At 48.6% G+C, this 136,144-nt stretch overlaps 2 protein-coding genes across 3 annotated transcripts; one reads left to right on the top strand and one right to left on the bottom strand.

Annotated features, from left to right (window-relative positions):
• Positions 1–33,522: 33,522 nt before the first annotated feature.
• Positions 33,523–120,473, top strand: SGSM1 (small G protein signaling modulator 1). Of its 2 annotated transcripts, none has more exons than XM_078060845.1 (25): positions 33,523–33,647; positions 33,753–33,796; positions 63,229–63,304; positions 66,638–66,800; positions 68,360–68,512; positions 71,430–71,497; positions 71,774–71,919; positions 72,058–72,183; positions 76,079–76,203; positions 79,616–79,683; positions 80,746–80,909; positions 81,307–81,439; positions 86,812–86,950; positions 89,270–89,334; positions 91,242–91,387; positions 94,742–94,870; positions 99,072–99,254; positions 100,538–100,606; positions 101,948–102,538; positions 104,457–104,581; positions 106,564–106,646; positions 112,470–112,579; positions 114,685–114,781; positions 115,839–116,006; positions 118,287–120,473. In XM_078060845.1, the coding sequence occupies exons 1-25, from the start codon at positions 33,629–33,631 to the stop codon at positions 118,373–118,375; spliced, it is 3,279 nt and encodes a 1,092-aa protein (XP_077916971.1). In that variant the 5' UTR covers positions 33,523–33,628; the 3' UTR covers positions 118,376–120,473. The 2 variants fall into 2 exon arrangements, with proteins under 2 accessions (XP_077916971.1, XP_035961102.1); XM_036105209.2 differs by having other exon boundaries at positions 72,052–72,183.
• A 5,491-nt stretch (positions 120,474–125,964) lies between these two features.
• On the bottom strand, positions 125,965–129,756 carry LHFPL7 (LHFPL tetraspan subfamily member 7). Its single transcript, XM_036105211.2, has 3 exons — positions 129,478–129,756; positions 128,534–128,672; positions 125,965–126,357 (listed from the first exon to the last, which is right to left on the bottom strand). The coding sequence occupies exons 1-3, from the start codon at positions 129,676–129,678 to the stop codon at positions 126,095–126,097; spliced, it is 603 nt and encodes a 200-aa protein (XP_035961104.2). The 5' UTR covers positions 129,679–129,756; the 3' UTR covers positions 125,965–126,094.
• Between the last annotated feature and the right edge of the window lie 6,388 nt (positions 129,757–136,144).

Raw genomic sequence — 136,144 nt, 5'->3', positions numbered from 1 at the left:
AATACAACTAAACTGCAATCACTGTGACTATCCTTGGACCCAAACCTAGGCTCCTCCATCATCGTCTCCTTGGCCTAGATCCCTACAAGTGGATTTGCAGTGATGTGTAAGTTTCTAAGTATGGGGAGTCATTTTTTTAAAATGGTATTTGTTGTGTCAGGGTTTTTTTGTTGATTGTCTCCAAATTTCTGTCATTCTTTGATTTTGCTACTTAAAACATTTTTAGGGGTGCCTGGGTCGTTCATTTGATTGAGGGTCTGCCTTTGGCTCAGGTTTTAATCCCGGGGTCCTGGGATTGAGCCCCTCATTGGGCTCCCTGCTCAGCGGACAGACTGCTTCTCCCTCTCTCTCTGCCACTCCCCCTGCTTGTGCTCTCTCTGTCAAATAAATAAATAAAATCTTTAAAAAAATTTTTAATCAGCAATTCTTTAATTTTTATAATTGCATTGTTTTGCATTAAATCCTTGATGCACACACTGTGTACCCATTTTATTTTTAATTTTTTTATTTTCATTAAAATAAATAGCATACAGTGTTATATTAGTTTCCACTGGACGCCTATTTTTTTTTTTTTTTGTATAACACCCAGTGCTCCATGCAGAACGTGCCCTCTTTAATACCCATCACCAAGCTAACCCATCCTCCCACCCCCATCCCCTCTAGAACCCTCAGTTTGTTTTTCAGAGTCCATTGTCTCTCATGGTTCGTCTCCCCCTCCGATTTCCCCCCCTTCCTTTATCCCCTCCTGCTACATTCTTCTTTTTTTTTTTTTTAACATATATTGTATTATTTGTTTCAGAGGTACAGATCTGTGATTCAACACTCTTGCACAATTCACAGTGCTCACCATAGCACATACCCTCCCCAATGTCCATCACCCAGCCACCCCATCCCTCCCACCCCCCACCACTCCAGCAACCCTCAGTTTGTTTCCTGAGATTAAGAATTCCTCATATCAGTGAGGTCATATGATACATGTCTTTCTCTGATTGACTTATTTCGCTCAGCATAACACCCTCCAGTTCCATCCACGTCGTTGCAAATGGCAAGATCTCATTCCTTTTGATGGCTGCATAATATTCCATTGTATATATATACCACATCTTCTTTATCCATTCATCTGTCGATGGACATCTTGGCTCTTTCCACAGTTTGGCTATTGTGGACATTGCTGCTATAAACATCGGGGTGCATGTACCCCTTCGGATCCATACATTTGTATCTTTGGGGTAAATATCCAGTAGTACTGGACACCTATTTTAATTAAAAGACTTTTTCTTGAATAATCCTAACCTTACCCACTGCTTTGAAGTCCCACCATAATTTTGTAGAAACCTATGTGTTCCCTTCGCTCTCGTTCCAAACTCAATTCTGCACTGTCTGGTGTGCCAGTTTCCAGTGTCTTGTTTGCAATATCTTGAAAATATTCTAAAGACTAGAAAAGCCTAAATTGGCTAAACACTTGAAAATCCCTAGCTATTTTTCAAATGAATTATAGTCATTGCATTAAGTTCCAGAACATAATAGATTCCAATGTCCTGTTACTTTGAGGTTAGATTGAATTTAGACATTGATTTACTTCTGAGTTGCAGAGCCCTCACTAAGATTTTCCCAGAAAATGCTTATGTTCATAAATGATACCAAGGAAGACGTCTGTGGGTGTCCAGGCTGCTGTGTAGTTGGCACCATAGAAACTGGCCCAGGTGCCTTCTGGAGAGTGGCCATGCCTAGTGCGTGTTCTGGTTTATTTAAGAGTCCGGTTTGGGGCACCTGGGTGGCTCAGTGGTTAAGCGTCTGCCTTCGGCTCAGGTCATGGTCCCAGGGTCCTGGGATCGAGTCCCGCATCGGGCTCCGTGCTCAGCAGGAAGCCTGCTTCTCCCTCTCCCACTCCCCCTGCTTGTGTTCCCTCTCTCGCTGTCTCTCTCTCTGTCAAATAAATAAATAAAATCTTTTAAAAAAAAAAAAGAGTCTGGTTTGTCTGGAGGAGGGCAACCCGGGTGAGAGGGTATAGGGAGAAGAGAAGGGAATCAGAGGAGAAAATTCTGGAATATTGAATCGGATGAGACACTTCCAGACATCACTTGTGGACTCAGTGTGTGCCCTGCCCTGAGTCCAGCCCAGTCCTCAGATATAGCAGACTCTTAGTAAATATTTCCTGAACCTGCATTAAGCACACCTGAAATGCATCTTTCAGTAAGTACCTACCTCTTCGTGGCACATGGGACTCTTTCCGGTAGGTCTTCTTTCATGCCTTTCAAAGAAGTTGTACCACTTTCTGCCCACTGGGGCTACAAGTCATGCACTGGATTTGTTCCTGAGTGCCACAGAGTCTACATCACCACTCATGGTTGGTCTGTCACCAGCAGAATGTAAGGGCCTCGAGGGAAGGGACTTAGTCTTTTCTTTCCCTGCTCCTTCTCCAGTAGATATAATAGTGCCTGGCCAAGACTATGTGTTCAATTCACATGTCAAAAGAGAATAGATGGATGTATGAATGATTCAATTTAATGATGAATCCAATAGGAAATCTGACTGATTTATAACTCTTATAAACAACCCCAAGTGCCAGAGAGTTGATGTGATTATCATTAGGTTCTTGATGACTTGCAGGAATCTGCTGGTGTTCTTTCTGGGCAAAAAAAGGAGGGGAGGGGTGCCTGGGTGGCTCAGTCAGTTAAGCATCCAACTCTTGGTTTCCGCTGAGGTCCTGATCTCGGGGTCATGGGACGGGACCGAGCCCAGGGTCAAGCTCTGTGCTCAGCATGGAGTCTGCTTGAGATTCCCTCTCCCTCCACCCCTCCCTCTGCTCGCTTGCTCTCTGTTTAAAATAAGTAAATAAATCTTTTTTTAAAAAGGAGGGGAGGGCAGTGGGAGAGAAGGTGGTATTTAAGCTGGAAAATCGGGGATACACAGGCAAAAAAGCGATAGATAACTAAATGCAATTTGGAAAAATATTTTGTAAGTATCTTGGATCTACACATACATTTATGTATGTATGTATTTACACCTGCATGGAGAAAACACAATCACACACCAAAATAAACCTAACGAAAACCAGCCAATGGAAGAGGAGGATGAATCGGGAGGTGAAAAATATACATAGAATAAATAAAGAGGTGGTTCTTTAAGAAACCAAGAGAGTAGCCAAACCACTATGCAGCCTAATTAAGACAAAAAGAAAGCGCTGAGAATCTTTGAAAAGAGAATGAAGAAATGATCGCAGAGAGGGAGAAGGGATGATAAGAGAATAATTAGCATGCCTCTGCAAATTAATAGAGAAACCTGGGTAAAAGGAATGGTATTCTACACCACCCTGAGTAAATTCACCTTGATCACTCTCTCTCTCCTGGCTTCATGTTCCCCTCCCCCAGCTTGCCCCCAGGTCTCTGCTTCCAGGAGGGTAGATCTCATGCTAGATATTCCTACCCCAACCAGTAAGTAAATAACCACAAAAGAACACAAGATCATTTCTGGAGGTGATGGATACATTTAGTACCTTGGTTATAGTGATGGTATCACAGGTGTGTATGCATATGACCAAATTCATCAAGATGTATACACTAATGTGTGCAATTTGTTGTAAAAAGGGAGAGAGAGAAAGAGAATATAAAGTTAATGCATTTCAGTGAAGAATGTAACAGGATACTTTTGCTGTGCTTGAATTTTCCCTGCAAGTTTCAGATTGTATCAAAATTAAGTTACTTAAAATGTTTAAAGGGCCTAGAGGTGGTGAGTAAAGCTTATATATATATATATTGCATCGAATAAAAACAGAAGTATTTATTTGGGGTCTCAGAATTGCAGCTCCCAGAGCACAGATTTGGGCAGCAACCCAAAAAATGTTGATGAGGACAACAAAAGGCAAGAAAAATGTAGTTTAAATTAAATCTCCTTACAGCTGGCAGTCCACTGATAGATACCTGAAATAGGCAGAACGTGACATTCCTCAAGGAGTTCATGACCACCTTAATGCCTTCCTGTTTACATTTCATTAAAGACTAAAAGTAACCTTGTCTTGACAATAGCTAAATCTTCAAGGTCCTGTAAGAGCCTGCTTTCTGCATACAGAAATTCTTTAGAAACCTATGTTATCTCTACCATCTCTCCCTCCACAAAACTTAAAATATATAATCAGCCACCCCCCGACACCTGTAGCTACGGCTCTTTCTACCAACGGGTCCTGTCCCTGTGCTATAATTAAATCACCCTTTTGCACCAAAAATGCCTCAAGAATTCTTTCTTAGCCATTCACTCACGAACCCAAAACTTCAAATCACATCATTTACATCAGTGTTCCCCCCCACCCAGGAACAAAAGTAAAAGGTTTTTGTTTTGTTTTGTTTTTAAGATTTTATTTATTTGAGAGGGAGAGGATAATTAGGGGGAAGGGCAAAGGGAGAGGGAGAAACAGACTCCCTGCCGAGCAAGGAGCCTCACGTGGGGCTCGCCATCCCAGGACCCTGGGATCATGACCTGAGCTGAAGACACTCTTAATCGACTGAGCCACCCAGGCACCCCAAAAGTAAAAGGTTTTTTAAAAACAAAAGGGAAAGCTTGTATACGTTATTTACAAAGAATTCAGATTACAAAGATTGGTGTTGGTAGCAGAAAACTGATCTTGGCTGAACATAACTGGTTTCGAAGGCTATCCCTAAGCAAAGTCTCTTACTATAGAAAGTTCCAGGTGTTTGGGCTGGGTGCCTGGAATATTTGCAGTTTGGCCCAACTCAGACATTTATGGTTCTCCTACAGATGAAGATGTGCATAAGGCCCATCTCTTTACTGGCCTCTGGCTCCATTTTAAAACCCCTTGACATAAGTGACTATTTCATTTCACCTTTTACAATGTCGTATATCGAAGAAGGTAATATTAAGAGCCCAGAAGTGAAGCTTGGGCTTAGGTCAATGTTATGTTAAAAGCACCAAGGTCCCAGTAAAACTCCGAGGAGGGAAGTAAGAAGGAGGGATATGAATTGGTGGATCACCTGTACCTAAAAGTGTAAATAAAATGCCCATGATTCATAAATGGAGAACTTGTTACCACCAGCTCATAGCTGAATACTGTCAAGCCCATCCTCTGTGCAGTTGAGCTTGCCCATGATAAGTGGGAGTTCTTTGGATTGCCAGAACCCACCTGTGTAGTAAATATTAAAGGGTTCTGTATTCCAAGAGGACGGCGGAAAACCCAAGCTCTGATTCAAATGCTATGGATGTGTTGGCAACTAAAACACACCCAGGCTGGAGGTTCTGAGAGAATTCTGTGCAGCTTCCTAAGACGACAGCTGGATTTTAGATTAGAATACTTCCTGACTCCACGGCTGGATGTGACCTCTTAGGTATGCATGCTATTGGCATGAAGGACCTCAGATTATATGTAAGCATAAAGAAACTATTAGGTCTTGAGTGGTATTGAAAAGTCACTCTAGAAAGATGTGTGCAACAAAATTACTCTATAAAATGACATACGCTAAGAGTGGGGGTATTTCTGGGAGCATGCAAGCAGATCAAGTCTCTGCCTCTAGGATTGGTAGTAAAACAACCTGAGGACCTACCTCCATTGTAGAGCCAAATGTTCTGGATCTTTCCCCCACTGAATTAAAGATGCTTAGCTCTCTGAGGGAGTTGTCATATGGCAAGACTTCATATCAAAGTTCACTGCTATTTGTTCTGTGGATGGTGGGACTAGTTGATGAACATAAAGATAAGTGTTTGCAATGGGATAGGTGAAGAGCAATACATATGTTAGTACAGGAAGAGCATGGTTCTCCCCCAAAGAGTAACATTTGAGTAGTGAAAGATTCCTCAGTCATAAATAATGACCATACCATATGGTCAAACAAGCTCATGATAAACACGCTGGTATAATGTTGGGAATTCCATTTGAAAACCCCATGAGGCTTCTGAAACACAATGAATGTGGGCCACGAAATTGCCCGCCAGAATAATCTACCTGCCTAAGGCTGGGATGCCAAAGTGTGTGCCTTTGCTCAGCCCCTGGAGGTGGCCACTTGAGTGAGATGAATGGGCAGAGTGTGATCCAAGTCATAAGACCTCTTAGGAGGAAGGAGTCTACCCTTGGAACCATAAGTATTGGCTCAGGATGTGGAGAAATCAGAACCCTTGTGCACTCTTGATGGGGATGTGAAATGGTGCACCAGCCATGGAAAACAGTATGGAGGTTGTTCAAGAATTTGAAAATAGAACTACCATAGGATCCAGCAATCCTACATCTGGGTATATATCCAGAAAGAATTGAAACCAGGACCTCAAAGAAGAGGTATCTGCACACCATGTTCATTGCAGCATTATTATTCCAACAGTCAAAAGATGGAAGCAAAGTACATGTCTATCAACAGATGAATGGATAAAACAATGTAGTGTATACATACAATGTGCCCATCCTAATGGTTCTGAGTTGGTATTTCAATGTGGATTTGATTTGCAATTTCCCCTAATGGAGATGTTAAGCATCTTTTCATACGCTATTGGCTGTTTGTATATCTCCTTTGGCTCCACAAGCAGGGCTGTGGGTGGGGCTGGGTCAGAGGCTTTGACAAGCAGTGAGCCAACCTAAAAGCATCTCATGGTGATTCTCACAACTTAGGGTCCATGACCCCTGGACTTTTGCTCTTTGAAGTAAAAGCCTGAAGATACGAGTGCTTACCCCAAAGGGAAGGACCCAGGCACCAGTCTCAGGCCAGTGGGAATCAGATAAATTTGATCCCAAAGGATTTATGACATTCTTCAAAAAATGACATTATGCATTTCCCATGTTTGGGACTCACTCATTTGGGCATTCCCTGTACCAACAATGTTCTAGATACCCAGTAACATCTGCTGACTGAATGAAAGATAGAATTATGAGTCATAACTACCTTCTCTTCTTCCAGTTCTGTGACTCTTTGTTAGCATTCTATTCTTCCCATTTGAATTCTGGCTTTCATGATGTGGCTACGGAAGTTACACCACGGCTCATGGAACAGAACCAAATCGCAATGTATTTGTCTAGGCCACCCCTCCTCATGGCATTGACTTCCCACAGTCTCAGAATCCAATTCTGTCTCATGCTGGGAGAAAACATGTCTCCCGAGGGGTGTCCTTCATCTCCAATCAGCTGCACTCCGCATAAACACCATAAGAACCTGAGAGCCTCCTTCCCGTGAGGTCATGTGACCACAGACCCTGGCTCTTTAGACAACTTGATTGGTGATATCCAAAGACAAAATTCATGGTGAACATTGTGTGATGTATGGAAGTGTTGAATTACTATGTTCTATATGTGAAACTAATACAACATTGTATGTTGACTATACTTCAATTTTAAAAAAGAATAAAACAAATCTCAGTCGAGTGAATTGGAAGATCTAAGTGGCCATATTAAGTGGTCCACAAATCGGGCAGCATCCTACCTAGCAAGTAGAGAAATGCTCCAAGGAGTTGTACAAAATGGCAAGTTTTTATAAGGAGGAGGGTGGGGTAAGAAGAAAAGATTGTTGCAGGCCAGGACATCTTCTTCTGGGGGGGAAGGGAATGGCAGGGTTTTTATCACGCATATTAGCTCACTGACAACTCATTGGGAAATTTCAGATTGACTTTTAAAAGGTTACATGGTAGAAATGTGAAAATTTGCCCATTACCCATGGACTTGATTGTGGTCTCTGGGTAACTGTATTGCCTGTGCTGGGTGGGCTCTTTAGGACAGTTCAGAGGAACAAATCAATTTAGAAACATAAGGGAAAATACAGGAAGAAGCTGATGATGGCCTTGAAGAAAAGAATATTTGGTTCCCATTTGGTCTTCATGTAGGGATTCTGTGTGCCTGGTGTGGGTTTATGTCTTTTAATGTCACTAAATCTAGCTTCTGACAAATCTGTTAGATTTATGGCTGAAACTTTATTTTTTTTAAAGATTTTATTCATTTATTTGAGAAAGAGAGTGTGAGAGAGCACAAAGGTGGGGGGTGGGGCGTCAGAGGGAGAAGCAGACTCCCTGCTGAGCAGGGAGCCCGATGTGGAACTCGATCCAGGGACTCTGGGATCATGACCTGAGCTGAAGGCAGCCGCTTAACCGACTGAGCCACCCAGGTGCCCCTAACTGAAACTTTAAAATTTTACCTTCCCAACAGCCTGGACGAGTTGTTACATGTGAAATCCATCCTTTCATCTGTGTGTCTATTTGTCTGTCCATCCATCAACCATCCATGGATCTGTGTGTCAGCTGCTGAGGTGAGAGCTCCAGATGTCCCTTCCCTACCACGACTGTGTTCAACAAGTCAATCTGGATTGATTGTGATTAAGCAATCCTACCTTCTCCCCCTATCTTAGTTCTATTTTCCCCAAATATATCTTCTGTTCCAAGCAGGCAGATTTCTTCACTTTTACCCACATATACCAAGCTCCCCACATATACTGTACCCTATCTCTACCTCCTTGTGGACAGAAAAAGAGATTGCTTCTAAAGACTTATTTCTGCAGTCCCTGGGTGGCTCAGTTGGGTTAAGCGTCTGCCTTTGGCTCAGGTCATGATCTCAGGGTCCTGGGATCGAGCCCTACATCGGGCTCTCTGCTTAGCGGGGAGTCTGCTTCTCCTTCTCACTCTCCCTTTGTGCTCTCTCTCTCACTATCTCTCTCTCAAATAAATAAATAAAAATCTTTAAAAAAAAGATTTATTTCAGGGGTGCCTGGGTGGCTCAGTCGTTAAGCGTCTGCCTTCGGCTTGGGTCATGATCCCAGGGTCCTGGGATCGAGCCCCGCATTGGGCTCCCTGCTCAGCAGGAAGTCTGCTTCTCCCTCTCCCACTCCCCCTGCTTGTGTTCCCTCTCTCGCTGTGTCTCTCTCTGTCAAATAAATAAATAAGATCTTTAAAAAAAAAATAAAAATAAAAATAAAAAAAGATTTATTTCTAAAACATTTATTTCCTAGCTCACTTCCTTCATGACAATTTCTCCAGCAGCCACCTCCCACCTTAGTCTTTGTTTCTCTAATATTTTAAACGCCATGCACAACATTTAGCACTTCAGGACATGTTGTCTTGAACTGCACACTAACTGATTTGGTTTGGGTGGGTTGGGTTCTTTGACTTGAAGACAAGGTCAATGCCTTCTCCTTTTGATTTTTTATATCAGCAATCCACAGTAAGACTGGCCTATAGTTCTCCTTTCTTCTACTTAGTCTTTATCTGATTTTGGTATTAAGATCACAGAGTTCTCATAGAACGGATTGGAAAGTAGCCCCTTTTACTATTTCATGGAAATACTTCAATAAGATTGGAATGATATCTCCACTGAAATTTTGGTATTTAGCCAATAATACCAATAAGACCTGCTCTGTGTGTGTGTGTGTGTGTGTGAGAGAGAGAGAGACAGACAGACAGACAGATGGATGGACAGATGGACAGAGACAGAGGGAAGCTTTTAAACTATGATTAAATTTATTCAATGACTATAAAACTAGAGTTTACATTTCTCCACAAATCAGTTTTGGAAAGTTATGTTTTTCTAGGACTCTGTACATTTGGTACACATTTTTCAAATGTATTACATAAATTTGTTCATAAGATCCGCTTGTTATCTTTTCTATCTCTGCTGTATCTATAGTTACGTCCTCTTTTTAATTCTTAATATAATTTTTTGTGATTTCTTTTTTCCTTAATAAATCTCATTAAAGACTTAATCTGGGGGCACCTGGGTGGCTCAGTCGGTTAAGCATTGGCCTTTGCCCCAGGTCATGATCCCAGGGTTGTGGGGTCGAGCCCCATGACGAGCCCCACAATGAGCCCCACGTCAGGCTCCCTGCTCAGCAGGGAGCCTGCTTCTCCCTCTCCCTCTGCCTGCAGCTCCCCCTGCTTGTGTGCTCTCTCTCTGTCAAATAAATAAATAAAATCTTTAAAAAAATTTTTTAAAAATAATCTGTTTTTACTTTTCTCAAAAAGCCAATTTTTAGCTTTATTTCTATCATCCCTATTTTCTATTTCATTACATCTGTTCTCATTTGTATACCTTCCGCTGTCACTCTATGAGTTTATTCTGTTATTGTTTCTGTAGAGAGCAAGATGGAGTCACTCATGTCAAGCCATGACACAAGGAACCCAGGGCCCTGCAGGTAGGACCAGACATCACTAAAACGAGCACAGGACGGCGGCCCTCAGAACTGATAACTAGCAAAGCCAAAAGAGCCTGGAAGGACATAGAGCTGATGATAATCACTAGAACCATAAGTGGCCAACAAAGTCCCAGGCCTGATTAAACTCCCTTAAAATGGGAAGACTTTGGCAGCAAACAGACCCTCCAGATGCTGACCCTTCCTTGTCTGACTACATTTGAAAGGCAAATACCACCAAAGGCTCTGCGTGATTGATCTCTGAATGTAACAGAGACCTTCCACGGCTTGAACAGAATGAGCAGGAAATGCCCAGAGCTGACCCATACCAGACCTGATCCTCATCACAACTGCATGCTCAACGGACTGACTTCGTGTTTGGTTCGTCAACTTCTAACCCCTTGTTCTAGCTTGTTGGTTGTGACTTTGTATTGTGCTTTGCTCTGTGTGACCTGTGTGAAGCCAAGTTAAATGCGGAGTGAAATGTCACTGAGTTTGGAATCCTGAACCTGCTTTGCAATTATGTTAACCTTGTTTTATAATCGAATAAATTGGCATTGTGGAAAGATACAACTAGGGTATGCACATTCATAGTGTGCTCGTGATAGTTTCCAACTTAAGTTGGATTTTCTAATATCAATAATGAATGCTATAAATTTGCCTTAAAGTAACGCTTTTGGTGTACCTCACAGTTTTTAATCTCTAGAATTTTCCTTAATATTTATTACCAAGCTTTGTCGAATTTTATTATTATTTTTGTAGACATTTGAGTTTAGAAGTATGTTTTAAATTTCCCAACACTGCAACAATTGATGATGTATATAAATCTTTTCATATTTTTGCCAGTATGTCTTTGGGATACATTTTGAGAAGATTCTTGAATCAAAGGGTTAACGCCGTGCAGTTTTACTAGGTATTGCCAAATTCCCCTGCATTTTGGGCTGAATGATGCTTTCTGAGCAATAATGTATGGGAGACCCTATTTCAGCACAATCACACTAACATAGTATATTATGAAACTGTTCAATTTTTGATGGAAGAGAAGCAGTATCTCAGTGTAATTTGCATTTGAATTTGTCTTTTTTGAACAAGGTTAAGGGTCATTTGTCTTCTTTTTTCTCTGAACTGTTTATTCATGTTTCTAGCATGTTCTGCTGGAACTGTTGGTAGTCCTTTCTTCCTTATACTTAGGAAATATTTGTAACTTATAACTTTGCGATATAAGATACAAATTTTTCCCATTTTGTGCTTTATCTTTTTTACTTTGTTTATTGAATGTTATGCCATGCAAAATTTTTCTATTTTTATATAATCAAATTCATCTGTATGTTCTCAGGGGTTCTTCCAACACTTACAAGTGGTTATAATCACTCTTTATAGTGATCTTTCCTGCATCGACAAGGATCAGCCAGCTGTCAGTTGAAATAAGAATTCTATTTCTCATGTTTTAGGATAATTTATTTATTTTCCTTTGCTTTGCATAAGCCTGAGGAACTTGGATTGTCTCAAAGGGGCTTATGACTTATTCTGCAGTTTGCAAAAGAAAGACCCCAGGCTGAGCAAAGAGGAGGAAGCAGCCCAAGAGGAAACTAATGGACACATCTGAGAAGCCCTTGTGTAGGGACCACAGTGAACATCAAGGTCATCTTCCTCCTGGCAGGGCCTGCCTTCATCCATGTCTGTTTGGCCTAAACTCTTATCTGAGATTCTGAGAATATTTATTAAATGAAACATAATTTTATAGATTTTTGTTTTCATAGTTTCTTTTGTTGTTGTTGGGTTTGGGGGGGGTTTGTTGTTGTTATTGTTGTTTTTGTTTTGTTTTGCTTTTGTATTGCAACAGGGAGATGAGTAGCTGGCCATTTTGTCTAATGAGGTGACCACAGACTAGAATTTTTGCCTTTGTTTCTCTGTGTCAGTAAAGAGTGTACGATTTAGAAAGTCAGTGGAATGGAGTCAAGTCGGTGTGCAAAGAGCTTTGGTCTAAATTCTTTGTTTGATTCCCTGTTCTCCATAAAGGTTACCCTACTTTGCACTTGTTTTCTGCAGTTTCCAGAGATTTCCATTTGGAAGGAATTGCCTCTCTCAGCTCTGCCTCACCTAGTAACCACCTCATCTATAAAACAGTGATCATCTTTGATTTCAAAGCTTTGGAAAATAAAAATATTTCTAATAGGTGAGTATGTGCACACTAGAAATCCCAGTTATAAATGAACATACACATATATTTAAATAAGGCAACCTGGTTTTATGTGTTGTCTCATGGCCAGACTTTACACGAAACACACGGATCATTTTTATAAATAGTTGTACCATTATTCCATAGGATGGTTTATCATACTTTATCCACTGAGGAGCATTCACATTGGTATCGATTATTTGCTATTATAATAATACTGAATGGGACATACCTGTATATTCATCAGTTGTTACATGAGCTAGATTTTTTTTCTTTAATGATTGGTCCTAGAAATAGAATACTAGGGAAATAGTATGGGTATTTAATATTTTGGTAAAAATGAAAGATTTGTGTTCCAAAAGAGAAGTCTGATTTATATCATCACTATCAGTATATGAGAGTTCCTATTCACCCACATCCTTAATTACAGAGAATATTATCAATCATAATTAGTCAAATTGGTGATTGAGAAATAATTTTTCTTTTTAACTCCTTTTTCTCAAATGATTGGTGAGATTATGTATATTTGCATAGATTTATTAATCATTTGTTTTATTATCCTGTCCCTTTCTTGATCTTCTACCATTTTCTATTTATTTATTAGAGAGGGGGGAGGAGCAGAGGGAGAGGGAGAGAGAGAAGCCCAAGCAGACGCCCTGCTGAGCATGGAGCCCAACATGGGGCTCGACACGGGACTGGATCTCATGACCCTGAGATCATGATCTGAGCCAAAATCAAGAGTCAGATGTTTAAACAACTGAGTCACCCAGGTGCCCCACCATTTTCTCTTTATAGAAAAATATTCTTTATATAGTCTGTATGCTTATTTGCATATGAGTTGCAAATGTTTTTTCTTAAAGTCTGTGTCTTGACTTTTAGCTTTGTGTTGTCTTTTGTGGTACTGACACTTTAATTTTTTTAAATTGTGCTAAAATACACATAACATAAAATTTACCGTCTTAATCCTTTTTTTAAAATTTTTTTATTGTTATGTTAATCCCCATACATTACATCATTAGTTTTAGATATAGTGTTCCATGATTCATTGTTTGTGCATAACACCCAGTGCTCCATGCAGAACGTGCCCTCCTCAATACCCATCACCAGGCTAACCCATCCTCCCACCCCCCTCCCCTCTAGAACCCTCAGTTTGTTTTTCAGAGTCCATCGTCTCTCATGGTTCTTCTCCCCCTCCGATTTCCCCCCCTTCATTCTTCCCCTCCTGCTACATTCTTCTTCTTCTTTTTTTCTTTCTTAACATATATTGCATTATTTGTTTCAGAGGTATAGATCTGAGATTCAACAGTCTTGCACAATTCACAGCGCTTACCAGAACACATACCCTCCCCAGTGTCCATCACCCAGTCACCCCATCCCTCCCACCCCACCCCCCACTCCAGCAACCCATCTTAATCCTTTTTAACTGTACAGTTCAGTAGTGTTAAATACAGTCACACTGTTGTGTGTCCAATCTCCAAAACTCCCTTCATCTTGCAAAACTGCCTCTGGCAACCATCATTCTATTTTCTCTCCCTGTGAATTTGGCTACCCTAGGTGCCTCATATAAGTGCCCTCATACAATATTTGTACTTTTGTGACTGGCTTATTTTCACTTACATAATGTCCGCAAGGTTTATCCGGGTTGTGACCTGTGACAGGATTTCTTTCCATTTTAAGGCTGAATATTATTCCACTGTATGTACAGACCACATTTTCTTTATCCATTACTCATCTGTTGATGGACATTTAGATGGCTTCCATATATTGGCTTACAGTGAATAATAGTGCTATGAATATGGGTGTACAAATATCTCTTCAAGACCCTTCTTTCGGGGCGCCTGGCTGGCTCAGTTGATGAAGTGGCTGCCTTTGGCTCAGGTCATGATCCTGGAGTCCCTGGATCGGGTCCCGCATCGGGCTCCCTGCACGGCAGGGAGTCTGCTTCTCCCTCTGACCCTCCCCTCTCTCATGTGCTCTCTCTCTCAAATAAATAAATAAAATCTTTAAAAAAAAAAAAAGACCCTTCTTTCAATTCTTTTGGGTATATACACAGAAGCAGAGTTCCTGGATTATGTGGCAATTCTATTTGTAATTCTAGTAACCACCCCACCGTTTTCCATAGAGGCTGCAGCATTTCACACTCCCACCAACAGTGCACGGAGGTCCCACTTCCTCCACATTCTCGCCAACATTTGTTTGTTTCTTGGATGGTAACCATCCTAATGCATGTGAAGTGGCATCCACTGTGGTTTTGATTTGCATTTCTCTAATGATTAATAATGTTGAGCATCTTCGGGGCCCCTGGGTGGCTCAGTCGGTTAAGCAGTTAAGGGTCCTTCAGCTCAGGTCATGATCCCAGGGTCCTGGGCTCAAGCCCCACATGGAGCTCCCTGCTCAGCAGGGAGCCTGCTTCTCCCTCTCCCCCCCCCCAACCACTCCTGCTCTCTCTTGCACTCTCTCAAATAAATAAAGTCTTTTAAAAAATGTATAACTTTAAAAAATAATAAAATAATGTTGAACATTTTTCATGTGTTTGTTGGCCATTTGTATATCGTTTTTAGAGGGATGTCTATTCAAGTCTTTTGCCCATTTTTGAATTTTGTCATTTATGTTTTGTTCTTGAGTTGTAAGAGTTCTTTGTATATCCTGGATATTAACTCCTTATCAATGATTTGCAAATATTTTCTCCCATTCCACAGGCTGCCTTTTTCACTCTGTTGATTGTGTCCTGTGATGGATATAAATTTTAAATTTTGATGGAGTCCATTTATCTATTTTTATTCTGTTGCCTGTGCTTTTGTTGTCATATCCAAGAAATCATTGCCAAATCCAGCGTCATGAAACTTTTGCTCTGTTTTCTTCTAAGAGTTTTATGGGTTTTGCCTTATGTTTTGATATTTGACCAAGTTTGAATTAATTTTTGCATATAGTGTCAGGTGAGACTCCAACTTCATTCATGATTCCATGAATATTTGTGGCTTTTCTCCCTGCTTCTGCCTCAGCCTTGCCCCCTGCCCTCCGCCCCCCGCACAAGGTGCCCACCCACCGCCCACCGCCAAGCCTCATTATTGCTGCGCAGAGGCGGCTTGTCTGCAGGCGGGATGAAGAGCCACTGGGTGGCGCTGTTGCCTCGTGAATAACGACAAAGATCACTCTCCCAGCCTCTGGAGCTCCTGGAGCCGGCTGAGCGGGGGGGCTTTCCGTGGGTTAGATCACTTAATCCTCCCAACCACCCTGAGAAGGAGGCAGAGAGGCCAGGTGGCCTACCCAAGGTCACACAGCGAGGAGGTAATGGACACAAGACTCAAATCCATAAGCCAGTGGCAGAAGTTACCAACTGTCCCTGCCTGGGAAGGGCTATGATTATTTTTTTCTGAAGTCACATCCTTCCCACTCTTTATGAGTTAAGATGGTCTTCCTTTTAGGAAATGATGGAGAAAATGGATATGTAGTGGCTTTGTGTGTGGGTGTGGGTGTCCTTAATCACCAGAAGGAAACATTTCCTGTCCAACACCTTTTCCCCCCAACTTTCAGGCGCTAAATGTGCAAGATTGAGGACCATTTCCTGTAATGAACAAGCTGGAGTGCTCAGTTAGGACATTCAGGTTATTGTAGAGCCAAGAGAATTATGCTGGAATACGCTCAATAATGCAACATATATAGTTATAAATGCACCAAACAACGAGAATTATAACAAAAAGTTTTTGTATCATATCAAAAGCAATCATTCATGAAGAAGAAGAGATAAATTGCAAATAGAATCAAAGATTGGGTTCTAAGATTATTTGATAACTGAATTTAGAAAGAGGGGTAAATCTTAACATCTTGAAGAATACAAGAAGTTTCTGACTGATTTCACAAGAAAGATAATAGAAAACTCTTTATGAATTTACATTGGTGACAAATTAGTTAATGAGTGTCCTTACTTCAAAGAGTGTTAAAATTTAATCAGTTAACAAAGAAAACTCAAAATGCCGATTATGGACATTATCACATGCTGATAGAAGCTCAGTAAAGTCTTTCCCACATTTGACAGCAATCTCAAAAATTTAGATGGTGTCACAACTGATGACACATGACACATCATTTTCTAAACTATTACCAAGAAAGAACAAATTTCTATCTTCCACGCTAGAGGAAAGACTGAAATTTATTTTACTTGTTCTACAAAACATACTAGAAAAAGCACTCTCCCAGGGCACCCGGGTGGTGGAGTAGGTTAAGTGTCCAACTCTTGATTTTGGCTCAGGTCATATCTCAGGGGTGTGGGATCGAGCTCCCCCACCCACCCACCCCAGCCCCCTGTCCGGCTCCCCATTCAGCAGGGAGTCTGCTTTTCCCTCTCTCCCCTCTTCCCCTCCCCCTGCGCACTCTCTCTCTCTCTCTTCCAAATAAATAAATAAAATATTTTTAAAAAGAAAAATAAAAAGCATTGTCCTATGGAGAAGCAATCAAAGACCGTGCCAGCAAAATACGTAAATAAATAAACCAAGACCAAGTGGTATACGGATGGCAGGCAATACACGAAAACGTTATTTTCTGGGGTTTGTGATGCCATCAATATTTTGAAGTTTTCTTAACTCTGCAGGTTGTCACCTTTGAACCAAAATTTGTTCTTGCAGTTTTTATTTTTTCCTTAAAGCGGTCCACAAAACTGGGGAAGTTTCAGACCCTGTGAAATGTGGATTGGCACCCGCCCGCACGCCTCAGCCAAAGACGCCATCTTGTTCACCCCACATTCCCAGGTGCCCCCAAAGTGCTCGATACATATGTGCCTGATGAATGGCTAAATCTTTGGTTATTATTGGTTGTTGTCATTATTATTATTAGCAACAAAAAGGAGAGGAGAATGTTTCTCACATTTTGTTGAGGAAGTTAGGGTGAGGGTGGCTTTGACCTTGTGACACTAAGAGCAGCTGAGTTTGCACACCTGTGGGATTATACTCTGGAGCAGAAGCACTAGAGAACATGGCTACCCATCAGAGAAGATTCAGAATCATCCATGCTTATCTTGGATAAGCCTGTTCTAGAGGGCTCTAATGAGAGGGGCCAGGAGGGAGGAAAGTCCAGGCACCACAGAGAGGTGAGAATCTACAGAAGCCTCCGGAGCCCACTCTGCAGGTGTGGCCTGCGAGTCCAGAGGCCGCTGACTGGACAAGCTGCCTCCTGACCCACCTGAATGCGGCAGCTGTTCCCTGTGGTCCCCAGGACCCGGCGTGACACACAGCATATGGCAGGAATTTGTAAGAATTTGCTGAGTGAATAAATTGTGCCGTTTGAGATGTGATTCTGTTGGTTTGGGATGTCTGTGGTTTTTAAGAATCCTCTGTAACAGAGACTCTTAACTTAGGGTCTAGGAAGCTCCTGAAACTGGATGCAAAATATAAGGCTTAAATGTGTTTTTCAGGGGAAAGCATCTAGAGAACTCACCATACATATTCTCTACAGTGTTTAAGGCTCCAAAGAAACCAAGGAACATGGAGAAAATGAAGAAGCCACTGGAAAGATCATCCTAAACCACCGGCTTACAGACAGCGGTACTCCGGGACTAGAAGGAACCTTTGGGATGGCCCAGTGTGGTTGAGCCAACAGACCCAAAGATGAGGACCCAAACAGATGCCTGGATGGGACAAATGTGAGGTCACAGGACATCCTCTGTCCTCCACTTTCTCTGGGATGGACCACAAAAAGTCTTGTGATGTAAGTGCTTGTATAACCAACAGCAGTTCACTTATTCCATACTAACTGAGGCCTTACTCTGTGCAAGCTCTGTGCTAGATGCTGGGGACACATGGGGACAAGGTTCCCAGGAGAGTGGACACAGGACAAACTATCCATAGAGTGAGTCTGTCTTATTCATCTCTGTATTCTCCAAGCTTTGGCTGGTGTCCAGCACATAGTAGACATTCAATAATTAGCAACAGCCTTAGGCAATGGGACAGGATAGTGGTTAAGTTTTTGGCATTTGGAATCTGGGAACCTCAATTGGAATCACAGCTTGTCCACTTATGTGCTGTGTGACTCTGGGCAGGTCACATCATCTCTCTGAGACTCAATTTCCTGGTATGTAGGGTGAGAACTCACTTAAAGGGGCCTGGGGCCGGTGAAGAAGCTAATTGGTGAAGGGGCACCTGGGTGGTCCAATTGGTTGAGTGTCGGACTCTTGGTTTCAGCTCAGGTCATGATCTCAGGGTCGTGAAATTGAGCCCCGCATCGGGCTCCATGCTCAGCGAGAACTCTGCTGGAAATTCTCTCCCCCTCCCTCCCCATCCCCCTCTGCTCCTCCGCACCTCCCCAGCTTCCATGTGTGCCTGCGCTCTTCTCTCTCTCTCAAGTAAATAAATAAATAAATAAAATCTGTTTTAAAAAAACAGAAGAGTCAGCAGCAGCTAATCGGTGAAAAGAACCCAACACACACTGAATGCTCATCAGGCCACGGCTATTGGAGTCAAAACTGTCTCCATAACGTCAAAGAGCCCAGGCAAACCCTCGGATCTCCACTCGCCTTCTGGAGAACCGGGAGGGCTCAGCGGATGCCCTCTCTGCCTCGTCCACCCGGGACCTCGGAATCAGGAAAGCGGGTTGTCGTCAGTGGCCGCGCAGCTGCATCTGGTGGAAGGGAAGGAAAAGGGACAGTGTCACAAGACATCTGGGAGAGAAAGTTTTAAAGGCTGGGACAAAGGTTGGCAGAGAAGCCAGGGAAGTGACCGGCCTGTGCTGGTGTCCTCAGCAGGGGAGGTCAGACAAGGTGCCCTGAACAGGACCCAGGACCCCGCATGCCTGAGCCAGGAGGGCGGATGGAGGAGCGCCCCCCCACCCCCCGGTGCCCGTGAGGGCCGGGTCTCCGGGTCTCTCATGTTCTGCCCCATGTGCGCTGCATCCCAGTGCGCCGCCTGCGCTGTCCCCAAGTCCCCAGCACTCGGGACGCCAGGGCGGAGGAGGGCTCTGTGCAGGGCACAGCCAGGCCGTCTCCATGGCTCTGGGCCACTCGTCAGCAGCCGGGCACTGCGTCCCTCTGACCCCAGGTCCTCGGGCTTCTGGCTCTGCTGGCCTCTGCAGGGACGCTCACCACACTGTCCCTTCTCCTTGCCCCATCCTCCTGCTTCCCCTCACACCCCTGCCCACAGCCCTCCCTCCTCCTCCTTCTGCCCAAGAATCCAGAGCAAAGCAGCCTTCTCCCCTGTCCTTGTCTGCAGCCAAGAGCAGGGACGCCCGCAGACCACCTCCCTGGGTTGTGAGGGGTGAATGAGAGAAGTTGTGGAAAGCATGAAGTGCATGCACAGGCACACGGGGAGCATTCCAGAAGCGGAAGCAAGTCCTGCATCTTCAAGAACATCATCAGTGAGAGAAGCAAAGAGCCCCCCTTTTCCGGGGAAGAGCATCCGTGTATTCATGGAAATTCCTCTGTGACAGTTACCACTTCCAGTCCATTTTAAGGACATCGGTGGACATAAATAGTAGTATATTTAAAAGACGTTGAGTTAAAAAAAAGTAGATTATGAGAGCATAGGTACCAGATACTCCAGATTTTTTCTTAATGCCCAAATGTAAGCTGAACCCAAATCTAAGTCAAGTTTCCAATGCTGTAATAAAAAATATTTTCCCAGTGAGAGAATAAAGATTTTGGGCTCGTCTTAATAATACAAACTTTTAGGGAGATCAAATGTGTACTTATGATATTTATTAGTTTAGATGCAATGATATATTTATATTACATGTCGTGTAACATATAAGTATTGCTGTTTTCCACTTTCACACTTAGAAAATGATTCTTTTTACTCAAATGCTTTACAGGTATCTCTAATATCAGTTTTTGTTGTTTTATTTATTTATTTTTTATCACCTACAAAGGAGTTTTTAAAATCTTTTAAACCAGTTTTCCAGGGCCCGGCACTTTATCTTCCATCTATGTGGAAAGAAAGATAGGCCTTTTTGAGTCCAGGAGTTCTGACAAACAGCAGTGAGGCATTTGTGTGGCTTTAGGACATTTAAAAAATTAATCCCATAGGTGTATATTTGCGAGCTCCACAATATCACTATGGGATTCTTCCTTCAAATAGCTGTAAACACACTTGTGTACCCCGCCCATCCGTGCAACCGGAAGTCCATCTTCCCAGAAGTAACTGTTCACTGAGTTTAATTTCTTTACTGTTTGTTTTCCTGATTTCATAGGGTCACCTCTTTAAGCCTCCAAAACTCACACTGAGATCTTTTCGGGACACTGTGTCTTCCCCCAAACTGTCCTTTGCCTTTCTAAATCCAGTTGTTGAGAGAACCCTTCCAGGTCCAGAATTCTTAAGGACTTCGTCTCCCTGGTGGGATAATGGTGGAGAGAAGGGGACCCTCGCCTACAAATAAGTCATTGGGGGAGGTACACCAGATGTCACCAATGTGGGCCCCTTGGAGAGGAGGCTGTTGTTTTTGGGGTGATTTTCGTTTTGTCTGTGAGCTCTACCTTTGGAGCACTTGGCATTACAGCAGAGACGAGTAGGGCCCTGAGCACCACACACAGCTACGGGGGAGGCTTGGGTCTGAACACCCGGGCCCCTCTCGCCAGAGCACCCCCATGGCAAGCACGGAACCCAGCATTTATTAAGAATAACCCAGTGTTGGGGTGCCCGGGGGGCTCAGTCAGTGAAGCATCTGCCTTCGGCTCGGGTCATGATTCCTGGGTCCTGGGATCGAGTCCCGCATCGGGCTCCCTGCTCCGCGGGAAGCCTGCTTCTCCTTCTCCCTCTGCCTGCCGCTCTGCCTACTTGCGCTATCTCTATCTCTCTGTCAAATAAATAAAATCTTAAAAAAAAAAAAAGGACAGCGCAGTGTTTGGAGGCACTACAGCCCTACCTTAAGTCAAATCCCGGAGGCCCATCCAGGCCGAGGAGGCAAGTAGAGGACCCAGCGCCACCCAAAGCAAGGCTGAGCTTAGACGCATGTGCACCCTTGCCTCTAGCCTAGCAGCCCTGCCTCCGCAGTGAGCACAGTGAGGAGCATCCCCGCCACCGGGGTGCCCCCATCACCTGCCTGGGGCGTAGGCTGGACGCAGAACTGTCCATCAAGCAGCTCACTTTCCCTCTGGTTCTAGACCCACAACCCTGGGGATTTTGCTGGGAAGCCAAAGCTGACCTGAAAGCGCAGCTGGCTTGCAAGGTAGCCGGTGTCCAGCTTCCCGCATCCCGGACCTTGTTTCGGCTTTGTCTAGGTTCCTAGCACAAACTTACCTCTCATGTCTGCATTCCTCCTGGAAACTGGAGACCCAAGACCTCTGAGGGAGCGTGAGGCAGGAGGAGGAATCAGATGAGGCCAGATGGAAGTGTGCCCTTTGCAGTGTGAATTCCACCGTGGAGCCAGGAGAGCGACCTGTCCATCTTGTCACCCTGGCCTATCCTGCCCCGACCCTCACGCCTGCGGGAACCCAGTCAGAGCATCATTTCCTGGTTGTCACCGGAGGCCACCCTGGCTGGAGGGCAGGAGGGACAGCATTCTTGTTCTCGCATCATTGTAAAGAGGGCACGAGTCTCCCTAAACCTCTGCCTTGCTTGACCTCATATAGAAAAGGTTTCCTTCCTCTGCCCCCCCCCCCCGCCCCCCACGGTCTGTTTCCTCAAGTTCAGGTGTGTGTTCCTCGCCGGGTGCTTGGTCAAGCATCGGGGGAGACGCTCAGGAGTCCAGCGTAGCTCTGGGAACAGTCCCTCGGGGAGCCAAGGGTGCTGCTCCTACAGACCCACGCCTCCCACCATTTCTCCTCCACATAACTCACCAAGGGTGTCCTGGCTGTATACATCAAGTGGGGAGAGAGTGTCCCCTTGTGTTAAGTACAGGTATGGCAGAAGGGTGGAGCCAGGTTCTTCAGGGCTGGGGTTCGAGCAAAGCAAAGGGAGGAGGCTGGAATGACCCACGTGGGGACGGATTAGAGATACCAGTGTGAACTCATGTTTAGCTTAATGAAGATAAGTAGGTTCACGCACACACCCAGCCACACACACACACTTATTTCCTGCCTCCGCCAGCAGACAGGACCTAGAGGCAGCAACACCCCAGGAGAAACCACCCCACCTCGCGCCCAGATCTTGGTTTCTAAAATCACTTTCCAAAATAAGAAACCAGGGTTCCCTGGAGAAAGAGCTGTTTCACAAGGAGACAAGATCCGCAACACGGGCCAGTACTTTCAACGCCCGCTGAGACCCCCGACCCATAATCTGTATCGTTATCGTTATTATTTTATATTTTGTGAAAAGGTCACGTATGTTCATAATATTTTTTTAAAAAAGCACACTACCGAAAAGGGTTTGCAATTAAAAGTAAGTCTCCCTCCCATACACTAGCCAAGGGAGAGACACCCACCGGCAAAGAGGAAAAAAAGTTACACAGAGCCGGAGACAAAATCAACAGCCCTCATGCAGCCCAGACAGAAGAGGCACGATGCTGTCTGACCTGCTTTTTTTCTGTCATATCCCCCCCCCCCATACGTATCCATCGACTTAAGTGACTCAGAGTGAGTGACTTCTCTGTCCCAAGAGCCTTGATTAAGATCTCCTTTAGCAGCTCACTAGAACAGTTTGATCACTTCTTCGGTAAATGAATGATCCTATATATTTACATGGCATTTACACCAGGAGTCTCCGTAAACACGATGTCGTTGGATGCTCATCCTCACAGGTGCGCTGGAAGACAGGTAAGCAGAATTAACACCTCTCCCATTTTGCAGATGCAAAAGCTGAGGCGTGGACGGTAAGGAAGGATGTTCAGAGGGCAATGGCTATGGAACAGAAGCCAGGACCACGTCAGCTGGGACACCCTGAAGCTCCCACAGGTCCACCGGAAGAAACACGTTTGCCTCCCGGCTTCTCTAGGCCTCCCCCATAAGCACACACCGAGGGCTCCGCACCCCTTATTCTGCTGGCCTTCACCAATCCTTTCAGCAACGATGGCCGCAGCAAGCAAATAACTTCAGGCCTGTGACTGCAGCTGATTGGAGCAGGCATGGTCACGTGACCTCAAACAACCTCGCTTGATTGGCTGACCTCAGCCAATCAGATTTTGAAGTCTGCAAACCAGAGGCCATTTATTTTCCGAGCGTCTTCTAAGTGTCAGGAAAAGCACCGAGCACCTGGTGCCCACCTCGTACTCACGACCAGCTTAGATTGATAATTACTGCCCCCATTTTATAGACGAGCAAACTAAAGTTCAGGAAGGTTAAGGGTTGTGATGAAGGTTGCACAGCTAGTAAGTAGCAGGGTTGAAGTTCAATTATGTGTATGTCTGACCAGGGACTGTGGTCTTAGCCTTTCTTACGTGGTGCTGCCTTTCTTAGTGGACCCCACTTCTCCCTAAGGCACCCTAACATCCCACACCCCAATATTCGAGTCTTTACTGAACAACATGCAGTCCCCTCAAATGCATCACGCTGCTTGTCACCTCTGAGCGCCTCGTGTGTTCTTCCTCCTGCTTTCGTGTCCCCCCTGGGTTTGCCACTTCAGAGCGGTCGGTCCTTGAGCCTATTACTCCACGTCATGGACCTCAGTTTCCTTGTGTGCAGAATAGGAAACACACCGATTGTAACGCTTACCTCACAAGCTAGAAAAAGCTGCTGTGTCGAACTGGCAGACACGGAACTGATCGATAGTCTAGCCACAGAAATAAACTTTATAAAAGTATGAATAAAAATATAGAGCAAAATCGGGATAAGGGCTATGAAAGAAGCAAGGCGGGAAGGGGAGGCCAGGATGGGGCTGATCCTCTGAACTCCAGAGAGAGAGGAAAAAGATCGACACATGCAAGAACTGATTGAACGGGTTTCAGGATGGAGGTTAAGAGTGGAAACTCACTTTAGAAGGTGGTTGCGGTGGTCCAAGCAAGTGGTGATAGTATAGGCTAGCGAGTGCAAGGAGTAGGAACAGGGAGTCGAAGAGTGGACGGGTTCAAGACCCCCAAGGCTTGCAGAATCATACTCAATGGTGTAGGATTGAAAGCTTTCCCTTAAGATCAAGAACAAGACAAGGATGCCCACTTTCACCAATTCTATTTAACACTGCACTGGAAGTTTTAGCCACACCCATTAGGCAATATTTATCTCTATTTGTGAAGACACGGTCTTACATAGAGAAAATCCTAAAGAATATACACACACACAAACTATTACAGCTAATTAATAAACATATTTAACAAAGCTTCAGGATATAAGATCAACAGACAAAAATCAGTAGTATTTCTGGGGTGCCTGGCTGGCTTAGTCGGTAGAGCGTGTGACTCTTGATCTCTGGGTTGTGAATTCGAACCCCACGTTGGGTGTAGAGATTACTTAAAAAAAAAAAAAGAATTGACAAAAATTAGTCGCATTTCCATACACTAACAATGAGCAATTTGAAAAGAAAATTAAGAAAACAATTCCATTTACAATAGCAGCAACAAGAATAAAGTAACTTAGAATAAACTTGACCAAGGAGGTGTAAGACTTATCTGCTAAAAACGACAAAATGTCACTGAAACAAATTAAAGAAGATACAAATAAATGGAAAGGTATCTTGTGTTCATGGATTGGAAGATGTAACATTGTTAAGATGACAATACTGTCCCAAACTACCTACAAATTCAATGCAATTCCTATAAAAATCTTTAAAGCTATTTTTGCAGAAATGGAAAAACTGATCCTAAAATTCATATGGAATATCGAGATTCCCCAAATGGCCAAAACCATCTTGAAAAAGAAGAATGAAATTAGAAGATTCATGCTTCCTTACAGTAATCAAAATTGTGATACTGGACTAAGAACAACAATTAGATCAACTGAATAAAACGAGACTCCAGAAATAAACCCATAAAACTATGATCAATTGGTTTTCTTTTTTTTTTTTAAGATTTTATTTATTTATTTGAGAAAGAGAGAGAGAGAATGAGTCGGGGAGGGGCAGAGGGAGAAGTAGACTCCCCACTGAGCAGGGAGCCTGATGCAGGGCTCGATCCCAGGACCCCAGGATCATGACCTGAGTCGAAGGCAGATGCTTAACAGACTGAACCACCCAGGTGCCCTGATCAATTGGTTTTCAAGAGGCTGCCAAGACCATTCAATGGGGAAACAATAGTCTCTTCAACAAATTGTGCCGGGACAACTGGATATCCACATGAAATTAAGTTGGACCCCTACCTCATACCATATACAAAAATCAACTTAAAATGGATTAGAGACCCAAATATAAAATCTGTAACTATAAAAATCTTAGAAGAAAACATAGGAGTGAATAGTCATGATCTTGGGTTTGGACATGGTTTCTTGGATATGACACCAAAACCACAAGCAACAAGAGAAAAAAAGATAAATAGGACATCATAAAATTCTAAAACTTTTGTGCACTATCTCAGTAAGTCACTATCAAGAAAGAGAAAAGGCAACCCATGGAGTAAGAGAAAATATTTGCAAATTATATATGTAATGAGAGTCTAGTATCCAGAATACATACAGAATTTGTATAACTCACCGACAAAAAGGCAATCCAACTTAAAAATGAGCAAAGACTTGAACAGAACTTCTCCAAAGAAGTTATACAAATGGCTCACAAGCATATGAAAAAATGCTCAACATATTAGTCATTAAGGAAATGCAAATCAAAACCACAGTGAGATACCACTTCACACCCACCAGGATGACTATAATTTAAAAAAAGGAAAATAAGTTTAGGCAAGGATGTGGAGAAATTGAAGTCTTTATGCATTGCTGGTAGGAATGCAACATGGGGCAGTCACTATGGAAAATAATTCGAAGGCTCCTCAAAATGTTAAATGTAGAATTACCCTATGAGCTGTGACTTAGTCCATGCAGGCAGCTATAACAAAGTACCATCAGCTGGGTGGTTTATAAATAACAGAAATTTATTTCTCACAGTCTGGAGGCTGGGAAGTCCAAGATCAAGGCATTGGCAGATTTGGGGTCTGGTGAGAGCCCACTTCCTGATTCATAGACAGCGATCTTCCTATTGTGTCCCCTCATGGTGGAAGGGGCAAGAGAACTCTCTGGGCTCTCTTCCATAAGGGCACTAATCCCATTCACAAGGACACCATTCTCCTGACCTAATAGCCTCCTAAAAACACCACCTCCAAATACACCTCCAATACACCTCCAAATACATTGGGGATTAGATATCAATATATGAATTTGGGGGGACATAAACATCCAGTCTTTAGCACTCAGCAATTACACTCCTAGGTATATACCCAAGTTAAATAAAATTACATATGCCCACACAAAAATATGCACACAAATGTTCATAGCAGCACTATTCACAATAGCCAAAAGGTGGAAACAAGCTAAATGTCCATCAATGATGAATGGAAAAACAAAATGTGTTCTATCAGTACAATGGAATATTGTAAAAAGCCATAAAAAGGAATGAAGTACAGACCCTTGCTATGACATGAATGAGTCTCAAAAATAGTATTATGTGAAAGAAGCTAGACACAAAGGCTTTATGTGGTATCATTCCATTTACATGAAATGTCCTGATTAGGCAAAGTCATAGAGACAGAAATCAGATTAGTGGTTGCCAAGGGCTGCAGGGACGGGAGAATGGGGAGTGACTGCTTAATGAACACAAGGTTTCCTTTTGAGGTGGAAGAAATGTTCTGGAACTAGATAAAAGTGATTGTTTCACAACATTGCAAATGTACTAAATGCCACTGAATTGTCCATTTTAAAATGGTTAAAACGGTAGGGGTGCCTGAGTGGCTCAGTCGATTAAGCACCCAATGCTTGGTTTTGGCTCAGATCATGATCCCAGCTTTCTAGGATCAAGCCCTGTGTCCTTTTAGGCTCCATGCTCAGTGGGGAGTCTGCTTCCTCTCTCTTCCAATGCCCCTCCCCCTGCTAGTTCTCTCTCTCTCTCAAATAAATAAATAAATCTTAAAAAACAATAAAATGAAATGGTTTAAATGGTAGGGAGGGGTGCCTGGGTGGCTCCAGTCAGTTGAGCATCTGGCTCTTGGTTTCAGCTCCAGTCATGATCTTGGGGTCCTGGGACCCAGCCCCATGGTGGGGCTCCATGCTCAGCAGGGAGTCTGCTTGAGATTTTCCCTCCCTCTGCCCTCCCCCCGCTCTCTCTCTCTCTCTCATAAATAAGTAAATCTTTAAAAAAAAATAAATAAAATGGTTAAAATGGTGAATGTAATCACCATTAAAAAAAAAAAAAAAAAAAAGCTTGCTGGGGCACCTGGGTGGCTCAGTCGGTTGAGCGTCTGCCTTCGGCTCAGGTCCTGATCCCAGGGTCATGGGATCAAGCCCCGCGTCAGGCTCCCTGCTCAGCGGGAAGCCTGCTTCTCCCCCTCCTGCTCACCCTGTTTGTGCTCTCTCTCTGTCAAATAAATAAATAAAAATCCTAAAAAAAAAAAGTTTACTGATGGACAGAGGTGGGATCAAAGTGTCAGAGTCTCCTGGTTTCCTCTAGGGAGTTATGGACTGGAGGAGCCCTGAGTACTCACTGGGTTTCAGACTCCACTGCATCCTTTCTCTTCTTTGTTTAGGCACACTCAACCCCACCCCAGGGCCTTTGCGCCTACTTTTCCATGCACCTGGAATGATTTTCCTCCAACTCTTGGCCTGGCTACTGTCATCCCCACTCATGTCTCAGCTGTGCTGTCACTCCTTAAACACTCTCCCACAAGCCTGACTGATTCCTCCTGATCTCCCCAACCCCAAGGTCCCCAGTGTCATGCCATCCAGTTCACATGTTTCACAGCGTTGATCACAATCTGTTATTTTATGGATTTGATTACTTGCTTATTGTCTGTCTCTCCCCAGCTCAAATATGAGTTCCATGAAAAAAGAACATCATATTGTCACCAGCTAGACTCCAAGACCTAACTTTACTCACCTGCTTGTACCCACTGACCTTTGTCCTACAGCTTTCCTTACGCTCTTCTTTCCAGTTTATCTCTTAACTCAGACAAAAAACCCAAGGGGCGTAACATCCCATGATGGAAAACCAAAACTACCTCTCAAGCAATAACAACTTCCTGGATGAAGAGCTCTGGCAGCCCAGACCACCCAGACCAGTTTGAGCTTAACCCCCAACTCATGCCTGCATAGATGGACCATGGAATGACCCACGGAGTGATGGGCAGTTACCTTTATATCATTATAATATGAAAGTCTCCACCCAAGGAGGAGCACAAACCTCATTAACATAACATGCAATGTATGTATAGGCATGTTTCCTTAAGGAGCATGTGTGACAATCTCCCCTTTCTAAATATTCATCCTCACCCTAAATAAAAGGAATCCATTCACCATGGCTCAGGGAATCACGGCTTTGGAAGTTATTCCCTGTGATCAACTTATTTGCTGCAAATAAAGTATCCTTTGTGGGACATCTTTACCTGGTGTAGTTTCTTTTTTTTTTTTTTAAGATTTTTAATTTATTTATTTGTCAGAGAAAGAGAGCACAAGCAGAGGTAGAGGCAGGCAGAGGGAAATGCAGGCTCCCCCCTGAGCAAGGAACCTGATGTGACTTCATCCCAGGACCCTGGGATCATGACCTGAGCCTAAGACAAATGCTTAACCGACTAAGCCACCCAGGAGTCCCTAGCTGGTGTAGTTTCTATCTGTGACTCACCAAGGAGTGGACTCCTGTTAGTTCGGTTACAATATGGCTTATCCACACCATATCCCCAATGTGGACACACAGTGCACTCTCAATAAAAACTTGTTGAATGAATGACTGACTGACTGACTGACTGAATGAATGAATGAAACTTGCCTTGGAAAAATCAGGAAAAAAATCCAGCCTTCTTTAAGGAAAATCAAGCAGGACAAAGTTGAGATTAGCAGTTATTATCTATCTATAGGAGGAAATGAGTTTTTTTTTTTACCTCAATTTTAGAAATTTATCATGGTCAGATCGTCTCTTCCAGCGACCTGCTACCCACCAGAGCCATTCACAATGTCCTAGTCCCTAACTAGCCAGAAAATGCTTTGCTGCATCATTATGTATTCTAACCCTTACCTGTTAAAATTTAAAACCTGGTACCAACCTTTGAGATTATAGCCTAAGGAAATAATTAAGGGTGCCTTCCAATTACAATATTGTTTATGATAGCAAAAATGGAATCAATCTAAATATGCAATAATAGGGCGCCTGGGTGGCTCAGTTGGTTAAGCGTCTGCCTTCGGCTCAGGTCATGATCCCAGGGTCCTGGGGATCGAGTCCCGCATCGGGATCCCTGCTCAGCAGGGAGCCTGCTTCTTCCTCTCCCTCTGTCCTGCCGCTCCCCCTGCTTGTGCTTGCGCTCTCTTTCTCTCTTCAAATAAATAAATAAAATATTTTAAAAAATAAAAGTAAATAAATAAATAAATATGCAATAATAGAGGATAATAATTATGAAACATCCATACTTGTGAAATCCTTTCATAGATATGAAAATTAATGATTTGGATCTATATTTATTGACATAGAAAGATGTCCATTTTTTTGAGTGGAAAAGCAGGTCACATTTTTTTTTTTCCTATTCATGTTCACGGAAATGGATGAATACATTACACAGAATAATTGTATCAGGAAGACGCTTTCAACTGCAAGTAAAAGAAAACCCTAAGTCAATGACTTTGCAATGAGGAAATGTACTTTGCAAAATAAGAAATCTGCCCCTCAACCCAGCACCCACCCCCACTTGTGCAGCAGGCTCGAGCTCTCTCCCTCTCTCGCTCTAAAAAAAAGAACCTACGCAGGATGCGGAAGGGGCATGTGGCCAAGGGGAGGAGGGTGGATGCCCGGACAAATTCATTTTCACTAGGAAGATGGCGAGGGGAATGGATACTGAAGTGTCAACTATATCGGTATGTGTTCTCTAGAGAAACAGAACCAACTGGATTTATTTATCAATTTTTACAAGGAATTGACTTACGCATTATGGAGGCTGAAATATCTGAAGACGGGGCGCCTGGGTGGCTCAGTCATTGAGCATCTGCCTTTGGCTCGGGTCATGATCCCAGGGTCCTGGGAGCTCCCTGCTCTGCGGGAAACCTGCTTCTCTCTCTCCCACTCCCTCTGCTTATGTTCACTCTCTTGTTATGTTTCTTATTTGTCAAATAAATAAATAGAATCTTAAAAAAAAAAAAAAAGAAATATCCCAAGATGTGCTGCTGGCAAACAGGTGACCCAAGAGAGTTAATGGTGTGGTTGGTTCTACTGCAAGTCTGAAGGCCCGGGACCCAAGAAAAGCAGAGATTTCTCTTTGAATCTGAAAGCCCCAAAAGACAGATGCTTCAGCTCACGAAGTCAGGCTGGAAGAGTTCCCTCTAACTCAGCCTTCTTTGTTCTATTCAGGTCATCGGTTGGTTAGCTGAGTCCTCCCCACACTAGGGAGGACCATCTGCTTTACTCATATGTGAATCTCATCTAGCAACACCCTCACAGACACACCCAGAGTAAAATTGCACCAAATATCTGGCCAGCCCGTGACCCCATCAAGTTGACACATACAATTAACCGTCACAGCAAGGAAAAGCAAATGCTGCAAGGGGCACACAAGACAATGAGAACTAGGATTTCTCTCTATAGTAAGTTGGTTAAGAGCACCTTGGCTTGAATCCAGCCTCTCTATGTTCTAGCTACATGCATTAGGTTAAGCTGTTTAGCTTCTCTGGGAGTTTCAGTATAAAATACAGATAATGAGAAGAACCTACATCATGGGGTTGTTTGGTGCATTAAATGAGCTAATATGTGAGAAGTTCATAGCACAGTGCCAGACACATTTAAGTGCTCTAAAAATTACAGCTATTATTACCATTATTATATCATGAATTGTGAGGTCATCCCTTCTGCCAGTTATCAGTGTATTGCCTCTCAGCTCCAAATTGCTCCTCCAATGATTGTTCCTCTATAATAGGCAGGACTTCTGAGCATTTCTAATTTGTACTGAGCACCTTGCTGAGCTTTCTCAAATAGAGACCACAGAAGGGACAAGGCAGGAGAAAGAGGCTTTCCCATTGGTTCTGGCCCCTGCACCATGGGGCAGTGGTGTGGGATGAGGCATAGCCTGGGAAGCAAGTGTCAGATGATTCTCAGACCCTGGGGAAGGCTTTGGCACCCAAAGGTTTTTCTGCTCTGGCTTTGGGAAGAGTGCCAACACTTCCCAAGCTGATTCTAAGTGATGGCGCCCCTAGTGGTGAGTGGTCCAACTGCAGCAGACCCTGTTAAGAAACCCCAGCGAGCCCTGCCTGATCCCATCCATGCCCACCTTCCTGCTGCTATTAAACCAAAAACTACCAAATCCTTTATCTTGGGAGAAAATCTCCAAGTTTTCAAGGAAGGACCAGCGCAGAGTAGGTCAACTTCCCAGACTTAGTGCTTGGCAGGAAAGGGAGAAACGTGGGCTCTGAAAAATGGCTCCCCAGAGGGATGCTTAGGCACCCTACTTTTCTAAAGTACCCTCGTTAACTTAAGGGTGCAGTCAAGGGGAAGAACCACTGAATCAATCTCTTGGATCCTGAGGTCATAATTCTGGCTGCGGCTCACTTGCCGTGTGAAGTTGGACAAAGCCCTCTCCAGGCTTGGCTTTCTTCTCTTATGATATAAAAAAATCAGTGTTGAGGGGTGGGGAGCCAATAAGATCAAGCAGACAATAGCACGTAGTAGGTCCTCAATTTATGGTTCTAACATATGGGGGTGGGGGTGGCCACCAAGCAACTATTTCACATATTCTGGGCCCCCCCGTGGACTCGCCACATTCTCATTAGGGATAGTGGGTGAGTGGGATTGTGATTGAGAGTCCCCTTCCCTAGCAAGGAGCAGGTGTGTGTCTCAGGCTAGCCAGTGGGATGCTCCCTCCTTGGAACAGGAGCTTCCAACAGCTATAGCTCGTTTCACCTGAGTGGTGGCACCCTAACCACACTGTCCTCACCAGGTGACTATTCCCAAAGGTCTCTCTTTCTGGAGCTGCCTTGCTTTCAACCCAGTTCCCCAGTCTCCCCTGGACTCTGGGAATGCCTGTTATCTTTCCAGTTTATTCCCTTTTCCCTAGGTTAGCCAAAATGAACTTCTCTGGCTTCGGGCCAAAGACAACTGACACTGACAAGTGGAAAAGAGGGGATTCCAAATCCCCTCAGGGAGAGGACACACTCTGAGCGGTCCTCAGTCCTTGTGACAGGAGGGCTGAATCCTGGGGGGGTGGGGGGCTCTTGAGGGCAGGATGCAAGTCCTTAACATGGACTTCAAGGCCCTAACAGGACCTTGGCCTCCCACCATCCTCCTTGTTCATGCCACTCCAGCCCCACTGGCCTCCAAGCTGTTTGTCACACCCAGTGGCACACTCCCATCTCAGCCTTTGCACTTTCTGTTCCCTTTGCCTAGAATGCTCTTCCTCCAGAAATCCTCAAGGTCTACTCTTTCTCTTCTTTACTCAAATGTCACCTCCTCAGTGAGACCTCCCTCAAGCACCCTACTTTAAAATACAAACCCCACCTGTGTGGGCCCTCCTTGTCTCCTTTGCCTACTTAATTTTTCTCCAGAAACTTCCAACATGCCACATCATCTGCTTATTTTGTTGTCTACCTCCTAAGCCCTTCAAGGGCAGGCTTTTGTCTGACTTGCTCACTTCGATATCAGCAGCACAGTAACCTGGCACAGGGTAGGTGCTCAATAAATGTTTGTAGACCCGAGTTGCAGTCTGGGTGGCCGTGGTCAGGAATTTGGTGGAACAAGCGTTGGTCCCAAAGAAGCCATTGCCTGCCTGGCCCTGGAGGTCCTGGCTGACAGGTGCCCTATTGGGGTCCTAGGAGGATCCCACTCTCCCAGTGATCTGCATGTGGGGAAGGGAGCCACTCAAGGCCTGGCCATATCTTGGAAGACTCTCAGTAATAATAATAAAATAATAATAACAATAATAAGAATAATAAACAGCAGCTATCTTTTACGGTTGCTGGCCTTTTTTCCCAGGTCTCGGTTAAGTGCTTTACATTCACTATCTCATTGACGTCTCATATCATTCCTATGATGTTATCATATTATATCCATTTTAAAGATGAGAACACTGAGGCTCGAGCCTGGCACAGAGCGGACCTCAAACAAATGATGCCTCCTTGCTCAGCCCAATAGAGGTTGTGAGGGACCTGGGGCGCCGGGCGTGGGGGGCAGGGCTTCCCGCGGAGGGCGGGGTGCTGGCCGTGCGGGACCCGAGCGTGCGTCCGGCCCCAGAGGACCCTCCCGCCCGGCGCCGGGCCGCGCAGAGGCGGCTCTCTGGCGGGGCGGGGCGGCCGCGCGGTGGGGCCTGACGTCACCGGGCGCTCGGCCCCGCCCCGCCGCGGCTGCTGCAGCCGAGCCAGCGAGCAGGCACCGCCGCCGCCCGGACTGGGAACGCAGCGCGCGCGGCCATGGCCTCGGGCCCCGCGGGTAAGCGGGCGCGGGGCGCGGGGCGCGGGGGCGGCGGGAGGACAGCCCCGGGCCCCCGCCCCCAGCGCTGGGCTGACCGGCTGTCCCCCCCGTCTCGTCCCACAGAGGCGGACACGCGACAGAGGCTGCTGCGCACCGTCAAGAAGGAGGTAGGTGCCGGGGCGGAGGGCGCGACCCTGGGGAAGGGGGCTGCCGCAGCCCCCCGGGGAAGGGTCTCTAAAGGAGTGGTGGTTCGTGGCAGCGGGGGCGGCCACCTCGGGTGCGGGGCTCACCTGGGTAGGTATTTACCTCCTGCAGCACTGGAGGCGGGTGAGTTTGGGGGTGGGGGCCTCGGGTATTGGGGGGGCTCTGGATGCTGTGTGCAGGGGCGGATGGAGCGGGAGGGCCCCCCAGGTGTGGGGCACACCTGGATGTGTCTGAGTAGGACCCCCTCTTGTGGAGGAGCAGGTGGGTGGGTCTCACTAAGGTGAGGCAAGCACCTGGGCGGGGGGCCGACTGGACGTATTGGGAGGTGGAGGCCTGGATGGGGCTGCAGAAGGAGGACCAGACTTCGGAAAAGGGGAAAGGTTCACTTTGGGAAAATAACAACCCCCCCCCCGTCTCCCCTTCCCCCCAATTCTCAGTCCTTGGATCCACCCCCGGGAGCCAGGGGACTCCCTCCCTGAAAGTCCCTGGTCAGTGGGTTACTCCATTTGTGGTCATGTGCCAGGGCGTCTTGGCAGGTGGGTTCCCCTCACCCACCCCTCCCCCCCCCCCACGCAGTAGGGTGAGAATCAGGTAGGGCTCAGCTGCCCTTCTGCCCCTTCGCTCTCCTTGGGGCCAGCTGGGGAGCCCAGTCTAGCCTTTAGTTAATAGCGCTTGACTTCCGGCAGAGGGGTGAATCTATAGTGATGGGTTCCTGGGAAGCATTTAGATGCCTGGACCGTGTGTGCGTGTGTGTAGAGCACGCTCACGCCTGTGTGGGCGAGGACGTGAGTGTGTGTGTCTGAGAACATCTGTGCATCTGTCTGGAGATATCCAAGTGTATCTCCATATTGCGTGTCCATGTGTCTGTGTGTTTATCTGTTTTTGTGAGTATGATGTGTATCTGTGTGATGCATGAGTCTCTGTGTGCATGAGTGAGGCTGTGACCATGTATGTGTGACTGTATGTGTATATCTTGCCTTCCTTATGTCACCTCACATCCCTCACCCTGGGACCCCATCACTGCTGAGCTGATCACCTATCTTGAGTCCTCAGCCCGAGACCATGAATGGCTGCAGACCTTGGGGGCTGGCCTGATTCCTTTGCCTCTGTGTTTGTGTGTGTGTGTGTATGTGTGTGTGTGTGTGTGTGTGTGTGTGTTGAGGGTGTCAGCCTTTGGTGTCAGCACTGAGCACCAAGAAGGCCCTCCCCACATGGTGGCAGACAGCCATCAAAGACAGCCTTGAAGCTGGGACCTGTTGCTGCCCCGCCCTCCTCGGAAAGCATGGGCGTATGTCTGTGTATAGGTCTCTGTGTGTGGCATGTCCCGTGTTGTTGAAAGAAATCAGCTCCAGGGCTGGTTGTACACTCTAGCATTTCTGAATAAGGATGCACAATAGGATACGTGGAATTCCTCAGAAAGGCCCAGAACTTTTCACTTTAGCCCTCTTAGAGGCACTGTGTAGATCTGACGAAAGCTCTATCTAAATAGACCATCTTTCCAACAGAACCTACAGATCTACAATATTCTGAGGACTGTGTTGGGGGAGGGTGTCCATAGAACCTTCCCGAAAGCCTTCAGGTTAAAACCTGCAGTCTCTGTGTTCATTGTTTGACTAAACCTAGTTAGTTTAGGTTAATTTGTGCTTCCCAGATGTTTTCACCTGGAATGGCTATGTTTTTAAGGAAATGGTTTGCTGGTTCAATTGGGAGGGGTCTACAGGCAGAAGAGCATGTGAGCAAGACATCTGGGGAGAACAGTGCCTCTGGGCAGGGCTCAGCTGGGGCCCTGGTACCAGCTTGGCCAGCAGCTCCCTTGGTGCCCTGGCCAAGCCCTTTCTCCTCTCAAGGACTCAGTTTCCACATCTGGAGAAAGAGCCATTGGTCCAGTGTTCTTAGAGATCCCACCCATGTTAGTCTAGTTTGGGATATTGGCAGGCTGTGGGGGACACTTTGACCCTGGTGACCAGAGTTGTGGGCTTGCATCCTCTGTCCTGGGAGCAGCCAAGTTTGGGGCTTGTAATGAGCTTTCTGACTGGCATAAGGCCGAGGCCATCACCTGATCAGAGGGACCCCCTGGCACCCTGCTTGGTGCCTGAGGGGGTCAGGGACAGAACCTTGCAAGTTTGGGCAAAGGGCCTCAAGCACCCCATTACCTGCAGTCAGAAGGCAAGGCTTACCGTCACAAGTTGGTGGCTGGTTCTAAATTCTGCATTTCTTGGGGCACGTCATTTCAGTAATCAGATTTTCCATATAGTGGGGGCTACTCTGTGCCAGACCCTGTGTACACAGTAACTTTATGAGGTGACTGAGATTGTCCCCATTTTACGGACAAGGAAACCAAGCCTGGAGTGGAGGTGTGAGCTGCTCAAGAGAACACAGCCAAGAAGGTGCAAAGCCAAGGACTTAACCCCCAGGTCTGTCTGACATCAGAGCCAGGCTCTTACCTCTTATATGCCAAATGTGCCCATCCAGCCTACACGGCACAGGATGAGTCTCAGCATGTGGGTGGCATGGTTTCCATCATACAGAGGTGACAAATGGCCCAGACAGAATAAATGATGTCTCAAGGGCAGGGAACCAGTAAAGGGAAGACAAGTTCAACTCTTCAATGAGCCCTTTGTTCAGCATGGATGCCCCTAAGGGCATGGTGACAAGTCCATCCCCCACCCCCAAGGCAGACCTCCTCTCTCCTTTCCTTCCTCTGTGCACCTCTTTGGGGAGCATCTCCCCCCAGTATCAGAGACCCAGTCTCCAATGGAAATGGTGGAGGGAAGCTCTTTGCCTAGAAACCTGGGAGTCAAGTCTGCTCTTCCTTCTCCCTCCTCCCCCATCTTCTGGGTTCAGAGGAGCCACATCCCTGCCTGTCACAGCCTCGTTCAGAGGCACCTCCCATCATTCTTTCTGGAAGGGGTGGCTTAACAATCCGTTTCCTTAGACAAGGTGTGCAAGTTTGGGCTGAGCCACGGAAGCCGCAAAGGCCAGCGGAGGCTGTGGGGCTGGAAGCTCTGTCCAGTGCTGACTCTGGGAGCCAGTATGATCCAGCACCATGAAGCGAGTCAAGAAGGAGCTTTGGGCTCACCCAGAGCTGGGTTCAAATTCTGGTGCGTTTATCTACTGAGGGGCATCTGTGTGCCAGACACCAGTCTGGGCTCTGTGGATACAGCAGTGAACAAGATAAGTCCTGCCCACTTGGGGCTGACATCCTAGTATGGTAGACGGACCCCAAGAGACATTCTGACTGTAATTCAAGGGATCATGACAGGCTTTGCACCAACGTGTGAAGGAGAGGCACTTGGCACCACAAGAACACATAACAGGGTGAAGTAACCTCATGCAGGTGGCCCAGGAAGGCGTTCTGGAGGAAGTGATGTTTAGGATACGTGAGGGATGAGTAAACCTTCTAGTTGGAGGTAGGAGGTGGGAAGACACAGAAGAAAACCCTTCCTGGCAGAGGGAACTGCATATACAAAGGCTTTGTGGCTGGAGGGAGCACTGTGAACTCGAGGGATGAAAGGACTGGGAAGTGGCTGGAGTACAGAGAGAAAGCAGCATGGTGCCAAATGCAGAGGGGCAGAGCACATGGTCCTATCCTAAAAGCACAAGGAAAGGAGCAGGGAGGACATGAGCTATATGGAGGTAGAGGGTGGAGCTAAACTTGGTTGCTTGTAAATTGCACAGTCTTAGACAAGCATCTGTCTTTACTTCACAAGGGTCCTGAGTTTCAGTTTACTCATCATGAGGATGAAGATTACTCACCTTTCAGGATAAGCCATGTGAAAACACCCACCACATGAGCCTGAGCTGCTTCTGGGCAGGCGTCTTATTTTTTTCTATCTCCCCAATGTCGCCAAGGGAAAGCTGGAGACAGGGTGGCCTCGGCATAATTTCCTCTAGTTAAACCCAACCAGCTCCGTCCTGGCTCCTTCCTGGCTCTCTTCGCCCTCCCCTCCTTTCCTCTCCCCGCCTCCACCCCTTAATTTTGTTTTGGTTCCCTGAGCAGCCGGGGACTGGCTTCTTGTTGCCATGACGACTGCCCTTAAAGGAGCCAGCCACGTGACACGAGTTGATAACGGAAGTGGAGTGACTAACTGCCTTGTTTTCTTGCCTGGTGCTGGGCCTGGGAGGCCTCTTGATCGGAAGGGAGAAGGCTGCAGCTGGAGGACGGGAGGAGAGACCCTGGGAAGGAGGCAGGGGGACGAGGCGGGTGCTGGAGAGGAGGCTCTGTGTACTTCTGCAAACTGGGGCTGGTGGGAGAGCTGCCGTGGGGAGCCCTTGTCACAGTGCCTGAGCTGGGCGTGTTTGGGGAGCTGCGCCGGGCTGGCCGCGCCTCCCAGCCCTCGGGTGGGGGGTGATGGGATGGGGGAGGAGGGCTCCACATCCTAAGAAGACTAGAGGAAAGTGAGAGAATCAACCCATGTTTCTACTAAGACCCCCATGGTGCTTCCACTTTAATCCAGTGGTACTCAATGAAAGAAGGGTGACAATTTTGCCCTCCCCCCCCGGTAGGGTTGCCAGATAACATATGGGTCATACAGTTAAATTTGAATTCCAGATAAACAGTGAATTTTTTTTTTTTTTTTTTTTTTTTTTTTTAGTGTATGTATTGCTAAATCTGGCAGCCCTTCCCCAGGGGACATTTGGTAATGTCTGGAGCCATTTCTGGTTGTCAAAACTGGGGGTGCTGCTGGCATCTAGCAGGGAGAGTCCAGGGATGCTGCTCAGCTTCCCGCAATGCACAGGACAGCCCTCCTTCCCCACCACGAAGAAGCGTCCAGCCCAGAATGGCACTGTTGTTGAGACTGAGAAACCTCTGTGCCGGCCACTGTGCTGAGTGAGCCCCACACGTTCCCTCCTCCACTCTCCACGGCGGCCCTGAGAGGGAGAATACTCATCTGCTTCACTGTGATAAAGAAGGAGCTATAGGTACTGAGAGGTTAAGCAGCTCCCTTTAAGGTCACACAGCCAGGCCGTGGAGAAGCCAGGATTCAAACCCTGCTTTGTCGTCAGGCCCTGACGGGTGGCCTCACAGAGGTTCAGCGTAGTCCCTGGAAATGTGGCTGGGGGTCAGGCGTGTGTAGGGGAAGAGATGAGGCAGGACAGGTCCATTATGGCAGCTTGTTCGGGGCTGTGAATGCCTGGCTGTAGCATTTGCTCCATCAGATGGTGGGGAGCTGTGGAAAATTTATGAGCAAGGAGGGTCTTGCTTGCACTTGGACTTCAGGAAGTTTCAGCTGATAACAGGGGCCAGGAGGGAGCCTTTTGCCACTTCTTGGAAGAAAACGTTCTCCTTTCTTTCCTTCCTTCCTTCCTCTCTCTCGACCTGCCCTCCTTTCATTCCTTCCTTCTTTCTTCCACAAATATTTATGGAGTATCTACTGGGTACCAGGTACAGCTTTAGGAGTTTAGAGAAGGAGCAAAGCAGCATCCTTGCTCACATGTTCTCATGAAGCATATGATCTAGTTGGGGGACAGACAAATAATAAATAGACGCAGGCACACCTCGGAGATATTGCGGGTTCGGTTCCAGGACACCAGAAGAAAGCAAATATTGTGATCAATTGAGTCAAAGGAATTTTTTGGTTTCCCAGCGGATATAAAAGTTATGTTTACACTATGCTATAGTCTATTAAGTGTACAAAAGAATTGTGTCTCAAAAAACCAATGTATATATCTTAACTTAGAAATACTGGTATGTATTATATTTTTACCGTATTGTATACATTGTATACATTTTTAATATATACGTTTTTTAAAGATTTTATTTATTTATTTATTTGAGTGAGAGAGAGCAGGAGAGGGGGGTAAGGGGCAGAGAGAGAGAAGCAGACTCCCCACTGAGCAGGGAGCCCGATGTGGGACTCGATCCCGGGACTCCAGGATCACGACCTGAGCAGAAGGCAGACGCTTAACTGACTGAGCCACCCAGGCTCCCTATATACTACACATTTTAAGTAGGAGGTGCAGGCTTCCCCAAAAAAAACATTTTACTGCTAAAAAATTGCTAACCATCATCTGAGTGTTCAGTGAGTCATAATCACTGATCACAGATCACTGTGATATATATAATAATAAAGAGAAGTTTGGAAATATTGTTAGAATTACCAAAGTGTGACACAGAGACAGGAAGTGAGCAAACGCTGTTGGGAAAATGGCAGATATAGACTTGCTCGATGCAGAATTGCCACAAACCTTCAATTTGTTAAAAAAAAGAAAAGAAAAAAAAAGTAGTGTCTGCAAAGCACAATGAAGCAAAGTATGCCTGTATTAGAAGTCACAAGTGCTGTGAGGAAAATAAAACTGGAACGTGGGTGGAGAGAAGGTGGTCAGGGATGACCTCTCTGATGGGGTGATATTTGAGCAGAGACCTAGAGAGAAGGAGAGAACCCTGCTGATGTCTGCAGGAAGGGTGTTCTTGACAGAGGGAACAGCATATGCAAAGGCCCAGAGTCAGGAGCAATGAAGAACAAAGAGGCCAAGGAGCCTGGAGTAGAGTGAACAGAATGGAAGAGGAGGAGACGAGGTCAGAGAGGGAATAGGAGGTTGCTTCTGCAGGGTCTTGTGGCCCTCGGACATGAGATGGCAGCCATGGGAGGATTTTGAACAAGGGGGGACAGTGGGGACATGAATTCATCCATGTTGTAGACTGCTCAGGCTGTGGGCCAGTGTAAATGCAGGGGACAAATGCGGGGCACAAGGTCATTAGGCAAGAGAGGAAACTTATCTTGTTCTCTCCCGAGCTTTCAATTCTTAGGCTAGAAACCACAGCCCCCCCCACTCTGCCCTGCTCCCCCACTGGCCAAGTAGGGGTTCCAGAAATTCTTGCCAGTCGAATGGATATAGGAATACTGGGTGCGGATATTTTTGGGCTCTCTGATGCTTTTAGGGTTGACTCAAATCAGTTTGCATGTGTCGTGTTTTCAGGCTTAAGATGGTGGAAATTCTGCTCATGAATAATGCAGTCACATCCGTGCAGTGCATTTTGATGCTTTTTTCAGGGCTCTGGCAATACGGCTTCCAGGAGCCTTTGCTAGTGCAGGGCCTGGGTTTCAGCACCCCCTGGTTGGATGTGAGGGAGGCAGAAGGGCTTCTGGCTTGGTTACGTCTCCTCTGCAGCCTGGCTGGGTCGTCCCCTGCAGTAACCTCAGGAGGGGCTCCAGTGGGAGCAGTTGTCGCTGGTGGGCAGGTAGGAAAGGGCATTTTTGTCACCCCAGTGGGCCGGCAGACCCCAGGATAGGAAGCGAGGGCACCGGAGCCCTTGCCCAACTCTGCCCCTAACCACCTGTGGCCTCCTAACAGATCCCTTTTCCCTGTGTCCTTCTGCTTTCTAAGTGGACAAGGTTGGACAGCTCCAGGATTCTAAGAACCTCAAGCCATCAAATTTGGCCAGCATCACTTTCCGAGAGCCAAGTCTCCCCGCATTTTGTCAACTCCGAGTTTGCCAAGCCTGTATTTAAGACCTATTCAAACTCAGTAGCTGATGAGACTATTTGGGAGCCTTCATTTCACTCAGGGAAAACAAGGGCTCAACTAAAGGCATTCTAATAGGATAAAGATTTTTTTTTATTTCTTAAACAGCATTTACTGAGCATTTTATATAGATGACCTCATTTAATTGTCCCGATGCCACCACATGAAGTGGCTAAAACGCTGTCCCTTAAACATAAGGATATTGATACACAAGTATCAAGTAAGTTACCAAAGGTCACGGACATTGTCAATAGTGCAGCATGGGGTTCTGGCCCTAGAACCCTGCTCTGCATTACTCCGGAGCTGAAACCAATGACCTACTTATGATTATAAGCTATCCTGAGCATGTGGAGTTGGGGAAAGGTCCAACCAAGCTTTGGAACCGGACAGCCTTGAGTTCAAGTTCCGGCCCTGTCATTCAGTGGATGCGTGAACCTCTCTGACTCGTGTCCTCGTGCATCAGATGGCAAGCGTATCCTGTACCACGCAGCCCTGCTCTTATGCCCCGTGGGTAAGCCCTGGGCTGGGGGTGCTGCAGCCACGGGAGCAGTGCTATAGACTGGGAGGGGGTATTTCCTGGGGTCCGGAGGAATGAGCCCTGGAACGGGGGTCAGGAAGTCTGAGTCTCGCCTGGCTGCCTCGCCATCCTGAGGTAGGCAGTTGGGTCTTCCCTCTGGGTCTGGTTGCTCATTGGCCTCATCGAGGTAATCCCTCAGCCAAGAAAGGACGGACGCCCTCGTAAGCCTGCTGGCCCCGCCACTTAGTGGCTCTGAGCCCCTGGGTGAGCAGCTAAGAGGGCTGAACTCCAATGGGAGGCAGTGTATTTTTCTTTTAGTAGTACAGAAAGACAGGAATAGATTCTTGTGCTTTTTCTTCGGAGAACCTTGAAGGAACTCAGGTTTATAAAGGACAGTAACAGTTCCTTTAGCCGTGAGTCCTCGTTTAAAAATCAGATAACAGAAGCCCCAAGAGTTAAGAGACGTGGGGGTACCTGGGACCCTGAACGGATTCTCCTTTAATTTTTATTATTTAGTAAATTATGTTTGATTAGTAAGTTAGAATTATAGCAACTATCATGCATTTTTTCCTTTTTTTTTTTTTTTTAGAAATAAAGACATCTTTATAACCATTTATTAAATGCTGTTCTAAATTGCTTTGTTTGATCTTATTTAATGCACCAAGCAAGCTTCCTTTAGAGTAGGAAACAACAAACAGCAACTCTACTGATGAGGGAAATTGAAGCTCAGAGATGTTAGGAAACTGGACCGAGGTGGGGCTCCTGGGTGGCTCAGTTGGTTAAGCGTCAACGTACGGCTCAGGTCATGATCTCAGGGTCCTGGGATTGAGCCCCGTGTCAGGCTCCCTGCTCAGCAGAGAGTCTGCTTCTCTCTCTCCTTCTGCTCTTACCCCCCCACTTGTGTGCTCTCCCTCTTTCTCTCTCAAATAAATAAATAAGTAAATAATCTAAAAAAATAAAATTGGACCAAAGTCACACAACTGAGAAGCAGCACAGCAGGGTATTTTTAGCCAAAAGGGAAAGAGGCTCAAAAAATCAATTTATTGGTTCAGGGGTTTGGGAAGTTTGGAGTGATGCCAGCTTCAGGTGCAGCTCTATCCAGGGGTTCCAATCACCGTGGGGCACATTGCTCCGATCAGTCAAGGGACGGTGTGGCTTCAGCCCAGTGAGAGTGAGGGAGGGGACCCAGAGGAGAGTCAAGGTGAAATGACCAGACAGGGACATGGGAACCAGGCAGACAAGCCACAGATGTCCACCTAGACAAGGTGAAGGGGCCGGCATCCGGAGCCCAGCCCTGACGTGCAGACAGCTGCCTCAGTCCTGCTGGAAGTGCTACTTGAGGACCTACTGGGTGCTAGGTGTCCGCCAGATCAGAGATTCTACTCTAGCAGCGTGCACAGCCCTGAAGTTGTGCAGACACTCTGTACTTGCTCTAGGGAGACTGTATCCTCAGTGCCCCTAAGGGGTCCACAATCCCAAAACCCAAATACGGTTCAGAACTGCCCTGCAAGATGCTGGGATGTGAAGATGAATACAGTTTACCCGACCTCGGCTTGCTCAGAAATGGAATGCTCCCTAATTTCTAACCTGGTGAGCCCTGCAATGACAACCACCCCTAATAATAATCATAATTAGCATTTATTGGGCACCTACTGTGTGTTCCAGGCCTGTGCCGTCCAATGGGAGTCACTGGTCACGTGCCTGTTTACATTTAAATTAAGTATAAAACTCAATTAAATAAAAAATCCTGTTGCTCAGTCGCATTAGCCGAGTTTCAAGTGCACAATGGCCACATGTGGCTAGAGATCCCGCTTCGGACAACACAGGCATAGAGCATTTCCGGAAAGTTCTGTTGTGCCCTAGACATTGTGCTAAGTGCTTTACATGCATTAACATAGCTAATCCTTAAAAGACCTCAGAAGGGTAGGTCCTGTTTATTATCCCATTTTACAGGTGAGTACATGGAAGCATGGAGGAAGTGAAGTGACTTGCCCAAGGTCACACAGCTGGTGAGGGGGCGGAGCCAGGGTCCTAACCCAGCCCATGCATGCAGTCCTGGGCGGCTCTTCTTCCTGACCTAGGCTAGAGGCAGTTAGTCTGTTTCCTGGTTGCGCCCTGTGCGTGTTTGAAGCAGCCATCTGGGAATATTCCAGTTCTTCTTTCCTGCAGCTGCTCAGACCCCCAAAGAGCATGGAGGCTGCTGCAGAGTCTGTGCGTGCCTTCCTCATGCACGAGGCCCGGGGCTGTGGTAGTGGGGGTGTTGCCGGGGGAGCTGCCCCCCCACCCCGCCGCGGCAGGCAGAGCCCCCAGGAGAGCGCTGGCCCGTCTCCAGGGTGTGGGCTGGGCACGTGAGACACGGAATGGAGGGGCGGCAGGGGGCTGATTGTCTTCGCAGCCGCATCATCTCCCTGAGTGGCTGTGTGCAGGACGGATGTGGCTGGAAGGACCTTTTTTGCCAAGATGCCCCCAGGTGAACGCCCCAGAACCAGGCACGGCGGGGGGAGGTGGGGGACCCCCTTGTCAAGGGGTGTCTGAACACCTGTGCAGGGCAGCGATGAGAAGCCTGTGTGTGGGAAGCCCATCCTCAGTGCCCAGAATGCCCTGCTTCCAGGTCAGAGCAGGTTGGCCAGTCCCTATACCGTGAGGGAACGAAGCGTGGCACCTATTTATAGCATCCCAGTAAACGATTAACTGGGGCCAGCCTAGCCCAGTGAGAGAGAGGCTTTAGCAAGGCCCACAGCCGCGTTTAGGGCAGGTCAAGAGGGAGGTGCGAGAAGGAGGACTTTTCTAGCACTCTGAAGATCCACATGCCCATGGCGTCATCACTTATGTGCCCCGCCCCACACCCCCCCCCCCAGCTCTCTCCCGCCGCACAGATGGGGCTGCAGAAGGACCGTCCTGGGTCTTTGTTTTCATTATCCATCTGCGTGCATGTGGAGGGCAGGGTGGAAGTGTGTGGGTGGGAGGGTGGGACAGGTCTGTTCTGGAACTGTGTATGAGAGAGAGAGAGAGTCCAGGAGAGGAAGCTTTGATCCATTCACCAGTGGCCACTGAGCTCCTACTGACCAGACCCCTGCAGACCCCTTCTCTGAGAAGGCCCCAGCCCAGTGCAGGCCACGGTGGGCGGAGGGCATGGAGGACCCCATCTGGAAGGAGGCCCTTCCCCTGTGTGCTGGAGCACTGGGATCCTTGCTGACATCCTGCGATAGCCCCTGAGCACAGAAAGGATATTTCCTTTTTCCTTTCTTCTTCTTCTTTTTTTTAATAGACTTTATTTTTTACAGCAGTTTTAGGTTCACAGTGAAAATTGAGCAGAAAGTACAGAGATTTCCTATACATCTCTTTATCTGCCCTAAAAATCCTCTGCGCTCTGCCTGTTCATCCCTCCCTCCCTCCAACCCCTGGCAACCCACTGATCTTTTCACAGTCTCCATAGTGTTGCTCTTTCCAGAATGTCCTGCAGTTAGAATTGTACAGCGCGTAGCCTTTTCAGATTGGCTTCTTTCATTCAGTAATAAGCATTTCAATTTGGACGTTTTCCTTTTGTGACCACGATCCTCCTTTGGAAGCTGATGTGCAGTGGGGAGAGGGAGCTGTGAGGCGCCGGGCATACCTGGGGGAGGTCAGGGGTGAAGGGTCATGGTGGGGCAGAAGTGGAGCCAGCTGGGGCTGCAGGACTGGGAGTTGGCCATGACCGTGACACTTGGCTGCACTGGGCTGAGGGAGCAGGTGCGTTGGCCACCTGGGACTCCAGAGCAGGAGACCTTGGTTCAGATCCCAGCCTCTTCACAGGCCAGGTGGTCTCCATCCCTCCTAGGTCAGCTGCCTCATTGGGAAAATCGAATAATAGCAGTGACACTGCACGCTTGTTATGAATCTTTGGGTGCACGGATGCGAAGCACCCACGCAGCTTGGGGGATGCACCAGTCGGTGTTGAATGAATAAATGAACCTACTGTGTGCCTGGCTCAGTGTGAGGGCAGTTAGTCATGGGTTCGAGTACCCACTCTGCCATTCAAAAGCCATGTGCTCTTGGGCAAGTATTTAACCTCACCAAGATTCAGGTTCCTCATCTGTAGAATGGAGTCCTCATATCCATCTCACCTAATTACCCTGAGGATTAAATGAAATAATGCCCCCAAGCACGGTGCCAGGCGCAGTGAACACCTTGTCAATATATGGAGCACTTACTATGCAGCTGCCGCCATGTTAAATGCTTTCGATGTATTATCTTATGACTGTGAGGCAAATAACTGAGACCCATTTTACTGATGGGAATGCCCGAGGTTCAGAGAAGGGACATGACTTGCCCAGGATCATGTGTGCAAGATCTGGGGTGTGAATTCTGGAAGTTTGACTGGAGAGCCCAGTGCTCATAGCTGACCATAGGAGCTTAGAAGTGGGGGGAGTCACATCAACTTTGGGGGGCTCTCGGGAGGGAGTGAGGAGAAGGGCACCTCAGTGAGTCCCGGAGGATGGGGTGGTTTCTCCAGAGCTGGAGATGGAGGTAGGAGTGGGTGGGGATATCAGGTGGAGGGGCCTGCACAAAGCAAAGGCGGGGGGGGTGTGGAATGGTGAGTCACATGGAAGGAATGGCATGTGTGACCCATGGATTTAGGTGCGGGAAGGCGGAAGGGACGGGATTTGGCAGGAAAGGAAGGCAGGGCCACAGGGTGGAAACAGTCACAGCTTGCAGCCCTGTTCCAGCCCCGCCCAGCTCACCTCCTGTGCACCCCACCTATAACAAATTAAAAAATACAAAGCCACCAGCGATTTCCATGTAGTGCTTTTCCCTGCCACATTGTCCTTACATCTGTTCCTTCCTTTGAGCTCCAAGGTGGCTCTGGGGGGGGCAGTTGCAGGGGACAGCTTTTTTCCCTCTGCTTTAGAGCTGGAGAAACCATGGACCAGAGAGTTCAGTTCTCTGTATGTTAGATCTTGAGCATCGCCTCCTCCAGGAAGCCCTCCCTGACCTCTTGACCTGCCTCACCAGGTCAAGTTTCTTTGTTATTTGTTCTCATAGAACCAAATTCTTTTGCTGCAGGGAACTGGCCTCACTTTTTGTTGTAATGTCCCCGTTTGTTGGATTTGGTTCATGTCTATCTCGATAAGACTGTCACCTCCAGGAGGACAGGGATTCTGTCTGCTTGTCACCTTGTACCAAACTCATAGGAGGTTCTCCATAAACGTTGAGTGAATCAGGGACAGTTTTGGCTCCTGTGACAAGTGGTGGGAAGGCAGGTGTTAGCAGAACATGGAAGATGTACATTTATCCCTGCTTGGGTATGGAGAGTCCAGGAAGGCTCCCAGGAGGAAGAGGTGACATTAGCGGGCTGAAACCTGAGTTGCACTTAGCGAGCTGGAGCATGCAGAGAGGGGCACCTGGCAGAAGGCAAGCGTGAGCAAAGGCACAGAAGAGCCCACGACACGACACTGCCTTGGGGGAGCTGCGTCTTAGGGTCCGCGGTCCGAGGCAGGGCTGGAGACCCTGGCCTGCTAGGGCATCTGCATCTTGTCCTCAGCGTCCGGGGTGCCTACATGGGAGGCAGAGCCGGCCCTCTGCTCACTGCCCTCTCCTCCTCACTTTGCCCAAAGGCTGAGAGCTATTTTTTAAAGCCACCCTAAAGGCCCTCCAGACATCCTAAATTAACTGGCCTTTCCACTGTGAGTTTCTTGCAGACTGAGGGTCCGGGGGCCTTCATCTCGTCAGCTGCTGCGGGCTCAGCATTACTCACACACCCGCACGTCCAGGTGCCAGCCACCTGAGACCCCAGCTGGGGTGCCCTGTGCTCCGAGTCAGGACCGAGGCAGCGGGCCTTGGAGACGAGCAGGTAGCAACCCGGCTGGTTTTCATTGTGGCCTGAGGTGCGCTACAGACACTGTGCTGGGTGCTTTATACCGGGGGGTCCCCGGGGGCCAAATCCAGCCTGTGCGTGCACCGCCCTTAAGCTAAGAACGGTTTTGACATCCCAAAAAGGGTTGTGAAAACAAGAGACGATGAGACATAGGCTGTATGTGGCCTGCAAATCGGTTTGACAGATTTAGCAAATAAAAATTCAGGTTGCCCGCTTAGATGTGAATTTCAGAAAAACAACAAATCATCTTTTAGGACGGGTCTGGTCTATATGCAATATCTGGTACATCCTTACCCTAAAAGAAATTCCTTACGTATTTGACGTTTAGATTTCACTGGGCAGCCTGTATTTTATCTGGCAGTCCTCCTCTAAAACCTGATGTGTTTGCTCTCTGACCCTTTACGGAAAGTGTTTGCCCACCCCAGCCTTGAACACATAGCAAATGAGAACAGGTGTCCGAGGGACTTAAAGACACTGCCTGGAACCAAATTTGATGAGCCCTTGCTGCTGGTGTTAGCATTGCGAAAATAATCAGAGTGATCACCCAACATATATTGAGCACCTACTGTTTACCCGGCACCGTCCTAGAGATGGACACTAAACAGATAAGCCCACAGATCTATAGTGAAAGTCAGGCCATAATAAATTGTAAGCAAAAGTGTACAGTGGCAGAAGGGGGTGGCGGGTGACATGCATGAAGCTCTCTTTTACACAGGGTGGTGGTCCCGAGCCCTGGCCCCCATTCTGAGTGCTGTGCATGGCTTGTTCATGAAATCTGCACATAGCAGCCCTGACAGGTGGGGTGAGTATCCATCTCCATTGCACAGATGAAGAAACTGAGGCCTCAGGTCACCCAGCTAATGGCAGAATTGGAATTTGACCTGGGCCTGGTGACACCTGAGCTCATGTTTTTACCGACTTCACTAGGGCGCCTCCCTTTCTATGGTGCCAGTCGAGTGCCGGGTCCTGTTGGGGGCCCTCTGCCAATATTTTCCCTAATCCTTAGGACAGCCCTGCACACTGGGCTGGACTGTTCCTCTCCAAGCATAGAAGGGGTGAGCACAGCACTGCGAGGAGAGGCAGGAGGGAATAATGAGTTGATCAGGAACCAGGCAGGGTTCCAGGTGGGCAACATGAGAGTACCTGGGTATGGGTAGACAGGTGGCAGGAATGAGGAGGGGGGAAGACAAGGCAGGTCAGGGAGCCCCAGGAGCCCCCTCTTCCAGCTTTGCGCATTGGCCCGGATTTCCCGCCTGACTGCGTCTGGAGATTACTCCTCCTATGTACTATTTAAATATTTGCAGGTGGAGGGTGGGAGGGCGGGGCTGGTTTCTGAATGGTTGCAGGGTGGGGCAGAGATGGGCGGGGGCTGATGCTCAGAGGTCCCACGTGGAGGGGTGGGGCCAGGCCACTGCCCCAGAAGCCAACTGGGTCCTGAATAACCCGTGGATGGGAAGCTGGGGTAAGTGCCTAACACCGAAGGGCCCCTTAGCAACTGCACATTCACCTAACCCACACTCACGAATACCCACTGTGGGCCGGGACCATGAACCAGGCAGTCGCTGTCATCTAAGACTGGCTCCTATTCATAGAATCCCTACTGTGTGCCAGGTGCTGTCTCCACAGGCTCATTCAAGGCCCCATTACCCAATGAGATGGGTGTACTACCATCATCCACCCCATTTTACAGGTGGGGAAACTTGCCCAGACTCATGAGTGGTCAAGGATTCGACACCAGGTCAGTGACTCCACATTCTGGCTCTTAGCCTCTCAACTGTCTCCTAACATCCTGTTGTTAGAGCTAATAAGCTGGTTTCAAAAGAAGTGAGCTCCCCATCATTGGAGGAGTGCAAGCAGATGTTGGAGGACTCCTTAGCATGGATGCTAGACAGGGATGAAAGCTTCCTGCCCAGGGGCGCCTGGGTGGCTCAGATGGTTAAGCGTCTGCCTTCGGCTCAGGTCATGATCCCAGGGTCCTGGGATCGAGCCCCGCATCGGGCTCCCTGCTCCTTGGGAGCCTGCTTCTCCCTCTGCCTCTCTCTCTCTCTCTCTTTCTGTCTCTAATGAATAAATAAATAAAATCTTTAAAAAAAAAAAAAAAAGAAAGCTTCCTGCCCACTTTGACCTTTGAGGTCTCCCCTTCCCCTAAAAGGCCCCCACAGGATGTGGTTGGCAGAGTCAAGTCCAGGTGGCCCAGGTCTCCTGACTCCCAGTTCAGTGCTTTTTTGGTCCCCACGTTGGGCGAGACTGAGGAAACCCTTCTCATAGGTTTCTCAGCACCTTGGGATTTCAGAGGGTCTGACCCATTTCTGGGCAGGGCTGGAGGCATTGCTGACCGTCAGACCTAAGTTCAAGTCCTGGCTTCGCCCTTTCTTGGTTTTGTAACCTTAGGGCAAATTGCATAAACTCTGTGAGCCTCAGTTTATCCATCTTTTAAATGGGGATAATGATGTTCCTGTGAAGATTAAATAAGGTACTCTATACAAAGTACCTGGCACATAGTAGGTGCTCAGTAAACATACTCTCTCACTCTAAGCTGGACGGTAACAGAAGCATTTTGTTCAAAATGGCCTCCAGCTTCTGCTATGAGACAAAGTATTTGTTAGAATAAAGGCCCTGGGTCTGATCCTGCCTCCTCTGCATGACCTTGAGTGGGTTATCTAATAGCTCTCTGCCTCAGTTTCCCCACCTGTGAAATGGGAATAATTCGGTTACCTACTTCATTTGGGTTGTCACGCTGTAAACAGTCCCAGGAACACAGTGAGTGCTCAAAAAAAAAAAAAAATGAGCAGCAAGCTTCAACATCATAAAACTCCTACTATGTGCTAGCCAGGCCTGCCCTTTGCAAATAATGGCCCATTTAATCCTCACCCTTGGATATGAGGGGCCGAGTAGGGACGCAGACGCAGGTCTGTGTGGCCCCAGAGTCCCACCAGCCACAGCCACTGTGCTCCGTGAATTGGGCATGATTCCAGGGCGAAGCTTAGAGAACTCACAGAGGCTGCTGCAGGGAGCCAGGGGGCCACAGTGCCACTGCCACCATCCCCAGACCACCCCGAGGTCCCTCAAATCTGTCAGCCTCCACAGTGGACCAAGTCCAAGCCTGTGCCTGGGAGCCCGAGAGGGGGAAGGTGGTTGGGCTGAATTTCGGAGGCCTTCTGTGGCCCTCTACCACGTGCCCGCAGGTCGGGCCAAACCCCCAGGATGGCCCCCCCCCCCACCTCGCAGGCGTGGGCACGGCCTCTTCCTCTGCTGTAAGGCTCTCAGCCACCTTCGGGGGAGGCTTCCACCCCACTGCCTTTTTAATTTCCTCTTCTGGCCTCAGGCTGTCAGCCTTTTATTAACTTCTGGGGGCAGGTTCTAGCCCACAGCTGGGAGCCAGCGGAAGTGGGGAGGCACCTCACTTGTCGGAGCCCCTCCCTAGGCTGAGTACTACCCACTGGTGCTGCCTTCCCCCCTCCGCCACCCACCCTGCCCCCAGATCCATCCCCAGGACGAGAGGCCCGGAGCCAGCCTTCCCTGGGGATGACGCTTTCTGAGTTTCAGGGTCCACAGCGATAAGCAGACCACCTCCTCCACTCAGCAGAGTTTGGACTCGAGACTGTGCACGTACAGTCTGGGTAACAATAGGAAACAGATGATTCTCCCAAACTGAGTAGAGAAAGGTGAATTTAATAAAGGCGCTGTTGACCAAGGCAGGGTGGGGGGGAAGGGTGCAGCACCCCATGGTTGTAATAGTGGGGAACCAGGAACTGTTAGCTCCCCTAGTCTGACGTGGGGGCAGGGAGAGGTGGCCAGAGGGACTAGCTGTGTGGGGAAGGTCCCAGGAGGGACAGAAGCCGTGACTGCTCAGTCTCTTCCTAAGGATTTTGGGACAGCTCCTTGTTTTCTGTCCTCCCCTCAAATCCCCTGCTGCAATCTGAGCATGCATGAGAATCCCTTGGAGCGCTTGATAAACAGGCTGGAGTAGCTGATTCCATGGATCCGAGTCCGAGCATCTGTATCTCTAGCCAGTTCCCACCTGGGGCTGGTGCTGCTGGGCCCTCTGTCAGCAGCTCTGCTTGGCCACATCACACTTGCCCCGTGCCTGTCTCAGTTGGTCCCTCTTTTGCCTCACTGGAGTGAAAGGTCTTCCAGGGCAGGACTGCCTGGCTCCATCCCTACTGCTCTGTGCGCTCAGGGTATGGGGGCCTCTTGCCTCCTGCTGAACTGAGTTCACTGGCACTGAGTTCACTGGCATGTGAACTGTTTGCAGCTTGTCCCTGTTGACCGTTGCCAGATGCCTCCATGCTGTAGCTTGGCGGTCCCCGAGCGGAGGCCGCTGTTGAGATGGAGGTCAGCACGCAGGCTGGTTAGGGTGTGCCTTTGGGATGAACACCCAGGGAAGCAAAGTGAGGCAAGCAGGAGGGAGCCAAGGGAGAAGATGGGCCACGGGGCTTCCATGGAAGCCCCACGGGGACCCCCACAGGGAGCCGGGATGGCCCTTTAAAGCTGTCCCCAGCTGGGGTGAGGAGGCCAGATCTTTACAGCCCACATGTTCCAGCCACTGCGGGGGGGGGAGGGCCACCCTGGGAAACAGTGAGGCCTTGGGGGAGGCCCTCCCAGTGGCTGAAGTGATCGCCTGTCCCCTGAGGGACTGGTAGCCAAGGGTTCTCCGGCAGCCCTCCTAGCAGCCTTCAGTCCCGAAGGGGTCTGTGGGGCACAGTGTGGCACCTCCCACATCATCAGGACCTGTCTGAGGAGCCAGGGAGGGACCAGAGGTCTCCTTTCCCTATCTCTGAGTCCTGTGGCCCCTGTGCCCCAAACCGAAAAACCCTCTCACTATTTCTCAAGCACACAGAACCCCCAACGAAGACCCCTGCCTGTGTGTTTTGCCAACAACTGGCTTCCAAATCTTTGTTTCGCTGGGCCAGGCCATCCTGCGACACAGAGAGACAGAAGCCCCCCCAGACTCCATCCTGGCTTGTGCTGAGATACGGAATAATCGCATTAGTGTAGTTACCCACCACATGCAGTGGTTAGGGGTCCCCCAGGCCTTCTGGAGAGAGGGAGAGGAAAGGGAAGGGATTGTTTCTTCTGTCATGTCACTGAGACCAGCAACCCCAGTGAGTGCATCTGACCCCTGTTTCTGGGGCAAAGTATGGTGGCTAGAGGCTCCCCTTGGAGTCAGACTGACCAGCGTATAAACCTCAGCAGGGTGACCTTGGATTTTTCTGATGACCTTGGCTAGGTAGTAACGGATACCTCTAAGTTCACAATTTCTTTGTCTGTAAAGTGGGTGATAGGGGCCACCTGGGAACCGTGTTGTGGGGATTACGTGGGGCTTGCCATGCGTCTCCGGTCAGACCGCCATAGCAGAAGATCACAGATGGAGTGGCCTAAGCAGACATTTATTTCTTGCAGTTTGGAGGCTGAGAAGTCCTAGGTCAGGGTGCTCGCCGATTGGGTTCCCAGCGAGGGCTCTCTTCCTGGCTTGTAGACCACCACCTTTTTTTCACTGTGCTCTGATTTCTTCCTCTTCTTTTAAGGACACCAGTCCCATCCTGAGGGCGTCACCTTCATGACCTCATGTAACCCTAATTACCCCCCAGAGGCCCCACCTCCAAATACCATCACACCAGGAGTGGGGGGTAGGGCTTCAGCATGTGATTTGCGGGGACACAAGCATCTGGTCCATAACACCATGTATGCTGAGCATAGCACTATGCTAAGTGCTGTGCACAGAGTAAGTTAGAGCTTTAGTATTATTTTCAGAGACGAGCTGTTGGCTGAAGCTCCTAGGGTAGCATCACGAGCCTGGGTTTAGATTCTGCTTCTGCCTCTCATTCACTGTGTGACCTTGGGCTGGTTGCTTAGTCTCTCTGATCTTCGGTCTCATAAAAGTAGAACCAACCCTCACAGGGCTGTGGAGAGGGTACAGTGAGTTAATAATACCAGTAAGCCTAGAATTCATTCACTCATTCGTTCATTCTCTGGCACAGAAGTGCTCAGTCAGAGGGATGAGGATGAGGAGAGTGATGGTGAGGATGCTGATGGTGGGTCTGGCAGTCCCTCCTGGTGGCCAGAACAAGGTGCCACACCCCGGGGTGCTTGGACAACAGAAATTTGATTTCTCACAGTTCTGGAGGCTGGAAGTTGAAGGTCATGGTGTCGGCAGGTTTGGCTCCTTCGGAAGTCCACGAGGGAAGGCTCTGTTCTGGGTGTTCCTTGTGGATGGCCCTTTTCTGCCCGTACTGGGGAATCTTCATGTGGTCTTCCCTCTGGAGTGCTCTGTGCTTAGATTTCCTCTTACAAGGACACCAGTGGTACCAGACGACGGCCCACCCTAATGACCTCATTTTAACATAATTACTGCTGTAAAGATCTTGTCATCAAAAGGTCAATCACATGCTAAGGTACTAGGGGTTACGATTTCAGCATATGAGTGGGGGGCAGGGACACAGCTCAGCCCATAGCAGTGGAGGAGATGACAGTCTGTGGGATCTGAAACGTGGGTAGAGGAGGCGTGACCCAAAGGAGGTGAAGGCATCCTGGAAAGTGGGACCTGGGCGGGTCTTTGAGCCCAGAGGGGTAAACTGAGGCCCCGAGGGACAGTGCCAGCCTGAGGGCGCCTCCTAGTTGGTAGCACAACCAGAACTTTAGTGAAGCTGAGGGATTTTCCATCCTGGCTTCCTTGTGTGGATGAAGCAGATGGGGCCTGACAGTCTCTGCGTTCGCCACGGGGGAGGACACGGACAGGTGGCTGGGCCCTTGCGTCAGAGTGGCTCTGGCAGGCGACAGGCAGATGGCCACTTCTGAGGAGCCGGGGTACATCGGCAGGAGGGCTGCAAACTGCTTGAGAGAGGGCTGGCCCCTGGGAAGAGCTGGGGCCGGCCCTGGGCGTGGGGTGGTCAGCCGCATTAGCGCTCACCCCAGAGCTGTCCCCACTGTGATGCTAGGGTAGGCAGCCTGGGCCAGCCCAATGCTGTCAGACATTCTCATGCGGGATCGGTGAGTTGGGACAACACACTCCGTGCATTCCTCCTTTATCTCACACTCTTACTGCACGGTACTGCGGACCCAGAAGGAGTGGGTTTGCTACACGTCGGGCAGGTCTCTGGCCCCCGCTGCGTGGCCTCATTGAACTGACGCTAGCTACCTGGAGTCATTCTCAGATTCCGCAGGTTCGGGGCCCAGTCCTGCAAGCCTCCTCCCCCACTTCAGATACAAGTCTCAGATTGTCTCCAAACCCCGCACTTTGGGGACTTTTATGGAGGCTTCGTGACACAGACGTGATTGATAGTTAACTCAGTTAACTATCCTTCCCGGAGAATGAGGGATGGGGCTAAAGGTTCCAAGCTTCTCATCATGGCTTGGTCTTTTTGGTGACCAGTCCCCATCCTGAAGCGATCCTGGAGCCCACCCAGCATCGCTTCATTAGAACAGAAGACATTCCTATCACCGAGGAAATGCCAAGGGATTTAGCCGTTCGTTTGGTGTCAGGAACTGGGGTCAAAGGTCAAATATCAGACCAGAAGATGCTCCTAGTGCTATTATCACTTAGGAAATTACCAGGGTTTTACAAGCTCTGTGCCAGAAACTGGAGGCCGAGACCAGTAGATAACATATGTTTTATTATTTCACTGTCAGCAAACTCTTGCCCAAAGAACAAAACCGGCTCTCCACTTCTTTTTGTAAATAAAGTTTTATTGGAACACAGCCACACTCATTCATTTACATATGGTTGCTCCCATGGTACAAGGGTGAGGGTGGATAGTTGAGACAGAGACCAGGTGGCCAGCAAGGCCACAAATGCTTACCCTGTAGATCTCTACAGAAGTTTGCAGGACCCTGCTCTTGTGCTTTGGGGTCTGTAGTTCTGGGTGCCGGGTGTGCCCCTGGAACTTCCTTGTTGTGCCGACTTGGAGAAGTGTCTTAGTCCATTTGGGCTGCTGTAACAAAAATACCATAGAGCGGGTGGCTTAAACAACAAACATTTTTTTCTCACGGTTCTGGACGCTGGGAAGTCCAAGATCAAGGTGCTGGTAGTTTGGTGTCTGCTGAGAAACCGCTTCCTGGTACATAGACGGCTGTCTTTTCTGTGTCCTCACTTGGCATAAGAGGGAAGGGAGCTCTCTGGGGTCTCTTTCATATGGATACTACTCCTGTTCATGACCCCCATCACCTCCCACAGCCGCCCCCCCAATACCATCACGCTGGGGATTAGGGTTTCAACATAGGAATTCTGGGGGGAACATAAACACTCAGTCCTCCTCCCCAGAGTCTCTGTTTCTCCCTCGGTACATGGGCAGACAATTACCCTGAATTGTTGGGATGATCCAATGAGACAAGGCAGGCAGGAGAGCACTTGACAAACTGTGACCCTCTTGGGACTTACTAGTTCTCGTTCTCTGCATTCCACCTGCTTATAACCTCCTCCACCTCATCTTGAAGGCAAAGCCCCTTCTTTCCATACCCCCTGCAGCCCTGCAGGCTGCCTTTGGTAGCAGTTTCCCTCTGCAAGATTGATTTTCTTTCTTTTTAACCTGGTTTTACGTGCATAAATGTGTTGGGTGAGCAGAGGAGTAGGGTGCGGGGTGCAAGGACCAGGTGTGACTTGTTTGGGCAGCAGGATGTCTGCATCATCATCATCATTAAAATGCTACTGTTTATGGAACACAGACTATATGTATCAGGCACTATGCTGAGCGCTCTCTCTCGCCTCGTGTAAATGTCGCCATGGGAGGTACACATTCATCCCCCAGATACTGAGTGCCTACTATATGCTGGGCATTCTTCAGGTCTTGAGAATAGGGCAGTGATGGACATACGTGGAATTCCTGACCTCGTAGATTATAGAAGCCCATGAAATTGGAGATGCCCAGGACAAGATAAGCACCCCGCATAGTAGGTTAGAGGCAAGAAGCGCTATGGAGAGAAATAAGCAGAAAACAGGTACTCTGAGTGTTGGGTGGGGGGAGGTTGACAGTTGTAAATAGCATGATCAGGGGAGGTGGCATTTGAGCACAGAGTTGAACCGTGTTGATTTCTGGGGAGAGAGTGTTCCAGCAAAGGAAACAGCACGTGCAGAGGGCCATGAGATGGGCCTGTGCCCGCCGAGTTGGGCAGACCCCAAGGAGAAGCAGTGTGTGGACTGAGGGATGGGGACAGCTAAGGAGGAGGCCGGGAGGTCGGTGGTGGGTCCAGGTCATGCAGAGCCTTGGGGCCCATCGTGAGGACTGGGGCTGTCATTCTGTGTGAGATGTGAGCCCTGCGGGGTTCTGAGCAGAGGAGGGATGTGGTCTAACTTACCTTTAAAAAAAAAAAATTCATTTATTTACACTGTATTAACATATAATATCCACACTTCTAAAAACTGTGGTAAAACACACAACATAAAATTTACCTTCTTATTTTTAAGTTCGGTAGTGTTAAATAATTCACATTGTTGTGTAGTCAGTCTCTCTCCATCTTACAAAACTACAACTCTATACCCACTAAACAATAATTCCATTAAGCAAGAATGCCCCCACGCTCTCCTCCCAGCCCCGGGCAAGCGCCATTCTTCGTTCTGTCTCCGTGCGCTTGACTACTCCAGACACTTCCTGTAAGACTGTGTCCCTTTGTGGCTGGCTTATTTCACTTAGCATGATGTGCTCAGGGTTCATCCATGTTGGAGCAGGTGTCTGAATGTCCTTCCTTTATAAGACTGAATTACATTCCCTTGAACGTGTCCGCTCCATCTTGTTTAGCCATTCATCCAGCGATGGCCAATTGGGTTGTTTCGACCTTTGGCCATTGTGGATTATGCTGCCGTGAACACAGGTGTGGAAATCTCTTTCAGATACTCTGCTTTCAGTTCTTTGGGGTGTGTACGCAGAAGCAGAATTGCTGGATCCTATGGTACTGTTCTGTTTAATTTTTTCAGCAACTGCCGTACTGTTTTCCTTAGGAGCGGCCCGATTTTACATTCCCCTAGCAATGCACAGGGTTCTGGTTTCTCCGCATTCCCACCCACACCTCTTATTTTCTGTTTTTGGATGGTAGCCCTTCTCAACGGGTATGAGGTGGTACCTCATGGCAGTTTTGATTTGCACTTCCCTGATGATGAGTGATGTCGAGCATCCTCTCGTGTGCTGATTGGCCATCTGTAGATCTTCTCTGAAAGAATGTCTGTTAAGGTCCTTTGCCCACTTTGGAATCCGGTTGCTTTTTGTTGTTGTTAAGAATTCATCATCTATCTAGACATTAGCTCCTTATCAGATACACAATTTGCAAATATTTTCTCCCATTGCATGGCTTGCCTTTCTCACTCTGCTTATTGTGTCCTTTGATGTCCAGAAGTTTTTTACTTCGATGTAGCTCAGTTTATTTCATGTGACTTTTGCCGCCTATGCTTTTGCTGTCACAGCCAAGAAATCATTGCCAAACCCAGCGTCATGACGTTTCTCTGCTATGTTTCCTTTGAGGAGTCCTGTGGTTTTCGCTGTTCTGTTTAGGTCTTTGATCCATTTTGAGTTGATTTTTGTGTGTGGAATAGGTGAGGGTCTCACTTCATTCTTTTGCCTGTGGAGATCCAGTTTTCCCAAGAGCATTTGTGGGAAAGACTGTCCTTTCCCCCATTGAATGGTCTTGGCACCCATGTCAGAATCATTTCACATATACTGATAAACGTGAGGGTTTATTTCTGGGCTCTCTATTCTTTTCCACTTGTCTTTATGCTCATATCTCACTGTTTTGATTACCATAGTTTTCTAATAAGGTTTGAAGTCAGGAAGTGTGAGATTTCTAACTTGGTTCTTCCTTTTCAAGATCACTTTGTCTTTTCATGGTCCCATGAGATTCCATATGAATTTTAGGATAGATTTTCCTGTTTTCCGGAAAAAAAAAAAACCTCCCAGAAACAACAATAAGGGCAACAAAATGCCATTGGGATTTTGATGGGGATTACATTACATCTGTAGATTGCTTTGGGTTTTATTGACAACGATATTGAGTCTTTCGATCTCTGAACACGTTTGCCTTTCCATTTAGTTGCCTCTTTACAAAGTTCTCTCAGCAGGTCCACTAGAGCTTTCAACACCCAGGTCTTTCACCACCTTGGTTAAGTTTATTCCTAAGTATTTTATTCTTTTTGACGCTATTGTAAATGGAACATTGATATTCTTTCTTGGATTGTTCCTTGTCCATGTTTAGAAATACGGCTTATTGGGCGCCTGGGTGGCTCAGATGGTTAAGCGTCTGCTTTCGGCTCAGGTCATGATCCCAGGGTCCTGGGATCGAGCCCCACATCTGGCTCCTGGCTCAGCTGGGAGCCTGCTTCTGCCTCTCCCCTGCTCATGCTCTCTCTCTCTCTGTATCTCTGTCTCAAATGAATAAATAAAATCTTAAAAAAAAAAAAAGTAAATTAAAAAAATAGAAATATGGCTTATTTTCACATGTTGACTTTGTATCCTGCAACTTTGCTAAATGTATTTACAACCACCAACAGTCTTCTTGTGGAGTCTTTGGGGTTTTCTGTGCATAAGATCATATTGTCTGCCAACTGAGATCATTTTACTTCTTTCTCTCTGATTTGCATACCTTTGATTTTTTTTTCTTGCCCTAATTCATCTGGCTAGAACTCCCAGTGCTATGTGAAATACAAGAGGCGGGAGCAGGCATCTTTATCTTTCTTGTTCTTGACTTTGCAGGGAAAGCTTTCAGCCTCCCACCATTGCATGGGACGGTAGCTCTATTATGGTGAGGTAGTTTCTGGCTATTCTTAGTTTAGTGAGTGTTTTCTGAGGAAAGGGTGTTGAATTGTGTCAGATTCTTTTTCTGCATCAACCGAGATGCTCTTGTATTTTTTCTCTTTGTTATGTTAATGTGGTATATTACATCTGTTGGCTTTTGTGTCTTGAACCATCCCTGCATTTTAGGTGTAAATCCTCCCTTGGTCATGGTGTGCTGACCTTTCTAGATATCACCAAATTCTGTTTGCTAGTATTTTGTTGTGGATTTTGACATCAATATTCATGGGAGACATTGGTCTGTAGTTTTTGCCTGGCTTTGGTTTCAAGGTAATGTTGGCCTCATACAATGAAAGTATTCCCTCTTCTTCAATGTTTTGTTTTTGGAAGAGTTTGAGGAGGATTGATGTTAATTCAGATTTAGTTATTTGAGTCTTCTCTCTTTTTTTCTTAGTTAATCTGGCTTAAAGGTTTGTCAGTTCTGCTGATCTTTTTGGAGAATCCACTCTTGATTTTGTTAAAATTTCCCATCGTGTTTCTGCTTTCTATTTTGTTATCTCTGCTCCTTTTCTAGCTTTGGGGTTAGTTTGTTCTTTTATAGTTCCTCAAGGTGTAACAATAGATTGTTGATTTCAGATCTTTCCCAGTCTTTTAACATAAGTACTTCCCGCTATAAATTTCCCTCCTATCACTGCTTTCTTTGCATCTCATGGATTTTGGTATGTTGCGTGTTCATTTCCATTTGTCTCAAGATACTTGCAAATTTCTCTTGTGAATTCTTCTTTGACCCACTGGTTGTTTAAGAGTGTGTGGCTTAATTTCCACTCACAGGGTTGGTTTCTAGTTTCATGCCATTGTGATCAGAAAAGATACCTAGTATGATTTCAGTCTTTGAAGATTTGTTAAGACTTGTTTTGTGCCCTATCTGTAATATGCCATATCCCGTATGTGCACTTGAGAAAAGTGTGTTTTCTGCTCTTGTTGGGTCGAGGGTACTGTATGTCTCTTAGGTCCACTTAGTCTATAATGTTGTTCAGGTTTTCCATTTCCTTATTGATCTTCTGTCTGGTTGTTCTGTTGACTTACCCTTTAACAAGATCCTTCTGATCGTGTTAAGACGAGGCAGGGAGATAAGCGAGAGTTTGTAGTGTGAATCCAGGAGGGACGTGACTTGGAGCAAGGCCACTTGGACCGGAGAGGGAGAGGATGAGAAATGGTCAGGCTCCGGGTTGGCAGAGCCAACAGATTTTATTGACTTTGGGAGTTGGTACTAGGTAAAGGAATTTGCCTGAGGTCCTACAGCTAGTAAGTGGTTGGGCCGGGATTTGAGCCCAGGCCTATCTGGCCCCTAATTCTTAGCTCTTAACGAACCATTGCGCTTTTCCAAAAGCACTCCTGACCCAGCTGCCTGGACCGCCCCCCCTTCTATTCCCAAGGGACATCCAGGTCTGGGTGCTTGGCAAGTCCCCCCGGCAGGTTCTCAGACACTGGGTTGTAGGCTTGCATCACTGTATCCTGCCTCAGGAGAGCAAAGGAAAGAAGGAGGCAGGTACTTGGGGGGGGGGGGGTAAAGGCTCTGATACCCTGTGGGCTTAATGGCATGTTGCAGAGGAACTCAGCCCCTGGAATCAGACAAACCTGGGTCTAACTAAGCCTTGACTCTCCTCCTCACCAGCTGTGTGACCCCGGGCCGATGACCCCACCTCTCTGGGCTTTTGTTTGCTCCTTTGACAAACAGGGATGTGAATGCTGCTTCCTATTTACCCACAAATATGGTGACAGAAAAGCGTTTTTTCAGCTAAAATAGTCTCCCAATGCAGAAGCCAGATCTTTCAAGCCATTTGTCCCTCTAACCGAATTTTACTGAGCAGCTGTGATGCATCTGAGCCACAGCGATCACGCCGAGTGCTCTCCCTCAGGAGGTCCGCAGCCTGGTGGGGAGGATGAAATCCGTTATCAGTCTGATGGGTGTTAGTAAAGCAGCCACCCTGGGAGCCCTGAAAGCAGGGGAGTTTATTCTCCTGAGCCGGCAATATTTCAGCCGGGACCAGAATAACAGTAAGAAGAGGCCAGGTGAGGGTTCCGGCAGGGTGACGCATGCGCACCGCTGCCGCTTAGCGCGGGCACCTTCTACACGGGGCTCAGGGCTCAGCGCACGGCGTGCGTGACCTTGCTCAGTCTTCCCATAGCCCCTGGAGGCAGGTGCTATTCCTCTACGCCCTTTACCCAATGAGAAAACTAAGGTTCAGAGAGGTGATGTGATTCGCCTGAGGGAACACAGCTAAAGGGGCCCCAGGCTACGGCAGCTGGTGCTGAGAGCCAAGAAACCGGTCTAAGTCCAAAGTCCACCGGTAGCTGCTTCCTAGCCGTGTGGCCTTGAGTAGGCCAGTTTGCCTCCCTGAGCCTCAGTTTCCACACCCGTGGATAGGACCAGTTCCATGGCTTTGGCTGGAGAGCTTTCAGACTGAGAAATGCAGCCGGCCAAGCCCAGCTTGGGGGTCGTTCACGGGGAGAGTGCTGACTTGGTCGTGTGGGGCGGGCACCCCATGTGTTGCCCACAGAGTGGGACCTGGGGTGCTCTGAGTTCTGTCTTCCCCTCCAGGAGGCAAGAGGAAGGAAGGGAGAGAGGGGCATGGAGAGCCTGAGATCATTCTCCGACGGGGGCATTGCTGAGCTGGCCCGGTCGAGGCCGAGGCTGAGTGGGCCACGGGGCAGCCAGGAAGCCCACGGAGGGGGTTGGATTCAGAACTGCTCCTGTCACCCCCACATCACAGCCCTGGTGATGTGGAGCTGGGACCAGCGTTGGAGGTCATCTCTCCTGACCTCCTCAACCTCAAGGTGGGGAAACTGAGGCCCTAGAAGAGAAATGCTTTGCTAAAGCCCCATAATGACTCTGGGCAGAGTGGGGCCCAGAATCCAGCAAAGCAGAAGGGTGTTCAGGCCACCAGAGGGTCCCCTCTGTGAGCAGAGAGGCACGGCTGCCCTTTCAGCGCTGGGTCCCCCCTGCCGGGAGCATCAGTGGTGCTCAGAAAATATTGGTTGAGCATGTGAGGATGGTAGGAAGAGCACACAGCTGCGGAGTCAGACTCAGCCTGGAATTCTGTCTCCACTCGGCCAGCTCTACTTCTCTAGGCAAGTCGCTTCAGCTCGATGAGCCCCGGTTTCTCAAAACAAGATCACAAACCCAACTGGTAGGTGCCTGAACAGGGATTTGAACCCAGGTCTGCCAGGTTCCAGGGCCGATCTGTCAACTGTACCTTTCTGATTCTTTATATACTTGTTTCCTTCCTTCCTTCCTTCCTTCCTTCCTCCCTCCCTCCCTCCCTCCCTCCCTCTTTCAGAAAATAGTTACTGAGCACCTGCTATGCACCAGGCACTGTTCTAGTCTCCGTGGATATAACAGTGAACAAGGCAGACGAGACCCTGCCCCCAGGGAATTTATATCCTAGGGCAGGGAGGCAGTAAGAAATACATAGGACAGGGAGAGCGTAAGTACCCAGAAGGAACTATAGCAAGGTGTGGATGGAGTCTTGCAGGGGGGTAGGGCTGTCTCAGATAATGGGGTCCAGGAAGGAGATGACATTTCGTGGGACACCTGAAAGGAAACCCCCCCCCATGCTGAGCACCCAAAAAAATAATTCTGTAAAATGTGAAGTGTGGAGCTCTGGGGCCGCGGGCCTGAGGCTTACAGAAGACACAGTGAGGAGGTGTGGAAGGAAAGCAGTTAGCCAAACACCCCAGCCGGCCTGAGAAGGCTCGGAGGGGGCAACACAGCCCTCTGGGGTGGCCGCACCCCAGATCGCATTTGGGTCTCCCCGCCCCCCTCCAGCTGCCTCTGCCTTCCAGGTGAAGCAGATCATGGAGGAGGCCGTCACACGCAAGTTTGTCCATGAGGATAGCAGCCACATCATCTCCTTCTGTGGTGAGTCCGTGGCCCGTGGGCCTTGAACGTGGCTTCTTTCTCAGTGGGCTGCCTCGGGGGAGTGGCATCTTGGCAAGCGAGCCTTCTCAATGCCACTTTTTTGCTTTGTGACTCCGAAGTTATTTTCAGATTCCCAAGGGGCTCCATTAGGGAATTTGGAAATATGGAAAAGTCTAGAGAAGAAATGAGGCCTGGCCTCTGCACCCCACGAGGAGTTCATCACTGCTGACGCTGGAGGGATTGACTGCCTTCCCTTCCCGTGGGCTCGGTGCACGGCGACCCACACCCCTAGTGACTCTGGTCTCGTATCTGACGCACGGGCTCCGTGCCCTTTCCTCGCCCTGCCTACAGCTGTTGCCTAAATAAAGGGAGAGGATGAATGGGCTTTAAAAATATAGGGAATTAGGAGCCATTGACCCCTCCTGTGGGATCATGTCCAGCTTGGCTCAGCAAAGGAGGCAGGCCCGGGGCTCAGAGCATGACTCAGACTTCTCTCCTCGAACCGGCTATGCTCACGAAGTTTCCAGAAATAACCACGCTGCCAGGTTCTTACCATATTTCCACCGTGGCTATAGACGCAGGTTTTGCGTGTCCCTAGAGTCAGGATTCAGCTTCTAATCAGTGTGTACGTATAAGTGGGGGTGTTTCTTTCTCCCTGAAAACCTTTTTTATTTCGTGACTGGGGTGTCTTGGGAGGAAGGACGTGCTGTAATTTCCCCTCCCGCAGTCTTGGCCTCCTGGAGAGGCCCGAGCGAGGACACCTGGCCGGCCCTTCAGCTTCATCCCGACGGCTGGGTGCACCACCCATGGGAGCTCACGCCTAGACCTGGGAGCCTACTGATGTCAGCTCAGCCCCTTTGCAGCCAGGCAGACCTGGGTTCAAATCCCTTTTCTGCCACTTGTTTGTTGGGTGACCCTGGCAAAATTTTATTTTATTTTTTTAGTGAGATATGTTTGTTTAAATTACATATATATGTATATTTATATGCTTATGTATATGTAAGGGTGCATATATACACATTTACATGTATATGTATAAATGTGAATATGGGAATATATTTACCTATTTTTTTTCTCTTGGACATCTCTCTTTGCAAAGAAAATAACAGGCATGCCCAATTCAGAATGTACGACCATACCTACCTGTTAAAGACTTAGAGGAATAGAAAGTGATAAAAATCTTGATAATCGTCTAACTTCAACCACAGTTTTGGGATGAGAGAAGAAATGTGATGGCTCTGAATAAGGCCTGCAGGGTCTCCCTGAGGTGTCTCTGATCCATTGTTCCTTATGAGCCGTTGCCGGAAAGAATCAACCAAGTCTCCAAAGCCTAGATAATTAACTTGTTGCAGTATAGAGAAATGAAAAGTGTTGTGCATGTAAGCAAAAATGAAGGTGTTTAGGAGATGCTTACCCAGCATATTTTAAGCCTGTGGGCAAATTAGGCAATAGAGTGGACATTCATTCAAAGCCAAGTAATCGCTGGGGCACCTGTCTGGCTCAGTCCATAGAGCACACGACTCTTGATCTCGGGGTTGGGCATGGAGCCTACTTAAAAAAAATTGTAATAGGGGCGCCTGGGTGGCTCAGTCGTTAAGCATCTGTCTTCGGCTCGGGTCATGATCCCAGGGTCCTAGGATTGAGCCCTGCTTTGAGCTCCCTGCTCGGTGGGAAGCCTGCTTCTCCCTCTCCCACTCCCCCTGCTTGTGTTCCCTCTCTCACTGTCTCTATCTCTCTGTCAAATAAATAAAATCTAAAAAAAAAAAAAATTGTAATTAAAAAAAAAGCTAAGTAATTGCTAACAACAACAACGACATCAAAAATACCCCAGAACAAGTAATTGAACCAAAAACTTCTTAGTATTTCTCCTTGTGCACAACATGACCCCGGCCAGGCTCTTCACTGTGGACTTCTGGCATTTTCCTTATGTGGAGGGACGGCAACTAGAACACTCACTTCATGGGGTTTTTCCACCGGATTAGGTAAGGTAAACCTCAACACTGGTCTGACACCCGGCAGATACCCAATAAGAAATAGCTCTTACAATAGACTTACTTTTCCCATTGACATTGATTATGCTCCTATTACATAGCAGAGTGAGCTCCCAGTCTGCTGTGTAAGACAGAAGGCAGGAAAATAGTTAATAGAGGCCTGCTGAAAGTGCCAGAAATAAGATTGGGGCCATCAGAATGGCCTACACAGGGACTGTTTCCCAGGAGGGAACACTAAGGCCCAGAGAGGGAAAGTGATTTACCTGAGGTCACACAGCAGGTTAGTGGTAGAGCCCAGGCTACCACCCAGGGGAAACACAGACACCGGAAGGTGATGACTGAGTCCTCTCTTCAAATTCTTCGTGGAGGTACAAGTGTTGTGAGTACACCTTGGGCCCAGGCCTGGGTTTGAATCCCGGTTCCGTCACTCATTTGCCGGGTGGCCCTGGGCAATTCAGTTCACCTCTTACAGCCTCAGTTTTCACATCTGAAAAACGGGGGTGGTTTTTTCTTTTTCTTTCTTGGCTGTGGCAGAGATAGAATGAGATCCGTAATGTCAACTCTTACGGGGATCACAGTAATGACGTTGATGTAATTCTTTAACCCAGATAAAGCTCGACAGTCCTGTGGTCCCAGTCCCTCCTCCCTCACCGGCAGGAGTAATAGCTAATATTCCTAAAGCACTTACTATGCGCCAGACTTTACATGAAGTGCTTTCCATGCATTTTTTTTCCAACCTTATTCTTAAAAAATATATATATATATATATATATTTATTTGAGAGAGAGAGCAAGAGGGCTACTGAGCAGGGAGGCCTACATGGGGCTCGATCCCAAGACCCCGAGATCACGATCTGAGCCGAAGGCAGACGCTTAACCGACTGAGCCACCCAGGCGCCCCTTTCCACCTCATTCTAACAGCAACCTTTTAAGACATAGGTTCATACTATCCCCATTTCACAGATGAGGAAACTGAGACACAGGGGAGGTAGTTGCCCAAGGTCACACAACTGGTTGTGTGGTTCAGATCCACTGGAGAGGACGTGAACACGGACAACCTGACCTTGGGCAGTGAGCACAGGTTAACTGCTAAGTTCTCTTGCTCCCTTTTGAGGGAGCGGACAGCCTGACCTTGGGCAGCGAGCACAGGTTAACTGCTAGGATCTCTTGCTCCCTTTTGAGGGAGCGGAAGGTAAGGAGGCATATGTGCTTTTCCCTATGAGGCTTTCACAAATTTTGTGATTCTGGGGCCCGCAGCTCTCTGTACGACCAGAGTGCTGAGCTGGGTGCAGGGGAGCTTGGGCAGGGCAGGGCCTGCTTGACCGATGGTTGTGTCCCTGCAGCGGCTGTGGAGGCCTGCGTCCTGCATGGGCTGCGGCGGCGGGCGGCTGGCTTTCTGCGCAGCAACAAGATTGCAGCTCTGTTCATGAAAGTGGGCAAGAACTTCCCGCCGGCTGAGGAGCTGAGCCGCAAGGTGCAGGACCTGGAGCAGCTGCTCGAGAGCGCGTGAGTGCGGAACATGGGGTATGGGCAGGGCACGCCCGTGGAGGACAGTCCATGCTCCTCTCTGAGCTCTGCGAGAACCCGCACCTCCTGGCACTCTCTCCATTCTCCTTTCTGCTCCCCAAACCCGCCAGACTCTTTCCTACCCCAGGGCCTTTGCACATGCTGTACCCACCACCCGGTTCACATACCTCATCTTCCGTGGCTAGTTCCTTGTCATCATTCAGGCCTTCCCTCAGGTAGGGATAAATTCCAACCCTCACCCCATTTCTCTTTTAGATCATCCCTCTATTTACTTCTTTCTGGTTATCACCACCTGTATTTACCCATTCATTTGTTTACTTGATTCTTGTCTATCTCCCCCACTTGACTCTGAACTCCATGAGAACAGACAACTAAAATCTGTTCCTCCCCATTATGTCCCCAGTGCCTGGACAGTGCCCAGCAGCTGGTAAAAGCTTAAGAAATGATTGTTGAAAGAATAGCGCCCCTTGGGAGCCAGACCCCATTCTGAATGCAGGAAGACAAAAGTTTAATGAAACCAATATGGTCACTGTCTGCATGGATCGGGTGTGACATTGAGGAAACCATTGAAGGGGAGCAGTGACTTCACTCACGGGTCTTAAGGGCTGATTGTGTTTACTGGGGGGAGGCTCATGGCCTGAGTGTGTGTACATGAGCACCTTCCACCAGAGTCACCCCCAGAGTCCCAGCTGTACAGCCAAATCCTCCATCTGGGGCCTGGTCAGGGATGACAGATAGGTTTCAGCTCCAGTTTGTGCTAGACGCTGCCCCAAAGGACCTTGTTGTAAAAGATTCTGGAGCTGCTGTTAGATTTTGTGGGAAAGAATGTGTGGATTGATTAGCCATGTCTGTTCTGGGCAAGAGAAGAGAGAGAGGCACGCGTGCCGTGTTTGCCGTCTCTGCCGTGGGTGATCCCTTCACTTCACTGGACGGGAAATGGCCCTTGTCTTGCCTTTCAGGCCATGCCAGCCCAGAGCCCCTGGCCAGAACTGCATGACGGGCCATCCTGTGGCTCTGGCATTGCCAAGTCCCATTTGGAATCTGACTCCTCGGCCACATGGTCTTCAGGTGCCTTCCAATCCACCTGTTAAATTCCCAGGTGTTTGCTGATAACTTCTTAAAGGGATGGATTTCCATGGGCCTTCCATAATATTGGGAGTAACTTTCTAATGGAGGAATTAGAGATACCCATGCCAGGTGGTAAGGGAGAACCATTCATTCATTGATGCAGTTGCTCATCCATGGCAGATAGAGGGGGGAGAGAAAGAGAGGGGAAGAGAAGAGAAATATCACTGTGAGCATCTGGCTTGCCCATCAGGAGTTTATGAAAGTGTCTGTTTCACAGCATCTTCACACTCGCTGGGTATTATGATTTTTTCAACTCTTTACCTACTTGCCAGGAGCAATAACGGCTCTTGTTGTTTCAGTTGCCATTCCTTCATTTCCTAGAGAGGTTGAACATTTTGCCGTTTGCATATTGGTCCTGTTGGATTTCCTCTTTTGTGAAACTTCATCCTCCTTCTTTACTGGCCTTGCAGGCGAAACCAGATCCAGGGCCTCCAGGAGAATGTGCGGAAGCTGCCGAAGCTGCCCAACCTGTCCCCACTCGCCATCAAGCACCTGTGGATTCGCACTGCCTTGTTTGAGAAGGTGCTGGACAAAATCGTGCATTACCTGGTGGAAAACAGCAGGTGAGCCAGAAAGACCAGACGCCTGTGTGTGCTCTGCCGCCACCTGCTGGCCCTCTTGGGAATTGCAACCTATTGGGGAAAGCAGCTTTCTTTTCTCCTCCTTGACGTGCACTTGATTTGAAAGAGATTAAGTAAAGGCCTTCTGGATGTTTGCCTCCGAATTAGCCTAGTTTAGAACCTTGGGACAATTCAGGTGCTTACTGTCAATGCAGGATCTTCAGATTTGGAGTGGAGTGTAGGATCTTGCAATCTTAGGCATCTTTCTTCTTCCATGAATTAAGCCTACGGTCTTCTTGCTAACTATGGCCCTAGAGGAGTCATTTAGCTCCTCTGTCTCTGCTCTCATTTGGTAAATGGGACAGGGATTGCTGCCATTCTGAAGAAGAAGTGAGAAGGGGAGTTAGTGAGTACACAGCATTTTAGAAATAATGATACCTTTTTACATTTTCTTTTCTAGCTCAGATCAACCTGGTGTAAAGGTTTTATAGTATGAGCCCTCTTGACAAGCATTTACCCATACATTCATTCATTCATCCAGTAAATATTTAATGAGCGCCTACCATGTGCCAGCCACTAACCTAGATGTTGGGGATACATTGGTCTCAACTGTCATGTTCAAAGCTTAGATGTTATGCTAAGAGCATGGGGGAGCCAGTGAAGAATGAAGAGAACTCTTCATGGCCAGTACTCCTTTCCAACCAGAGAGAGAAGGAGAGAGGGAGAATATGAGGGAAATATCTGAGAATCTCCTCATCTCTTGGTGTATGAAAGTGCCTGTTTAACCGCATCTTCACATGCAATGGGTATTATGATTATCTTTTATTCTCTGCCTGTTTGCTAGGAAAATATGTATGAAAGCATAGAGCAAAGTGCTTCTTCTCACGAACCTCGTATTGTAGCAGGGAAAACAGGTAACTAGTAATTGGGATAAGATATGATGAATATTCCAAGCCAGGTGGGCGGTGTTTAATCTCCTCTGGGTGGTCAGGGAAAGTGTCCTGGAAGACATAGCATTAAACTTCCATTTGAAGGACATGTAGGCATTACCAGGAAAAGGGGTGTGAGGAAGAGTGTTCCCAGCAGAGGGAACAGCAGGTGCAAAGGCCGGGAGGCAGGAGAGGAACTGGAAGAAATCCAGGCCCTGGAGTCCAATTAATCTCTTCATCTTCTAGTAAATCGTGACACGTCTCTGCCCTGTGCCCTAGCATGGGTTCAGGGCATCTGTAGTTATTGCCTTTGGCGTATGACCTTGTGTTTTCTGCTGAATAAGTCAGTCAAAAGGAATTAGCGATTTATTTCAGCAATAATGCCAGCCTCTTTCTTCATCAAACTTATTTTTTTAGATTCACATAGACGTTGTAACATTAGTACAGAGAGTCTCCTCTACCCTTGGTGATAACATCCTCCATAACCGTAGTACAAGGATCAAAATAGGAGATTGCCATTGGTAAAATACTGTTAACTGAACAACAAAATTTATTTGGATCTCGCTAGTTTTTACATACACTCATTTTTTTTTTCTGTATAGTTCTATGGAATTTTAACACACGTATAGTTTTGTATATAACCAACACCACAGTCGGGACACAGAACTGGTCCAGCAAAACCTATCACCCCAAAGGAGCTCCCTTGGACCACCGTTGATGGTCACATCTTGTTCCCAATCCTACCTGCTATTTTTAAAGGCAGTATTCCCAAGGTTTATGATCAGGTAACTGGGCTGAATTTTGGAATGGAAACTGCGTGGCAGAGTGGAAAGTGTCTTGAAGCCTTATCTTCAGATCTGACGCCAAAACGTATAAACTTGCTGCTGAGCATGTACAGGGCTGTCAGTTCTGCTGCCGCCAATATTCTGGTGGATCGAAGATTCCTCTGGGGTAAAATTACAGTGATATTGCCACCATTTCACAAGAACTTCCTGGTGGCAAACTCTGTGCTGTTGCTGTACAAGCAGGTCAACATTTAATCCTCCCAGCAACCTGGGCAGGTGAGTTTTGTCATTCTTCCCATTTTACAGCTGAGGACACTGAAGCTCAGAGAAGGTAGTCACCTGCCCAGGGACACACAGCGAGGGTGGGAATGGCCGAGCCTGGCGCCTACTCAGTCTGTCTCCCTCCCGATCCTGTGTTCTTCACCCCCCTGCTGTAGGATGGGAAGAGCCAGGCTGGCTGGATGTAACCTACATTCACCTGCTGTGTGGCCTCCAACAAGTCACTTCCCCTCTCTGAGCCTGAGACCCCTCAGGAGGGTAGAACAAGGTCTTTTCCAACTCTAGAATTCTGTTTCTAGATTGTATGAGTTGGCAAAGAATTAGAAACCACTACACAACTCAAACAAAGAAACAAAAAAAAACAGCACAAACATAGTATTGCCCGCATCACAAGTTATTTGGAAGAGCCAGGAGCCAGGGGGCACTCTTGAGCACATCAGGGCAGCAGCATCCACACTAGCTGTCTGGGCAGGAAGTCCTATTAAGACAGCTTTTCGGGGCACACCACAGCTAAAAAGCATCTTGTTGCCTCAGTAACATTAGAAGGGCAGACAACATCCGAGCCCCTAAGCGATTAGCCATCTGAAATGGAAGATGTGGTCGAAGTCGATAGAACCAGCCAGGAGCCACTTTGTAATCATTATTCCTGTTACTCTCATTCAGGCTGTATCATACAGCCATGTATTAAGCAGTTACGGGCCAAGCACGGTGCTAAGTGCCTCACATCTGTTGTCTCTCTCAGAAAGCCTTCCAACAGCCCTAGGAGATCTATTTTTATTACACCCATCTTATAGATGGGGCATCTGAGGCTCAGAGAGGTGACAAGAGGGAGACGGAACACAGTCTGCTCTTAACCACCAGGTCAGAGTCCATTGTGCGCCCTCTGCCGGTCGCCATCCAAACCTGCCTGTCCTTTTCTCTCACTAGTAAGTACTATGAGAAGGAAGCCCTCCTGATGGACCCGGTGGACGGCCCCATCCTTGCGTCTTTGTTGGGTAAGTGGTCCAGTGCTCTGAGCTTCCTGTGGGTCCCTGGGCTCTGCTCACTGGTGCATCATCTCCCTCCAGCCTCCTCCATCAAACAGTACCTGCTCCCCGGCTCTGACTCCCCGGGGTGTGGTGCTGGCCTCTCCTTAGGAGGACCGTGGGGCGTACTCACCGGCTGGAGGGGAGAAGTGGTGAAATGGGTGGCCCACTGGCGGGGGCGGTGGGGGTAGATGGGAGGGTGGACCGCCCAGGGCTCTGGATTCCCAGCCCCCGTGTGCCCCGCAGTGGGGCCCTGTGCCCTGGAGTACACCAAGATGAAGACTGCGGACCACTTCTGGACCGACCCCTCGGCGGATGAGCTGGTGCAGAGGCACCGAATCCACAGCTCGCACCTGCGCCAGGACTCCCCCACCAAGCGTCCGGCCCTCTGTGTGAGTAGGGGTGGGCTGCGGGGCCTGGGCGGGAGCTGGGCTGGGTTCCAGACTTGGTGTGGAGGTGGGGAACGGAGTGGGGCCCTGAGGGTCACCCCAAGCCTCACCCTCCACCCCCTCTCTCATGGCCAGATCCAGAAGAGGCATTCGAGTGGCAGCATGGACGACCGACCGTCCCTCTCTGCCCGTGACTACGTAGAGTCCCTGCATCAGAACTCCCGGGCCACGCTGCTCTACGGCAAGAACAATGTTCTGGTTCAGCCGGTGAGAGAGATCTTGGGCCCAGATCTTCCACGGGTGGCGGGCGGGGTGGGGGGGTCTGTCTTCAGGTTATAGAGGAGGAGTTCCCTCTGGCTCCAGGTTGCTCATCCATTCATCCATCCACCCACCCACATACCTGTCTCTTCATTCCCATTCATCCATGTGACAACATTTCCTTCTATCTATCCATCCATCCATTCAACTATTCATCCATCCATCCATTCATCCATCCATCCATCTTTATATCCATCCATTCAGTCATTCACCCATCCATCCATTCATCTACCCATCTTTACATCTATCTATCCATCCATCTTTATATCCATCCATTCATCTATCCATCCATCCAACTATTCATCCATCCACCCCTCTTTACATCTATCCATTCAGTCATTCATCCATGCATTCATCCATCCACCTACCCACATACCTGTCTCTTGAAGCCTTTACTTCATCTACTGGTAGTCCATCTACATCTACATCTACATCACCTTCATCTACTAGCAGTCCATCTCTCATCCATTTATCCATGTAACAACATTTCCCTCTATCCATCCATCCATGCATCCATCCATCCAACTATTCATCCATCCACCCACTTTACATCTGTCCATTCAGTCATTCATCCATGCATTCATCCATCCACCTATCCACATACCTGTCTCTTCATTCATCTACTAGTACTCCATCTCTCATCCATTCATCCATATGACATTTCCTTCTATCTACCCATCCATCCATCCATCCACATATCTATCCACCCATCTTTATATCCATCCATCAACCCATCTTTACATCTGTCTGTTCATCCATCTGTCTTTATATCCATCCATTCAGTCATCTATCCATCCATCTACCCATCTTTACTTCCTTCCACCCATCTACCTATCCATTCATTCCTCCATCTTTACATGTCTATCCATCCATCCACCCACCCATCTTTACATGCATCTACCCATTCATCCACCTGTCTATCCAACTATCTGTCCATTTATCTTCCAGTCCATCTCTCCACTCACCTGTCCACCCAGCTGTCTATCCATCCATTCTCTCTTGTTATCACTCACTCATTCAGCAGATATTTATACTGAACCTTCTATGAACTAGATGCTTAGGATATCAAGATAAACATCTTCATGGTTAATATTTATGGAGCACTTCCTATGTGTCAGACACCATGCTAAGTGCTTTTAACTGTACTAACTCATTTAAAGCTCACAACAACCATTTGAGGCAAGGAGTCTTATCAAAGGTGATAACACTGAGGTGTGCACAGTGGGGAGGAAGCGGCAAAGTTATGCTTTGAATTCAGGCTGCCCGCTGTGAGAGTCTGTGTCATTTATCAGTTACCTTCTATGCCCCAGGACTGGTCCAGGCCCCAGAGATGGGTGGTGAGCAAGGCACATGAAGCCCCTGCCCTCAAGCAAAAGATATCCCCTTTGCTGTTCCCTTCCCAAGACCACCTGGATCAGTGTGGTATTTGGGCTTGGTTAGGAGGAAGCAGAGGGAACGCTGCTGGCCACTCCGGTTCTATGGTCACAGTTGCAATCACTGGGTGACCCTGAGCAAGTCACTTCTCCCTCTGAGCCTTAGTATCCCCATCACAGTGGGTATAAGATCCTATCTCCTCAGATCTAAGAAGCTGCGAATTTAAGACGTCCCATTTTTAAACATAACCATCAGGAAGTTAAAAATGCTATTAGGTTATATAAAATGTTTTCTCACTACTTGGAAATTTTATTTTACACTTTTTTTAAAATTTTATTTTATTGTTATGTTAGTCACCATACGATATATCATTAGTTTTTGATGTACTGATCCACGATTCTATTTTACACTTTTTGAAAGAGCTCTTTGAGACTTTATTTGGATGTACTTTTTTTTTAATCATGTATTATACTTGTAACTACACACAAGGGAACATATCATTATTTAAAAAGATTTTATTTATTTATTGACACAGAGAGAGAGACAGAAATAGTGACAGAGAGAGACAGCATAAACAGGGGGAGTGGCAGGCAGAGGGAGAGGGAGAAGCAGGCTCCCCGCTGAGCAGGGAACCCTCACGTGGGACTCGATCTTAGGACCCTGGGCTCATGACCTGAGCGGAAGGCAGATGTTTCACCGACTGAGCCCCCCAGGTGCCCCAAGGGAACATGTAATTGACATTCATTAGTTAAGATAGTCCTAAAACTTCTTCACATTTTAGGGTTGAATCTTCATGTCACTTTTTGACTTAGAGACATCACTGTCTATATTTTTCCACCAAATGTTGTCTTCTGTGCCTTCAAAAGAAGGGGTCAACAAACTGTATAGCCTAGGGGCCAAATGCAGTGCTCTGCCTGTTTTTGTAAATAAAGCTTTATTGTAACACAGCCCTGTCCATTACATATCGTGTATGGCTGCTTTCAGGCTGTAATGGAGAGTGGACTGCTTGCAACGGAGCCTGTATGGCTCAGAGAGCCAGAATTGTTTCCTATCTGACCCTTTGTAGAAAGTTTGCTGACCTCTGATCAAGAGCGTTGGAGGTGCAGTATTTCACGCAAACGTGTGCACTTGGTTGCTGCTTCGCGAGACAATCTGGAATTGTGGGTGTCTGTGCAGCAGTGAATGGTGCCTCTGCTTTGCCAATATCACATCAGTGCCCTTCTGCTCTGTTACCAGCCTTTGTGCATGCACAGTCACCTTCTGATTCAAACATGAATCCGTCTGATCTTTTCTGAAGACATTTAAAATAGCACCTGTACTCCACACGCGAAGTAACAACCAAGCTCGAAACTGAATGGAGGGGCACCTGGCTGGCTCCGTCGGTTGGGCATCTGCCTTTGGCTCAGGTCATGAACCCAGGGTCCTGGGATCGAGGCCTGAGTCGGGCTCCTTGCTCAGCAGGGAGCCTGCTTCTCCCTCTCCCTCTGCAGTTGCCCCTGCTTGTGCGCGCGTGCGCTCTCTCTCTCTGTCAAATAAATAAATAAAATCTTAAAAAAAAACCAAAAAACTGAATTGAAGTAACAGCGTCTGAACAGCTAGGCCTGAGTTTGCATGAGATCAGGCAGTGACCACTATGTCATGATCGTGAGATGCCACTCATTAGCAGATGCATCCCCATTTCAGGTCCATTAAAATGTGAAAGCCATTCATGAAATAGTGCTCCATCATGGGGCTGTGGACATGTGTGGTTAAATGGGGACCTTGTGCATGATGCCGAGCCATGCTTGGTGCATGCACTAGGTGCTCAGTAAATGTCAGCTGTCCGTCTCCACATGTTGTTCAGTGAATTTGGTGGAGAAGTTGCCTCCTCTGTGTGTGAGGCTTGACTCCCCTCCCTTACACCCCACTTGGGATAAAGCAGAGTGAGCAGGTGGGAAGCTCTGCAGGCTAGTTGGGAAGACAGAGGGTCAGGCTGCTGGTCAGGGAGTATGGTCTGGGTATTTGGGGAGGGGGATTCTGGAAGATTTCTGTGGATGGGACATAGAGCTCAGCTGCCCTCTTTTTCTCCCTTAAGAGTGGCCAAAATGATGCCAGATAAATGCCTTCTGTGAAGGAGAGGGTGGTGTTGAAGAGGGGTAGAGCCCCTTCCTGATTCTAAAGAGCCACCAACCCCGCCCTTGCAGCAGGGCCCCTGGACCTTGGTTGAGGTGGGGAGGTGGAAGTATGAAAGTGAGGGGAGGCGGGCAGACAGCTTTCATAGCTGGATCTACAGAACCCATCCTGGGGGTTGGTTACAAACTGCTTTGCTTAGCGTGGCAACCTGGAAGGCAGGATCTTCCACATGGCCATGGCCTTGGAGGGCGTGACCCCAACCTCTTGGTTCTCATTATGCCTCCTAAGTCAGATGGGCTGGGGTCCGTGATCCCTGTGACTCTGGCGCTTTGACCAAGCCTGCGCCCTCTCTCTGCAGAGGGATGATATGGAGGCTGTGCCGGGGTACCTGTCCCTGCACCAGACAGCTGACGTCATGACCTTGAAATGGACGCCTAACCAGCTGATGAACGGGTCGATGGGGGACCTGGACTATGAGAAGAGGTAGGGTGCCAGGTCCCTCTCCTACCCTTGACATGGGGAAGTTTGTGCTCTGTCCTTCGCGCCCTGGCCCACTGCTCGGTCTGGTTGTTGCAGCTGCTTGGGTAGCTCATTGGGAGGATCTAGAAACCAGCTAGAAGAATCTTAGGGCACGGGAGTTAGGCAAACCCTGGTCAAAACACCCAGGGAGAGAAATCTTAACAAAGGTCTGGGAAGCCTGCCAATGGCAAATATTCCCCCATCTGCAGCCTCCCTTCTCGTCACTCAGTCAAGAAGGGAAGTGGGAGGCGTTGGTTGGTGGGCATCTGGTCCGGGGCTGCGTCTCCCTGTGATACCCTGCAGTCTATAAGGCTCAGCAAAGGCTTTGGGGTCATACTCCGAAGAAACTCAGAAACCAGGGATTCCCTGCTGCAACCCCCTCTTCCAGCACAATTAGGGAAGGGCCCGAGAAGGAACACAAGCAGAGGGAAGGGACTGTGCCAAGTGTGGCCAGCCTGATTATTTCAGCTTGAGGAGTCCTGGCAGCTAGATATAAAATAAAGGCTCTTTTCACAGAACGGAAGCAGAACACCATTACCGTGTTCTGTTTCATGTCAGGCTTCAGTGTGAGGAACCCCAGGCCTTGATATGATTAGTGCTGTTCTCTAAGCTGAGCACTTCCTGTGCAGAGGTGGCCATCTGTCTGCAGAGACGGTCATTGGGAGGTACAGTCCGTTTTAGGCTGGACCACATAACTCAGCTCCTGCCAAACTCCGGAGTTTCTGATCAAGGAACCCTCCCCGAGGAACAGTGCAGGGCCGAGGAGATGCCCTTTGCCCGGGACGGTTATTTCAGCCCTATTCATCTTAAACCCTGGCCCTTCCCTGACTTCCCAGCTGAATTTGGATCACACGGAGCCCTGAATCTCCTTTGTAGCATTTATAAAATCATGCTCACGTAATACATCTGTGCCCACCTACATACCCGCTGTTGCATTCTAGACCTCATTTCCGTGAAGGCAAGGAATCTTTCGTGCTCATGTCCTGTCCAGCACCTGCCACCCATCCTGGCACGAAGTCAGTGCTCGGATAATCTCTGTGAAACAAAGCAGGGAAGTCAGGGGACCTGGATTCGTTCATCAGATATTAACGGAGCACCTGCAATGTGCTAGGCACTGTGCTAAATACCACGTGACCCAGCAGTTCTACTCTAGGAAGCTGTTAAAACATGTAAAATGAAAACAGAAGCTCAGCTCTTGCTCCTTCCCAGCTGAGTGATCTTGGACAGTGAGCTTCACCTTCCCGAGCCTCAGTTTGTTTATCTGATGTAAAATGGGGATGTGGTAATGGAACCTCCGCATAGGCATACAGGAAAGAGTCTGTGCGAAAATGCAGGTAAAGCCTTTTGGCAGGAGGCTGGAACCCGGAGGCTGTCAGGGTCAAGTTACACAGCTCCAAAGGAACTGGGGCCACAGCTCCTCCTTGCTGGTGTCTGGTGGTAGTTGGAGAGTTGCTTTGTTTATTGGGCGCCGTAGGGCATTCACCATTAACTGTGAATATTCTCTGAACATCTTGCAGATGTGAGCAAAACCCAGTCGCTGTCCAGTTCAGCACCTCTCGGGGAGACAGGAGAAAAGAGACCATTGTCACCCTAGGTGATGGGCATGATGTGGGAGTCTGGGGAAGGGCCTCCTGGCTGAGACTCGCATGCAAGGGGCTCCGTAGAGGCTGCTACTCTGAAAACCCTTGTGTACTTGGCTGCCCTCCGAGGACGTTCACTCCATGGGCCCTGGCAAGGCTGACTCTGGTGCAGACCAGTGCAGGAAGGTCCCTTAGAGAGCTTCTCTTCCAACTTCCTCCTGTTGCAGCTAGGGAAACTGAGGCCCAGAGAGGAGAAGGGACTGATTCTGTATAGTTGGTGGAAGTGGGATTTGAAGTCTGACCTTGAAGCCTGTGTTGGTTCGGGTCCTCCCAAGATGCAGGTGCGGACAGAGTTAGACATGCGAGAGAGCTGTAATGTGAGAGGCCTCTGTGCAGGATGAAAGGGAAGAGCAGAGGGGCGGGCAGGACATTCAGACCATGAAGCTGGTCTGATCCCTGTGAACAGGGAGGGGAAAGAAGGAAGGGGAGGAAGAGTCTCAGATGCTGCAGTTCTTAGAATGTTCAGCCAGATCCATTGCGAGTCCCTGGGCTAAAGTTAACCCTTATTCTGGAGTACCCCTATCCTGCAGGAGTAGGCCCACACTAGCACCCCCATGTGCTCAGTCCTGGCTGAGAGCAGCCCAAGGGAAGCGTGGCCTTGGTGCAAACGTGTTGGTGGATCCAGGGGGCAGCTTCTGAAGCTATTGGTCAGCTCTGCCCCCCCACAGCAAGATCTGAAGGACACCTGCTCAGTGCATTCCCCTGACCATACAAAACCCCGGTTCCTATGAGCCCCACCTCCATGGTCATCTAAGGGGGAAAGTGATCTGTTTCAGGACAGCTGTAGGCTTTGAGCTCGAAAGGGAAAACCTTAAGTATGTCAGCACAGAGATCATTAACCCAGTTCTTTTTTAACGTATTAGCACTGTGTTGAGCTCTTCAAATACATGATTCCACTTAATCATCACAGAAGCACTCTGTGGTGGGTAATTATTATCACCCCCATTTTACAGAGGAGGAAACTCAGACTCAATAGAAGCTCTCAAGTCACACTGCTGGGACCTGTAGGATCAAAGCTGTTGAATGGCTGTTCTAACCATATGGACGCACGGTGGCCTGGCATTGGGGTCTGAGTCAAGACTCTTAGATACCAGTGACAGGGAACCAAACTCAGGTTGACTTAAGCATTGGCTCCCACGAACTGAAAAGTTCTGGGGTTGTGGCTTCAGGCATGGCTGGATCCAGGGACACAAACAATAAGGACCTGAACTCTTCCCATCTCTTGGTTCTGCTTTCCTGTGGACGCCATTGCCAGGCAGCCTTTTTCTTGCCATGCCCCCCCCCCCATTTCCAGACTTCTGTCATCTTTGCCTCTACTCTCCTAGCAGAAGGGAGCATCCTTTCCCCAGTTTATTCTAACATGACTCCAACAGTTGAGCCTCATTGGTTCTGCTTGGGTCACGGGGCCATCCCTGAACCAATCACTGTGGCTGGAACAGTGGAATATGCCGGGGTCAGATGGCCATTCCTGGAATCCTGGCATAGAGGGTGGGTGGACTTAGCCTCAGCCACATGGACTGGGGGGAAGGGAGGAGTGTTCCTTAGAAAATTGGGGTGCTGGGACCAGAAGAAGGGGAGATAGATTCTGGGAAGCCTGGAATACAGATCTTAGGGACAGATGGGTCCTAGTGAGGAGGGTGCAGGAGCCCATGGGTGTGGTCTTCTGGTCTCCTGGGCCCTTTGCCACGTTGAGGTGAGCAAGCATCCTGTGGACCTAACCATCCCTCCCCTTCTAGCGTCTACTGGGACTATGCCATGACCATCCGTCTAGAGGAGATTGTGTACCTGCACTGCCACCAGCAAGGTGGGGACCGTGGGGGGAGCACGGGGCTGGGGTGTTCCTCCTGGCTCCCCTGCCTGGCCCCACCTCCTTATTACCTGTGCAGCCTCAAACAAGTGACATCTCGCTGAGCCTCGGTTTCCCCATCTGTAAAATGGAATCACAACAGCACCTACTCCTGGCGTTGTCGTGAACATCCTATGACGTATGATAAGAGCTCAGCACCAAACCCATGGTGTTAGCTGCTGACACGTATTGAGCTCCTGTGATGTGCCAAGCAGGGCTCTAAACAGCTTGGCACAAAGTCACACAGCCTGGAAGCTCCTGAGTTTGGACTTGAAATCAGGTCTTTGTCATTCCAAAGCCTATGCTCTGAAGATCTGGGATTAATGAATGGAGTTCTCCCTTAAAGCTCAGAGAAGGTACATTTAGAACAAGCAGAAGGCCATCCTGCTGTAGAAAGGGATCCATGCCCCACCGAGGCACAAAACATTAAGCTTATTTAGTGAGACAGACCTGGTTCAGATCCAGGCCCTACTGTGCAGCCCTGGGAAAATTACATAGCCTCTCTGAGCCTTGGTTCCATCATTTGTAAAATAGACAATAATAGATAAACCTCATAGGTCTATTTTGAGTATTCCAATAAGACACTGCCTTTAATGTGCTGTGCTTACATACAGTAAGTGCTCAATACGTGCCAGCAAGTCAGATACTGCCCTGAGAAGCGATAGGTCTGAAAGCCTCCATACAAAAATAGGTCAGGTTGATTCGTAGAGCATGCTTGAGGGACATCGGATGTTTAGGGACATCATTTCCCTTTGGTGGGTGACTTCACGGGGGCCAACCATACTTTTCCGGACCAAGTCCTGTACTACCCGGTCAGCGACCATGGCAGGTGGGATTTAATAGGCTCAGGGGAGGTAAAAACTGCCCCTGATCTTCTGCCCAGGCCTTTCCCAGAGCCTTGGAGCAGGTCCGTGGGTCTGGCTTGGCATGCCTGGGGGGATGTGTGTGCAGGGAGGGCCCCATCCGCATGCCTCATAGTGACTTCCTGCTGGGTCTTCTCTGGCTGGGTCATGGTGGCAGTGGACAGCGGCGGGACAGTGGTGCTGGTCAGCCAGGACGGGATCCAGAGGCCGCCCTTCCGATTCCCCAAGGGAGGGCACCTCCTGCAGTTCCTCTCGTGCCTGGAAAATGGGCTGCTCCCTCATGGGCAGCTGGACCCTCCACTCTGGTCTCAGCGGGGAAAGGTGAGTGATCGCAGGGGACCCAGGGAGACTGGAGTGGGGGTCAGCCATGGGGAGTGTACATTTTTTTTTAAGAGAGAGAGAGAGAAGCGTGCGCATGTGCACAAGTGGGGTGGGGAAGGGGCAGGTGAGAGGGAGAATCCCAAGCAGGCTCCACGCCTAGCGTGGAGCCCGAAACTCGGGGCTCAGTCTCCCAACACTGAGATGACCTGAGCCGAAATCAAGAGGCAGATGCTTAACCGACTGAGCCACCCAGGCGCCTGGGGAGTGGCCATCCTGGGAAGTGTGGATCCTTACATGGCTTTTTGAGCACATACATACCCCACTGAAACCCTCGGGCTGTGCGGATTGTGGGGACAGGTGTATCCCAAGGACTATGCAATGGGACACGTTCTTTCAGGGCAAAGTATTTCCCAAACTGCGCAAGCGAAGCCCTCAGGGTTCCGCCGAGTCCACGTCTTCAGATAAGGAAGACGACGAGGCCACAGATTACGTGTTCAGGATCATCTACCCCGGCATGCAGTCTGAATTCGGTAAGCTGCCCCATCTCTGGGCCCCCTGGATCCACCGGTTAGCTGCTTATGAAAATGATTCCAGGTGTCTGGGATTAGAAGACAAATGGTCTGGACTCTGGGGCCAATGGGGGGGGCAGGGGGAGGACCTGAAACCAGGAAGTTAGTGTCTCGGTTCCCCCCAAATGAGAACCATGTGCTACTTGGCTTAATAAAGATGCCCCTGACCAGGAGGTGGCCTGGGGTACTGGCCGTGGGCTCTGGAATCCTGGTCCAGAGGGGCGAGTCACTTCACCCTCTGTGTCTTGGTTTCCCCATCTGCAAAATGGGGATGTTCACAGCACCTGTGTCATAGGGCCCTTGTGGGGATTAAACGAGATAAGGCTCTTGGCACAGAACACGTACATTTTAGCTGCTATCACACTGTTGTTCTCTTACTTAGCTACATTGTCAGGATTTGATGAGATAAGGAGCTGACCAACGTCGAGTCTGTAGCATAGAGTCCCGCACACAGTAGGCCCTCAGTAAATGACCGTGAAAACTGCAGAGGGGAAGCACAGCACTGGAGGCGGCACACGGGACGCTACATGTACGTCCAGCACTTTGCACCGCAGCTGCCCTGGTGTAGATGCTTGGTTAACGCAGGCTGTTGCCGTCACGGTCGTCATTGCCATGGGGTCATCGTGAGGGTTAAACGAGCTAATGTTTGCAAAGTTCTCCAAAAGAGGCCTGGCATTTATTAGGCACCGTATGGATGTCTGTTCAACGATGCAATATTAAGCTGTAGGTTCCTTCTGTCCACCCCATTTTATTTAACCTTTGGAGGCCCTGTTGTTCCATTTGATGGATGATGGCTCTGAGCCTCCCCTTGCTTTAGTGACCACAGCCGGGCCGCAAGAGACTCTCTTGAAAGCAGATGTCCTCCTGGCAAGGGTGGGCTAACCGTGCCAGGCCAGTTCGTGCTCCGGCTCTCATCCCCCGCTGAATTGGCTCAGGGGTGCGGGGCAGGCTTGGCGGCTTGTAGGACGTTAGGCAGCATCCCGGGTCTCCCCCAGCTAACCGCCAAGTAGCAGATCTGCCCCCACCCTCGCCACCAAGTGGTGACAACCAGAAATGTCTCCAGGCACTGCGAGGTGCCGTCTGGGAGCAAAATCGCCCTCGGTGGAGAAAAGCACACATCCCTGCGTTCACCTCTGCCCCTGCAGTGTGGCCAAGTGACTTGCGCTCTCCAGACCTCATTCCCTTGTCTGTAGAATGGGGAGAACAGCACCTCCCCAGCCGGGATCCTATTCTGAGGAGTCAGTGTGATGATGTGTCAGTCACCTAATGTGAAATGCTTGACGGATGCTCAGTGAGTGATAGGTACCATGTGTGAAGTGCTCCTGTGTGCCAAGCCCGCCTTTGTCTCTCCAAAGTTGTAACTAATTTCATCCTCACCACCGCCCTCCTAGGCAGGTGCCAGCGTCCTCACCAACCCCCGTTTTTCAGAAGAGGAGACCGAGGCACAGAAAGGTTAAGAAACTGGCCCAGAGTGGCACAGCTCATCCGCAGTGTGGTTGGAATTTAAACCCGGGTGCCCTGGCTCCAGAGACTGCCTGTCACAACCACTCCTGGCGGATTGTTTTGACCCGGATGTGGGGATATTGTGGTTTCACCCACTTCATCCCCAAGCTCAGATTCAGCCCACATGGCAGTGGTGCCCCATCCATCCTTGGTTGATTTTTTTTAGGGGCCTGAGCCCCACAGAGCTTAACACAAACAATCATGTATGGTTTTCATCTTTGAGAACAAGGAAGTCCTTTCTGAAGAAGTGCCTAAATCAGAAATGGGCAAACTCCTTCCTGTGGTCCAAATTTGGCCCACTGCCTATTTTTGTAAATAAAATTTTATTGGAACACAGCCACGCCCATTCCTATCCATATTGTGTGTGGCTGCTTTCACACCATAGCAATGGAGTGGGATTGTTGTGACAGAGACCGTGTGGCCCACAAAGCCAAAAATATTTACTATCTGGCCCTTTATAGACAAAGTTTGTGGATGCCTGCTTTAAGTAATAAGAGAGAAGACTTTGGCCCTGTGGGGAGGGATGATGTGGCCATAAACGGTTCTAAACCCCTCTCCCGTGTCTTCTTGCCTCTGTCTTCACCACCTGGTCCTTGTGCACAGAGGCAGAGACAAGTTCTGAAACATGGAGACAGGTTCAGAGTCAGAGGAGGGCATTTTCAGACTCCTGCGTTGCTGGGACTGTCTGTACCATCTGGCGTGGTAGGCGTGAGCTGCGTGCGGCTCCCCAGCACTTGAAATGCAGCGAGTTCGAATGGAGATGTGCATTAAGTGTAAAAGACGAAGATTTTGGAGCAACAACAGAAAAGAATGCAAAAAAATCTCACCAGTAATTTTATATTGACTCTATGTTAAAATGGTAATATTAGGGATACACTGGGTTAAACAGAATATATTGTTGAAATTGATTTCATCTGTTTCTTTTCCCCCTTTTAGTGTGGCTACTAGAAACTTCTAAATTAAGCACGTGGCTCAGGGTGGATTCCTATTGAACAGAGCTGGTCTAGGGCAGGGTTGACATATTGGACTGAATAATTGTGTATTTGGAGGGGGGGTGTCTTGTGCATTATAGGAAGGTAAGCAGCATCCCTGGCCTCTACCCACTGGATAGATGCCAGTTACATCTAGCAAATTCTCAGGTTATCATGACAAAAAAATGTCTCCAGACATCGCCAAATGTCCTTGAGGGGCCAGAATTGCCCCAGTTGAGAACTGCTGGTCTAGATAGAGCATGGATGATGTTGCGGGGATATCAGTCAGGAGAGTATGAATAAGGTCTTGGGGTCTGATGCCCTGGGTCGGAATCCCAGCTCCACTGTTTGTTCGCTGGGTGGTCTTGGGCATGATGCTTACATCTGTGCTTCAGTTTCCAAATCTGTGAAAGGGGTAATAGTAGTACTTGCTCTCAGTAAATGATAGCGGAAAGAGAAAGGGGACCTTGGTCAGAAAGAGCTGTTAATGCCAAATACCACCTGCTGGGGCTGTGGGTGGTTAAGTACTGTTGTCATTCTGAGCCTCAGTTTCCCCTTCTGCAGAATGGGAGAAGAGGTGCATCCCCTACGGGGTAGGATGATAAAGCAATCCCATGCCTGCACAGCAGCCAGCACATAGTAGGGCATTTTATAAACATCAGGCATTCTTTCTTCCTCGAAGCCAACACAGTACATGGGAGCTAGGCAGAACTGGGCAGAGGAGAGGTAAAGCCCCGAGGAGTGGGTTCCTTGGCTGTTTCAGTGTTCTGCCCACCCCAGACATTTCATTTCACTGGTGCTTTTTGTTTTTTGTCTCAAGTTGCTCCTGACTCCCTGGGCAGCACTGCCCCCGACTCCAAGAGCCCCGCCTGGACGGTGGTTCCTGCCGGCCGGTCTGTGCTGGTGGTGGCCAGGGGCGGTCCGTGGGCGCGAGCCAGATGGGACGCCACCTTCCCCAGGCCGGGCCTGAAGCTACAGCCCCCCAGTAACGTCTGGGCTCCTCCCACGCCTGGGGCTGGGTGCTGGCCACCTCTGCCATGTTGTCATTTGAGTCTTGGTCCCCCGGGCGAGGGAAGTGGGAGACAAACAATGCCCTCACGCTGTCCAGCCTCCACGTGGCAGGATGCAGCTTGGAGTGTTGTGGGATCCGTAAGGAAGGGGTCCACTGGTGATGCCGGGGCTGGGGCCAAGGCATACTGGCCGCACCTTGCTGAAACTGATCAGTGCTTCCCTGAGATTGGCGGAGAACTGGGGATGCTTTTCTAGAACATTTTACAGGGGCTCACTGGTCTTTCTTGGCCAGCTCATCAGTGAGTCAGCTTGGGGAGGAGCTTTCTGCATTATCTGTGGGTAGGGCTGCCCCTGTCAGCCCCTGAGCTCTGATGACAAGTGGCCCTGGGTCCACAACTCTCCCCACCTTGCAGCCCGAGGGCACAGGCCAGGGATTGCCAGTCATCCTTGAGGGGGGGATGGCCTATGGGGCAGATGTGCACCCTTCTCAATCTCCTAGGTCAGGGCTTGGCAACCTAGGGCCCACGGGCCGGAGCCAACCGCATTGAGTACTACCCATGAGCTAAGAACGGTTTTTACATTTTTTTTTTTTTTTTAGTGATTGACAAAAATCCAAAGCAGAGTAATATTTGCGACCTGTGAAAAATGATATGAAACTCAGATTTCAGTGTCCATAAATAAAGTTTTATTGGAACATAGCCGTGCTCACGTGTTTGCATCTTGTGGATGGCTCTTTTTGCATTCTGACGGCAAAGTTGAGTGGTTTATGATCACGGCCAAGTGGTTCACAAACCCTAAAACGTTTACTGCCTGGCCCGTGACGGAAAATGTTTACCGAGCCCTGTCCTGGAGAAAATAAAATTTTTGCACCTGTCTGGAACTGCCAAGAGGCTAGGAAGTGTTAACGGCAGAAATTGTGTAATGTGTGAGTCACCGTTGTGTTTGTCCTGCAGCTCTGCAGACGGGGCGGTTTCCATGGAGCTGGGAGAGAAGGCAGTGAGGGAAACTCTAAGTGCTGTATCCTGGGAGCCCGTGATCAGGAGTCACCAGTACGCGTGTTAGGAGATCGGTCATGCCCTCTTGGTTCTCGAACATGCTGCTGTTATCAGGATTGTTTTTTGCTATGCAGACTTAAGGCCTCTATCTCCAGGAGGTTGGGGGTGGGATACAGGCATATGGCTTTTTAACAAGCGCCCCTCTCCCCGCCGCATGATTCTGGGTGGGAGTCGCCCACCTGCTTGAGACCATTGGTGGAAGAGCCATATGGCTCAGGATGATGGACCGTGCAGGTGGCCTCATCAGCAGGAACTCCATTGAGTCCCTTGCCCTTGGGTGCCCTGCCTCATGTGTTGAGTTAGGCTCCCTTCTGTCTCCCCACTAGAGACTCTCTCTCCCAGAGAGTCTATCTCTGGGGACTCAGGGCCATCAACCTTCCCCAGAAGCCCCCAGCAGGCTCCTCTTCCTTCTTGTCAGCCTCCTGTGAGGACACTTGAATGACAACATGGTGAGGCTCGGCCTCCTGCTCTGGGACTGGGTCTCTTTCCTTGGCTCTTGTCTCTCTCTCTCTCTCTTTCCCCCCCTGCCCCACTTCTTCCTCTCTCTTCAGCTGTCATCAGCTCTGCCTGTCTGCTGAGGGCCCCAAATCTTGGTGGTGGCTTTCACTGGATCAGGTGGGCTCAAAGGTCTGGGTCAGATAATGATTGGGGTCGCTGTCTCCGACTATCACATTCAGGGTCTTTCCCTGTCCCTGTGCTGGCCTAGGGGCGAGCTGCTTGCTTTGGGATGAGGTTTCTGTGACCCACATAGGCTTAACCGGGGCTCTTGCTCCATCCCTCGTGTCCATCACAGTCCCCCAGGACCTGATGGATGTCTCCGTGAGCAACCTACCGCCTCTATGGCAACCCAGCCCCCGGAAGTCCTCCTGCTCATCCTGTTCACAGAGTGGCTTGGCCGATGGTGGCTCATCCAATGGGTGCAACCATGAGAGGTATGAGGGGCTTAATCTGTGGGCGGAGGGTATGGAAGGATTTGCCAAAGATTTATAGATGCCCATTTCTTGCCCAGCACTGAATTCAGAGGAGGAACATAAGCTATGGAATCATCGAGGTCTGGGTTAAATCCTAGCCTTGTGAAGTCCTAGCTATCAGAGCTTCCTTCCATGTATCAGTCAGGATAACCAAGGTTATGTTGCAGTAACAAACAGTCCTGAAATCTCAGTGGCTCAGTACAACAAAGGTTGATTCATCGTGCATACTGTGTGTCTATCGTGGGTCGGCTGGGGGCTCTGCTTGCTCCACATTAAAGGGCCTGGCTGATGGAGCCACACCATCTCGAATATTCCCAGTCACAGTGAAAGAGGGAAAGGCAGCTCTGGGGCGCCTGGACGACAATGAAATGCTCCACCCTGAATGCAGCACATACTCTTTCTGTTCACGCCTCATTGACCCCATCCACCACAGGCCATGAAGCGCAGTCCTATCATGCTCCTGGAAGGCAGAAACTAGAAATACTACTCACTGCCAACCACACGTGCCTCAGTTTGCTCCTCTGCCGAATGGGAATACAAATGCTTGCTTTGTATAGCTATCGTAAGGACAAATCAGATATTGGTTTAATATGGCCAGCAGGTGGGACCCAGCACCTGACAATGCTCAGTAAGTGACGCTTCTTATTTTATTGGATAAAGTTCGATCCCCAGATCATCTCTTTCCTGGCCCATAGATCTCGTGTGTCTGCAGGGCTACTCAGTGCAATAATAGGACTGGTCTTGTTTCTCAACTGATGCCACGTGGCCTGGCTGGGGATAATGGAATGCCTTTTTCCATGCCGGGCCTCTGGCCCAGTGGGTGGTCCGGTCTTCAGCCATAGGAGCTTAAGGGGTGGGAGCTGACATCACATTTTTGCAGTCATCTAAGGCCTGCCTTTCAGCACGTGGTCCAGAAGCAGAATCTGCATTTAACAGGATCCTAAGATCATGTGCACACTTTTCAGTTTGAGAAGCACTGTTGTAACCAGAGAGTCTCTCATGTCTGTGTGCATCAGAATCACCAGGGGGAGGTGACACTGGTTCCGAGACAACTTCCTTAGGGGTCCTGATTGAGTAGGTCTGTGCGGGGCCCAGGAATCTGCACATTGGAGAAATTCCAAGTAATTCTTGGGCTGTGGTCCATGGGCCATTGAAAAACGCTGTTCTAACCTAGTATCCCCTCTCATGGCATCTGCTTACACACCTGTAGTGACGGGGAGCTCACCACCTTTCAAATGGCCAAGTCCACTGTGGGACAGCTGTGTTATGCTGTTCTTAGGTAAACTGAGCAAGCCTGAGCCCCACCAACCTGAGGGCACAATGAGTGTGATTTTAATGTTTAATGCCTCCATGTGTGTAACTGGAGTACTTTAGCCATGCCTCCTTCTTGTCTTTTTGAGATTTCCTGGGTGTCCCCAGGATGTCCGGAGAAAAAAATATGCAGATATTCCTCCACTCTGTTCTCTGCAAGGATGCAGAGCACTCCCATCAGCAGTCCTTGATTTCCCCAACAGTTCTGGGGCCTTACTCCCCTCTCCTCTTTCAGCCAAAACAGCCCCCCGCAAATTCCCACGCAAGAAGAAGCTCTAGGCATCACCTACCTCGCAGTCAGCCAGACTCTGAGTCCCGGTTCGGCTCAGTTTGGTTTAGCTGGTTCACTTTGGAAGTCAGAACTCTTTGTGCAAGTGACAGAAACCCACTTCAACTGGTTCAAATACAAAAGAAAATCTCGACAGAACTGAGGAGCCTAGAGGTGCGATGACTTCAGGCACCGTTGGCTCCAGACGCTCAGAACACAAACCTCTGTTTCTTCAGCTCTTGCCTCTGACTGCCACCGTGATACTTTCATTCTCGGGCAGGCCATTCCTATGCAGGGGCAGAACTGGATCCCAGTAGCCGCTGCCCTACATCCCTCTGGCTTAGGACCTCGGGCAGAGAGAAGAGTGTGAATTTCCCTGGAGTTCCAACAAAATGAGTCTGGGGCTCATTCTCCTTGGCTCAGGTTGGATCACATGACCACCTCTTACCCAGTGCCTGTGACTCTAGCCCGAGTCCCTGTACTGGGTCGAATCAGCCCCATCCAAACCGCAGAGAGCTGGGGACAGAGTGACCCCAAAGCTGATAGGAGAAGTGGCGGTATGGGTAGAAACAGCAGTCCCCCCAGAGTCCCCTTGGCTGGCTGGTTTTAATCTGCCCCCTACAGGTAACGAGCTGAGCTCCTCCAGCAAACGTGGGCTCTGTATGGTCTTTTCTAAGTATCCTCTCTTCCTCCACCTGCAGGGCCCCGCTGAAGCTCCTCTGCGACAACATGAAGTACCAGATCCTTTCCAGAGCCTTCTATGGATGTGCGTATCGGCCTCATTTGCCATTGTGGTCTCCGGGCGCGTTTCTCCAATGCCTGTTGCGTGGCATCTGTATTGGGGGAAGGAGCCTGGCTCTGGCACGGGAACCTCAGCTCAGATGTGTCTAGTTTTAGTGAAGTTACGCGGACTTCTCGGAGCCCGAACTTCCTCAACCAGAGACTGGGCATAAATTTTATCTCTGGGCTCTCAGAGAGGACAGCCAACGACGGGGCTCCTCGGTAACGGGGCTGTGGCTAGTCACCGTTGCATCCTCGGTGCCCACCTTCGAGGGTTTGTTCTCAGAATTAAATGAGAAGCATGTATAAAGCCCCTGGCACCTGGCGTTACATGTCATGGGTGCTCAGTAAAAGTCGGCTCCCCTCGCCTATGGGCAGAAGCAGAAGAGTAAGGAGAAGTTAAAAATTAAAACTTAAATACAGGTATTCTGATTATTTCCATTTAACACATGGGGAAACTAAGGCACAAGGAGGCAAAGTAACTTGTCCAAGGTCACACAGCTAATACAGGACAGAGCTGGGACTCAAACCTAGGCCTGCCTGACCCAAAGGCTGCTGCTGCTGCTGTTGTTTTTCACTCTGCTGTGTTGATTCTTAGCACGTTTTATTTTCCCCGCCTCCCAGCCTAGATGGGGGAGTTAATATGTCAGGGATTCTAGAAAAGTGCTAATGTATCCTGCCTGGGCCTGCAGAATAGCAGTGCCGGCCATGTGCCCGAGCGACTGGAGAGAGAGGGGGGGCGTGGGCTCCCAAGATCAAGGTTTTTGCCTGTTATCACCCATCCCCAGTGCCTAATGCAGGGCCTGGCGTGGAGCAGGCCCTGGATGCGTATTTATGGGACCCAAATGGAAGAGCTTCCTGGAGGATGGGTTGGGGGTCGAGATGGATCTTGAACAGTGTTATCGCATTCAATGGCTCATCCCTGATGGTGGTTGAGAGCCCGGGTTCTGGCGCTATGCAGCTTGGGTTCAAATCCCAACTCTGCACTTCCTAGCAGTGTGACCTGGGCAAGAGACACAAGCAGTCAGTGCCTCAGTTTCCCCATCTATAAGATGGAGAAGGTAGGAGTACCTGTTTTATATGGTTGTCATGAGAATTTAGTGAGTTAAGTATGTGAGCTCTGGGCAGCTCCCTGGCACGTAGTATGTGCTTGTGTAAGTGTTAGCCATTTCCTCCTCTTCTCCCTCTCCCTCCTCTCCCTCCTCTCCCTCCTCCCCCTCCTTTTCCTCTTTTCCCTCATCCTCCTCATTGCTGGTAGGGGCCAGTCCTCGGGCTCCGGAAGGCCCAGGGTCCTCTCTAGGAGTTGATAAGGGAGAGCCAGAGGGAGGGGGCACAGAGCAGACACAGGCCAGCATTTGCTGAGTATCTCCCGTGTACCAGGCACTGTGCCCTCCACGTGCCCAGCTGAAGGGCAGCGGGTTGGCGGGCATTCCTTTAAGAATGCAGGGCCATCTTTGAAAGCAAACCAGGTGCATCTCCCAGGGCCTTCTTTATCCGGCTGCACTTTGAACACAAGTCGTCCACCTCTGCCATTCTCCGTCTCTCTTGGGATGGGTTGGAGGCACCCAGAGGCACAGTGAGCCTGTGGGGTCACTTACTGCCTCCTGCCCATGGATTAAATGCCTTGGCTTGTGGCAGAAGAGGTAATGTCACCCTGGCCCAGGCTGAGAAAGGTGATTGGACGTCCCCAGTCTCACACAACTATTAAGCAGTCAAGCCAGCAAGGGATTTTGCCCCTCGGAGCCCCATTCCTCGTCTGGAAGAGAGGGGTGATGGGATTTTCTAGGTCATGAGGGCTCACGAGGATTGCAGGCAGGGCAGTGCTTTGAGATCCGTGAGACAAGGCAAGGTAGGTTGGATGGTGGATGATGGCTTCCCTCCCTCCCTCTCCAGGGCTTGCCTACTGCAGACACCTGTCCACCGTGAGGACCCACCTGTCAGCCCTGGTCAATCACATGATCGTGTCTCCGGACTCGCCCTGTGATGCTGGGCACGGGCTGACGGCCAGGATCTGGGAACGGTACCTTCAGGACAGCACAGTAAGCCTTGGCCTGGCTCAGCCTGTGGTGGGGCAGAGCTGGGGGGATCATATGGTCATCTGAGCAATAGACCCACCTGCTCACGGGGACTCGAGGCTGTTATGACACCTTTGGGTTCTGCGTACACAACCCAAAGGCCCCTCCCTTCTTGAGAGTTCCAAGACCCACAGCCTGCTTCTGCCCAGAGGGGTTGAGGATCAAGGAGGATGGAAAGTACCCATGATCGTCTAGAAGGAGTAGAAATGAATCCGTCACCAAGCATTTATTAAGCACCAGCTGTATGCTCAGTGCTGCAGGACGTACTGTGAGTCCTCAGCAGGAAGGGACTTACAGTGCAGTTGAACTACTTAGAATGACAGAAGTAGCTAAGTCAGAGGAGGCAGCTGGGACAAGAAAAGCCACCATCCTGCAGACCTCTCCCATCTGTGCCTCAGGCCTGAGAATCCTCCCGTTAGATATTCCATCTGGAGACAGATTTGTAAGATTTTCTTATCAGAAGGCAAATGTCCCCACAAGGAAGATGCTTACATTTGAAAAAAGTGTCCTGGTCGAAGTGGGAAACAAAATGAGTCAACTTTTCTGCATCCTGCAGAACTTCCTAGAACCTTGCCTAGGCTGATATGCTTGTGGCTCTCAAGAAACTGGGGGTGGCTGGGGGTGGGAGAGCATATGGAACAGTCCCTCAAATGTATGGGGCCACAAGGTACCTTTATTGGAAAAGTACCTCCCATGGCTGGTGTGGAAGGCAGAATCCATTTTGATAGACACCAGTCTAACCGCCACCAGGAGCAGGCATTCAGAAGAAATAACCTGATTCCTCCACGCGGGATGAACGCGGTGGCTCAGTCCACTGGGTGCCTTCCCACCCGGGCCCTGGGGAGGGCCAGGCTGGTAAGCACCTGGGTCGGCTTGGCTTCCCCACGCCGGGGACAGGTGCTGTTCTGTGTATTAATTTGGGAACGCTGGGGGACTCTGGGAACAACAAACTGGTTCCCAAACCTGGACAAACAGAAGGGTTGTTTGACTTTTTTTTTTTTTTTTTTTTTTTTTGCCAAAACTAGCTGTTTTTCTAAACGACAGGAGGAATGCCTACTGACTGTGACAACTCAAACAATGAAGAATGCAGGTGTATAGGACAAAAATTGTTTAGATACCTTCTTTCTGCCACAGAGCTCTCGTTTTGATCCCCTGAGTTAATGAACAGTGTCAGTTATGTAGAGACCCTGCCATATATTTCCTGTGCTTATACGTCCATAGGTATGCCTACGTAGATATCTCTGTAATTCTTATTTTTTTCAATTATGTTTGTATTTTAAGCAACAGCTTCATTTTATATCAAAGACATCTTTCAGATCTCTAGGTGAAATACTGAATGCTAGCACCTTAGCACCTGACAGATGAGTAGCCCATAATTTATTCAAATCTTCCCCTAATGATAGACAATCGGGCTCTTTCTCTTTTTAAAAATTATTTCAAACAATGCTTCAGTCAACATCTTTATAAGCACATATCATTCTGACCAGTGCTTTTATTCAGGGGTAGATTCCTAGAAATTAAATTGCTATGCATTTAAAATTTAAATAGATATACCAACTTACTTTCCCAAAAAAAAAGTCATAGTGTTCATAATCCCCGGCAGCCTGGGAGAGTGCACATTTCCTGAGGAATTCAAAAAGATTTATAGACTTCTGGGCTCCACTCCAGCGTTACTGATTTAGCATCTCTGGGAGTGGAGCCCAAGAATTTATATTTTTTGAAAGTTCCCCAAATGCTTCTAGTGATCTCCCCAATTTGGGAGGTACTAGTCTAGGGACAAGTTGGTTGAAAAAATAAATCAGTCAAAAATGAGTATCTTTCGTCTAACACTTTTGCAACCCTTTCACAAACTGGCCATATTTTTACCTTTCTTGGTTGCATTGTTGTATTAGGGTGCACTGAGCCACAGTAACAAATAGTCCACACTTTTTCAGTTGCTTGACATCATGGGGTGTATTTCTTGCTCACTGAGGAGTCCTAGGTGGGCATTCCTGGTGAGTGGGCATCTGTCCTCCCTCCAGAGGTTCAGGGGTCTCGTGGCCCCACCATCCTCCAGAGCCTCATGGTCACCTGCCTCCAGGCAGCAGAGGGGAAATGGAGAATCTGAAGGGAATACACCTGCTTCTTCAAAGCCCTGGCCAGGAAATGGCTTATATCACATCCTGTCACATCACATTGGCCAGTACCTTGTCACATGGCCACCCCTTACTGCAAGAGAGGCTGGGAAATGTAGTCCAGCTGTGGGCTCCAGGACCCAAGCAGGTGGATTTTTGATGAAGAGTTTACAGCCCCAGCCACAAATAGTTCTCTGATTTTTAAACAGCTTTGACAAAGCTGTCTGCAGAATACAAATTAAAATTTCCAACAAAGACAAAAGAGTGGCTGTTTTGCCATTGTCGTCGGGTACATCTAAGATGAGGATTAAGATGTAAAATCAGTGGGACGCCTGGCTGGCTCAGTCAGTAGAGCATGCGACTCTTGATCTCAGGGTTGTGAGTTCGAGCCCCACATTGGGCATTGAGCTTACTTTAAAAAATGTGAAATATGCTTGTAATTTTGGAATGTTAAGAGAGAGGAGGAAACAGAACCCCACTACCCTTCAGAGTAACTTTCTAGTAGTCATTGGTACTTTCCATACACATACACATACACACACACACACACACACACACACGAACAGATAGAACCTGCTGGTCCCCCAGCGTGACTAATTATAACTGCAAAGCCTTTGCCTGAAAATGAATTTTTAAAAAGAGGGCAAATCTATTGGACAGTACAGCAAACGTTGTTAAAGTCATCCTAGTGTGCACAAAAGTTATTAGTACATGAAGAACCAGCTGGAAATGTTCATTTTGGATTGATTTGCTTTTAAACAATTTTCTTTGAGCTGAGTCAAGATTAATAACTTTGAGATAATGTTACCATATCAACATAATGCACAAAACTGACTAAAAATTAAGTAGAAATGTTAACTCATTCTATACTGACCTTTCGGGTTTTTTGCAAAAAATGGGTTCACACTAGATATGTTCCGCACCTTGGTTTTTTTCCCACTTAACAATACACTTTGAACATCTTTTTGTGTAAGTGTTCATGGATGAACCTCCTGCCCTTTCTTCTCTTTGCTGGTATTCCCATCAGCGGGTAGTTGGGGGTTTTCCCATATAATGCCAGGATGGATATCCCGGTACACACGGCTTTGCTTATTCACACCATGATCTCTAAAGGCCACGTCTGAGAAGTGGGACTGCCAGCTCACAGAGCCCTCCTTCTGGTTTTCTGTTGACCAAACCCTTTACTTCCTCCCACCTACCACAGAGTTACGAGGAGCAGGAGCTGCTACGCCTCATCTACTATGGGGGCATCCAGCCGGAGATCCGCAAGGCCGTGTGGCCCTTCCTCCTGGGCCACTACCAGTTCGGGATGACAGAGACAGAGAGGAAGGAGGTTGGTTGCCCCTGATGGGCAGTGGGGTCTTTGGCAACAAAAGGAGCCAGGTACTGTGGGGCAGGGGGTGCTCTGGTTTCATGCTGGACCAAGATGGGACAGGGGAACATGGGGGAGCCCGGAAGCTCTGGGGCAGGGCTGTCCAGTAGAAATACAATACAAGGCACAGATAGCATTATTTAAAATTTTATTTTGGGACATAATTGTAGATTCACAGAGTTACAAGAAATAATGCAGAAGAATCTCGGGTATCCTTTATCCAATTTCTCCCAATGGTAGCATCTTAAAAAAGTATAATACAATATCACAACCAGGGCATTGACATTTATGTGTGTGTGTGTGTGTATGTGTGTGTGTGTGGTGTGTATCACCACCACAGTCAACATACTGAACATTTCCAGTGCTACCAGGGTCCTCCTGTTACCCTTTTTTAGCCACACCTCCCAGCCTAACACTTGGCAACCACCAGTCTGTTCTTTATTCCTGCAATTTTGTCTTTTCGACAATGTTGTACAAATGGAATCATGTAGTATGTAACCTTTTGGGATTGACTTTTTCACTGAGCGTAATCCTCTGGCAGTCTGTCCTCTCCATGGCCAAGAGTTCTATGGTGTTCCGTGGCCTGGGTGCATCACAGTTTGACTATCCACCTGTTGGTGGGCAGGTGGGCTGTTTCCCGGTTTGGGCTATTACAAAATGGCAGTGAACATTCGTGTTTTTGTGGGAGCGTAAGTCATCATTAAATGCTCAGGAGTACAACTGCTGAGACATACGGTGTGCATGCTTAGTTTTGGAAGAAACTGTCAAGCTTTTGCAGCGGCTGAACAATTTCTGTTCCCACCAGCAATATCCGAGTGATCCACACCTGCATCCTCCCTGGCGTTTTGGTCTCATTGCTGTTTTTTTTTATGTTAGCCACTCAGGCAGGTGTAAATGATGTCCCACTGTGGTTTTAATTGGCATTTCCCAAATGGCCAGTGATACTGAACATCTTTGCACACGCTTACTTGCTACCTGTCTTTGGTGAAGTGTCTGCTCATGTTGTTTCTCTAGCTGAATTGTTTGGGTTTTTACTGTTGGATTTGGGAGTTCTTTATATACTCTAGATATTCCTTCTCTGTTGGATAGATGGTTTGCAGATATTTTCTCCCAGTCTGTGTCTTGTCTTTTCATCCTCTTAATGGGATCTTTTGCAGAACAAATTTCTAAATCTTTGGTGTGGTTCAGTTTATCAATGTTTCCTATATACATTGTGCTTTTTGTGTCGAGTCTAAGTCTAAGAGCCTTTGGATCCCAAAGATTTTCTCCTATGTTTCTTTTCTCAAAGTTTTATAGTTGTACGTGTTACATTTACGTCTGTGATCCATTTTGAGTTCATTTTTGTATACAGTGAGTGGTTTAGGTCAAGGTTCATTTTTTGGCCTGTGATGTCCCGTGGCTCCAGCACCATTCGACAGAAAGGCTATCCTTCCTCCAGTGAATTGTTTGTGCCCCTGTCAGCAGTCAGTTGGGCATATTAGTGTGGATTCTCCATTCTGTTCCGTTGATCTGATACCACCCTGCAATGAGTCACCTTGAGCTGATACCACACTGGAGCACCTATGTTAATCTTAAATGTTCAGTTAATGTTTTAGTAGTCCTGTTTTGAAAAATGGAAAGAAACAGATGCCCACAAATACTTTTAAAAATGATAAGTTCATGAGAAGTTGCAAAAACTATAATAAAGAGGTCCTGCCGTACCCATCATTCGGCATTCCCCAATGGAAGCATCACCTAGAACAGTAGCCCAATACCGAGGGCCAGGACATTAACATCGGCACAGTAGTGCTCCCTTAACTACAGACCCCACTAGGATTTCACCAGCTTCTTTTTTTTTTTTTTTAAAGATTTTATTTATTTATTTGAGACAGAGAGAATGAGAGAGAGCGAGCACATGAGAGGGGAGAGGGTCAGAGGGAGAAGCAGGCTCCTTGCTGAGCAGGGAGCCCGATGCGGGACTCGATCCAGGGACTCCAGGATCATGACCTGAGCCGAAGGCAGTCGCTTAACCAACTGAGCCACCCAGGCGCCCCGGATTTCACCAGCTTCTGCATTAGCTCGTGTGTTCTTGTATGTGTGTGCACCCGTGTGTGTGTGTGTGTGTGTGTGTGTGTGTGTGTGTGTGTGTATGGGTAGGTCTGCATCATTTCATCAAGGTGAAATTAATTTTAATAATATATTTTATTTAACCCAACATAGCCAATATATTACCATTTCAGCGTGTAATCAATATAAAAATTATTGAGAGACTCTACGTTCTTTTATTCATACTAAGTTCTTAAAACCATATCCATGTACCACCTGTGCTGTTATATATTCATCAATAAGTTGACTCACTGTGTATAGAGCTTATTTAAAAAGATAGTTGATATCCCTGCATTCAATGGAAAACTGACATGACTTGCCATAATAGAAGGAAACCATAAAAATAAATAGGATATGACAAAAAGGTATAATTCCGTTCCACATAGATGCCGTAGCCTGCCTGAGGCCTGCTCCCTCACTGTCAGAAAGGGGGATTATGAAGTGTTATAGGAGGGGTTCAGGACACCGTAGCACCAGACTGACCTTTCCCATAATCGGAAAAGTTAAAGGGGAGCTAGAAATAGAAATCACACTGTGATTCCGTATGATAAGACCCCATGCCAGTGAACTGTCCAAAATCATCTCGGGAAGAGCAGGAGGCCCCCGCCATGCTTCACCCCTTGCTTCCTGGCTCCTGGCAAACAGGAACAGCGTTCTGGGGTGCCACGCCCCGTGCTTGGGACCAGGGACCCAACGGTGTGTTAGACAAGGTCCTTGCCAGTTTAGTGGGGGTTGTGCAGAGTCAGACGGAGGCAAACCCAGGGGCTGTAAGAGCACATAGGAAGTACCTCTGCCAGGCAGAAGGCTACCTGCTCGCTTTCCAGGCAAGAGGGGTGAGGAAGGGCCTCTAGGAAGAGGGGCCGGCAAGAGCAAAGCCCGAGGGCAGACTCGTGCATGATGTGGGGTGTGTATGTGTATCTGTGTGGGTTTGTGTGGGGAGGGCGGGAAGTGCATGGTGGGCGTGGTGGCTGGAACATAAAGGACAGGAGGGTGGGGGTGACAGTGAGAGGTGGGGCTGGGGAGGAAACAAAGAGGAGGCTGCTGAGGGGTAAATGCATTGGGGGGGCAGGCTGGGACAAGCAGGCACTGGGAAGGAGGCTACTGGGGTCGTCCTGGTGCAGGGTCATGGAAACCTAGCCTAGAAAGGCAGTGGGAATGGGGAGGTGTGATGGGACGAATCTTCTGGAGGTCAGTGGGTGGGAGGACAGGCCTTTGGTCAGGGTGGACCCTCAGCCTCTCTCTGGAAGCCCTGAATAGCTGAAGGATTCCCCACCCCTCCCAGCCCGGCCCAGGGCAGGCTCTCTGCCCTCTCTCTTCGTGCCCCTCCACCCCTTACTTAGATCAGCTCGTCTGCCCCCACTTGCGCCCAGAGGCCTGACAGATTCAGAGCCTCAGTTACCTGGGCTGTGTATCAGGAACAATGCAAGCTGCCCTGCAGTCTGCTGACATACCACAAGGAAAATGCTTGAAATCTGTAATCCTTCTGTAGGGCCATTGCAGGAGTAAAGGGGAGAGGTCAGTTTTGTTCATCTTTGTGTCCTCTGCTCCTGGCCCTGCGCCGGGCACGTGGGAGGCCCTCAGTAAATGTGTGGAGGGAGTGGATGGATGGATGGAGCGGGGCATCCTGCTCACCTTGTTTCCCCATGCCTAGTGTGGTACCTAGCACAGTGTGGGTACTTCCGAATTATGGGTAAATGAGTGAATGGGGAAGGAGAAAAGGTAGTAAGAAAGGAAAGAAACAGTCCTCTCCCTTCCGAACCCCCTAGGCTTAGTACGCTGCCTGCAGAGTAGAAGTTCCACAGATACTTGAATGTATGAATGAATGAGTGAATGAATGAATAGGAAGGAAGGGAGGGAGGGAGGGAATATGGGAAGAAAGAAGTAGCCTCGCACACGTTTGTGTATCCCCAGGGCCTAGCCAGTGCCCTGCACATAGTAGGTGTTCATTTAATATCCGTTGGATGTCCATGAATGATGGCTGGGTGTCTCTGGGGCTCAGGGTCCCAGGCCAGAGCTAGCATTCTCTTCTGGCTTGGGCTGGCTCTCCCCAGGGGTGACCTTGCCTCTGCCCCGGCAGGTGGACGAGCAGATTCACGCGTGCTACACACAGACAATGGCCGAGTGGCTGGGCTGTGAGGCCATCGTGCGGCAGAGGGAGCGGGAGTCCCACGCGGCTGCCTTGGCTAAATGCTCATCAGGGGCCAGCCTGGACAGCCACCTGCACCGGATGATGCACCGGGACTCCACCATCAGCAATGAGGTGATGGGCGGCACCCACCCGGGAGCACGGGGGGCAGTAAAGGCTGGGATCTGTGCCGTTTATTGTAGGAATGGTGACAGCTGGGTGTCTGGAGCCGTCACCCCTAGCGTTTGTCAGACCATGGAGTTTGACCGACCTGTGTTTGAATCCAGCCTCACCATTTCCTAGCTGTGAGGCCTCGCAAGCAAGCACCTTTACTTCTGGGCCTCAGTTTCCACATCTACAAAATGGGAACAACCATTTGCGTAGGGGAGGTTTGTGTGCAGCTCACGTGAGATAGTGCACACAAAGCGCCTAGCACAGAGCTAGACTTTCATGTATTCAGCAAATGCTCACTGAGTGCCTACCAGCATGCCAGGAATGTCCTGGAATGTCAGGAACGCTCCGGTGGCCAAGTCAGACCTCTCGGCTCTCACAGAGCCTCCAGTTCAGCAGCCCAAAGAAGGAGCTGAGAAGAGAGTTAATTCTCTTCCCCAGCGGTGTATACTCATCGGGTTGCCAGCAATCATGCTGCATAGCATAGCAGCAACCACCAAAAGTCAGCGGCTTCTAACAGTAAGCACTGAATGTATACGCATGGATCTGGCTCAGCCGAGCACCTCTGAGCGGGGCGGGCTGGGCTCACTCTTGCGCCCACTGTCAGTGCCTGGTCAGCTAAAAGGTTTGTTGATCTTCGCTGGGCTCTCCCCCACGTCTGGGGTGACCGGCTTATGCTCCCCGTCTCATCCCCCAGCAGGCTGAGCTGGGCACATTCTTATAGTGAACGCAAATCATAAAGAGACAAAGCGGAAATACACACAAGGGCTGGTTAAACCCCTGCCCTGGCGAGGTTGCTAACATCCCCCTGGCCGAAGCACGTCACAGGGCCCAGCCTTGCGAATGAGTAGGCAGGAGTTAGAAGTTATAGGGCAAAAGCATGCAGACAGAGAGGGGAATAACAAAAAATCAGGCCCTTAGTGCCAACCAGTCACTCGGAGTTGAACTTATATATGAGCCAGAGGTCTCAAGTACAGGGCAGCTAAAGGTAGGGTTTTCCAGTTGCAGGAGTGGGAGGTGGGGTCCTGTGGGTTCTGTGTGGCCCCTGAGGCTCCAGGGAACAGAGGGAGACCCCCCCCCCGCCTTCTCGTTGTACAGATAGGAGGCTGAGGCCCTAATAGGACTTGCCCAAGTCAGGAATAGAGATGAGACCACACTTGCAGAATCCCTGCTTGAGCTGAGGGGCAGGGCCCCAGAGCTGGGATGCAATGCCTCACCCCTGCTTTCTCGGCCCCTTTTTCTATCAGTCCTCCCAGAGCTGCAGTTCCGGCCGACAGCATGTCCGCCTGCAGAGTGACTCCAGCAACAGCACACAGGTGACCTTCCGGAGGCCCCGCGCCTTCCCCATCCTCCCCTTCCCCCCCATCCCCCCCCCTCCAACCTGGAGTAAAGGCACTGGACATCCATCATCTATAGGTCACTTATGGTCTATTTGTTTTAGCTTTTTATACTAGCATTAAAAATGGAGTTTTTAGTTGCACAAGTAATACATGAATCTCTTCTTCTAAATAATTAAAATATTGCAGAGAAAGCTAAATTTGGCTTTGACCATTCCTAATCCCCACTTGCGCTCCCTAGAAATAGCATCATTTAGCTGTGTGTCCTGTCACCCTGCTGATTGCCTATACATACACAGAAGTATGTACACAGTACGTAAAGGATATATTGCAATGTTTGATAATTTTTGAAAATTTCTACATAAATGCCATCGTATGTGTTGGCCCACAGCTTTCCATTTTATTCAGTGAAATGTTAACTCATCTCACTGGATATTAAATAAAAAAGCAAAGCCCCCAAAATATGCACACTGTGTCACCTTTTGCATAAAAAGAGGAAATATTAATATTAATATATCTATTTTCAAAAACAATGGGTGAATAAGCCAGAAACGAATCAGAATGGTTACCTACAGGAGTCAGGGAAGGGGCACAGGGAAAGAAGCTACATTTCCATGAATACCCCTTGTTCCCTAGTTCCAACTTTGGAGTTAGATACTTTTTTTTTTTTACATAATTTAAAACAATTGAATCTAGAAGAAATTTTTAAAAACCAAAAACGTGATTTTAACAGCAAATCAGATTGGTGACATAAACACACAGAGAAGAAATATTTCATGTCCCCTTGGAACATGGTCTTATCTCCTTAATAGGATATGATCTCAGGACACAAAGAACCACAGATAAATCTTTGAGATGTATCCTGGAGGCTTTTCCACAGTGGTTCATACATATCTAACTACTTTTGAAAATTGATCTGTAATAGCCAACCACGTGGATATGATATGCTGTTTTTAGCCTGTTCCTTATGTTTTTAACTAATTCTTTACTTAAAAGATCTACGTGCATATAATTTTGTGTGATGAAAGGTGCACTTCTTGCCGCTTGAATTCCCAGGTACTCCCTCCTCAGACAATTTCAATGCTTCTTTATTTCTGGATTATTCTATGCATTTTCATGCAATAGGTCACTTTTTAATTTTTACAACGGGAGCAGATATTATACCTGGTTCCACCCCACCCCTTTTCCCAACTGTATAGTATTCCACGTGCATGTTCCATATTTGAACCCGTCCCCCGCTGATGGGGATTTAGGTTGCTGCTGGAAGCAGCGCCACAGTGGACATCCTCGTCTCTCTGTTTTTGTGCACCTCGTTTTCAGGTGTTTGAGTCTGTGGACGAAGTAGAGCAGGTAGAGATGGAAGGCAGGTTGGAGGAGAAACAGCCCAAGATCCCCAATGGGAACCTGGTGAATGGCACCTGCTCCCCGGACTCTGGCCATCCCTCTTCCCACAACTTCTCCTCGGGCCTCTCGGAGCACTCGGAGCCCAGCCTGAGCACAGAAGACAGTGTCATGGACGCCCAGCGCAACGCCCCCCTGGCGCTCCGACCTGGGGACAGCAGCGCGGATGACGGGCAGAGCAGCGAGGCCACCACCTCCCGGGAGGAGGCCCCCCGCGAGGAGCTGGCTGTGCAGGACAGCCTGGAGAGTGACCTCCTCGCCAACGAGAGCATGGACGAGTTCATGTCCCTCACTGGCAGCATGGACGTGGCCCTGCCCGAGAAGGAGGGGGCTGCCATGGAGGGCTGGGGGGGCGGTGAGGTGGAGAAGCACAGCCAGGTGGACAGCGAGGACAACCTCTCAGAAGAGCCCGAGATGGAAAGTCTCTTCCCCGCCCTGGCTTCTCTGGCCGTGGTCACTTCTGCCAACAACGAGGCGTCCCCCGTGTCTTCCAGCGGTGTCACTTACTCTGTAAGCCACCAGGGTTCTCCTCCACTCGGTTCTCTCACCTAACAGCTGCGGGAGGGTTGGGCGTGTCCCACGAGCCTCAGTTTCCCAGCACGACCTCTGGTCTGCTACATTTTCCCCAGCACAGAGGCTGCCCTGGAGAAGCCCCTTTGGGAGGGAAGACAGTATCCTACCTCAAGATCACACGCTGTGCAGTTCAGACTGTCCCAGGTTCAATCCCAGCTGAGGCATGTCTCTTTATCTCTCTGAGCCTCAGTTTCCCTATCAGTTGGGTACCTTCTCTCTTGAGCTCAGAATTAGTGAGTCCGGTCCTCCGTGCCTGACATGTGGTGAGCCCTCCCCGTCAATAGCAGCCTTGAGGATGAGCATCTTGGTGCACACTCAAGTCCAGCAACTTTTAAATACTCAAGTTTGCTTTCTTGCCAAAAAGTCCAAGCCAAAGGATGTCAGCTGAATGGGAGGTTTTCTGAGCCAGGCGTGGTGTTTCCATTTTCCTTTAAAGAACTTACTTCTAAGATATACTTGCCCATAGTTTATATATAGAGTCAAAACAAACCAGGCTAAATAGGGAACCAGAAGTGCTCCCCACCCACCCGCATGGAGCTCTCCCAGAGGCAGTGGAGGTTACTTACTCTGCCCAAATTATCTGGTGTTTACCCTCATGTCTGTAAATAACATACTTGTATTGCTACTTTTTGATCTTTTTTTTTTTTTCCTTTTTCTTCAGTTCCAGACATTCCACACCCACACCCTCACCCCACGGGTGACACCTTCCCAGCCCTATCCATCCACTACAGTTATAATCATTTTAGTTATACATTATGCTAGTATAACAACATAATGTATACACCATCTAGGAAGCTGTATTTATTTTTCCTTTCCTACCAAAAAAATTCTGTTTTCCCCAGATGCATTTTCATTTCCTTGTCTCTGTTTTCCTTTCCTATGTTTGCCACATGTGGATCAGCAGTTCACTCCCCAACCTCCAAACTCTGCCAGTTTTCTAAATCTCTCCTGGAACATTCAGACACGTCAGCTTTTCTGTTCATTTTTATGTCTCAAGAAGTCTCCCCAGTGGCCTTTCCCTGTCCACTGCTCCCGATAGATAGCTGTCATCTTAGATTTGTCTTCACCTTCATGTAGAAGTTACTCTTGCTTTTGGATTATCCACCTGCATACGTTGTAAACCTGACTCAAAGCTGTTAATTATCCAGGGAGATGTATTTTACACTTCACTTGGCACCTCTATTCACGACAGGCATTTGTCCTTGAGACCCCAAATGTTAGTTTTTCTTCCAGGCGTCCCTTACCAGGGATGGGGCTCTTTGGGGGTCCCACCTTAATGTAGGAAAGTCTCTTAATAGATTCCTGACCTTAGGGGAGAAGGACCCCAAAACCATTCAATCCAAGCTTACATTTTGCCAATTTGGAAGCTTCCTTCAAGGCAAAAGCCAGATTTGGTATTTTCTTGCCTTTTTGGGTTAAATTTTGGCCTTGAAATGTTCCGTATTTTTCTTGCCATATCATTGCACCTTTTCATCAGGTGGGGTCAAGGCAGCAAGTCCAGCTTATGGCCGGAACTGGACTTCTGCTCGCTTCCTCCATTCTTCCTGTCCCATGTTCAGGGGGTGGGGATGCACCTCCAGCTAGTTATAACCCTTGTGCGCTCAACGGGGATAGTTAGTGTGTGCACCTTAGAGAATTGTCTTGTTTCATAGAAGGGAGAAAAACAAAAAGAACTGTCATCATCCCGGGCAACAACAGAAAGGAAACCAAACACCCACGCGGTCCAGGGAGAGGATGTGCATTTCAGCGGCACCAGGAGCCGATGAGGCGGGAGGAGGGAGAACCTGTGGAATCCGACCTCTGGGAGGAGTGGGGGTGTAACTGTTCTTTCCTTCCCCTCCCTGGGGGCCTGCAGCCGGAGCTCCTGGACCTGTACACGGTGAACCTGCACCGCATCGAGAAGGACGTGCAGAGGTGTGACCGCAACTATTGGTACTTCACGCCCGCCAACCTGGAGAAGCTACGCAACATCATGTGCAGGTGGTTGGGGGTGGGGGGAGGGGGTCTGCAGGGGCGCGGAAGAGGGTAGCAGAGGCAGGGGCCCCAGGGAGCCCAGCCGGATGGCCACCTCTGCCCCAGGCACCTTGCCCACCTGGCGTTTATGCCAGCCCACACTGACAAGATAACAGTCAGACTAATGATAATAACAGAGAGCATTTTTTAAGCCCTTACTGTATACCAGGCTTTCTCCTGAGCCCTTTACTAAAAGCTGTTTCACCTTGTCCTCAGAGCAAGCCTGTGGGATGTTAGCTCCCACCCCCCTACCCCACCCATCCCCCATCTACAGAGGAGGAAACGGAGGTTGAGGGCCACCACATTGCTTGAGTCCCCAGCGGGGCAGTTGGCTGAACGGGAGCTCATACTCACATCTCTTAGGTTCTAGAACCTTGTGCTTTATTTCCTTAAGCCAAGACCTGGAGCTTCTTATTACTTTTCACTACATACTGAATATTTTATTTCTCAAAATATGAAAGTAACTCAGGCTTATTAAAAACCTCAATCAACCAGCAAAACCAGAAGTTCATAAGGTCCAAAGAGAAACTGCTTCCCTCTCCAGTCATAACGCCCCCTCCCCTAGACAATTGAGTGAACATCTTCCCAAGCCATGTATGTATTATACGTGTAAAATAACACAATAGATTGTATATATTGTATAATATCACATGAGTGCCTATGTGTTTTAATGTTTTTTAACATGTTTTTTTTAAAACACATATGTGTTTTATGTTTTTTTTTTTAATTTTACCTATATGGGATTAATACTATGTTTTCTACAACTTGCTTTATACACTTAATAATGCATCCTGGACATCTCTCCATTCTACTCTAACTCAGGGGCTCACAAACTACTAGTGTTGCCCACAGGCCAAATCCAGCCCAGCACTCATTTTTGTAAATAAAGTTTTATTAGAACTCAGCCATGCCCATTTGTTTGCATAGTATCTATGATTGCTTCTGCAGAGTTGAGTAGTTAAGACAGAGAACATACAGCGTGCAAAGCTGAAAATAATTATCTCTCAGGAAAGGTTTGCAAACCCCTGCTCTAACTCATTTTTATTAATAAGTACTGTCTCCTAACTATTCTGTTTTATAGTCTCCTAAGCAATCATTGCCTCTCAAAATTGAGTTGAGGGGATACAAATATAATGAACTTTAATTTACTATGTTACATTAAAATGAAAAGGTGCTGGGGAAGAAGGAAGGATAGACCAACCTTTTCTGGGTTATGGCTTTGGGAGAAATCATGGAAGGCCTCACAGAGGAGGTGACATTCAAGATGGCCTTTGGCAAAATTAGGAGAGACTCAAGAAACCACTTGGCGTACATATACCCTGCGGTGAGGCCACCTGGGTTCAAATCCTGCCTCTGCCGTTTATTATTAGGTGAATGACTCTATGCATGTCACTTATGTCTCTGGGCCTCAGTCTCCTCATCTGTAAAATGGGATATGATAATACCTTTCTCATATGATTATTTTGAGAATTTCATGGTGCTATACATGTTTAGTGCCTGAGTATACGGTAAATGCTCAGTAAATATTAGTTCTTATTATTAAGGGGCAGATGGGAACTCCAGGCACAGAACTGCTACGGCAAAGCCCAGGGGCGTGAATATGTGCCAGAGAGGAAGAAGTACCAGAAGGTGGTGGTGGGGCGGTGAAGATGGATGGGGAGGAGACACTGAATGCCTTGTACCCCCAGTGAAGGAGTTTGCACGTTGTCTTGTCATGTAGCGGAGAGCCTGTGAGCATGTGGTGCTCTGAGTTGGGCTTTAGGAAGCCCATCGTGGTGGCTGAGAATAGGATATTTGAAGAGTGTCAGGCTGGGGTAGGGGATGCATGTGGGAGCTGAAGGAGTGAGTGGTCCAGGTGAGGGATGGGGGACAAGGGAGGAGGGAGAGGACGAGTGGGTTGGAGAGACAGGTCGTGAGTGCCATCCACGGGCCCCTTGTCTCTCTCACAGCTACATCTGGCAGCATATTGAGATCGGCTACGTCCAGGGCATGTGTGACCTCCTGGCTCCATTGCTGGTCATCCTGGATGATGGTGAGTATGTCCTCCCCACTCCAGGGCCAGGGGTGCGGTTTTCTTCCTACTGCAGAGGAGGGGTGTTCACCTCATTTTGTGACTCCGTGGAACGGGTCAGCATAGGTGCTCAGAGGACCTGTTGGTGAACACACCAAGGTCCTAGTGAAGTAAAAAGTCTTGATGTTCCATATTAGCCAACACTTATTGCCAGGTGCCCAGCACCCAGCCAGGCCTCTGCTGGCCACCTATTGTACAGACATGAATGGGGACAAAGAAGAACCCAAGGCCAGATGTCTTCACTGGTGAATTCTACCAAACACTTAAGAATTAATACCAATTCTTCACAAACTCTTCAAAAGGTAGAATAGGAGGGAATACTTTCCAACTCATTTTGTGAGACCATTCCTTATATGAGGACCCATCGGTACCTTGATATCAATACCAGACAAAGATATCACAAGAAAAGAAAACTACAGACTGATGTCCTTTTATGAATATAAAGACAAAAATCCTTAGCAAAACACTTGGCAAACTGAATCCAGCAAGGTATAGTAGGGCTATATATCATGACCAAATGGGATTTATCCCAGAAACACAGGCTGGTTCGATGAAGTAATTCACTATATTAATAGAACAAAGGACAACAATGAAACAGTCATCTTAGTTGACGAGGAAATGGCATTTGACCAAATCTGACACCCTTTCATGTTAAAAACACTCAACAAACTAGGAATAGAGAGAAACTTCCTAAACATGATAAAAGGCACCTGAGAAAAACCTACAGCTAGTTCATACTCGATGATGAAAGACTGAATGCTTTCCTCCTAAGATCAGGAATAAGACAAGGATGTCCACTTTTGCTACAAAAGATTCTAGACAGGACAATTAGGGAAGCAAAAGAAATAAAAGGTAGCCATACTGGAAAGGAAGTAAAACTATCTACTTGCAGATGATGTGATTTTTTTGGCATATAGTAATCCCAAGGAATAAGAAAAAAAGTATTGGAGGGGCACCTGGGTGGCTCAGTCGGTTAACGTCTGACACTTGATTTTTGACTCGGGTCATGATGGCAGGGTTGTGAGATTGAGCCCCTTGTTGGGCTCCACACTGGGCATGGAGCCTAAGATTCTCTCTCTCCCTCGCCCACTGCCCCTCCCCCCCCAAAATACTGGAGCTAATAAAGTCCAGCAAGGTTGCGAGACACAAGACATATATACAAAAGTCAGTTGTACTTGCCTACACTGGCACTGAACAATCCAAAAGTGAAATTAGGAAGGCGATTCCATTTGTAATAGCATCTAAAACAAGATATTTATGAATAAATTTAACAGAAGAAGTGAAAGATTTGCAGGTTCAATTACAGACCGCTGTGACACAGCGAATATTGCAATAAAGCGAGTCAAATGAATTTTTTGATTGCCCAGTGCATATAGAAGTTATGCTTACACTACACTGTGGTCTATTAAGTGTACAATATAGCATTATGTCTAGAAAAATAATGTACACACCTTAATTTAAAAATACTTTATTGCTAAAAAAAAAATACCATCATCTGAGTTATGGGTGAGTCATAATCACTGATTACAGATCACCGTAACAAATATAATAATAAGGAAAACGTTTGAAACATTGCAAGAATTACCAAAATGTGACACAGAGACATGAAGTGAGCAAATGCTGTTGGAAAAATGATGCCGGTAGACAGACTTGCTTGGTGTAGAATTGCCACAAACCTTCAATTTGTAGAAAAAAAAAAAGGCAGTATCAGAAAAGTACAATAAAACAAAGTATGCCTGTATACCAAAACTGTAAAACCTTGTTGGGTTTTTTTTTAAAGATTTTTATTTTATTTACTTGACAGAGAGAGACACAGCGAGAGAGGGAACACAAGCAGGGGGAGTGGGAGAGGGAGAAGCAGGCTCCCCATTAATCGGGGAGCCCTATGCGGGGCTCGATCCCAGGACCCCGGGATCATGACCTGAGCCGAAGGTAGATGCCCAACGACTGAGCCACCCAGGCACCCCCTGTAAAACATTGTTAACAAAATTAAGGATCTAGGGGCGCCTGGGTGGCTCAGTCAGTTAAGCATCTGCCTTCGGCTCAGGTCATGATCCCAGGGTCCTGGGGTTGAGCCTAGTGGGCCCCCTGCTCAGTGGGGAGCTGCTTCTCCCTCTCCCTCTACCCCCGCCCCCGTTCATGTACTCTCTCTCTCTCAAATAAATAAATAAAATCTTTAAAAAATTTAAAGATCTAAATAAATGGAAAGACATCTCATGTTTATGGATCAGAAGACTTAGTAGTGTTAAGATGGCCATTCTCTCCAAATTGATTCAGTGCGATCCCTATCGATATCCCAGCTGCACTTTTTGTGCAAATGGGCAAGCTGACCCTAAAACTCATTTGAAATGCAAGGGACCAAGAATAGCAAAATCAATTTTGAAAAAGGAGAAGATGTTAGAGGACACACAGTTCCCAGCTTCAAAACCTACTACATTATAGTAATCAAGAGAGTGTGGTACTTCCACAAGGTAGACACGTAGATCAGTACAATAAAATTGGAAGTCTAGAAATAGGGACGCTTCGGTGGCTCAGTCAGTTAAGCATCTGCCTTTGGCTCAGGTCATGATCCCAGGGTCCTGGGATCGAGTCCCGCATCTGGCTTCTCGCTCAGCAGGGGAGCCTGCTGCTTCTGCCTCTGCCCCTCCCCCTGCTTGTGCTCATTCTCTCTTTCTCTGACAAATAAATAAATAAAATCTTAAAAAAAAAAGGAAGTCCAGAAATAAGTGTTTCTGGTACATTTACATCAATTGATTTTGACAAGGGTGCCAAGACATTTCAGCCCAGCAAGGAAAGAAGGGTCTTTTCAACATATGATGCTGAAACAACCAAGTATCCACATGCACAAGGTTGAAGTCAAACTCCTGCTTCATACTATATGCAAAACTACTAACTCAAAATGGATCATAGACCTAAATACAAGAGTTAAAACAATAAAATTATTAGAAGAAAACATAGGCATACATCTTGGTGACCTTGGGTTTGTGACTTTGGGTGTTAAGCAGTGGTTTCTTAGATATGGCACCAAAAGAATAAAGTGACAAAATTAGAAATAAATTGGACCTAACAAAATTAAGAACTATTGTGCTTCAAAGGACACCATCAAGAAAATGAAGAGAGCCCAAAGAATGGAAGAACATGCTTGCAAATCACATGTGTAATATAAGGGACTTAGATCCAAAATATGTAAAGAGCTCTTACCATTCAGCAAGAAAAAGATAAATGACCCAATTAAAAATGGACAAAAGGTTTAGATAGAATTTCTCAACAGAATAGAAGACCTACAGGTGGCCAGTAAGCATATTAAAAGATGCTCCATATCTTTGTGTCCCTAGGGACATGCAAATGAAAACCACAATGAGATACCACTGCACACCCACTAAGATGGCTAGAATCAAAGCCATGGAAACTATCAAGTGTTAGTGATAATATGGAGACGTCAGCGCCTTTGTACTTTGCTAGTGGGATTGTAAAATGTTTAACATTTTGGAAAGCAGTCTGGCAGTTCCTCATAATGTTAAACATAGAGTTACTGTGAGACCCAGCAATTCCACTCCTAGGTATACCCCAAGAGAAATGAAAACATATGTTCACACAAACACTCTGTGCGGGAATGTGCACACAGCAGCATTATTCACAATAGCCAAAAACATGGAAACAACCCAAATGTTTATCAGGGATGCATGCATAAACAAAATGTAGTGTAGCCATATACTGGAATACTGTTTGGCCAAAAAGTAACTACTTGACACATGCTACAATGTGATGACCCTGGAAAAGTCTATGCTAAGTGAAAGAAGCCAGATGTAAAAGGCCACATAGTGCATGATTCCATTTATTAGAAATGTCCAGAAGAGGCAAAGCTGTAGAGACAGAAAACAAATGACTGACAGGGGCTGGCAGAAGAGGGATATGGGGCATGACTGCTGATGTGTGGGGTTGTCTTTTGGAGGTGCTGAAAATGTTCTGACCTTCGAGAGGATGGTTGCACAATTCTGTGAATTATACTAAAAATCCGAGCCTTACATTTAAAACAGTGAATTTTATGCTGTGTGAATCTCAATAAGGCTGTTAAAAAACAGGGAGCATAACGCCCTACTCCTTAGACACGGGCTGTGCATCGTGACTTCCTTCCCAGCAGTTCAGTATAGAAGGGGGTGCGGGTGGGAGGGAAACTGTGTGGTAGAGAGACCATGACAAACACTGTGACAGCGAGGTGACCGAAATCAACATCACCGGTCAGAAATCATGTGGGTAGCAGGTGCTGGTGACATGATGTGATTAAAATAGCACATTACCCATGTGGTCCTTCTCCCAATAACCCCAAATCCCAGTCTTACCGTGAGAAAAACATCACAAATTCCAATAGAGAAGCCTCACCTAGAATACGTGACAACTGCTCTCACAACTTCCAAGGTCATGACAAACAGGGAAAGCCTGAGAAACTGTCCTATAGAGAGAGGAGAGGAGAGGGGGAGACCTGTACTAATGTGTTATCCTAGATGGGTTCTTGGAACAGAAAATAAACAAAACTATGGAGTTTAGTTAATAATGTGTCATCAGTGGGTCGTTAATTGTAACAAATGGACCATGCTAAGATGTTCTTCATAAGGGAAACTGAGTGTGGGGGTATATGGAAATTGTCTCTGCTCTCTTCTCAATTTTTCTATAAATCTAAAGTGTTCTAAAAAATAAAGACTTTTTTTTTAAGATTTTATTTATTTATTTGTCAGAGAGAGAGAGTATGCGCAAGCTCCAGCAGGGGGAGTGGCAGGCAGAGGGAGAAGCAGGCTTCCCTTTGAGCAGGGAGCCCAATGCGGGGCTCCATCCCAGGACCCTGGGATCATGACCTGAGCTGAAGGCAGACTTGTAACTGACTGAGCCACCCAGGCATCCCCAAAATAAAGTCTTTTTAAAAATGAAGATCTTACTATGCCTTGGGAAACCTTCCAGTCTAGTGTAACTTTCTCCCAAGTTACCAGGTGTAAAGAGGAAAAAAAAAAAAGGTACCATTTTCAAACAAAGTTATCTAAACGCTGGCTAAAACAGTATGAAACAGGTTTCTTTATTGCGGGACTTCTCAGAGCCTTTACTTTCTCAATTATATGTAGTTCCTCTCTAGCATTTCCCAAAGTTATTGGACCCTTTCTCTGCATAATGCCTGTTAGCACCCTTCTGGTATTGACAATCGCCGTTTTAATTCAGCAGTTCCCAGACTTGAGAAATCCATGAACTGGTAGAATTTTGAAAAAGAAAAAAAAAAGTTTGGGACCAACAAAACATCATCAACTTTTTATTAGAGCAAATAGGGATCTTTTAAAAAGAGTATGTGGGGGCACCTCAGTGGCTCAGTCAGTTAAGCATCCAACTCTGGGTTTTGGCTCCAGTCATGATCTCAGGGTTGTGAAATTGAGCCCCTCATCGGGCTCAGCGGGGAGTCTGCTTGAGATTCTCTTCCTCTCTCTCTCCCTCTGCCCTTCCCACAGGCGTGTGCTCTCTCTCTAAAACAAATAAATCTTTTTTAAAAAAGTAAATAAAAAGAGGATCTGGTGTCATCATCATTTCCTAAAAGAAAGGCTATTTCGACCCCTCAAAGGTGGAAAGCATGTGGTTAAGACTGCAGAGCATTCCCTGACATGGGATACACGGACTCTCCCTTGTCTGTGTGTGTCTCCTCTGGCTGTGGACCTCATGAACCAGCTCGGGGCCTTCGACCTTGGGATCACCTTGGGAGCTCCTGTTCCCCGGGCAGTGGCAGCTGTTTCTCCTGTGCTCTTTCCCCAGAGGCCCTTGCCTTCAGCTGCTTCACGGAGCTCATGAAGAGGATGAGCCAGAACTTCCCCCACGGAGGCGCCATGGACACGCACTTTGCCAACATGAGGTCGCTGATCCAGGTAGGACCGGTCCTATTCAATAATGTAACTTCTTCCACCTCAGCCCAGTGGTCCTCAAATCAATAGGCTAGTCATGCTTAGTCGAACTCAATTCAGTTCATTCCAACTCCCATCAGCTTGAATCAATGCCACGGATTCATTCTCACTGAGCATTTATTCAGTCCAGGCCCCCTGGCTACGTAATGAACAAGATGTGGCTACGTAATGAACAAGACTTGGCTACGTAATGAACAAGCCCTTAAAAAGATGTTCGCTTGTCAGGGAAATACAAATCAAAACCACACTGAGATACCACCTCACACCAGTCAGAATGGCTAAAATTAACAAGTCAGGAAACGACAGATGTTGGTGGGGATGCGGAGAAAGGGGAACCCTCCTACACTGTTGGTGGGGATGCAAGGTGGTGCATCCACTCTGGAAGACAGTATGGAGGTTCCTCAGAAAGTTGAAAATAGAGCTACCGTACGACCCAGCAATTGCACTACTGGGTATTTACCCCAAAGATACAGATGTAGGGATCCGAAGGGGTACCTGCACCCCAATGTTCATAGCAGCAACGTCCACAATAGCCAAACTGTGAAAAGAGCCTAGATGTCCATCGACAGATGAATGGATAAAGAAGATGTGGTGTGTATATATACAATGGAATATTATGCAGCCATCAGAAAAATAAAATCTTGCCATTTGCAATGACGTGAATGGAACTGGAGGGTATTATGCTTAGTGAAATAAGTCAATTAGAGAAAGACAATTATCATATGATCTCACTCATATTTGGGATTTAAGAAACAAAACAGAGGATCATAGGGGAAGGGAGGGAAAAATAAAACAAGACGAAATCAGAGAGGGAGACAAACCATAAGAGATTTTTAATCATAGGACACAAACTGAGGGTTGCTGGAGGGGAGAGGGGTGGAGGGATAGGGTAACTGGGTGATGGGCATGAAGAAGGGCATTTGATGGAATGAACACTGGGTGTTATATAAGATTGATGAATCACTGACATCTACTTCTGAAACTAATAATACACTATGTTAATTAATTGAATTTAAATTAAAAAAAAAAAAGATGTTTGCTTGTATTGGTCCTTTTCCTGAAAGTAACATCTGGGTATATTTCTCTCTCTCTCTCTCTCTCTCTCTCTCTCTCTATCTCTCTCTCTCTCTCTCTCTCACACACACACACACAGCTTTATTGAGATATAATTCACATACCATGCAATTTACCCTTTTTAAATATACAATCCAGTGGTTTCTAGCATAATCACAGTGGTGAAACCATCACTAATTTCAGAACATTTTCAGCATCCCAAAAAGAAACCCTAGTAACCATGGTAACATCAGTTCCTCTCCCCAGCTCCTGGCAACCACTAATCTACTTTGTGTCTCCATAGATTGACCTATTCCGGACATTTCATAGAAATGCAGTAACATGACATGTGGCCTTTTGTGTCTGGCTTCTTTCACTCAGCATCCTGTTTTCAAGGTGCATCCGTGTGGTAGCAGGTGTCAGGAGGCCATGACTTTTTATTGCCAAATGATGCTCCACTGGTGGGCTCTGCCACGTTTTGTGTATCCAGCCATTCACTGATGGACACTTGGGCTGTTTCTAGTCTTCGGCTCTTGGGAATTGTGCCACTGTGAACATTCGTGTACGGGTCTTTATGTGGCCATCTGTTTGCATTTCTCTCGACGATGTCCTTAGGGCTGGCGTTTCAGCTGCCCCAGGCTACCTTCCCGCCAGCCGCATACCAGGGCTCCAGTTTCTCTCCATTGTCACTAACGCTTCATTGTCGTTTTGATTCTGGATTCTTGTCCTAGAAGGTGTGAAGTGGTATCTCGTTACGGTTTTGATTTGTGTTTTCCTGACGAATCATGCTGAGCATCTCTCCGTGCTTTATGGTTATTTGCGTATCTTCTTTGGAAAAACAACTGGGTTGACCTGAGCTGGGTCGATTTTCACTTCAAATCTTTTGCCCGTTTCCTAACTCCACTTGGTCATGGGGCTGTGCAGCGTCCAGTAAGAGGGTCAGTCTCTATTCAGCGGACTCCTCTGGGCCAGCCTCTTGCCAGGAGGCTGATGCCAATCTTTTCTCCCGCGGGCAGATTCTGGACTCAGAGCTCTTCGAGCTGATGCATCAGAATGGGGACTACACTCACTTCTACTTCTGCTACCGCTGGTTCCTGCTGGATTTCAAGCGAGGTAATGACTTCAAACCGGGGCGTGGTTCCCAGAATCTTTGCAGCAGAACCTCAGGGGGAAGAAAGGGACCGTGGAGGCGAGGCTGGGGGTGTTGGAGCAAAGCCAAAGGAAGAGAGGAACACCCGTTTATCGAGTTCTGACTATTGGCTCACCTGCCCTATTTTGCAATGACAGTTTGTTGTTACAGTCCCCATTTTACAGATGAGGAAACTAAGGCTAAGAATTCAATTCAGAGGTCGGACCGGTGGAGCCAGAATCTTAGGCCACCTCTGCCCACCTCCTAAGCCCAGTTAGTGCCCTTCCATTCTGTTATGCTGCTTATTGGCGGCAAGGTACCCCTTGTCCCGAGTGACATGTGGCCCATGTGACTTAGAAATGGGGTATAGCACAGCACCCTGGTATTCTGCAAAGTGGGGGTGATGCTGATAAGAGTATCTACCCTGCAGGGAGGTGTTTATTGCTTGCCAGATAGCGTGCTGAGCCATTTCTATGTATTTTCTCTTCAAGCCTCACCCCACTTAACAGAGGAGGAGAGGGAGAGGATGGTGGAGGGGAGGTCACCTTGCCGGTGGTGGGGCTGGATTCAGACTGAGCTTACTGGACACAGGAAGCCTTGCTCTCCACCATCGCTCGCTCTCGTTTCTCGACCAGCCCCAGAGGCAGCAGCGAGTTCTGCCTGTGTGCAGAAGCAAGGCGTTACCCCCGTGGGTGCTAGAGGAGCTGTAAGGTGCAGGGAGAAAGGGGGACACTGGTCAAGGGACAGCAGGGACAGGTCAGTGTAAATGAAACCCAGCCAGGCTTGGTTCCTTCCGTTACAGAAGCTGGAAACTTACAACCCCCTAGTCCGCACAGCCTTTTCTCCCGATAGGGAAACTGAGGCTTCTGATGGTCGAGTGGCAGAGTGCAGGTCTCCTGTCTCCTGACCTGAGCTCTGTCGGCTGCACGAGGACAGAAGCACAGGGCACAGCTGGCCTGGGATCTTCCCAGAGGGAGGGCGGCAGCGGGAGCTCCATGGCTGACCCTCTCCCCACGCACGTGCGTGCTGGTGCCTTGGCAGAACTCGTCTACGATGACGTCTTCTCTGTCTGGGAGACCATCTGGGCAGCCAAACACGTCTCGTCTGCCCACTACGTCCTCTTCATTGCGCTGGCTCTGGTGGAGGTCTACCGTGACATCATCTTGGAGAACAACATGGACTTCACGGACATCATCAAATTCTTTAATGGTACCCATGTGACCGGGCTGTCCTCTGAGGGGTGCAGGCTTCTGACGGGCCCCTTCCTGGGGCCTCGGAGGGTGGGAGATGCGCTCAGATTGACACGCGGTGAAGGGGATGGGGGAAGGGGTTTCCATCCGCTTCTTGGGTCTATTTCCAAATGGATCGGTTGACATCTTGTAACGCAGAGAATGCATTTTTCTCAGGAGTCCAGCAGAAGGAGCATGGGTGTTGAAATCAGGCTCGGGGGCAAACCCCAGCTCTGCCACTAAGCAGCTGTGCCCGTGGATAAGTCACTTCCCCTCTTTCTAAGCCTCTCTTCCTCATCTGTGAAATGGGGTAAAAGTGTCTGCTTCGGAGGGCTGATGGGCACAAAAGCAGCCCCAGGAAGGCATTTGAAGTGATGTCAGAAAGGCACAGCCTTTGAAATGGGATTCCGATCCCAGCCACTTGGGAGCTGTGTGACCTTGGACAAGTGACTTCCTGTCTCTGGGCTTCAGATTCCTTGGGGATAGAATGGTATTAACCCCTCCCTCACAGAGATGTTGGGACGATTAAATGAGACAACATGGATAAAGCCTATTATGCAATACCTTGCTCATCTGAGGAGCCCCATAACTGGAAGTTCTGGCTCCTATTATCACTATTTAAAAATTTTTAAAAACTAGGGGCGCCTGGGTGGCTCAGTTGTTAAGCGTCTGCCTTCAGCTCAGGTCATGGTCCCAGGGTCCTGGGATCGAGTCCCGCATCGGGCTCTCTGCTCGGTGGGAAGCCTGCTTCTCCCTCTCCCACTCCCCCTGCTTGTGTTCCCTCTCTCGCTGTCTCTCTCTCTCTGTCAAATAAATAAATAAAAATCTTAAAAAAAAATAAATAGGGGCGCCTGGGTGGCTCAGATGGTTAAGTGTCTGCCTTCAGCTCAGGTCATGATCCCAGGGTCCTGGGATCGAGCCCCACATCGGGCTCCTGGCTCAGCAGGGAGTCTGCTTCTCCCTCTCCCTCTGCCTCTCCCACTGCTCATGCTCTCTCTCTCTCTGTATCTCTGTGTCTCAAATGAATAAATAAAATCTTAAAAATAAATAAATAAATAAATAAAAATTTTTAAAAACTAAAGATGATTTTGGAAAAAAGCAAAAGAAGAAAAAAAAGCCACCTTTGACCCTACCCCAAGAACACTTTTTTTTTTTTAAGATTTTTATTTTTAAGTAATCTCTACACCCAACGTGGAGCTGGGACTCACAACCCCGAGATCAAGAGTTACATGCTCTGGGGCACCTGGGTGCCTCAGTCGGTGAAGCATCTGCCTTTGGCTCAGGTCATGATCTCGGGGTGCTGGGATCGAGCCCTGCATCAGGATCCCTGCTCAGCGGAGAGCCTGCTTCTCCCTCTCCCTCTGCTCCTCTTCACCTCTCATGCTCTTTCTTGCACTCGCTCGCTCTCTCTCAGATAAATAAAATCTTTAAAAAAATAAAATGAAATAAAATAAAATAGTAAAAATAAATAAAAAATAAAAAGAGTCACATGCTCTCCCGACTCAGCCAGGCACCCGAGAAACATTATTTTATTTTTATTTTTAAATCAAATATTTTATTTTGGAATAACTGTAGATTTAAAGAAAAGCTGCAAAGATAGTACAAAGAGTTCCTGATATCCTCCACTCAGCTGCCCTTGATGTCTCTACATTACCTGATCCTAGAACATTTGTCACGACTAAGAAGTTAACATTGGTACATTACTATTAACTAATCTATAGTCTTTATTTGACTTTGATTGATTGCCTGGTTTTTTTGGGGTTTTTTTAAGATTTTTATTATGGGAGAGAGAGGGAGAGACCATGAGCAGGGGGAGGGGCAGAGGGAGAAGGAGAAGCAAGGAGCCGGATGTCGGACTGGATCCAAGGACCCTGGGATCATTACCCGAGCTGAAGGCAGACACTTACCTGACTGAGCCACCCAGGTGCCCCCAGCATTGCTTTCTTGAAAGGTCCCCAGTCGTGGTGTTTATACAAGGTGGGTGGGAAGACCTAACTTTCTTCAAGCACGCAGTGGGAACCCACATCCTCTAGTTTGATTTCACAGTAGCCTTGTAAGGCAGAAACTGTGGTAACCCCCATTTTACAGATGCGGAAACCAGGGTCCAAAGGGGCAGGCCTTCCCCAAGGTCTCTGCTTGGGGATGATGCCAGATGATGATGATGGGGATGCCCCAGGGACCCCCCCACTAGAAGCTGCAAGGGGGGCCCCAGGATGGACACAGAATGAGGCTCATGAGCTCTTGCCTTGCGCTCTTTCAGAAATGGCCGAGCGGCACAACACCAAACACGTCCTGAAGCTGGCCCGGGACCTCGTGTACAAGGTGCAGACTCTGATCGAGAACAAGTGAGGGCCTGCTCTCCCCGGGCCGTGTCCGCCGAGCTGCCCGCCCAGCCCGCTTTTCCTCCCGGCTGCCCCGGGCGCGAGGTCCCCGTGTCTGTTCATGAGCATGGACTTCTGTGCAAAGAGAAACTACCCCAACTTTGGCCACCCAGGCAGGTGGGGTCGAGGGGTTGCCCCTTCAGTTCAGCCTTACGTTTTTCCGTTTGACCAAAGATTGTCCAAGGGAGTCGGGGTGCGTCAGCGGACGGAGGGAGCATTTTCATGGGTGGCCTCCAGAACGGTCGCCTCTCTCTTGTTCTGTCCCAGTCCCTCCAAACTGTTCTGTCAGATGAGACTCAGGGAGGGAATTTTGGGGGGAATTGGTGTAGGAGAGGTCTGTGGGGCTACCTCTGTGCTCCGAAAGGGGCCTTTGGAGGTGTTCCAGAACATGGCTGGAAGGTTGGCTTGGAGCAGTTTCTGCACCCCGCACTGTGGACGTTGGAGCTAGGTAGTCTTTTCGGAGAGGGGACGTGTATTGTAGGGTGTTGAGCAGCATCCCTGGTCTCTACCTGCTAGACGCCAGTAGGGCCCCCTCCCCAACCCAGTTGTGACAACCAAGACGTTTCCAGATATTGCCAAATGTCCCCATTTGAGAACCACTGACGTCGAGGAGGGGCTACCGATGTATCTCCCTCCTCGCCTTTCCTTTACAGGGCCTGTATCCTGAGGCCCCTTCCCATTCAGAAAAGGCACACGGGAGTCCACATCCCTTTCAGGGGCTGGATGCCATTTGTTGTATTCTCTCCTTTTTTTCTCCCGACCCCAGGAGAGACTTCTTTTCTTCTTTTCAAGAAAGGTCTCTCCCTGGAAGGGTGATGGAACGTGAGAAATGTCTGTAGGTGTGAGACAGCCTGAGGCTCCTTGGGGTCCCTCCCAGAGTCCCTCTCCTTCCCCCCCAAACAGGGCAGAGTGCACATCCCTTTCTTCCCCTCCTGGGGAAGACCTCACCTCTCCTTCTGCACGTGGGGTCTGGTGCTCCAGAAGCTTGGAAGGTGTGTGTTGGTGAAAGCTACTTCTAGAGAAGTCAGGGAGGCTGGCTTTTCCCTAGGTGCCTTGGCTCGCTCAGGACAAAGGAGGAAAAGGAAGGCAGAGGCCAGCCAGGGTAGACTGAGGTCAGCCAGGGTAAGACTGGGGCATGTGTTTTCCTTGGGAAACATGCCAATGACCTGGCGCCAGGGTCATGGCTAAGTCTGGGAATGGTCCCCTCCGTGCCTTCACACAGAGGGTTGCCAGTCACAGACAGACCCTGAGCTAGCTGGTTCGCCCTGCCTACCTGTCCTTCTGCTCGAGCGGTCCTACCAACCCCCTTCTGAGAATGCCTGGGACTCAGGAGAAATAGCGTCAGTTTGGAAGGCTCCTCCCCAGAATGTCAGGGAGAATTTTGGAGAGGGGAGGAGACTCAAAGCACATGGAAGCGTTCATAGAGTACATTAGTCCTCTGTCCTGAGCAAACCAGGAGGGGGGAGGAATCCCTGCCTTGCGTGCTTGTGAAGGCTAATCCCTCGGTCCCAGTGCCTTCAGCTGCATCCATCACCCCCCCAGTCCCTGACATGGGGGCCTCTTGAGCAGGACGGACGAGACCTAAATGACCCTTGCCTCCGAAGAGTATGCTCCGTGACAATTGCATCTCCCCGCTCTGGTCCCCTGCCTTCCCAAGATGGGGGTAAAATATGTGCAAAAGGCCCCTCCGGATCAAAGACTATCTAGTCACTCAGCTGTTCATTACAGAGGACATTATTTTAGCAAGACCCAGGTCCTAGACCTTCCGATTCTTATTTATTTTCTCGTCAGACCAGTCACAAAGTACAGCACACAGTCTCTTCTCCGCTTTCTCTCTCGTGGTGTTCCAGAGAAGTGTCCGTGGTTGTGATTTGGAACAACTCCTATTTATTCGGCTTACTGTGCTTTTTTCGGTCTCTGTACATCGTGTGCGTCCTTGTGTCCTGGAAATCGAGTGTGTGGGAAGTCGTTCTGTCTATGGAGTGCCCTCCTCCTTTTCTTGTAACTGTTTCCTGAAGAGTTGTGTCTATATAGAGAGAAAATACATATAAACAGAAATGTGTGAATATGGGTTATTTTTCGTTTCTGAGCTGCAGGAATTTTTTTTAACACGAAGGAGAGAAATATTCGCTGTGGAAGACTGTGTCCTCCCAACCCCACCCCAGTGACCCAGACCCAGACGGAGACCGAGTCTCATGGTAGCTGCCTGGTCTTTCCCCAGGAGGTTCAAGGCAGGCGAAACACTTCTCGCTCCCTTGTATCAGTTAGCTGTCAGCATGAGTAATGCTGCATAACAAAGCACCCCAAAGCTCAGTGGCCTCACACTGCCATTTATTTAGCTTGCAATTCTGTGGGTTGACTGCATGGGCTGAGAGGGTCTTCTGGTCTGAGATGGACTTCTTCATGTGAGTGGTCAGCTGATGGCCACCAAGGCGACTCCGCTTCTGATGGTTGGCCGGCTGTCGGGCAGGAAACTGGGGGAAACTGGGCCACGTGTCTCTCATCCCCTGGCAGGCCAGCTCAGGCTGGTGTATGTGGCCGTGGTGGCAGTTTTCAAGAGAGCAAGCAGAAGTGTGCAAGGCCTTTTGAGACCTCAGCTTGGAATTGGCATGAAAGTATTTGTTCTACATTCTGTGGCTCAGAGTAAGTCACGTGGCTGAGCGTAGATTCAAAGGTGGGGATCCCCCAAGATCCAGTGCATAGGAAGGGTCCCCAGATGGTCAGCCATTTGACTCGGGGTCAATACATCTACGTTGGCACCTGCTGAGAGAGCTCATCTCTCACGCCTGATGTTCCCTCCCACAGATGAGCAGCTTGACCCCCTTGACATCCACAGTCCCCGCCCGCGGCTACCATTCAGAACCTTCACCATCAAGCAACGGGGACCTCTCATGGATGTCCACCCCTCGCAGCCTCTAAACATGGGCCAAGGGAAACAACTAGCTTTCAGCTGCAGAAGCAAAACTTGATTCAGTCTAATAAGCACCCATCAAAACTGCAGGTTTTATTTTTTTTTTTTTTTAAGATTTTATCCATTTATATGACAGAGAGAGACACAGTGAGAGAGGGAACACAAACGGGGGGAGCGGGAGAGGGAGAAGCAGGCTTCCCGCCGAGCAGGGAGCCCGATGCGGGACTCGATCCCAGGACCCTGGGATCATGACCCGAGCCGAAGGCAGACACCCAACAACTGAGCCACCCAGGCGCCCCAAAACTGCAGGTTTTATATAGAAAAAGTTAGGTTTCCAAATAAGCCAGCGAAGTAGAGCCTGAGTTTGCAGGCGGCCTTGGCAGCCTGGGGAAGCCCGGTCACCACGTTCTCAGAAGACTGCCAGCAGGGGTAAGTCTGAAGCCACACACCAGTGGGCAGGTGGGGATTTGTCTTTGCCAACGCAGATGGGGGCTTTCTTAGCGGGAAACCCTGCTCCATCCTGGGGGACGTTTCTGAGAGCAAAGACCAGTCCTGATGTTCTGAGCGGGCTTTAGAGCCCCCCGTCTCATTTCCCCAACTCCAGCCATCACTTGGTACATATGACTGTCCTTCTGGAGCACCCCCACTATGGCTTGCAGCCCGCTGCCCGGCACCCCCAGACCCAGGTGCGCAAATGCCCGGTCGCGGGCACCGCCGACTTCCGGTCATTGATGATGTATGTTACAGGAAAAGAAATCTTAAGAGAGTATTGCTGTTGTTGTCAAGACTTTCCTAAATGCATGCACTTGAGCTTTGCGTAGATGTGAAAAGACGAGTCTTGGATCACTGGGACCCATTTTAACGACTCAGTGGCGGGATGGAGAAGCATTCCCTACTTCTGTTACTTCTGTGTTTATGGACGCAGAGTTGTGGCTGGACTCCGCTATCCTTTTCCTCCTCCTAGCCCTTCTTTCTTCTTTCTCCTCTCTCCCCCCTCCTCCCCAGGTTTCCCTCTGTCCTGCCACACTGCCTTGTGGCCGAGAGCATTTGGATAGTGTCTTGCCCATGGTTTCTACCGGATGATGCTGTTTCTCAGAACAAGCCCACAGTGTCCGGGCCCTTCCAGGTCTTCTGCTGCTCCTTTATGCCATACTTCAGCCATGCCCATTGGTTTTTCACCGAGAGCTTGCCCTTTGGCCTGTGGTGGGGGCCGTGAGGCAATTGAGAAGCCCATCTCGTGTGCAAAGAGTTTGGGAGGCCCTCACCATCCCATTTCGGGATGCCTGGCAGGCATTCCTGCATCTGGTGCCCCCTTCCTTCTCCCCCCTGCTCCTTCCTTCCCAGGCCTGAGGTCCCAGGAGCCCGGGGAGGAGGGGGGTGCAGTCAAGGATGCTGGGAAGAGGCCCTTCCAATTTCTTTCCTTTCCAGCAGATACCCTGAAGTCTGGGAGACAGCAGACTCATCCACCGCCGAGTTTTCTCGCACATTCTGTAACAGCATTTCCAACCCAGGGCACCTGCAGTTGGCCTTTCTGATTCTGACCATGTCTGCACACCACTTGCACGATGGGAGCTCTACTAGTTTTCTTTAAAACCAACTCACTTTTTAGACGTCTAACCACGGGAGGCCAGTATCATTTATATAACAAGATAATTATAAAAATAAATGTGATTATTTTACCAAAATACTGCTTGCTGCCTAAAAAAAAGGCTTTGAGCCTGAATCCCGCTCTCTTTGTTAAGAAGAGATGTAGCAGGAGTTTGAGAGGGTGTGAGAGACATATTGGCACCAAACGAGCCTTTCTTCTTGGTAGACATAAAGAACAGTTGAAGCGAGAAAGGCTTTCTCATGGTGCCGCCGAAAATCATGTCCCATATATCTCTGTCCACGTGTTTGGGGTGCAATGATTTCGGATCCCAGATCTGCCCCTTCCTGGCTGTGTGGCCTTGGGCAAGTGACTGTACCTCTCTGAGCCTTAGTTTTCACTCTGTGCCCTGAGGATAATAATCCCTCCCCTTATTCTGGATGCAGCCCTGACCCCCTTCTTTCACTGGGACCCCTCTGCTCCTCAGCATCTCCGGGGCATGATTTCCTGGTTGAGACTTCAGTGTCCCTGAGTCACCAGCATCTACCTAGCTCAGGTTCTCAGGTGAGGCTTTGAAACCTAAGAGAATATGGCTCCTGGAGGAGAGGTCGGGAAGGGGCGAGCTCCCAGCCTTCTTGGGCCATGACCGAGGAACACAGCAGTTAGGTGTGGGGAGGCCGTCAGTCCTTGGCGGGAGCAAAGCCCGAGCTGACTCTGCAGTTAGCATCTGATTTCGCTGAGTTGGGAAAAGGCTGACAGGTCTCTATGCTTCTGGCTTTTAAGCCACCGGGCACACTGAGAGCGTGAGCCCAGGACGGGTGTAGACGAGAGGAGCACAAATTGATCGGTTTTGAAGGGCCAGCTTGCCGATCTGTTGGTAAATCAAACCCGAGCAGAATTCAAATGACCCACGGGGGCATGCAGTTCCCTGGGGATTTTCCATTACGTCCGGGTACCGTGTGGGAATTCTCCAGTGTCTCCTTGGCTTGCTTTCTTCAGACCTGGGGGCGCAGTGATTTCCAGCCTTTATAGACACAGGGCTCCTTGAAACAGCGGAAGCCCCTTGTTTTGATCAAGAGAAAATAAGACTGAGAGATCCCTCTGCCTCAAATAAGGACGGGGTCTCCCTGTAAACTGTTTCTCATTAGGGGCTGGAGAATCGCTCCCTTTGGCATTGCTGAAACAGTTCAAAGGGAAAATTAAGGGACTTGGGGGCCATTGAGAGGTTATGACAGAGGGGACGTGAGTGACAGGGGCCGGGGGCTGAGTTTGGGCTTCTACTCGGCAGCATCCACTTGCAGGACTTAACCCCAGGACCCTGAGTTCATGACCTGAGCCAAAATCAAGAGTCAGACACTTAACTGACTAACCCAGGTGCCCCTCTACTTTTCTCTAAAAAAGCTGTCAAGTCACCTTTATGGTTCTCTCTGGAAGGTGAATGCAAGCTGCCTTCTGTAGTCTGTGTGTTTTCAAGATAATGGAGTCGCTCCTGGGGGTTGTTTATGGATGTTCTTGGTTGAGCATTTAAAGCTAAAAGAGTTTGATCAAGATAAGCTAGGTCGGGCAGAGGGAGCAAATCCAGGTCTTATTTTGCCTCCACCATAGAGGGTGACAGACCTGGGTTCAAATCCCAGTCGGCTGTGCAGACGTAGGCGAGTGACTGTACCTCTCTGAGCCTCAGTTTTCACTTCTGTGAACTGGGGATAATAAAGCTCCCCTTCAAAAGGGAGCTGGGCATCGAATGTTTTTGCCTAGCCAGCATCCTTCCCCCGTTCCAGTACCAGCACCTTCTCCCATGTTCTGGGGAGCTGTATCTCCTACGTTACAACCATGGTCTTCTAGGGAGACTGCTGATATGCCCCACCCCCCAGGGGGCACATGACTCTGTCCTGACCAGTCGGATTCCTTCCCTGAGAAGAGAGCCATTCACACTTTCTTTCTGCAGCGGCCAAGCTAGGAGGACGCCAGCCTGGAGCTGCCTGTGACCATGTCTCCTGCAGGTAGTGGAGCAGGTGTGGCTGGATCCAGGTGTTCGGATGAGGTCCTTAGAGCTCCACCTCGGTCCATGTCATCATTCTGCTCTCCTCCATGCTGATGTACACCGATTCCATGCCCATCTCTCAACCAGTCTTTCCCACCAGGCTTTATTGGCTAGAAGGGCTCATTTATCCATAATGTGGGATAGTCAGAGAGTTGCTGGGGGTCATCTCCCAAGGAAAGATTAAGGTGCTGCTCCCAGAGAAGGGCAATGGGTCATGATAGGCAAAAGCCAAGACTGACTCCAGCATCCCTGGCAGAGAGAACGTGTGCAAGGGCTGGAAGTGTGAAGAGGCCTTCCGTGGGCCCAGAATTCAGTGTGGCAGAGGGAGAGGCACAGGGGTTGGGTGTGTGACAAGAAAGAGGCTGAAGAGAGAGCTTGGAATGGGATCCGGAAGGGCCTCTTGGGCCCCAGGTAACAGTGAAGTCTCCACATCAGTGGGGCTGTTTACATTGGGGGGAGGATGAGACAGGTCCCCCCATCCCCACCCCAACACAGACACGCTTTTGTACAAACTCTTCTTGTCCATCTGGGGACTCACTAAATATTTGATTGGGAAAGAAAATTCTCAAATTCTCCAAGAAAAGAGGAGTTCTAAAGATGGAGGGGCGCAAAAGGGAATATGCACGTGCCTATTGAAAGATGCGGTACTGGAGGGACAGCTTGGACTCAGAAGCCCTGGGTACTCTTTTATTTCTTTAAGTAAACTCTACATCCAACAGGGGGCTTAAACTCAACAACCCTGAGATCACGAGTTGCATGTTGCACTAAGTCAGCCGGGCGCCCCTGGCATTCTTCCTGAATAGATGTAGTTCTCCTCCTGAGGAGTCCTGTGAAGTAGGATTATAATCATAATAAGCTGAAGTTTGTTGAATACAATGGGCTTTAACATGGTGCTAAGCGCTTTATTTACACAGAGCATCTCAAGTTAATTCTCATAACAACCCAATGAGGTGGGCATTATTTTACACACACACACCCCTCCCCCCCGCTGCCCCCTCCCATTTCACGGAATTCGCGGTGGTCCAGAGAGGTGAAGTGATTTGCCCGAGGTCACACAGCTCAGAGGCAGCAGAGGTGAGGTTTGAGTGTGGACTTGCAGTGATTTCATACCACTCTGAAGTGGGCCCTTTTTGCTCCTCTTGGGAAATTTTTATTTGCTCCTTTCTGGCATGAGGATGATTTGCTCGGTGTCACCGGAGAAGAGGATGATCCTCCCCTGGACCTTGGTCATGCGGGGCCACCCAATCATAGGCAGGAAGCTAGCTAGGACTGCGCTGAGGATGGCAGTCACATAGCCCCAGCCCAGTTGGCACTGCCCACCGTGGTACACAGAGGAGGCTCCGCAGGCTTGCTTGGCGAATGGGGAGGCCAGGCTGATGGGGAAAACCAGCAGGCCCACAGTGGTGGCAGTGGCTGGAGACAGCAGGAAGGAACACCAGTATGTCAGTCAAGGCTCTCTGGGCTAACCTCATCCCAGGACTCACTGATCCACCCTCCTATCGACCCACCGATTCATTGATCCATTCACTTACATGTTGACTTATTACCTGTCCATTTATCTCATCACTCAACTAGTCTTCCACCCAGCTATCCGTCTACTCACTCATTCTTTCAACCATATTCTAACCCTCTCATCTCTTCATCCCCCTCTCCACCTATTCATTCACTTATCCATCTACCCATCTGCCCACTTAGCCACCTGCACCCCACCCATCCATTCACCCACCACCCACCCAACCCCCACCCATCCACCTACTCAACCATCCACCCATCCATCCACCTACTCAACCATCCATCCATCCATCCACCCACCCAACCAACCATCCACCCACCTATCCATCCACCTACCAGCCCATCTGTCCACCCACCCATCCACACACCCATTGCATCCATCCATCCACCCAACCATCTATCATCCACTAATATATCCATAGATCCATCCATCAGTTCACCTACTTACCTACCCACCCACTCATTCATTCATTCATTCATTCATTCACCAACCCACCTATCTGTGCATGCATTCATTCATCAAAACTGTTACAGGTGCTGTGGTGGGCACTAATGACAGTAAGGAAATAAACTTTACACCTCCTCACCTTCAGGGCACTCTCAGTGCAGGAGAATCACATGACCCTAGCTTCTCTTGCTGTTCTTCAGCCACATTGGTCTGCTTACAGTTCTGTGAACATGCCTTGCTCACTTGTCTCTATCCTTTTGCCCCCAGTGTTCCCATAACCTGAAGTTCCCTTCTATATTTAAGCAATTCCCACCTGTACTTCCAGACTCAGCTCAAGTGATACCTCCTTCAGGAAGTCTTCTTTAACATCCTCCACCCTCCTGGAGTTTTTCCTTGCATCTTGTGCTCATCCTTATCAAATATCCATTGAGTTGTAACTGCCTGATGTACCCCCCCACCCCCAGACACTGCACAAGCCTAGGACAAGGACTATAGCTCCATCCATTGATTCAACAAATATTTAGTGAACATCTATTATGTGCGAAGGCACCGTGCCAGGTGCTGGTGATGTCAAGACAGACACGGCCTTGCCCTCAAGGAGCTGATGTTGTAGTGGAGAGAGATGAACAATAATCAAGCAGGCAGATAAGGTAAGTAAGTGCTGTGAAAATACAGAGCAAGGTAAGAGGTAGGAGAATCTCAGGAGAGCGGGGAGCTCCCTTACCTAGAGGCCATCGAAGATCTCACTGAGGCAGTGATATCTGAGCAACGTAGAGGAGCGAGACATGTAAGATCTGAGAGAAGAGAATCCCAGGCTGAGGGGACAAGCGTGGTGTATCATGGAACAGAAAGCAAACCATGTGGCTGGAGCGGGTTGAGCCTGGCAGAAGGGATAAGAGGTGAGATTGGCAAGGGAACGAGGGTTTCATCAGGCAGAGCCTCATCGGCCATGACAAGGAGTGTGGATTTTACTCTGAGTGTAACAGGAAGTCACTGGAGGCTAGATAAACCAGTTTGAGTGGCCCCATCTGATTTCAGTTTTAACAGGACCTGTTTGGCCAGCATGGCAGACAGACTCTAAGGGAAGGTGGCAGCAGAGAGACGTGTGAAGTGGTTGTCACTCTAATCCAGGTGAGAGGTGGTGGGGGATTAATTGCATGAGGGTTGCAAACAAGCCCTGGGCTACACCATCCAGAGCCTAGATGGGAGTTAGAGAAAAGCAACCCTCCTGGGGAGGTGCAGCCCTGCCATTTCACAGCCTACCAAGTGGAGCATAGGCTAGATTTCAGCATCTCTCAGCCCTCGGCTGGGCTCCCTTGTGCAGTGCACAACCTGCTCAACTGTGTATGGTGGTCCTGGTAAAGATGATACAAAGTGGATGGATGTGAGAGAAACGAAGGGGGACAGAGTATTAGGACTGGGTTTAGCTAAGGACAGGAGAGGGTGATGTTAAGTATGCCATTCCCTCCCCACCATTTCTAGCTTGCTAAAGGACCAGAGAGTCTTCAATCCTAGGGTTTATCTCTGAGATACAACATAGGAGGCCAGACTCTGCTCACAGGTTCGTTCATTCGTTCATTCATTCTACAAACATGTCTGGAATGCTTAACTATGTGACAGTGGGTTTACCTGCCACTGCCTGCACCCCTGGCATTGGGCCACTGGCCCTTCTGGGACACAGCCCTTTGGGGGCCAGGGCCCAAGACAGGAGGAGAACCGCATTAAAGGCCAACAAGAGCCATCCTCCAAGGAGAATTGCAGCCGAGACCTGTCAGGAAGAAAGAGGAGGCAGGGTGTTGAATGGGGCAGATAGGGGCAGGTGTATGTCTGTTTATTGGCCAGCTACTGAGTCCTCAAAACCCAAGAGATCTGTGCTATTATTATCCCCAGTTTGCATATACACAAACTGAGGCCCAAGGAGGTGGAGTCATTTGCCTCAGGACACACAGCTAATTAAGTGGCAAAGCCAGAATTAAGATCCAGATTTACAGCCACCATACCCCACCTTTACTGAGTACCTGCTAAACGGCAGGATCCCCTGGAGAGACACCTTTGTAATTACCTGTTGCCGAAGCTGTATAATCTTCCTCAGAGGTGTTGGACTGGGAGTCCTGACCCCTTGTCCACATTGTCGAATTTGGTAATCTGCATCATAACAGAGACTTTCAACACCGTAGCCGTGGTTTTCAGACTTAGCAGCCCTCAGAGGGTGGCCAGGTAGGTGTGTGCATCTAGACGGTACACTGCACAACCCTTGGAGATGCCTTGGGATCATCATAGATTTGCATATTCATTACATTTCTTTTCCAGCAGATGGCAGTATAGTGTCCTGAAGAAGGGGACCCTTTTCTTAATGTGTACTAAGGTGCTATATGGACTTGGAGCTGCCTTCAGAATCATCCCGGGTGTTTGCTAAAATGCAGACCGCCAGACTCCACGGCACATCTACAGACTCAGAGGCTCAGTGCGGGGTAGGTGGTGGGGGCCAGAACTTGGCTTCCCTGCCACTGCCCGCCCTCCCCGCCCCTCTGGTAGATGTGATAGAGCCCCCGAGGTCCCAGCCCAGGTCTTACCTTCCAGGCAAAGTCAGGAATATCATCCAGGGACCTGAAGGTCCCACAGCTCTGGTTCCAGCTGTCACCCCGAGGCCGGGAGCAGTAGGTGAGGATGCCAAAGGAGAAGGTGTGGGACTGGAACCAGGCGGGAGAGATGAGGCTAAGGACTGAGATGCAGGCCAGCGAGAGTCCCAGGGCTGCCCACACGCTGCCTGCCATCAGGGAGCATCGATGACCTAGCGGTCAACAGGCAAGATGAAGGGTGGAAGCTGACGGGAAGGAGAGCAACAGGAGCTGGTGAAGGACCCCCCAGTTAGGGACCCGGTGCTGTGTTCAGACACCAGGTCCCCAGCCTCCTTTCTGCCTGGTGATGCAATGGGAGGTGTTAGTATCTGGGGAGGGGGTGGGGCTTTGCCCTAACAAATTCTGGAAGTAGAATAACCCCAAATCTTAGACTAAAGATTAGTGCTTAAACAGAACTTTGAACACTCCCGCTCTGCTTGGGACATAGTCATCACCAGTCCAGTCAAGGCCCCTCCCATGTTTCCTTCCTTCCTTCATTCACTCATTCATTCATTCCTCAGCCCCTCAAGGCTTGCACCGTCTGAAAGGGCTGCCTCTCCCCGGAGGGGGTACCTTTTTCTAAATGACACACAGATGCTGTGTTTCCAGCAGCCACAGTGCCCGGTAGCTCACTCCTCCCAATCTCTGACCACTGTAATTATTTAATTGTTATCTTTTTGTTTGGAGGTGTTTTTGCAAAATGGGTATTGTTCAGTATGTTGTGTATTTTTTTTAAGATTTTATTTATTTATCTGAGAGAGAGAGAGATAGTGAGAGCATGAGCAAGAAGGAGAGGGAGAAGCAGGCTCCCTGCCGAGCAAGGAGCCTGACGTGGGACTCGATCCCAGGACCCTGGGATCACGACCCGAGCCGAAGGCAGACACCCAACCGACTGAGCCACCCAGGCGTCCCAGTGTTTATTTTTAATTTATGTAATTGACATTATTTTGTATGTTGCATTTTGCTTCCTACTTCGGGCACCAAGCATAATGCTTTTAGGGTCGATCCACGTTGCTGTGTGTATGCCTATTCCATTTAACTTTGAGTTTTCCAGAAGCCGATCCTGAGACAAGGGTTTGGGTGCAGGCCGTTTACTTGGGAGGTGGTCCCGTGGAGGAGGAAGTGGGATGGGGGGAGAACGCAGCCAGTTAAGAGCGTGTTGCGAAGACAGCTGTGCCCAGGGTGGCTCTGAGAGGTGGGGTACACCCAGCACCTCCGAGTTACCCCTCCCGAGAGCAGAGGGAGGTGTGGACTTTACATACCAATCTCCGCCAGCCTTTGGTTGAGGGCTGCTCCCAGCACTGGGTGGCAGCTACGTGTGCAGGGGAGGGGGTGGGGTGGGGCGGGCAAATGGGCTCCAACAGGAACCAACAATAGAGCAGCAGTAAAATGCGCAGCGGGCAGATGAAAGGCCACTGCTGTGCGGAGACTCGATGACATTGAGGGGTACGGAGCTGACCGTGACCGGATCTGCCACCTGCTGCGTGCTATTCCCTCCGCGTTTCGCCAACTCCAGCCCTCTGCTGTGAGCGTCCGCGTGCCCAGACTTGAGCCAGAATTTGGGGGGGCGGCGCGTACACTTGGGAACACACTTGCTGTCTCAGATGGCACAGCTCTGTTTCCTCTGAGCGAGAAAGCCCGACTCCTCCCCCGGGATGGCTGCACCATTCCACGGTGTCCCCCTCCGAGCCGAAGGCGCCTGCAGGCCCACGTGCCCATTCATCTCAGTCTCCTCCCGTTTTACAGGTGGGAAAGTAGAGGCCCAGAGAGAGTAACAGACTCCCCCGGACTGACCCAGGAGGCCAGTGTGGGTGGGTGGGTTGGGTGGGGGGTGCTGTCCACACACTGTCATGTGCCAGGCAATTCATGCACATCCTCCAGCTCACATGTTTCGTGACTCCCCGGCCACAAGCCCGGAGGGCCAGAGTGAGCTGGTCTTTGTTGACTGGAGGAGAGCCCCCCTCCGGACCCGTGCGTCTGCCGGGCTGCAGGTGGGTGCTCTGACCTCGTGTTTGACAAGGGAGGACACCGAGGCTCAGAGAGGAGTGGGCGACTCAGCCCAAGGACACACTTAGAAGGGGCTAAGGGGCCAGGGGTTCGTACCCAGCCCCGATGAGTCGGCAGCTGTCCTTCTTGAGAGCCCCAGGGTAGGGGTTCTAATAGTTACCGAGCATCGTCTACCTGCTGCGGGCCAGGCCCTGGTCTAGGTGGCTCCTTGGAGAAGTGAGGGGACATGTCCGGGATCTCACAGCTAAGATGTGGGACAGCAGTACTTGGACCTGGATCTGTCTAATCCTTGAACCAGGATTAAGGTCAATACTTGATCATGCTCCTTCCCATCTCCTTGCTCGGCCTCATTCAGCCCCAACCTCTACTCTTTCCGCTGTCTTCCTCGCCCCAGCTCTTACCTTTCTTCTAAGGCAGGGCTGTGTATCTGTCCCTCTCTGCTCAGGGGTGGTTGCTTCCCCCCATCATGAGGCCAAGAAAGCCTCTCTGGCCTGGTGATGGCATCTCCTAAGAGAATTTCCTTTCTCTTGCCCTGAGACTGCCCCTGCGCCTCTCTGAAAGTCCCAGGTACAAACCAACGTTCCATTTACAGCCCAAGTAAATGCTTTCACTTGGGGGAGGCATACAGGCCGTGAGGCCCCAGAGGTTCAATTTCTGGCTCTCATATGTATTGGCTGTGTGACCTTGGGCTGGGCACTTACCCTCTCTGAGCCTCCGTTCCTTCATCTGTAAAACAAGCCTGATACTAGTACCTATCTCAGGGGTTGCGGGGAGGATTAAGTGAGAAGACGTCTAGAAGGTACTTTGTGGAGTGCCCTGTACCAGGAGGTCCTCCATACACGGTCGTGATGATGATGATGGTGGTGATCCGAGTGGTGGCTGTGGGACTATTTGCAGTAGTATTAGTATTATTTATAGCTATTGTCTTGTTGCTCACACCAGTTGGGATTAGCAGACACTTCAAAGAGATAAAAACCAAAAATGGAGACCCAGATTGCTCGTGTGACTTGCCCGAGATCCCCTGGCAAATCGGGGGGTGGGGAATGGATCGAAGCCAAGACTCCAGCCCCCAGACTGATAAGCAGAAACACCTTCCCCTTCCCTGATGACATCCCTCCAAATCCTGTTCCCCAGTGTCTGTCCCCTTGGCTTGCTCTCAGAGAGGGAAGGGGGCAGGTGGGTGGGGAAGAAGGGGGAGGAAGGGAAGGATGCCAGCAATGCGGAAGAGCTGAGAGTTACCCGAGGGGGCAGGGAGGCTGAGGTTGGGGGGGGGTGCAAACTGCTCCAAAGGGAAGGCAAGACCCTGCTTCAACCACTGAGCAGCAAACACCCACTACTCTGCCCTTGGTGACCCCTCGATCCCTCCTGGGAGGATTGGGCATGACACCCTTCCCTCCACCCCCCGAGCGCCTCCGACACACTCATTGACAAACACAGCCCAGCACGGCAAGGGCCTCCAGAGAATAACTGTGCTACGGTCCTTGGAGAATATCCAGGGTATCACTTAAATGTCACTAAATCATAAAGTGCCAAAGTTACTGAGTTTTCAATTTCCCTTCATTACTTCTCTTTACATCAAGAAGAACATCCCTGTTGGAGCTAATCAGTCTTTTTTTTTTTTTTTAAGATTTTTATTTATTTATTTGACAGAGAGAGAGAGCACAAATAGAGCGGAAGGCAGAGGGAGAGGGAGAAGCAGACTCCCCAGCTAATCAGGGAGCCCGATGTGGGGCTCGATTCCAGGATCCCGAAATCATGACCTGAGCTGAAGGCAGATGCTCAACCGAACCGACTGAGCCACCCAGGCGCCCCGGAGCTAATCAGTCTTAAACACCTTTCAAACATCTGTCAACCTCCCCCTTTTTTTTTTATGTATGTATGTATGTATTTATTTATTTATTTAGATTTTATTTTATTGAGAGAGAGCGTGCACACATGAGCAGGGGGAGGGGCAGAGGGAGAGGGAGAGAGAGAATACTCAAGGAGACTCCCCATTGAGCATGGAGCCCAACATGGGGCTCGATCTCACGACCCTGAGATCATGACCTGAGCCGAAACCAAGAGTCGGATGCTCAACCAACTGAGCCCCCCAGGCGCCTGCAACCTCCCCCATTTAAAAAATGATGGGGAGCCTTGAACAGGCAACAAAGTCGAGTGAGAATTCAGGAATGTGGTTGCGGTTTCCTTACATTTATTGTGGTGGTTTTGTTCTATGTTTTGCTGTGATGCTGGTTGTCCATTTAGAATTGAAATGTATTTTAATGAAAAACTGAGTTAATTTAAAGCCCAGTCGTATCTGAATAATAATAGAGGTGGCTGGACGAGGAGGCCACAGGAGAAGGTGGTTTGCTGATAGCCAGCACTGCTATTGATGACCGGAGGTGAGGTCCAGTAGGGCTGAGCCAGCTCAAGGGCACGCAGGGTCAAAAGCGGCTGAGCTGCCAACCAAGCCAAGGGCACCCACACGGACTCCCCAGGGCCGGTGCTTTTCAACCTTGGGCTTCACTTTGGGACTCCAAGCCTGGCTAGCACTTCAAACGTGGCAGGAGTCCTGGGCCTGGAGGCCAGCCAATTACTCTATCACTTCCCAGCTGTGTGACCTGGGACAAGGCACTCCATTGCTCTGGGCCTTAGTTTCTCCATCTGTAAAAGCAGATTGGACATCCTGGGGGTAGGGGTCATTGGGTTTAATCACTGAGCAGGGTGATGTTGTAGAAAGAAGCAGCCAGACCACATCTTCCCTTCCCAACACTATTGACCCTGGGGAGGCCGCCTCACCTTGCTGGACAAGGGCCTGGGGTTCATGGGGAAGGTTATTGGGAAGGTTCAAGGGAGATAGAATGCATGTGTCAGGGGGAGAGAAGCCTCGGCAGGGAGGTCAGGGTCACAGTGCAGAGACGTTTTATTCCCAGGATTAGAAAAACCTGGTGGCTGCTAGCCAGCAGGTGAGATAGAGCCCCTTGAGTGAGTGAGGATGGATTTTTTTATTCCTACACCAAAATTGGCCTCTCCTGGGGGTTTGGCAGGATCCCGAGGGGTGTAATTCCAGCCAGGAAGCCCGGGAGCCCAGAGCCGACTGAGGCCCGTGATTTTGCCTCTCTCTGGCTGCCCCTGTGACTCTCCAGGCATTTCTGACCTTGAAAGGGGTTTTGTTCTCCAGATAATGTGCTCAGTGTCACCTGGGAAAAATCACGCCGACCGTCCAGGTGCCCAGAAACCTAAATGAGGCATTATAACCTGAAACCACATCCGGGCAGGCTCCAATTAGCTGGAATCCACCTAAGGGAAGCTTGAAAGGGACTGAAACTTTTCTCCTCCTCCATCTCAGCATTTAACTGTTGATGGCAGTCAGGGATTCTGGAGCACTCGCCAAGCCCCATTGGAAACACCTTGCTTCATGTAAGCCTCCTGGCCACTCCATGGCAGCTGCTCTTATCAAAGTTCCCATTTTTATTTTAAAGAATTTTTTTTAAAATTTATTTGAGAGTGAGCGAGCAAGAGAGGGAGCAAGCTAACATGGGCCGGGGGTTGGGGCAGAGGCAGAGGGAGAAGCAGACTCCCCACTGAGCAGGGAGCCCGATGTGCCCTAAACTAACCTTTTCATATCGCTTTGGGCTCAGGGCACAGAGTGGAAGCCCAATGGCTTGACTTTGAGTGCCTGCTTTACCCTTGCTTCCTCGTTTACCACTTACTTCCTGAGCCTTCCTTTCATCTTCTGTACAAATGGGAACTCTGGGGCGCCTGGGGGGCTCAGTCTGTTAAGCGTCTGCCTTCGGCTCAGGTCATGATCTCCGGGTCCTGGGATCGAGCCCCGCATCGGGCTCCCTGCTCATCAGGGAGTCTGCTTCTCCCTCTGCCTCTGTTCCAAACCCTGGGCTCATGCTCTCTCTCTCAAATAAATAAATAAATCTTTAAAAAAAAAAAATAAAAAGTTAGTTTAAAAGTCAGATAGATACGCAGCAGCTTCCTGGGCGGTCCACGGTTAGGGCTTGGTCCACCCTCCCACCTGATCTGGCCAGGGAGCATGCGTGGTCCCCGAGGAGACCTAGTCAGCCACGGCAGGTGAGCAATGGGGCTTGGGAGGCCAGAGGTGGCTGCCAGCGCTTGGGTGTGGCCCTACAGCCAAGTCCCTTTCTTTTTCCTGGCTTCCATGTCCTTATCTGTTAACCGAAGGGGTGGATTGTTCATTCATTCAACTTTTTTTTTTTTTTAAAGATTTTATTTATTTATTTGAGAGAGAGAGAATGAGAGAGAGCACATGAGAGGGGGGAGGGTCAGAGGGAGAAGCAGACTCCTTGCTGAGCAGGGAGCCCGATGCGGGACTCGATCCCGGGACTCCAGGATCACGACCTGAGCCGAAGGCAGTGACTTAACCGACTGAGCCACCCAGGCGCCCTCATTCATTCAACTTTTATGTGCCCAGCCCGATGTGACCTTCATGGATACAGCAGTGAACAGAACATAGTCTGTCCTCTAGGAGCTTAGGGTTCTGTGGGCAAGACAGACAAACAGGATAGAACAATACGGTCCATCCGTCCATCCATCCAACAAATATTTATTGAGTATCTGTTACGTCCCTGGAAGTGTTTTAGGTGTTGCAGATTTAATAGTGAGG

The sequence above is a fragment of the Halichoerus grypus genome, chromosome 13 (assembly GCF_964656455.1).
Source record: "Halichoerus grypus chromosome 13, mHalGry1.hap1.1, whole genome shotgun sequence".
Classification (NCBI taxonomy): domain Eukaryota; kingdom Metazoa; phylum Chordata; class Mammalia; order Carnivora; family Phocidae; genus Halichoerus; species Halichoerus grypus.
This window is presented reverse-complemented; position numbering and strand designations above follow the sequence as displayed.

What these genes read in the sequence shown, in the direction of transcription:
- SGSM1 (XM_036105209.2), top strand. An exon ending in CCTGCACTGCCACCAGCAAG is followed by an intron (nt 79,684 to 80,745) that starts GTGGGGACCGTG and finishes TCATGGTGGCAG; the next exon opens with TGGACAGCGGCGGGACAGTG. An exon ending in CCTGCTGGATTTCAAGCGAG is followed by an intron (nt 114,782 to 115,838) that starts GTAATGACTTCA and finishes GTGCCTTGGCAG; the next exon opens with AACTCGTCTACGATGACGTC.
- LHFPL7 (XM_036105211.2), bottom strand. Translation starts at nt 129,678, where the DNA reads ATGGCAGGCAGCGTGTGGGCAGCCCTGGGACTCTCGCTGGCCTGCATC. An exon ending in TTCCTGACTTTGCCTGGAAG is followed by an intron (nt 128,673 to 129,477) that starts GTAAGACCTGGG and finishes TCTTCCTGACAG; the next exon opens with GTCTCGGCTGCAATTCTCCT. An exon ending in AGGGGTGCAGGCAGTGGCAG is followed by an intron (nt 126,358 to 128,533) that starts GTAAACCCACTG and finishes TGCTGTCTCCAG; the next exon opens with CCACTGCCACCACTGTGGGC.